This window comes from Zalophus californianus, chromosome 5, assembly GCF_009762305.2.
Source record: "Zalophus californianus isolate mZalCal1 chromosome 5, mZalCal1.pri.v2, whole genome shotgun sequence".
Taxonomy (NCBI): domain Eukaryota; kingdom Metazoa; phylum Chordata; class Mammalia; order Carnivora; family Otariidae; genus Zalophus; species Zalophus californianus.
Window position 1 is genome coordinate 82,783,108 of NC_045599.1, and position 144,179 is coordinate 82,927,286.

The 144,179-nt window shown below is 33.6% G+C and overlaps 1 long non-coding RNA gene and 1 pseudogene across 1 annotated transcript; one reads left to right on the top strand and one right to left on the bottom strand.

Annotated features, from left to right (window-relative positions):
- Positions 1–15,443: 15,443 nt before the first annotated feature.
- Positions 15,444–15,644, bottom strand: LOC113929981 (annotated as a pseudogene).
- Positions 15,645–17,036: 1,392 nt separating this feature from the next.
- On the top strand, positions 17,037–103,311 carry LOC113929275. Its single transcript, XR_003522145.1, has 3 exons — positions 17,037–17,131; positions 89,809–89,886; positions 103,207–103,311. It is a non-coding gene; the product is annotated as an uncharacterized LOC113929275 (long non-coding RNA).
- Positions 103,312–144,179: the final 40,868 nt, after the last annotated feature.

Here is a 144,179-nt window from a genome sequence, read left to right on the forward strand (position 1 = left end):
TATCACACCCCACACTAAAGACCAGCATTAAGCTAACACCAAGATTTCTCCAGGTAAAATTAAGAGCATTTAAAATACCTGAAGAACTAGGACTCATGTATATGCCATGAGTATCAAATACAGTGTTTACTTTGAAGGAATGTTCAGTGAATGTTTCTCTGCCAAAATCCTTCCTGCCTCATCTTTATTTACCCATACTATTTACCCATGGTGAGATTCTTGACAGTCCATATCTCACCCATCTTTAAAGACAAGGACACCTATCATCTCATCTTTGTTGTTGACAGATAGATCATTTCTCTGAACTCCTATAATACTCACAGGGTATATTAAAAAGTTAATGTATATTTTCTGTTTTGTAATCATTACTTTATCTGTACTTATCTACAATAATCTCATCTTCTGAGCACATTGGATAGCAAGACCAGAACCCTAGGACTTTTTTTCATAGCTTACCTTTCTAACTATTTCAATCTTAGGTGCTTGGCTAGTGCTCAATATATATATATTTTTAAGCTGGAAGATTCAAACCTAATTTCAAATACACATTTTTCCATGAAAACTTCTTGAACTAGTTTCAATGTTCTTAAGTTTCTTACTCTACATACATCTTCAATATTTTTATTCAGTAAGTATAGAGTATTAATTCAAATTTATTAATGCACTCTGAGATCAAGAAGTTTACTCACCTAAGTGTTATATTTCTTTTGTATTCGGCCATATTTCCTAAACTTTACCTCAATGTTCTGAATTCAAAAGATGCCTTAACTACTAAATAATGGATATAGATGGGTCTAATAAAAAGCACAGAAAAGCCAGCAAACCCTATAGGTTGATTACCTAACTCGATCAAATATTCTTTATCAAATATTTAAAGTTCTTAAAGATAAGAACTTTAAATCTAGGCATTACAGAAAATAGGACATTAAAATCTCTCAAACTCATGTGAAAAATATGTCAACTCATTTACAAAAAAACGCAAATTAAAACCACAATTAGATTTCATTAAAAACCCACCAGATTAGCAAATACTTAAACAGATCTTAAACAGATCTGAAAACGCTAAGTATGGATGAAAATGTGAATACAAGTACACAGTAGTTTACTATTTGGGAACATTTTTTCAAACTTGTCTGAAACTATATATGTACACCATTCATAGAATTGGTATAGTTTTATTATATTCAAGCAATATAAAACTACATTAAAAAACATAGAGGAAAAAAACTTCCTTCTACTCTCTTGGGTTCTGTAGCTGGGCCTGAGAATTAAACTTACGTAAAATAGATTAACAGAAAAAAAGCATATAAATTTTAGTAGTTTTATGTGCACAAATGAGTCTTCCTGAACAAGATGTTAGGACCAAGAGCTTATGTACATTTTTAAATTTGTGGAGAAATGAAATGATAAATTTGTGAGAGAAATGATAAATTTGTGGAGAAATGAAAAGAGAAAGATATCTGGACTAGGGGCAGTAAACTGTGACAAAGTGACTAGGAAATATATAGGTGAAAATTAATGGAAAACAAGGGTCATTTTAAGGTTTGTTTGAATAGGTAGATTTAGCATCATTTCTCAGTCTCCAGTGATAAGAATTTTCTTTCCCTGGCCCAGAAAGGATACATTTTTCATGGTTAATTCTATGATCTGCTTTTAGGTAGAAAAGGGGAGGTCAGAGAGCTCTTCCTGTATCTGCTATGTCTCTGGTGCCTTCAGCTCAAAAACTTCCATATGCCACAGTAGTGTATTTTGGGGATTAGATGTTTTGAACCCCCTCAAAAATCAGTGGACAGTGTGATGGTTAATTTTGTGTGTCAGTTTGATGGCTGGAGATGCCCAGATTTCTGATAAAACATTTCTGGGTGTATCTCTGAAGATTTTTCTGGAATATATTAGCATTTGAATTAGTACACTGGGTAAAGAAGATCACCAATGCTACAGGCATCATCTAATCCTTTGAGGGCCTGAATAGAACAAAGAGCAGAGGAAGGGTGAACTTTCTGGCTGCCTGAGCTGGGACATCTATCTTTTGCCCTCAGAAGCCAGCATTCCTAATTCTAAGGCCTTTGGGATTCAAACAGGACTACCATTGGCTGCCCTAGTCTCAGGCCTTTGGACTAGGACCGACTACACCACCTGCTTTTCTGGTTCTCCAGCTCGCAGGCTGCAAATTGTGGGACCTCTCAGCCATCATAACAGTGTGTGCCAATTCCTATGATAAATCTCTCTCTCTCTCATTTCATATCTTTCATTTCATACTGTTGCATACTGCCTATATTAAAGCTCTCCAGAAAACAAAACCTGTGTGTGTGTGTGTGTGTGTATGTGTGTGTGTGTGGAGAGACACACAGCAGAAAAGAGATCCTATTGTTTTTATTTCTCTGGAGAACTCTAATACAGTCAGTATACAACAACATAAAATAAGGTGGCAATATTTTGCATAGGAAGCAAAGCACACAATTTTATATATTGTGGCTTAATTTATTTAGTTCAAGACCAGGCAAGCTAAAGTTCAAGACCAGGCAAACTAAAACAATGTTGTTAATTGATAAATACATAGTAAAATAAAAAGCAAGATCAGGAGAGTGATCATTTTTGCAGGAAGGAGTATTTTGGAATAGGGACATGCAGACGCTTCAAGGGCTAGAAATGCTCTCTTTTTTGAAGGTGATGGTTATATGGATATTCATTAATACTTACATAAATGACACATATATTTTATATATTGTTTATAGTTTATCTCACAATAGTAAAAATCAACCAACTTGAATTGTATATAATGTAGGGTAGAACAACAACAACAAAAAGGGTGGAAGGAAGTAGAAAAATAACTATGAATATAGAAAAATTTATTGGTTTATTTTCCCAGGACCTCAATAAAACATCTATTAGCTAAATATTCCTTGGCATAGTTCAAATTTACAAAGGGCCTAACAAATGAAATTGACTTCTATAATAAAGAGACAAGATACCTGAAGAGCCACAGCACAGATAACTTAATTGGTTTCATTAAGATTTTGATTATATTGGCATATATAGTTATGTAATGTGGCATATGATACTCAGACTATCAGGCTAGTAAATTACTTCAGAATTGACTGTGGCTTTTGGAAATTAGGTGATTAGCAATTTAAGAGCAAATGGAAATAAAATAAAAGAAAATGGAAAAGAAATAAAGGAGCACTTAGGGAAATTTTGTTTTGTCATTGTAAGATATTAATCTTTGCCATATTATTTTTTTTCTTAGATTATGTTCCCCATTTTAAAAAATGAATTTAAACATTGTAGAAGAATTCAAATACTCATTTATGTACTATCCATAAAAGGCTTTTTATTCTTTCTTATAGAGCTGAAAGTACAGGTAATCTCCTTATCTTAATTTTATAGATGTTGTTCCATATATAGTCAGTGCCTACCTCCCAAAGGCTTCTTTAAGAATCTATGAGTTTATTCCTAAATTAAAACACAATCTTTAAGTTAAAATTCAAAATGACATTTTAAGCCCATTTGGCTTTTTCACCACTTTTGCCACTAGAAGTTGTAAATTTTCTACTACATAACCATTTCTAAAGGAAGAAGGCATTATACTTACATGCCCTTTGTAGAGCATAAACAAACAAACAAAAAGCATACCTTGTATGTAGCACATATAGTACATTTTGTATGTATTGCTCTCAATTTCCTATGTGTGCTCTTAGCCAATAATGCATATTAGCATGTATGGGCTGTGGTGATTTTTTTCCATCAGTTAAATCAATACTGGTCCTATTGATTAGGAAAAATGTTCACACACACACACACATATATAAATGGAGAGATATTGTTAAGCAATATGGCAGAATACATACTCCAAATAACCTCCCTCTAAAAAGACACTTAGAATGCTCTCTTTAGGACTTAGGAAAAGACTTAGGTGGAAAACATTATAAATATTCCCTCAGTTATATGAATGTGTTCACAAGAAAGTAAACAAAATCCCAGATGCCAAAAATGAAGAGGAAGTCAAAATCAAAGTAGTTAATTGGAAGTACATGTGTGGGTAACCTGAAAATCTTCTTTAATCTTTGTGTTCAAAAATTTGGATCTTCATGGCTGTATGGATACAGAAATCGAGGCCTTGGGGATACATGAAAATGAGAAGTCAGAACTGAAATGACACAATAATGCCAGCAGAGAGGGATCTACTGCCAATAGTGGAATATAACACGAAAAATCATGGGCTTATCCTGAGCTCCAGTTGGAAAATACCTACCCATGAACCTGAGACTAACGATCTGCTCTTTCATGAGTTTATAATTTTGAAGATGCTTGCCAAGCAAGACCAAGACAACTTATTTGTATAATGACCCTTAACCATGACTGTATAAAATTCTTATATACAAAGCTTAAAAATATTAATATACAGTATAAAATTTGTCAGCACAAAAATGAATGTTCTACAATGAAATAATGAGAAGACTTAGGCTCCCAGAATTTTTATATGATGGAATTTTGGAATAGAGAGTAGGAAATACATATTTTGAAATTTATTAGATAAAAATGAAAATATGAGGATGATAATAACAGAAGTAAACCCCTAAAATGACTAAGTACATTATTTATCAAGTAAAACATCTTGAAATTACAAATATGATTACTGAAATTATATATTCAATGTATTAGATAAACAGCTTAGATATAGCTAAAGACTTTAATTAGCTCAAAAGAAAGATGGAAGAAATTACCTAGAGTGGCACGGATAGAAGATTGATAAAAAAATAAAAATTAAATACACAGAAGAGACAGAAAAGGTTTAAGAATGCTCATAGTAGGTCTAGAGAAATGGACAAGAAAATGGAGACAGTATTCAAAGAAATGATAGGTGATAGTTTTCCAGAATCAATGAAAGATGTAATAATCAAGATATAAAAAACACAAAGAATCTGTAATGAATATTTATATACATGGTAATAAAACTTTAAGGCACCAAGGATAAAAATATTTTATTTTTAACTTTCAAGTATATAATATAGCATTATTAACTATAATGACTATGTTGTACACTAAATCCCCAGAACTTATTCATGAAAGTTTATATACTTTGAGCAATATATCCCTAGTTCTCCCACCCTCAAGTCCCTGCTAACCACCATGCTAGTCTGTTTCTATCAGTTCTACATATTATATTCTACATATAGGTAATATAACACAGTATTTGCTTTCTCTGACTTATTTCACTTAGCATAATGCCCTCAAGGTCTATCCATGTTATTGCAAATGGCAGATTTGTTTTCTTTCTCATGGCTAAATAATAGTCCATTGAATATATATACCATATCTTCTTTGTCTATGCATCCTTTGATAGAAAATTAGGTTGTTTACATATCTTGACTATTGTAAATGTTACTGCAGTGAACATGGATATGCAGGTATCTCTTGAAGATTCTATTTTCATTTACTTTGGATATATACCCAGAAGTGGAATTGCTCTGTCATATGGCATTTCTATTTTTAATTTTTTAAGAAACCTCCTTGCTGTTTTCCATAGTGGCTGTATCAAGGAAATGCTGGCCTTATAAAATAAGCATGGAGTATTCCCTCCTCTTCCATGTTTTAAAGAATTTGAGAAAAATTGGCATTGATTCTTGAAATGTTTCATAGAATTTACCAGTGAAGCCATCTGGTATTAGGCTTTTCTTTGTTGGGAGGTTTTTGATTACTGAATAAATCTCTTTATTAGTAAGCAATCTATTCAGATTTTCTATTTCTTTATGATTTAGTCTTGTTAGGTCATTTCTTGGAATTTATCCATTTAAGTTGTCCATTTTGTAGGTATAATTGTTCATAGTCCCTTATAATCCATTTTTATTTCTGTGATAGTAGTTGTAATATTTCCTCTTTTTTATTTGAATCCTCTCTTTTTTTCCCCTTCCTCAATCTACCTAAAGGTTTGTTAATTTTGAACCAGCTCTTCATTTTACTAATTTTTTCTATTATCCTTTTAGTCTCTATTTTATTTATTCCCACTCTCATGTATTATTTCCTTCCTTCTACTAACTTGGGTTATGTTATTCTTTTTCTAATTCCTTGAGGTATAAAGTTAATTTGTCTAAGATTTTTTTTGTTTCTTGATGTAGGTTCTTTGTCTTTTGATTGCAGAATTTTGTCCATTTACATAAGATGTTTATTGATATGTATGGGCTACTGCTATTTTGTAAGTTGTTTTCTGGCTGTTTTGTAAAGCTTCTGTTAATTTTCTTGACTTTTTCCTTTGTGATTTGATGATTTTCTATAGTGGTATGCTGGGATTCTTTTCTCTTTATCTTCTGTGTCTACTACACGTTTTTGCTTTGTGGTTACCATTGTTTCTATAAAACTACTTATAACAGTCTATTTTAAGCTGATAACTTTATTTTTTTTAATTTTATTATGTTACATTAGTCACCATATACTACATCATTAGTTTTTGATGTAGTGTTCCATGATTCATTGTTTGTGTATAACACCCAGTGCTCCATTCAATATGTGCCCTCCTTAATCCCCATCACTGGGCTAACCATCCCCTCCACCACCCTCTAAAACTCTCAGTTTCTTTCTCAGAGTCCATAGTCTCTCATGGTTCGTCTCCCCCTCTGATTCCCCCCTTCATTTTTCCTTTCCTATTATCTTGTTTCAGAGGTACAGGTCTGTGATTCATCAGTCTTATACAATTCACAGTGCTCACCATGGCACCTTCCCCAGTGTCCATCACTCAGCCACCCCATCCCTCCCACCCCCCACCACTCCAGGAATCCTCAGTTTGTTTCCTGAAATTAAGAATTCCTCATATCAGTGAGATCATATGATACTCTCCTTTCTCTGATTGACTTATTTCACTTAGCATAATATCCTCTAGTTCTATCCACGTCATTGCAAATGGCAAGATTTTGTGTTTTTTGATGGCTGTATAATATTCCAGTGTGTGTGTGTGTGTGTGTGTGTGTGTGTGTGTGTGTGTGTGTGTGTGTACACTACATCTTCTTTATCCATTCATCTGTTGATGGACATCTTGGCTCTTTCCATAGTTTGGCTATTGTGGACATTGCTGCTATAAACACTGGGGTACACGTACCCCTTCGGATCACTACATTTATATCTTTGGGGTAAATACCCAGTAGTGCAATTGCTGGGTCGCAGGGTATAAGCTGATAACTTTAAACTGAACACAAACTAAAGCTCTATATTTGTACTCCCCACCACACACACTCATTTTATCAGGCACACACAAACACCAAAATAAAATAAAAATAATACCAAACACCAAAATAAAAAAATACAATTTATGTATTTTTTTCCTTGTGTTCATGCACAGATTATTTTATAGTTATTTCTGCTACTTTCATCTTTTAACATTTATATTAGATTTATAAGTAATATACCTGGCTCCATTATATTATTCTGAATTTATATATTTAATCCCCTTGTATATTTTTCTTTTACTAATTAGTACTCTTTCATTTCATCTTGAAGAAATCCCTCTAATCCTTCTTATAAAGCTAGTCTAATGGTGATGAACTCTTTCAGTTTTTACTGATCTGGAAAACTGAGGCTTTCCTACCTGTTTCAGTGTATTTTCTTATTCAAACAATGTGTAGGAGGCATTTTAACTTAGGATTTATTTCAGAGATAATTCCCCTATGTACAGCTGTACATTTAGTGTGTTCGTGAAAAAAGGGGAGTTCAGGAACCTGCTGTTACCATCTTCCAAAAATCCCTCTTTTGGGGTACCTGGCTGGCTCAGTCAGTAGAGCACATAACTCTTGATCTCAGGGTGGTGAGTTTGAGCCCCACATTGGACATATAGATTACCTTAAACAATAAAAAATAAAAAACATATTTAAAAAATTTCCTCTTTCAAAAGATTTTAATTTTTTTTTAGATTTTATTTATTTATTTCAGAAAGAGAGAACACGAGAGGGGGAGGGGCAGAGGAAGAAGAAGAAGCAGACTCTTTGCTGAGGAACGAGCTGGCTGCTGGGCTGGATCCCATGACTCTGGGATCATGATTTGAGCCAAAGGCAGATGCTTAACTAAATGAGCTACCCAGGCACCCCTCAAAAGGCTTTAAATCAGCCATAAAGAAAAGGCATTTTAAGTAGAAATTATGACAATTAGACAGATAGCAGACTATTAATTACAATAATAGATTATAATAAGAACAGAATAATAAGACTGGGGAAAAGCTCTTATAAATGCTGAGAATATAATCATCCATAATTTTATATCTATTTAATTTTTATTTAAGAATGAAAAGTTAAACAAAAAAATTAGACAAATGTTGATTGATCAAGTTTACTACTTATTAACCCTCACTAATAAATGTTTAAAAAATTTGCTTCAAGAAATATAAAGTAAGCTAATAAAAAAGAAGGGATAATGAGCAAAGGAACTGGTAAGTGTGTATGCAATCTAAACATATTCAATATAAAATGATAATAGGGGCACCTGGGTGGCTCAGTTGTTAAAATGATAATAATATCCAATATATGCTGGGTGTGGAATATAATATATTAGTAAAATATCAGATAGCAATAACATGTATGACAGAAAACAATTCTTAGTTTTGAGAAGTTCTAAAGTTCTAATGGTCCATATACTTCTTAAGGATGGTAGAACTAGTGCTGAATGTGTCTATATGTGTACACATTCATATATATATGTTAATATATAGATGTGTTATGCATAAATACTTATAGAGTGTATAGTTTTAAAACCAAAAGAAAGGGGAAAAGAGAAAAATCCTTAAATCCAAAGAAGGCAACAAAAGAGATAAAGATGCTACAAAATATGATTTTTAGCAAAAAGTCAAAAGCTATTTATAATTGTGATACCTGTAAATGGTATAAATTTTCTAGTTAAATACAGAACTCATAGAAGTAAATAAAAAGAAACAGAAACCAATTTTGTGGCTTTTATAAAAATAAATTACAATGTCAAAGAGTGATTGGAATTAAAAAGACAAAAGACAATTATACTAATCAAATAGCAATGAAAACAAATGATACAATCAGGTTATCTATTAGACCAAATAAATTTTCAAGCAGAGAGTCATGTTGTAATAAAATATAATTTGGGATATGTATTGCATATTTTAGCATCATCTCCCTCAATCTTTTGACAAATATAAATAACAAATATTATAGTCTTAAAATATCTGAAGAATGAACAGAATTCAATATCAAGTTACTCATCAAACCTATTATTCATATTAAAAACTGGCCACATTTTAAGCCTTAAAGCAAGACTTAGCAATTTTCAAAGACAGACCACATTTTGCGATCAAAATACCATTAGGTTAAATAAATAGAACAAGATTACTATGAAAAGTTCAAAAAACTAAAAATCTAGTAAATAAATAGAATACTTTAAGTAATTTACGCCTCAAAGAAAAATCATAAAGTAATTAGGGAATTCAGCACCTATTTTATTTTTATGAGACAGAAGAAACTGTTAGTAGAAATAGAATAGACCTGAGATTTCCAAACTGAGTAAACTGTATCCTCTAAAAATCCATCAGCAAACAATGGTGACAAATAAATAATTAAAATATTTATTTAAAAATCAAAAATAAAAAGACATGGTTGAGTGTTTTCATTACCGCTTTTCAATATTTTATTTGAGGACTTAAGTAAGGCAAATTGTAAGAAAAAAATAAAAATTATAAGCTATTGAAAGAAAAACTCTCATTACTTAGATATTTTTATTCTCATAGAAAATTAAATAAACTCTACAGACAATTATTTGAATTTATTAGGTCAATGTGCAATAAATCATAACTTCATTATACAAAAAGAATTATTTTTCCACATAGCAGAAGCAAAAATAGAGGCAACATAACTGAAGAAAAATCACATTTTAAAAAAAATAAAATTAGGTTGTTGATGACTACATTTAACAAAGCTGTGTAAAAATATTTGTGATGACTATATGATTTTATGGAAAGACATTACAGGAAACCAAGAAGAAGAAAGAGGAAAAAGAGGAGGAAGAAGACAGGGAAGGAGGAGAGTGTACCATGTGATGGATGGGAACACTACCATACACACACCATTTCCCTCCAAATTCACCTATAAAATTAGTGTAATTCCATTTATAATACCAACTGGTTATACTCATAAAAGTTGAAAAGCTCATGCTAAAAAATATGTGGAATGGACAAGAACCAGAAGTTTTGGAGAAAGAAATGATTTGCTACATCAAAAATAATAATAATGATCCTATGTTTATATAGTACTTTCTAGCTGCCAACATTATTTTTAAAATGTTAACATTTAAAATATTTTTAATTAGCACAAGAATTATGTAAGTAATATAACCCCCATCTTGTAGATGAGGAACAGAGTCACGCAGAGGACAGAGAATTTGTCCATTTTCACACAGTGGTGGAGACTGAATTTAAACCTGGACTTTTTGGTTACATAGTCTTGTTCATAATTATTACCTTAGTCAGTGTCAAAATATTACTGAATTTGAGTTACTGGAAAGGGTTATATTATACTGGGATAAACAAAGATTTTTTTTTTAAAGGTTTATTTATTTATTTGAAAGAGAGAGAGAGCACACAAGTGGGCAGAGGGGCAGAAGCAGAGGGAGAAGCAGGCTTCCCGCTGAGCAGGGAGCCCGATGAGGGGCTCGATCCCAGGACCCTGGGATCATGACCTGAGCCGAAGGCAGCCACTTAACTGACTGAGCCACCCAGGCGCCCCAAACAAAGATGTTAATTGATCAGAATAGAAAGCCTAGAATTTGACTCAAAAACGTATGAGTGTTTACTGTGTAGCAAAGATGGTTTCAAGTAATTAGGATTAGAGCAAAGTTTGGACAATTTGATAAAGAGTGCTTAGTTTACTATATACACACAAAATTATATTCCTTAGACAATTCAAAATTGGTTGCAGGTAAATTCAAGGCTGAAATATGTAAGGCAAAATTTAAAACTTATGTATAATTTTTTAAATTTTGGTTTGAAAGGATTATTTATTTATTTACTTACTTACTTATTACTTACTTATTTGTCAGAGAGAGAGAGTGTGTGCACAAGCAGGGGGAGGGCAGGCAGAGAGAGAAGCAGGCTCCCTGCTAAGCAAGGAGCCTGATGTGGGACTCGATCCCAGGAGCTTGGGATCATGACCTGAGCCAAAGGCAGGTACACTTAACTGACTGAACCACCCAGGTGTCCCTGAAAAGGATTTTTAAATTAGACTCAAAAACATATAGGAAAAGACTGATAATTATAAGCATGTTAAAATGAAAAACATCTGTCTTTCTATAGCTAACAAAAAAGGAGAAACAAATAACCAACTAGAAAATATTTGCTACATACATGGAAAGTTTTGGTATTCAGAGTATCTTCTTTACAAACCACAAATGAATGATTATTACTATAATTATTTTTATATAATAAAATTGTATTATAATTTTAATTTTTATTTTATATTTACATATACCTTATAATTTAATGTTTTATATTTACATGCTATTACTTATAATAATAAAAATAGTATGTAATATTATTAAAATTATAATATATAAAATATAAAGTATATGCTTAGAAGATATACCTGCATATGTGCTGAAATAGACCTGTATAGTAATATGACAATATCATTTACAAAACTGAAAAAATTGGAAACAAACCAAATATCCATTGTTGGAAGAATTTATAATGGAAATGTGGTATAAAAGTATTAAAAAATGCTAGCTAATTAATGAAAAGTTTGAACTTTACACTATCAACACAGATAAATTTCATAAACTAATCAACTAAAAATTATACAAAACTATTATAATGTATTTAATTTTAAATCTATAATACGGGGGGCCTGGGTGGCTCAGTAGGTGAAGCATTTGATTCTTGGTTTCGGCTCAGGTGGTGATCTCAGGGTAATGAGATCAAACCCCACGTTGGGCTCCACACTCAGCATGGAGTCCGTGGGATTCTTTCCTCTTTCTTCTCCCCCCAACCCTGCCTTTCACCCCACTTGCTCTCTCTCTCTCTCTTTCTCTCCATATATGAAATAAATAAAATCTTCATAATACAAAAATATAAAATGTTTATGGATAACATACATATGTATTAAAAGTTTGAGAATACATGTGGAAATGTAAAATTAATAATAGCCTCTTCTGTGTAGGGATGAATAATGTGGAAAGAAAATGGGATAGGGAGTATTAAAGGAGCTTCAGTATGTTGTGTGCTTTATATCTGAAGCTGGTTTGTAAACCATGGTAGTGTATAATGTAGTCTGGCATTTTGTTTGAGAAATTAATAATATAAAATAGTAGAACATGCTTTTTCATTAAATGTTTACTAATGGTTATCAACTTAGGAAGAAAAGATATTAAAAAATCATAAATGATAGAATTTATTTATGTTACAATAAAACCCTTCAGTGTGTCTAATAAGAGGACTACAAGCTTTTTATCTGTCTTCTGCAATCTCACTGCTGTCAAACAGACTGTAGTGATGACAGCAACCGACTACTGTTCAATATCTGACCCATAATTGGGATGATTTTGAGATAAAAGGTAATACCATGAAGACTGATGAATCACAGACCTGTACCTCTGAAATAAATAATATATGTTAAAAAAAAAAAGATAGTAGGAAGGGAAGATGAAGGGGGGGAATCAGAGGAGGAGACGAACCATGAGAGACTATGGACTCTGAGAAACAAACAGGGTTCTAGAGGGGAGGGGGTGGGGGGATGCGTTAGCCCGGTGATGGGTATTAAGGAGGGCATGTATTGAATGAAGCACTGGGTGTTCTACGCAAATAATGAATCATGGAACACTATATCAAAAACCAATGATGTAATGTATTGTGACTAACATAATAAAATAAAATTTAAAAAAAAGGTAACACCATGGTGATTTTTTTAATTGTTGCTTATTCTAATACTTTTCAAATAGAAATAAAAATTAAATGACAATGTTTCTTTAGAAGCAACATATTTCCAACTGAACTTTTACTCTTAACTCTGGGTTCATCCAATACTCAATTTAACAGCGTATCTACTATTTATACAAAGAATCAGAGATACTCTTTAACCACTGTATGCTCTATAATGGGTGTTATCTCTGTACAGTTCTTTTTATTTATGGAGAAAATGGAATATTATGCACTTGTCTTTAGGAAGGCTAAATCTCATTCAGATCAAATGACTTAGAAAATATTACTATCACAAAGGAATAAAGTATATTTGCCTAAAGTATTTTTGTTTTTATGTGCCCAAGCTGCCATTTTAATTTCTTGCATCACCACTATCCCCAGCCTAACCCCTCACCCCCTGACACACACGGACACACATTTGCTTCATTCTTTGGCACCTACCTGCAGTTTCTATCCAAGATCCTATACATCCTTCTATAATTTCCTATTCCACAAAAATGCATAATCAATTCTCAAGTCCATCATCTCCATGTCTTTGAGGACTACCCCCTCCAATAATTCTGACATCTTAAGTACCACAATCTTTTAATTAATCTATTATCCTTACTACATGTTTTATAAGCTTATTGGGAACTTCTGACTACTGCTGACCACAATTTTTTTTTATTCTTTCCATCCCTTCACAGTCAAATTTTAAAAATAAATTCTATATACTTATCTCCAACTTATTCTCTCTTATTCTACAACATCCTATGAAACTTAAATCCTACCATTTTACTAAAACTGTTCTCATGAATATCATAATCAACATCATGTCACCAAACCCAAGGAATACTTTCAATCCATATCTTCCTTGAATATTCAAACTTATTAAGCATAAGCATCTTTTTTTTTAAAGATTTTATTTATTTGAGAGAGAGAGAATGAGAGACAGAGAGCATGAGAGGGAAGAGGGTCAGAGGGAGAAGTAGACTCCCTGCTGAGCAGGGAGCCTGATGTGGGACTCGATCCCGGGACTCCAGGATCATGACCTGAGCCAAAGCACTATGTTGCTTCTATATCGCTTAACCAACTGAGCCACCCAGGCGCCCGCATAAGCATCTTTATATAAATTTATATCCTGTAACAATTGCAATGGCATCCTACATTTTTATATATCAACTTATCAAAACATAATTTCCTTATTTTTGTTTTCATTCTGTCCACTAACCCTCATTATCTTCAATTTTGTACAATTTTCCAGGTAGCTCACATTAACTTCTATAATGCTGGATAAATTTTGGCTGATACTGCTTACCATTTCTTCTTTCTTGAGTTCTTTCTTGGTTTCTGTGACACTACAGTTTCCTGATTTTTTTCTCCTACACCTATGGGTTTTCCGTCTCTGTCTCCTTAAAGACTCCTCCTCTTATGCCTAACTATACATGGTGAAATTCATTAGAACTTTACCTCAAATCATTTCCCCTCAGGCTAATCTACTTAGATGACATTATCCACCCTAACAGTTTTGATTATGAACAATATGCTAAGGGCGCCAACACTTATATATCATTAATCTGAACCTCTCTTTTGACACATCTCATTATGATGGCTTAGATGAATATTTACTCATTATTTCAAAAAGATTTGTATCTTCTTCCAAACCCATTCCTCCTCTACTATAGAGTCTGGTGAAAATATAATGGTACAAAGCCTCCAAAGAATGTTGTCTACACATTTAAAAAAATCTTAAAATGTTTAAAATTTTTGACTGAATAATGCATGTCTAAGAATTTTTCTTAAATCAATAATCATAATTTTTATACATACTGTTCATATATTTTTAAATATTTGTCATATTTTATATAATTGTCATTATATATTCATACATTTTTAAACATTTGGCATATATCTTATGTATTTGTCATATATTTTATGTGTGTGTCATTTTATATATTTGTCATTAAGATATATTATCTTATATATGTCATGGACAAATACATAAAAAATTATAGTTCTAGTCTGTGAAAAGTTGCAGATATCCTAGTCTTCATGAATAGGGATTGGTAGAGCAATTTCGGTATACAGACTAAAAAATAGTAAAAAATAGTTTAAAAAACCCAAAATATTAATGAATGTATAATGTATATAATGTATTACTAATAAAAAAAGTAGTGTTCGAATATAGAACATTCATAAGGACATGAGAACAATCCTTTTTTTTAATGAACATAGGACAATTAGTCATTTTCTTTTATTATGAAGCTATCTATTTTGGTGAAAAAATGTTGGATCTCCACTGATCATTCAATTTAAAAAAGTCAAGGAGAAGTTAATGAGTTTTTACTTGTGAATTATTTTTCCAGTTTTTCTCTAGTTTGAAAGATGAACAATAGAGTCTCATTCCTTTCCATCAAGGAGCCGACACTGAAGCTGCAGTTTGTAACATGAATGTAGACCTGACTTCAAAAGACTTTTGAATATGAATATGAATCAAACCTATCCTTAATAGTGAAAGGCAGCCTTCAATGTGGATATTAAAATACTCTTTTATTACATAAATGTAATTATAAAACTAAAGATGACAACCCATTTGTATATATTAGTTAGTTATATTTTTTAAGAAGAATCATTGCCGGCTTCATTAGAATCATTTTGACTGCTACTATATAGAGCCTATATACGGAATTTCAATTAGCAATAATCGCGCCTCAGATAAACCTCATTGGCTACGATACTGCAACTGAGCAAAGCTATCTATATGGGATTTCTAAATAAAAACTGAATTACTGATACTGACACATTAATATGAGCAGTTTTAAAAGTACTTTCTCATCCTTTGTCCTCTATTAATTTGATGACATTTCTATTCCTATGGAATAAACTAAAGTATAATTTTAAATAATTTGTTTCAATTTCACTCACAAAAAGTCAAAATTATGACATATTAACAGAGGTGATTATAATAAAGATACCATTTTGGTGTGTGTGTGTGTGTGTGTGTGTGTGTGTGCGCTTATCTTTTTTCTTTCTTGAAAGATGACCAAATTCAGAAAACAACAAAAAATAAAATATAGCTACTACAGTCACCTATATCCAGAAGTTAAAAATATTTTTACCTTTACTGCTTGCTCTAAATTTATTCAGACTAGAACTGACTGAAGCAGAAATCGGAATCCTACTTTTAAAGCCAGTGATGGGGAACTAATGTTGAATTTTATCTGTTAAATTAATTAAACAAGGTGGCCATTAGACTGATGTGAATCTAATACTGTGGTAATGTATGTAAGCAAACCAAATTGGGAGCCTGTAAAATGCCTCGAGTTTACCGAACCAAAATGCTAAGGACAACAAATCACAAACAGCTAACTAGGCTTTAAGCTATGGCCAATCAATAATCTCTTTACACTGCTTCTGCCTTTTCTCTATAGAAGTCTCTCCCCTATGGGACAGCTGGGTGTCTCAGTTGGTTAAGCTTCTGCCTTGGGCTCAGGTAATGAGCCCAGGCTCCTAGGATCGAGCCTGACCTGGGGCTCCTCACTCGGCAGGAAACTTGCTTCTCCCTCTCCCTCTGCTTGTCATTCCCCCTGCTTGTGAGCTCTCGCTCGCTCTGATAAACTGCCCCCATCTGTGAAGCACTCTTAATCACTTCCCGTCTCACGGTACCCAATTCTAATAGATTTTGCTAAAAACAAAAACAAAAACAAAACCTCCCTTAAAAGTTTTAATATGGCTCAGTTTTTTTTAGCAGTTCTGTAATCAGAAGAAGGAAACTAGGGGGATCCCCGAGGGCTCCCAGCAGCAACAGCAACAAGGCTTGGGTACCTGAGCGGCCGCTTGAGCACGCCGCTTTCTCACGGTGTCTGGAGCAGGTGGGTGAGTGTCGAACGGATTCTGGATCCTAGTTCTGTAGCTTTTGCATTATGAGCTTTCCAAACTTTGAGAACTGCTTTTTCCAGACTGGGTCCAGAAACCACCACAGTCAGATTGGGTCTGAATTGAAAACCTGGCTGGTTTTATACGGCTGGACGGGTTTGACAGAACCGGACTGGTTCCGGGAACTGGTTCCGGGATCAGACTGGGTCCCACATAGAAACCAGATTCCTTCCGGGGTCTGACTGGGTCCGACTTAAACTGGACCTCCTCTACCGTTTCCGGTGAAGGTGAAAATTGTTGGGGCCGTTCACTGGCAGCACATCCTGGAGATGGGAACCTGAGAAAACTGACAGAAGCTGCCAAAAGGTAAGAATTCTTAACACGGTCAGCGCTCCTAGACCTCTGTGGGGCCCAGCTAAAGAGGACGATAAAATTTCAGGTTGTCTCTTCCTTTCCAAATGCAGATTGGCAGGAAAACAAAAACGAAAACATTAGTTCCTGGTGCTTTCTTTCTCAGGGACAGCTATTGCCTGTAGTTTGTCTCGTTTTGTGCTGAGAACTAGGCATGGCAACCATCCGTTGTCTCGTGGACAACGGAGAGTGAGTAAAGCGATAGAAGTTTATTGAGTAAGGATACAGAAAAAAGCTCTGAGGAGTGCGAGGGGTCCCGAGAGGGTTACCACTGAGGGCTTTTAGGGATGGTCTATTATAGAAAGCTAACCTGGGAACGTAAATCTTTTTAACATCTCTATTGATAGCACCATTGAGTAAAGACTAGTGATAACACCTTCAGTGGCTTACTTCCTTTTTAGGATCCAGGTAATTCCTCGTTGGTCACGAGTAGCTGTTACAAGAAGACCCCACCTCTGACCCCTAGGTCAGGATGGTCTGGTTTGTTCCCTTATCTCTGGTTTCCTTTCGTCTCCCACAGTTTGAATTTTGTGAGCCTGATCCCATGGCCCCCTACCTATCTCTCCCTACCTAGCCCTGCCTGTCTCTTATTCATTACCACTCTTTTTCACCTCTCAGGGAAATTGTCCAAGTCTTTTGGTTACCTTTGGGAGTCCATGCTAGGAATATTTACTATTTGTCGTGGCTGAAACCGGCAAGACATTCAAAAGATTTTTTTGTTTTTTTGTTTTCTTTTTGTTTTTTTCTTAAAGTAGCTCTATGGTCAGATGTTGGCCAGATTGAAAGCTGATAATCAGAAACTGATAGGAACTTTTAGGCCTTCTTCCCTAAAGTTAAAATGAAACTATGTACCCAAAGGGAAAGAAAAACATTCTGAAGCCATTGTGGAAGGATTTATTAAAACCTTCCAAACAAATGCACCTCTAAATCAAGAACATAGGAATCTTTTGATTTCCATCTTAGTTGAAGATCTCCCTGGTATAAAGAAGCAAATTGAGGATAATGTAGTTGGATGGCTGAATCAGTTTCTTTATATCATTCAGGTTGCAATCACATTCTTTGGGGAATTAAAAACAACTGTATTTGTCTTACAAATGGAGTCTTTACAAATGTTGCTCTAGAAACTATTCAAAACCCACCTATCCTTTATACCAATAGCAATGTGTCCCCTGTTTTTCTCATAAGACTTGCAGATATTGTAAAATAGTATGTATGCCTATTTAGGTAAATTATAGATAGATGTGTGATATTTTTCTCACACTGGATGTTATTGCCAAAATTAATTTGTAAAGCTATTTAATTGGCTTAGAAACAAATAAGCATTTATACAAATCAGGTATATTCTCAGAAATATAGAAACTAACCAAAATGTTTTTCAAGTTCCTGTGATCTAGGATAATGTTCAGTAAAAAAAAAAAAAAAAAGCTAGTATGAGCTTGTTGGTTTAATAAAAACAAGTCATGTTGTTAGAGATATCAGCATTAAATACAATACTTTTATTCCACCTAGGTTTCACTGAAAAGCAAGATAATTTCCAAATAAGATAAAATACTCAAACATTAGTTACTGGACACAGATTTATTCACTTTTGGCTTTCTTTTACAGAGGAACTAAAGATATTTGGGTCTATTAGTAAACATGTTTTGTGTCACATTGAATAATTTACTATGAAGAAAAATATATTTCTAGAAATTGTGAAATGTACTCATAAATTTGCCAATCTACAGGCTGCAGACATTCCACAATTGCTTATTTCTTAGTTTCCACTAGGAATAAATGATTCTAAGCATTCAGAATTCTAATCAATATATGCAAATAAACTACTTAGAAATAATAAGGATGAAAGGAAACTCGAATGGATTATTTAAAAAGTTTAGAAGGTTTGTAGAAAAGGAATCTTGGATAAGGAATTTTATGTGTGGTCAAGATAACTAAAATTGGAACAGATTTATTTATGTTTTTGAAGAATGAGCTTTAATATTAAAAGTGCCCTGGTACAAATTTAGAATTTGGTTATCTCTTTGTTAAAAGGATGGTTTTCTTAGGCGACTCAGTGGCTCAGTTGATTAAGCATCTGACTCTTCATTTCAGCTCACATCATGATTTCAGGGTTGTGAGATGGAGCCCTACTTTAGGCTCTATGCTGGGCATGGAGCCCGCTTAAGATTCTCTCCCTCTTTCCCTCTTCCCCTCTTCCTCTGCCTACCCCTTGCCTCTATCTCTTTCTCTCTCTCTCCCTCTTAAAGAAAAAAAGGAGTATGGTTTCTTGTACCATTGGTCTGCTCTTGATAAGAGATTTTGAAATTTTTTGGTTCTTTTGTTTCTGTTTTTTTACCTTTTGGACAATCTACGTGGAAAGCAAAGATTTTGTGTCTTGCCAAAATAATTTACTATATTTCACATTGTCTTTTTGAGGTCTTTGATTACTTAAGAAAACCCAGTCTTCTCAATATTAAAAGAACTGAGTTTTTTTCACAACTGTAACCTATTTTTACCTTTAAAATTTTCTATTGTCACTTTAGTTAAATAGATAAGTATTGTTTCATAATGATCTGAGATCCTATTTAGCCAAATATTCAAACCTTTTGACATTCTAATAACTTCCCCAAATCACACACACAATTGGAAACATTGGTTATATTACTAAGGCTTGACTGGAATGTCATATTTGAGAATATGTGTAAAATCAGATGTGACCAGATAATTTTGAGAAACTAAGGTTGACTTAATGGAGCCATTAAAAGCCCCTTGGAAAAACTATGTTGGTACCTTATGTACAAGGTTCCTGGGAGCCTGAGCAGGTGAGTAACGGTTACTCCCTGGTAGGCCCAGTAACCTTAGGATATCTTGGGGACCACAAGAGGAGAGGAATTCACCCAAATCTATAGGTACTTCTGGTGAAATCTGATGGCAGGTTCTGGGCTTGACTTCTTAGATTGGAGAGGCTTTTAAAAGTCCAATCTAAGATACCTTATGAAAATTTCCGGCAAAGTAGACTTTAAAAGAGCCTATGTGGTCCATCACTATTCTTGATGCACTTGTGTAAATGATATTTACAAGTTTAATGAGACTTGACTTATTTTGCAAACAAATTAGTCTTACTGTGATTATCTTTGATAGAAATGATGGTGATTATAGAGTAAAAAATTATGTTTCAATAGAAAATTATAACAATCTTGTGGATACCAGATTCTAGGTCTGTTCATTGTCTCTGCAAACCAAGCTGGATCCCAGATTCTTCTAGTTTCCTCAAATATCTGGCTGTGTCTCTCCAAACTAATGTTTCTAGTTTTCTTCCACCCTTGTGATTTGGAATCAACTAAGAATAAAAATGGCCCTTGAACTTCCTTGGAAGGGACCATACCAGGTCCTCCTCACTACCCAGGTAATAACCAAGCTTCAGGAACCTGAACCTTGGGTCCACATGCCCCAGTTAAGAAGGGCTCTGCCCAACTCTTGGAACCAGCTGGAGATCTAGATTAAAATAGTTTCCTCCCAGGAGTAGAAAACATCTTGAGGTAAATAGATCTCCTAAGATCAAGGATAAGATTTTCATTTCCAGTATGAAACCTTTATTCCTTTTGCCTTTTTGCTCCTTGCTTTTTCTCTTGTTAATAAAGGGAAGACAGTGCTCCTTAATCCTGGTGTTGAATCTACTGCTGAGGCCATAAAAGAACAAAAGTCCCTAGACTTTCTTGCTAAGGTTGTTTTTAGATAATAGAATTGCTTTAAAATGCTTATTGGCTGAACAAGGAGCCTGTGCCATAGCAAATGCTTCCGTCCGTACCTAGATCATCTCTGGTACTATAGCAAATTTAAGAAACAAGCTACTTAACTAAAACAACTTGATACCCCTTCAGTTACATTCTTTGATTTATTTGATACCAACAGGCTTGGTTCATAGAAGCGCTAGCTGAGTAGTGCATGTCAGTCTTTTGGTATTACCCTAATAGTACTACCATTGTAGCCTCCCTGGTACGTTATGGTCTGTCAAAGGTCTTAAATGCATGTTCAGAGCTATCAGCAGTACATCAGATGATCTCACTGTGCTTAGAGAAACAGAAACAAGAGGAACAATGAGATGAACAGCATAAACAATTCTCCCATGAGTCTGACATCATAATCTGTGAGTTTCACAATGAGACAAGAATAATTTAACTCTGATGGGGACTGAGAGTGGCACTAATAACCAAAATTTTGGTTAATCTCTCATGTATGAGAGGATGACCAAATGAGGGGAATGGTTAAATTACTCTAATGATGGCCTATGTAAGCAAACTAAAATCTAAACCTATAAATGCCTGAAGGTTATGAAATGAAAATTCTGGTTTGGTGCTGCCCAATTCTAATAGATTTTTGTTCAAATAAACTCTCAAAAGTTTTAATGTTCCTCAGTTTATCTTTTAACAGGTCTAAATTTCTCTTTCCTCAATCTCTTTCTTTTATTTTTCCTCTTATTGTGTATATAACATGATGAAATACTTTCCTTAATCTTGAATTGGCTTATGAGAGTCTTCTGTCACTTATGTCATTCAATAATAAATAATACAGATATTAATTTAGCATAAGAAGGACAAGCCTTATTCACAGCAGTCACTGTTTATTGCCATATGTATTAAAATCATATCTTTGAGGCAAGTCAGTATTGATTTCATTCCTACTAATTATCTTATAATGAATATATTTTTAATGATTCCAGACTTTTCTTCTAAACAGATGTTTCTTGAATGGCATTCCTCCCCCCTCCCCCCCCCCCGCTGTTAGACTGTTTAAATAAGTTGGCACCAATTTGTTAGATTATAAAACTGGGTATTTTGTTGGAACCAATTTTATATTAGCATAAAACTCAGCACACTTGGCCTTTAGTATTTCCCCATGGATAAGAAGTAGCCTTTCTCACCATTTTATTGTTTCATTCATCAGTGTTTTATTTGCACATTGAAGTTTCTTTGGTTGGTATCTTTTTCTACGCTGATAAGCTACCAGCCAGTTTTGCCCAAGAATTGTGTAGCCCTTCAGGGTTAATTTCAGAAGCAAAGTAATTCAATTCCCTAGTAATTCCCTGGAAAAGATAAGTACAGGACAGGATTAGTGGAGACATAAAAACAAACTTTAAATATTCCTTCTGAGGTAGACACTCATATATTTATCTCTACCCTTAAACCTTAATTACAGAGAATGTTGGAAATAATAGGAAAATCATCACATGCACTTGTTGCTGTAGGCATAGTGTAGACAAGTGAAGGAACAGCTGTGAAATAACCCAATTGATTCTTTAGCTCATAGTTGAGGTAAATACCTACTCTCAAAGTAATTCTTGACCATTTTCTAATTTTTGCCATAAAAGCAAATATAGGGTCTCACCAATACCTACTCTGTTGAAAAAATTCTGTCCAGTTTTACCATCATATTAATTTTGCATGACTTAATTTGACATTCTCTCTTCCCCTCTCCTCTTTTACATGATAAGTGAAATGGACTATTGATGTAAGAGAAATATTATGCCTCTTGCAAGTTTCATGGACTAAGGAGAGAAGCATTTGCTCTTTGCTCTGATGAGGGAGCATAAGGCTAGCTGAGGACAAAGCACAAGTTGACACCGTGCAACCTCCCTCCACCCCCAACTCCTGGGTGGGACACGTGTGACTTTCTTCCAGGAATCTCCCAACTATCTTAATGTTAATGCCTTGCCAGAGGGAAAAACAACCTTAGCTTGATGTAGCCAGGCCCCGAGTATCCTGAGGGTCTTCTTTAACATATGAAAACCCTTTTGAAACCTCCCTTTCTCTTACCTCCACCAACTCCCAAGTATATAATCAGCCACCCCTCACAGCCCCTGTGCAGCAGCTCTTTCTCCCCAGGGTCCTGTCCCCATGCTTTAATAAAACCACCATTTTGCACTAAAGACGTCTCAAGAATTCTTTCTTGGTCGTCAGCTCCAGACTCCACCCCACTGAACCTCATCTATATTCCAAAACCCCATCAGCTCAGTGCTCTCTCTGATAGTGTTACATCATTGAACAAGAATCACATATACAGGCCAAACACTGGAAATCATTTGCTTCTATGTCACCTTTTCTTATTACTTTTTTTTTTTTTAATTAAACTCTGAGCCCAAAGTGGGGCTTAAACTCAAGATCCAGAGATCAAGAGTCCTATGCTGTACCAAAGCTTGGCACTCCTTATTACTATTACTTTTTTAGAGGGAAGATTTCATTAAGTAATCTTCATTTTCTTTGTACTGGGAAGTAGTCTTTTTTTTTTTTAAAGATTTTATTTATTTATTCATGAGAGACGGAGAGAGAGAGAGAGAGAGAGAGAAGCAGAGGGAGAAGCAGGCTCCCAAGGAGCAGGGAGCCCGATGCGGGACTCGATTCCAGGACCCTGGGATCATGACCTGAGCCGAAGGCAGACGCTTAACCATCTGAGCCACCCAGGTGCCCAGTAGTCTTTTTTTTTTTAAGTGCACTGAAACAAAATTAATTTTCTTTGAGGATATAGGGAATTGTTTTTCAGATGATAGAAAAAAAATCCCCATCCTTCGAAAGTCACCATCTCCCTTTAAGGCAGATAAAAATATTCACGTGAATATAATTCTGCTGAATAAAATACAATTTTAAATTACATTTTAAGACAATAATAGGTTATCATTCTTTGATTTTTGGTCTAAAAATGTGGTGTTTATAGAGGGATTTATTGTTATAACTGTGCCTCACTTGCAAAATTCCAAAATTAACAGTGAAAGCTTAACACAAAAGGTCAAAAAAGGTATGTACCATCTTCCCTGATCTATTAATTGGTGATGTCATCATGTGGTTTTCAATATAGTTTGTGTTTACAGATGTGACATCTGAAATGTTATGAAGACACTGCGCTCTTTTTTTTCCTATTTTTTAACAGTACAGTATTGCTCAAATAATTATACCAAAATTACATCTTTGATTATATATGAAGAACATCTTCATAACTAATCATATTATTTAAGTTAGATTTCATATATCCTTATTTAAGCTTTTTGATACTGGACTTTAATCACAAAATTGGTTGTGGAAAATTCTTTTCAGAATATTAATGTATTTTTTGAAATTTTACTATGGAAAGTTTCAAGTTAACACAAAAGTAAAGAGAATAATGAAACCCACATACCGATAACCTAGTACATTATTTTTCTATTGCTGCTGTAAAAGAAAAATATGTAAACGTGGTGGTTTAAAACACAGATATATTATTCTATAGTTCTTCAGAATTCAGAAATGCATGTCAGGGGGCTAAAAATAAGGACAGATTCCCTTTCTGGACTCTAGGGTACAGTCTGTTTTCTTGTCTTTCCAGCTTCTAGAGCCTGCCTACAGCCTTATGGTGTCATAAGCCCGCAACATCAGGCCAAATCCTTTTCATATTGCCAACTCCCTGTTTCTACTCCTTCTGCCTTCTTATTCCACTTACAAAAACCTTTATGATTGCATTGATTCACTCCCCTCTTCACTGTAGTATCTTCAGGAAAATTTGTCCATTTTATGGTCAGTTGATAAGCAAACATATCTGCAACATTAATTACCCCTTGACATATAATAAGATACTCATAGGTTTTCAAGATTGAGACCTGGCCGGGGCGGGGGGGGGGGGGGGGGGGCGTGGGGTTGTCCTTTTCCTGCCTCTTTTACCTACTACAGTTATTAATGTTTTGCCATTATTTCATTTATCCCTCTTCCCCCATAACACACATACACAAACTTTTTTCTTCATGTGTTTGTCCAGTTTTCTTTGTAAGCAAATCTCGGACTTTGCATCACCCCACCAATAAATATTTCTGTGTATATCTCAATGAATAAGGACATTTTGTTTAACACCTTACAAAATAAACAAGAATTCTACAATATCATCTAATACCTAGTCTCTCTCTAATGTTTTTTGATTATCTCAAAAACGTCTTCTATAATTGATAGTGGAATTGGGATCAAAATGAGTTGTGTCACATGTTTTGTTTGGTTTTCATGTATTTTAAATATCCGTTACTCTAGAATCATTCCACACTTATATTTTTTCTCATGTCATTTAATAGTTGGTGCCGCTTAATTGTGTACTCCAGAATTTTCCAAACTCTGAATTTGGTTGCTAACAACTTCATAGCATAGTTTAACATGAGCCTTTATCCTCCATATTGCCTGTAGACTGGTAGTTAGTTTCAGAGGTTTGTTGTGTTTTTTTTTCCCTCCAAGAATATATTATTGTAGTGTGTATAATTCATATTATACCACATTGGGTAATACATGGTATGAGATTATCTCAGTTTAGTGATGTGAAGAATGATTGTAAGATTCAAGAGTTGTCAGCCTAATCTATCTCTTATGAAGTTCCTTATCAACATTCACCTAATGATTTCAGCTGGAGTTGGTAATAGTTGTATAGATATTTTGAGACCACCTTTCAGGAACTTCCTCTATCGTCATATAAAACATAGTTCATTGTTCTATAAAAATTGACTTACCACTGCTTTCCAGAGATTTAAGTAGTAGGAAAAAGGAGGTACATTGGTAACTGACCAACTTGTCTGGCCAGAGAAATATAAGGCCGTCTTAACTCATGTCACTGCTGTCGACTTTATTGACTTTAGGTTTCTTATCCATCACAATTTTTATGTTTTCAAAGATAATCTGGCTGATAATCATTATGAGATAATATTACTGATAATATTACAGACAATGTTGGAATTCCTGTGTTGTATGCAAAAGAGGTATAGTTACTTTTTGTGTTTTCTAAGAGAGTATCCACAGACACTGGTTCCAGACAGATTCCTTGGAAAATATTACCTTTAATTGTTCCGTATTGTTTGATCTCTTTTTAAGATACCATTATCCCTTTTTAAAATACCTAAAGCAAAGCTTGGGTGATTATTTCCTTTTTTCTGTCTAAAATACATTAAGGTCTTTTATTATATAGCAGCGAGATCTAGTCACATATTCTAACTATCTAATTAGTGTAAGTATTGTACATAAAATTGCATAAATAGGACATTTAATTAAAAGTTAGGAGATATTATTGACGCCACGATGTCTATGTTTATGTGTTATTTTTAGTAAAATTATAATTTGAGAAATAATTTTTATAAATAGGGCTTTTAAGTTGTGGACACTGATTGTCAAAAAATGAAAAGAAAGAGCACATTAATCAGTTAATTAGTCATCAGAACTGTTTTTCAAGTTCTTTCACAGGAGAACAAGTTTTTTATTTTATAAGAATGATCCTCAGCAAGAACCTATTAATGTAATATTTGATCTTGCAGTATTTTCACAAACATGTTATATAATAGTCTTTGGAGAAGTGTTAGATTTTACATTCCTATTCCTTATTCTTAATTATAGATACTATAATGGCAAAGTTAGTAATTGAATATTTTGAACAAAATATTTAAAATCCATTTGTAAGTAAATCATGCTTTTAGGTTATTAATTCTTCCTATAAGAAAAAGAATAAACCCTATACTTGACCACATATTCCAAACATTCAAAACGTACTTTATCCCATGTGCATGTTCCCATGTCAGAATAAAGCATTTGTGACTGATGTTTATGAATCTTCCAAATGCCCATACTTAACTTTTAGCATGTTTCCTATTTGACTGTATAAAACACTTCAGAAATGTTTTAGAAGTCATGTTTCAATCTTTACAAATATGGAACATCTCAAAGTTTCTCTTTATCACAACTCACTTAAATACTGACAACGCTATGTATTTCCCCGATGCTATTTGTTTTGTTCTAATATTAGTAATTGTTCATTTATACTGATTAATAAATTCCCTAAGAGCTTTCACATTGTTTTTTTGAAAAATCTTAGTACAGTGCCTAGATTATAATATGGAAATATGGAAGACAATAAGTTGAATTACTAAAACTAGAATATGCAAATAAAGCCATTGATCATTGATATTTTAAATTCAGTATTTTAACATTTACTCCTAAATTCCACAAAATTTCTAGTGACTCTCATTCTATATCCCCCAGCCTCTGGATAATACATTCTAAAGAGTGAGTAGGAACTAGAATATATTTAGTACCTACCTGAGAAGGCTCAGCTTCTACTCTTGTGACTCAGTTTGCTATTCATTTTTACCACCTTAAATTACTCCCAGAGCTTGGTCCCCAATTATTTGCTTGCTCTTAAAGTTAATCTGGACTATGCTTGCAAAATCAATTATAATACCCTTACTTCCTAAAACATTGTTCGAATTCTCAAATTGCTCTTACTCTCATCCCATTTTGTTTTCTTTCTCCACTTATCACTATCTAAAATTATCTTGCTCCTTTTTGTTTGTTTGCTCTTTTGAAGTAGTAATTTAGTAGTTTATTAGCTATATTCTCCACTCCCAAATCCCTCTACACTCCCACAGCCCCATGCCTACCCAAAAATAATTCCATAAGAAGATGGATTTATAGAGTAATCTTATTTATTACTATATCCCCCAGTTCTTAAAACAGTGCTTGGCACAGAAGATACACTAAGGAAACATTTCCTCATAGCTCACTCCCTGAGAATTCTGTGTATTTCCTTTAATTCCTTTTTATTAGTGTTGTGTATACTACTGTAGAGGTATTGTATCTGATTCTCCTCACCATTGAGATATCAGCCAGTTGGCATTATTGACTTCTGTATTTTTCTGTTCATTTCAGGTTGTGGTTTCTGAGCACATTAGTAAGTCAAGACCATTTTCTCAGCTCCTTCTCACCTCCATTATGAGATGTTGTCATAGTAAATAATGCCAAGCATATATTACCATTTGTTCTCTTGAAATTGCAGGTGTAGACTGTTAAAATGAGAAATTGAATGTCCTTTGTTGCTCATTCCTTCATTTTGCTTGAGTCTATCTAAAACTATTCTGTAATGTTGACAAGTAATATCATTGTCCTATTAAACTCACAACAGATAGTATTTTAGTACACAGATAGGTAGTTACTCATGGATAACTTTTTAAACAAGCTATATTCCTTATCTTCATTTCAATAATCTTTTCCTTTATCCTAATTTTATTTGGAAGCAGTTCTACTTATGAACAATATGTGATTTTCAGTTCTTTTCAAATTCAATAAGGCATGTTGCTACTCATTTTCGAAGTCCTGGACTGTACTAGAATTAATTTATGGATAGTTTAATGACTTTATTTTTTCAGATCTGTGATGAGTTTGTTTGTTTGTTTGTTTTAATCAGTGTTTTCCTCTGTGGTTACCTGAAATTCTAACTTAATATTTGAAATATTTGAAAACCACAAGACCACTGATGCCATCTTATGTTAAATGATATAACGTTGCCAGTATTCACTTGTGTTTTCTATACAATATTCAACCAATAGAATGTTACTTCACTCTAAAAGTGACTTTAGGAATACAAATCATAATAATAATAAAAAAGAATTTAGATGACCATACAGCAGTAAAAGTTAAAAATAAAAGCTCTCTATATCTCAGGTTGATTTTCAGACTATGATGAATTTTATACCCTCTTTTATCATTTCCATTTTACAGACTGATAAATTCCTGAAGGGTTTTATTTAACCCCAAATTGCTGCATATTCCTTAAAATATTCAGAGTCTAACTATTTCCCTTGGGAAAGTACTTTAATTGTTCTTTCTTCCCTTCTTTTCTCTCTCTTGGGGAAAAAAAAATTTTAGTAATGTGATCTTGTCATATTTTTGGATAAATTTACTGATTAAGAAATGCAACAGGAGAGATTCTGTTGGACATATACGTCCTTTTCAAAAGCAGACTTAAATGTATATGTGATTATATATACTTCAGGAATAGGTTTATATATGTATAAACATATATATGAGAGATATACAATATTCATGGATGGAAAGAAAGAAAAAATGACCATTTAGGAAAAAATAGTAACAATGTAGGACACTTCCTGTCAAACAATAATTGTGCATATTTTATAGTTAGAAAAATATTATTTTTAACATATGGCATAAGAATTATCTGAAAGGTCATTGGAACAAAATACATAGCTTACAAACTAACCTTAATATAATCCCAAATTTTAAAAATACATGTGTGAAAGATAACTGCAAATAAACACTGAAAAGTTAACAATGGGTTTGCTTTGAGTAATGATAAGTAATTTATTTTTGTCCTTTTTCTATTTTTAAATTATCTACAAAAATTGCATATTTTGTTTATAATCAGAAAAAAAACCCTAAATTCTAAAAATTTTGAAAACTGTTAGTTTGGGTTTTAAAAATATGATAATAAAGTATAGATTATATAATAAATGATGATAATAAAATGTCAATCTGATTCCGAGGAAAAATTAATTCTTTGTATTTACTTGTAAAATATTTTACCATTGGAGTTGAAACTGTTGAATTCTGGATCTATTAATCCCAATAATAATAATAATCCCATTGAATTTAGTGGGTTTCTTATGTTCTGTGAAGAATTAGCTAAACTATTTCAGTGACCATCTAATTAGAATTTGGGTTGGGTTTAAAAAGAACATCTAATTCAATTTAATCTAAGCTATTATGTGAAGGTTAATTGATTCTGTTTATAAGAAAATAGATGATTTTCTTTTATAAAAATGGTCCTTACAAACAAATTTTTTGGTCTATTTTTCTTTCTCTCAGAGACAATGAAAGTGGCTACATTAATTAATACATTGTTACTATAATGCAATTGTTTTCTGGATTCCTTTGCAGTACCAGTTACACTAATCTTAGCACAGCCAACCAACTATAACCAATTAATTATTTTAATTATTTTTGAAAATATAGAAATAATCTTTACACCAAAAAATATTGAACTAAAAATTAAGTAGACTCAGGAAAGAATTTACAATATCTATCCTTGTAAATTAAGCAATTTATCTGTTTTAAAAGATACCAGTATCAAGACACCACAATAATAAAAGCGTTGGAAGCAATTTCATACTGGAAATATTTTTTATAAAAAAATTTTTTAAAGCGTGCCTCCTAGAGGTACCTGGGTGGCTCAGTTGGTTAAGTGTCCAACTTTTGATTTCAGCGCAGGTCATGATCTCAGGGTGGTGATATCGAGCCCCACCTGGGGTTCTGAGTTGGGCATGGAGCCTGCTCAAGATTCCCTCTCTTCCTCTGCCTTTTCACCCTGCTCACATGCTCTCTCTCTCTCCTCTCTCCCCCCTCACAGAAATAAATAAATAAAGTGTGCCTCCTTGTGTAAGATCTGTTGAAATGTTCGTTCTTTCACTTGAATGTTCTTCATTCATGTAAAGATATCTGTGTAGTCCCAAAATATTTTTGGGTTAAATATCACTACTCCATAGTTTCTACAGTAGTATGGTTTCTAAATCAGATAGCTCCATCCTGATAAACTTCATTTGGAGCCTCCATAATATATTAATATACCTTACAAAATTTTTGGGTGTCCCAGTGCTCCAGTGTCTTGATGATGCAGAGTGACAGAAAGCTGTGGCTCTTAAACTTTTTCACGTGAGCCATAGTTTTCATCATATTTCATGGCATAATATTTATTGAGTATATTTCATATGCCATGTACTCTTCTTGTCTGTGTACTGGGTACTGGGTATTCAAAAGTAATTGCAATGGTCAAAAATTCTCGCCCCCTTATAGTTGATAATATAGTCTGTCTGTATCTCTACCTGGACCTTCCCCAATTATTCCATTGTATGAACAATGTGATCTTGTAATTTTTATTCCATCAATCCTATTCTATCCTATTCTTTTTTTTTTTTTTGGTTCTAAAAAATAAAATAAGTTGCTCTTTAGAACCCACTAATTTATTCAAGATTCAATAATGGATCTTTAAAGTCTACATTGAAAAGTACTGCCATATAGGTATTACATACTTTTTCAAGGCTATTAAAGCAGCCTAGAATTTATTATTTATGTCTTATTGTTGCCTTCTGTCACCAACTTAAACATCTAGTCTTTTTCACTGAGCTGCTTTTGAGATAGGACTCTCTGAATCTACGTTTATGTAACCTGCTTTTAATCTAAATGGGGAATCTTATATTTATTTCTGTCAAATTCTTCTTTATTGGTTTTAGTCCATCATTCAAGCCTATCAAGATTTTTGAAATCCGCCAGTGTCATGAAATATATTAGATAATCCTCCTAAATCTGTCATCCACAAATACGAAAAGGGTGGCTTCTATGTCATGATCCAAGTCACTGATAAAAAATACTGCAAACTCTTGTACTTTTTTTTTCCTTTAGAGATCTCCCTGTTGTTGGCATTGGTCCATTAATCAACATTTTAGAGTTATATTTGCATGTCAAAACACAAATCTCCCTTAATTATTCTAAAACTCAGTCTACATTTTCCCATTATACTAAATGTCAAAAATGTACTGAATTCTTGATTTTTATGTTTCCCTGAGATACGATAACCCATTCATAAATATATAGTTAAGGTTCCATTTATCCCAGCCCCATCCAGTTCCAACTAATAATAATAGCCTTTGGTTTACGAGTTCAGCTCCAGAGCAAAAGAGATTCTGATATCACAGTATCCTGGGAATCAATCTCAGAACTAAGGGATGGTCTAGAGCTAGCCATCTCTGATGCATGTTCTGAAGGGATAAGCAGCATTCTTGGTGGTCACAGAATCATTCAGCTATTCCTCCTCAACTTTCCACTGAGTTCCAACTGATAACGGCTTTTGATTTGGGCACAGGGTCTTAGTCTCTGTGACAAGTCTTGAATGGGACTAAAGTCTGTGAGCCAGGGATAGCCACTCTTTTATCTAGTTAAAAAAAAAAAAAAAAGTCTGTAGGGGTGCCTGGGTGGCTCATTCAGTTTAAGTGGCTGTAATGAGCTCTGGGTCCTGATCCAGCACCACATTGGGCTCCCTGCTCAGTGGGGAGTCCGCTTCTCCCTCTTCCTCTGCTACTCCCCCTGCTTGTGCTTTCTCGCTCATGCCCTCTTTCTCTCAAATAAATGAATAAAATCTTTTTTAAAAATTTCTATTTTTCTGACTTGACATATTACTTTGGATGTAACTTATACTTAACTCATAGATGGTTATTAAAAAGATACCATTAACACAATATTATTAATAGGATGTTTCCTTAGGTATCCTTAGCATCGGGCAAGGTATTAACCAGTGATGCATTTGAATCCTTACTCTATTCACCAATTAATTGTATAACTTTAGACAAGTTCTTGAAACTTTCAAAGTCTCTGTTACTTCATCTATAATCTGGAGTTAGAAATACATACATCAGCTCCCTCACAAGGTTCTTCTAAGAATGGAGATTATATTGTAAAGAATGCTAAGTGTTCACTAAATGATACGTACACTATCAATTGGTATATTAGTATCATCCTTTAAAATGGGTCACTGCTTCATCTGTAGAAACTTCAAATTCATAATCCAAGAGAGAAAACATTTCTTTCTACAGCATCATCTCATTCTACTGATGCTCTCTTTCTACCTCGATGTAAGATTCTTCCATCACTCAATATTGTCAATCTTTTTTCCTCTACTTTGCTAGAGTAGAGTATGTAGGCATTTCATTCTTTATAGGATACGACAACTGCTAGTCCTAGATCTGCAGTCATTGAGCAGATAATTTAATTATTTCCCTCATTTGTAAAACAAGAAACTAACATTTACTTTGAGGCAGTGTTTTAACAATTTGAGATGATATATATAAAGTATTTAACATAGTGATTGGCACACACTGAGTACTCCATATATGGTAGTTGTTTTTATTTCTAGATTTTTTTCTTATAAAGTTTAAGGAATGCAATCCATAATAAATAAGTAAGGAAAAAAGAGGTCTTCAGACATTCTTACCTTTTTTCCCAGAAGAAATATTCTTCTGTCCTCTCACAAAACTGCAATAACCTTTCAAACCTTTCTCTACCTTCCTCTTTAAGCAACTAAATAATAAATCTAGAAGAACAGCCAATTCCCAGTGAGGGGGAAAGTGCAGAGCAAATATATCTGGCATAGTAGTGAGAAGGCATCTTACTATGAAAAGTGAAGGAATTAGTAATTAATAGCATAGCCTTTTAAATCAGACAGACAGAACTGGGCTTGAATTTAATCCAGACACTTAACTTGCTGAGTCACAATGTAGAAGTTACTTACCCTTTCTTACCTATTTCCTATTATATAAAATGGGCATAGTAATAGCATTTTATCATTGAGTATAAAGTTAGAAATGTTTAAAAGTTTAGTACTTAGTATACTGTCAGGCAGCAAATAATTTATAAATGGAATCTCATTGCTATTTCTCCTTCCACCGTTCCATTTAAAGCCTACTTTCACTTTCTAATATTCTTCATTGAGAATGATGATCAAAATTGTTTAAATTCTAGCAATATATTTATTGCCTGTTGCCCAAGTTTCTCAAGTAAGACCATTTAGTACTCTGTAGTATTTCTTATAAATTAACCATGTAAAGATTGGTATTTATGTGAAGTTCTCAAAAGATTTTCTTGAAAGTAGGATTTTCAGGCACCTGGGTGGCTCAGTTGGTTAAGCATCTGCCTTCAGCTCAGGTCATGATCCTGGGGTCCTGGGATTGAGTCCTGCCTTGGGCTCGGAGTCTGCTTTTCCTTTTCTCTCTTCCTCTGCCTCTTCCCCTGTTTGTACTTGCTCTCTTTCTCTCAAATAAATACATAAAATCTTAAAAAAAAAGTAGGATTTTCATACTCATAAAAAATAAATTATAATCCCTAGAAATGCCTAATGTCTATCAACAATTTTAGTCATGGAAGACTATCAATGAATCTTAATATTGTTGTTTTTTTTGTTGCTCTCATAGTTGCTATAGTTACTGTTATTACTACATGTTTTAACATTTTATATTCTGACTCCTAGATCAAAATACTTCAGTGGCATTTCACCCAAGTCCAAAGATAGGTGGAAAAAAATAAACATAATTTTAGTACTTCCCCGACTCAACTGTAGCATATAAGAGATTCCCAAGTTCTCTGGTTGGGAAGACCAATGTTGGAATTTTCAGATTCGTGGCTTGGTTGCAGAAGATTGTAGAAGACTGTTGGAAAGCATCTCCTAGATATATTATCCTTCCACATGGACTTGGCACCTTGAAAATGGAGAATGTGTTAACCCTATACTATCCCCTTTGAAAGTCTCCAAAGAGAACAAAATTAACTTATTTGAACAACTGGGAAAATTAACCTAAAAATACAAGTATTCATCTACAAGATAAACACTCATTACAAATCTGTATTTCACAAATTGTATTAAGGCTAAGGATACAATGATAAGGAAAACATTAGCCCTGCCTTTCAAGGGGTCAGGGAGAGGGATAGGAAACACATACAAAACATTGAGCAAATGCAATGCTTATTATGCCAGAGTTAGGGAAAATCTGTTGAAAGAGAGGGAAAAATATTTTTGTATCTTTTTAAAGGTTTACAGAGAAGGCAACATTTAAGCCATGAGAAGTTCAATACGTGTACCAAATATTAGGCTCTTAAGAGTTGAATTAGGAGGAATAACAGGTAGAAAGTCTCAACTGAAGAGAGAGAGAGAGAAGGGGGAAGGGGGGCAGGCCAGAGGAGGGAGGCAGAAAGAGGGGAGGGGATGATAGTGAAGAGTAGGGAAGAGAAAAGAAGAATGATATAGGAAGTGACCAAATAGTAGGTTTTGGGCATTAAATATCCTATTCCTACTAACAGGATATTGATGAGATTCTAGTAGTATCAGATTATTGGTATAAATAACCAAGCCCTAAATCCATAAATCAATAATCTGGTTATCACATATTCTTTTCAGAATGTTCAGCTCTTAACCACAAGTAAATGAATGTAGTAATTATATTTCTAAGATTAACACTTCATGTAAAATTTAAAAAAATTTGTCCCCCTGACCCCTAGTTTAAATGGAAAGGATGTGTTAAAAACTAAATCAAAGTTTTCTTATGTAAGTGAAGATTCTAAACCTCTTCCGCCCTTTAGGTATTTTTGTCACTTTTCTAGCTGATGACAGAAACTACCTTCTGACAATTTATTTGTGATTTAGATAAGTGTGTACTGATGCAGATAATCTCATAAACTGTATTATCAACCACATTTGTTAGATTGAGGTAGAAATCTAGAGAGAAAATAATGTACTATAATTTTTACTACTTCTAAATTTGTTTCCAAAAGGAAACATATTCTTTTTTTTTTTTTTTTTTTGAGAGAGACAGAGATTGTGCACTCAAGCCGGCGGGGGACGGGGTGCGTTGCAGGGGTTGGGGGGGATATGAAGGGCAGAGGGAAAGGGAAAATCTCAAGCTGGTCCCTAAGCAGAAATCAAGAGTCAGACACCTAGCCAGCTAAGCCACTCAGGTGCCCCAGAAACATATTCTTTATTCAGTTATGTAGTGGTATTTTTACTTACTTAAGAAAAATGTGTAATTCTTTGAACTTAAAAGTTTAATACTAAATTCAATACTTGATTGGTAACAATGTTTATGTGCTTTTATCAATATGGTTTTACAAAATTGTGTTTTTTGCAAGTAATTTACCTTATGAAGTATTACTGAATCTTTAAAATTAATGAATATAAAATATATGTTTACTATAAAAAGTCCTATCCAATCAGAAAAAATCAATGTGCAAAGGTAGTTTAAAAGCAAGGCATTATGTCTGAAGAGTCCAGCTGGTTATTTCAGTTCCATACTTCACCTTGAAACCTAAATTAACTACATCATAAAGCAGAGTTTTATAGATTATCAACAATATTTTGAATTATATTTAAAGCACAAGAATAGCCTTTAAGGTCACTTTTCTGTGTTATCCTAATTGGCTAGCAATTTCTCATAAGTTCTAGCTAATTGGTATAGAAATAAATCATAAGCCCATTTTACTCTAAGGTAAAAGGTCAGCATGCATCCTCTAGTAATGTGCTCTTCTTTTTTCTGGCATATATTTTACAGATAATTATTTTTCTTAGAGTCAGCACACTACAGGTTCAAATATGACAGTGGATTAATAGTGTTAATTGTGATGATTGAACTATTTTCCCTCGAGTGCCTGTGGATACTGATCATGACAAATGATAGGCAAGCATTTACACAGTTTGATGGAAATTTCAAATTTAAATGTATCAACAACTATTGTTTTAGTTATATTGACTTGCTGAATAAGAGCAAACACATTACTGGCATCTGCGGAAAAAAAATACACTTCACACATACAAGACACACACTGACAGGTCTTGGAGAAGAATGGCAGGCTAAAGTGAAAGTGTTGGATTGAGCAAAGTAATAAGGTCCAGGTGGCCCATCAGTGAAAAGTGGCACATTTTAAATGCTCTAGAAAGAACACGGTAAACAGGGGCACCAAGATGTAACTAATTTGCTGTAAAACTGTGTCCATTCTCTGGTGTAAAGAGAATATTTTTTTCTCATAACTAAAGGGAAAGTAGTTTCCAGAAGGAAAAATGCATGCACAGAAAAAAATAGTGCACATGTTATAAGCACATAATTAAATTTAAAAATATAGTATAAATTCATTAAGTGGGTTTCCTGTGGGGAGATGGAAATTAGAATGTGATTTGGTGATAAAGGGAATTAATTTAAAAAATAAACTCTCTGATGAATTTATTTATTTATTTATTTTGTCTCACAACATCAACTTTATTTGTACAAACAAGGATATCACGGGAGTAATTTCTAAAGCCGTGTCTCCTGTTGATGAATTGGTTTAAATCAAACAAAACTTCAAGAAAAATAGCTTGCCCAAATTTGTCTAAGTCCAAGAAAATTGACAATGCTTAATCATTACTTAACAATATACAAAGTTAAAAATTGTTTTGAGAAAATTGGTTTTCAGATTGGAATATTCTTCATGATATAAAGCAACATTATGGGAATAAATAAATAATGGTTTCCCTAATGCAGAATCATTGTGAGAGATGAAGTTAAGGCACATTTATGAAAGCTCTGAGCACCAAGGCTGGCACAAAATAGACCCTGGCCTCAGAAAGAAATTCAGTTGTGAATCCCATATTCACAGTGTGCCCCCACTCCATCTAAAAGCAGAGGACCAGTTCATTCCACAATCACAGTTCTTGCTACTCAGCATTGCTCATTCATTTCTTACCATTCTCTTCATTCTTTTACTTTCATTTTTTTAAAAAAGATTTTTATTTTAGAGAAAGGGTGAGTGTGAGTGGGGGGAGGGGCAGAGGGAAAAAAATCTTCAAACTGACCCTGCTGAGTGTGGAACCCTCACATGAGGCTCAAAGGACCCATGAGATGATGACCCAAGCAGAAACCTAGAGTCAGATGCTCAACCAGCTGAGCCACCCAGGCGCCCTTCTCTTCATCCTTTTGAGTGTTCACTTTCCTGATCATTGTTAGCAGCTTTGAGAACTAAGGCTCAACATCTTCTGGGGCATTAAAAAGACATTTTGATAATAGACCTAAGAACTACTGTTCTACTTCTTCTTATCAAAAATAAAAAATAAAGTTTTCACACAAGGGCTTTTTTTGTCTTTACCTGCATTGTAAAGAATAGATGGTAATTTGATTGTTAAGAGTGCAGAAGTACAGACACTATTGCCACTGCTTGGGTTCAGGTCAAGCTTTCTCACTTGCCAGTTCTGTGAACTTGGGCATGTTGTGCCACTTTCCCTATCCGTTAATTCTAAAACCTACCTTAAATTTTTCTTAGTGAAATTAATTGTGAGGTACTTATGACAATTTCTGCCTTATAAATTCCTCATGTTTTCCATTTTTAATTGTGTTAGAATACACATAACATAAAACTTATCATAACCATTTTTAACTGTATAGTTCACAGGTATTAAGTACATTTATATTCTTGTGCAACCAACACCACCATCCATTTCCAGAACTTTCTGTCTTGCAAAACTGAAACTCTATACCCATTAAATAAAACCTCCTTGTCATTTTCCCCTCCCCTACCCCCAGCCATCCACCATTCTACTTTATATCTCTAAGATTTGGACTATTCTGCTTCATAAAAGTGGAATCATACAACATTTGTCTTTTGTGACTGACCCATTTCATTTGGTATTTTGTCCTTAAGATTCATCCATGTTGTAGTATATGTCAGAATTTCCTTCCTTTATAAGGCTGAATGATATTCCATTGTACGTGTATAATACATGTTACATATATGTTTATCTGTTGATAGACACGAGTTGCTTCTGTGTGTTATTTATTATACAAATGCTGCTATGAATATGTATATAAATATCTCTTAGAGACTTTTATTAAGTATACTTTTTTAAAGTATAAACCCAGAAGCAGAATTGCTGGGTCATATGGTAATTCTTTTTAATTTTTTTGAGAAACCACTATAATGTGTTCCATGGCAGCCATACCATTAAATGTTCCTAACAATAATGCTTAAGAGTTAAAATTTCTCCACATCCTTGCTATCATTTTTTTTCTTTTTCTTTCTTTTTTTTTTATTTTGATAATCATCTTAATAGATATGAGGTGGTATCTCATTGTTGAAAACATTTAACCATATATGCAAGGGTTTATTTCTGAACTCTGTTCTATTCTGTTGGTAGCATATGTCTGTCTTTTTGCTAGTACCATACTGTTTTGATTATTGTAGCTTTATACTGAGCTTTGAAATCAGGAAGTGTGAAGCCCCAGTTTTGTTCTTTTTTCAAAATTGTTTTGGTTATTCAGGGTCCCTTTAAATTATATTTGAATTTTAGAGGGAATTTTTCTATTTACAAAAAATATTAGGATTTTCAAAAAAGAATTAGGATTTTCACAGAGATTGCATTAATTCTGTATACCACTTTGTATAGTATTGGGATCTCAACAATATTAATTCTTCCAATCCTTGAATATAAGATGTCTTTTTCTTTTTTTATGTCTTCTTTAACTTCTTTCAGAAATTTTTTTTATAGTTTTTATTGTACAAGTCTTTCATCTTCTTAGATAAATTAATTCCTAAGTATTTATTAAGTGGAATTATTTTTTTAAATTTCCTTTTAGATTGTTTATTGTTAATACATAGGATTACAGCTGAGTTTTGCTTGCTGCTTTCTTTATATCCTGCTACTTTGCTAAATTTGTTTATTAGTTCTAGGCCTTTTTTTTATGGATCTTTAGAATTTTCTACAGACAAGATTGTGTCATCTGTTAAACAGAGATAACTTTAATTCTTCCTTTCTGATTTGGATGACTTATTTTTCTTGCCTAATTGCTCTGGATAGGACTTCCAATTCCATGTTGAATAGAAGTAGTGAAAATGGGCATTTTGTTCCTGATATCAGTGGAAAAGCTTTCATTCTTTCACTATTGAGTATGATTTTTGCTGTGGGTTTCTTGTATATGTCAGTTCTTATGCTGAAGTAGTTTCCTTCTATTCTTAGTTTGTTGTGTTTTTATCATGAAAGCATGTTGAATTTTGTCAAATACTTCTTCTGTATCAATTGAAATCATAGTTTTTATATAGTTATTATCCTTCATTCTGTTAATCTGGTATCTTATATTGAATGATTTTCTTATGTTGAAGGAAGGCATGAGACAGATTACTATTGGGTTTACGTCTCTGATAGAGATTACTACAGTGGGCCAGGCCAGCCAAGTAGGCTGAAAGTCACAAAAGCCTGGCCCCACTGAGAAGTGAATACAGTACTCCAGAAGCCTGCTTTTATTGATGACAGAAACCCCCTTTGGGCCTACAGAAATGCTTCTGGTACTAGGTAATCTTTCTCAAGAATCAGTATAGTATTCTGTAGAAAATCATGACTGAGGGATCCATGTGGCACACATTCTAGATCCAGATATTTTAAATTCTTTTTAGGTAAGGGGACACCCAAACAAGCACAGATCTTCCTTAACTCAGGATGAGGTTATGACCCAGTAAACCCATCATAAGCTGAAAATATAAGTCGAAAGTGCGTTTAAAGCACCTAACCTACCAAACATCATAGCTTAGCCTAGCCTAACTTAAATGTGCTCAGAACATTGGGCAAATTCATCTAACACAAAGTCTATTTTATAGTAAAGTGTTGACTATTTCATGTAATTTTTGAATATTGTACTGAAAGTGGAAAACAGAATGGCCATTTTGGTATAGAATGGTTGTAAGGGCATGAATTATTCACCCTTGTGATCCCTTGGCTGACTGGAAAGTGGGCTGGCTGCTGCTGCCTGGCATCATGAGAATATCTTACTGCATTTTGCTAACCTGGAAAAGATAACAATTCAAAATTTGAAGTATATTTTCTACTGAATTCCTATTGCTTTTGTACCATCATAAAGTCAAAAAATTGTAAGTCAAACCATTGTAAGTCAGGGACTGTTTGTAATGTAAAAATAAATCCTCACACTTTCCATTTGTTTGATTACCAATAAAAATTGAGTGTCGTTTTCACTTTAACATATATGAAATGTTTTGTACACATGTGTGGTATTTAGTGTTCATAGATGATGTGGCAGGGCACATGTAGATCCAGAGGGAAATTAGACAACAGAACTTTTTAGACTACTATTTACAGTGCTTTGGGAAGATCTTCAATATGTTTGGAGTCTGAATTATTAGTTAGAAACTCTGATCATAAAACCATAAATTGGAAGTTACTTACAGAGTGTGTGTATGTATATATGTGGCCATAGAATTAACTTATATTGAAATACCAAGATGACTCTTTTTAGAGAGAGAGTTCATGCGTGCATGAGGCAGGGGAGGGGTAGAGAGGGAGAGAAAGAGAGAATCTTAAGCAGACTCTATGCCTATTATGAAGCCTGTCTCGGGGCTCGATCTCACGACCCTGAGATCATGACCTGAACCAAAATGAAGAGTCGGATGCTTAACTGACTGAGCCACCCAGATGCCCCAAGATAAGATGACATTTTAAGTATGCATCATGTCTCTTCTATATTAAACAAATAAATATGCTTTCCTGATGGTCTATGATTTTGATAATTTCTGTTTAAAACTGGTAGTTTGTGCTACTCTGAAAATAATTCTTAACAAAGTTGAAAACAATGAATTACCAAGCACATACACACAAACGCAGAAGTTAGTCATCTGCACAGCACACTGCAAGTCCAATAATGGGATAAATAACAATGTAATTTAATTTTAATTTTATGTGTTTCTACCAAGTACTAGACATAGAAAGGTCTGCTCACTAAAATACAAATAAAATCTGGGAATTTCCTTTTAAAAGGAATCATTCTGCCTTTCCATTTATATTCTCGCTAATACTACTCTTTTCATCAAGTTGTTTAAAAAAATAGTTGTTTTGAAAGAAAAAGAATGCATTCACATGGGCATTATCTCTCTGCATTCCTGTGTCTTTCCAACAAGGAGCAGGACGGGGTTTCAGTAATCCTAAATTGTGGGCATCCAGAGAAAACTGTTCAAAATCCATACAAATGCTGAATCACAAATCTGAGGAGGGTGATTTTGCTATGGAAATTCATTGAGCAGTAATCTTAACATTGACTGAGGATTAAGTAAATGGTGAGAAAATGGAGATCCCCTTGTACCCAGCAATCCTTATAACTGCTAATTTACTACATGATGCTAATTAAATGAAGTTAGCCTCATAATGGCAATGTATGGTGCCTGTGTAGGAAAGCTGTTAACATAATTATATCTCTAACACAGGGGGCAAAGCAGATTACAATTATTAGAAAGCCATGGGATACAGACTTCTGTGAGTGTTACATTAGGAAGTGGATTTACAATCCTAAATTCCCCAAATACAATCTAAATTTTGTATTTAAGTGTCTATTCATTAGGTGGCATTTAATAAAAATATTTGAAAAGTAAGTATTCTATAGGTGATAAATTTTCAAATTCAGAAAAGAGAGAGTATGTATTTATGTGTATAAGTGTGTGTATGTGGGTAAAATATATTTTGCTGTACAAATTCCTGCCTGGTCAAAATATTACCTCTTTTGAAAGATATATGATGTGACACATATATCAAACCAAAAATAAAAATTGGTCTGTAAGAAGGAAAATACCTTAATATGCAATACCGGATATTCTTACATACTTTCTACCTCTTCTTACATACTTTCATACTTTCTATATACTTTCTACCTCTTATCTCCTACTGACGCAACATATTATTAAATATTAGTCAAAGAATATCAGGCTGAAAAAAGGACAAATTCTCAAAGTTAAAGGTATTTTCAAAGCCAGTTTGCCTTATTGAATACTATTGGCATTCGGTAATGCCCTAACTCCGATATTATACAGAGGAAAAGGAGCTGGCAAAACAAAACCTGCCAAATTTCAAAACCCTTGTTTATTATTTTTAACTATTATTAGTTTTAATAGGAAGTATACAATTTGTAGTACAAACATAAATATTAACAATTTAAATATAATTTAAATAAAAGTAAAATTTCTAGAATGAATCTGAACAAAGAGGTAATATTCAAATACCAATAAAATGAAAAAAAATTGATACACCTAAAACCTGTAAGCTAGTCATGTACAATATAGCAAATATTTTAATTATTGTTTCTCTTGAATTCTGGTTAATCTGGATTTTTGAAAATTCTAAAGTGTAATAGTGCTTGCCTTGAATATCAGAATATCTTTAGAATAATTGATGAAGAAAATGTTTAAATATGAAGGCAACTGAAACTTCCTATCCTCTGGGATGTTACAAAGGAAACTGGATATTGATGAGAGAGGAACTAACATTTGCTGATTCCCTTCTATATTTCAGGAACTTTACATATGTTGTCTCATTTAATTTTCAAAAGAACTGTACAAAGCAAGCACTGTTATTGTTTTTGCTTTTATTGATAAGAGATTCAGAAATGTCAAATTACTTGTCCAAGGCCATTCACTCAATTTCTCTCCACATCTAGTTATTTGTAAACTATCAACCATACAACCCTGCTATCTAGTACACATGCATACTATGAGGCCTCAGAATTTATTTTTATAATATAGCAGAACTATAACTTATGTTTATGTATTTATTTGTGCTTTGATAATTTTATGTTTAAGAAAAGAACAGAAAATGATGTTGTAAATACCCATATGTCCATTACTCAGAACATTTAAATGTTGTATCATGTAGGAAAGACGTTAGGGTTCGAAGCTGACGGCCAAAAAGGATTCTTGAAACGTCTTTGGTGCAAAAAGGTCATTTTATTAAAGCACTGGACAGGACCCGTGGGCAGAAAGAGCTGCAGTGGGGTTGTGAGAGGTGGTGGTTATATACCTGTAAGTTGGGAGGGGGTTATCTGCCCACGGGTTCTGTCCCCGTGCTTTTTAATAAAATCATCTTTTTACACCAAGACGTCTTGAGAATTCTTTCTTGGCCGTTGGCTTCAAACCCTAACATCTTTCCTACATCATTATATATTTCATTCTTTGCTTTATATACATATTTATATGTAAAATAAGAATTATAGATATCTTTGTGCTTTCCTCCAGAACTCTATTCTTTTCATTACCTCCTTTAGTGTGTAACGTTACCATCTATGTTTAAAGTATCATATATACCTGAAGCTAAAAATATTATATAAAATATGCTTATTTTATATAAATGATTGCATATTGAACCTATGTAATTCTTCTTCCTTAACATTAAGTTTTAACATAAATTTAATAGAGATTTAATTTACCAGTAATGGGAATGGATACACATGGAATAACACATAGCAGTTTAAATAAATGAAGTAAATTTCTAATCAGTTGGAATAGATCCCATTTTCAAATAAAATTTATTTTATTTTATACTAGCTTTGAAATTTGAGAACAGTTTGTAAAGAAGTATAAATTGATAACATATCCAGCAGTGAAAATTTGCTACTTCATTTTGTGACTTTCTCATTCAGTCGTCTTATTTTTATTGTGAATGTGTTTGACATTTCTAATATATGGCATAATTGTATATGCATATGTATATATACATGTATATATGTATATATTCGTGTATATGTATGTATTCATAAATATATATATTCATGTACATTGTATATGAAAGACCATATAAATATAAGAAGGGATATTATGTAAACATAGATAGTAAAGTATCTAAATAATATGGATTGTAAAATTATTTATATAGTATACAAATATAGATCAGTTTTTTGTCTCTTACTAAAAACTGTTAGATTTTTAAATCCCCTATTCCTGTATTTTAACTTGTGATGAAAATCCCTTTTTATATTTTTCCTCCCATCATCTTTATGTTTTCTTTAGGCTTACCTAACTTACTTTTATTCACGTATCCACTGACTTTTATATTTCAGTGTATGTTAGTTAAGATGTAGCCTGCGAGTAATAGAAAACCAGAAAAAATACTTGTATAACAAAAAGTCTAGAGGTAGTATAGCCTCCAGAATAGATATATTATGCAGTTCGGTTCATGTCTTTAGTATCAAATTTCTTTTGCATTTCTTTGCTTTGCCATTTTCTGTGCATCTTTATAATTCCATGAATAGCCTAATCCATAATAATATGTACACTAATACATAATATAACAGTTATATTATATTATATCATTATATTATATAAATATTATGTGTTATATATGATATATAGTCAGAATATTGACACAAAACATAGACCAATTGTAAAAGCTAAACTTTTTCTTATTAGTACAATGGTATTTTTTCCATCATATCTCCTCGAGCCAAATTCTGATATATTCCTATTCTAGAACTAAATCATTAGCTTATGTAGTGGGATTTTCTGTGTACCAGTCAGATCTGTCTTTGGAAGTTGGTCTTGAGTAGCATCTTCTGAGGCATTTTAGTAGGTAGAAGAATAGAGAATATTTGAAAAAATAAAATAGAATTTCTTTTTGAAGGGAAAATGAGGAAATAGTGCGGGTAAGAAAAGGAACATTGTTATGGTATAGTCACTATGTTTTCAGTTTTAGAAAATTATTTGATTCTTTTCCCAATTATGTTTTCCTTTACGTATAATGATATATTCTTTATCTTTCATTTTTTCTCTTTAACTTTCAAATATACTTATTTTATAGTTTCTTTCAAATTATTTTAACATTTGTCATTCAACAGGTCCTTGATTCTTTTCATTCTTATTCACTATTTTCCCATCTCTTTTTGCAATTTTTAATTTTGCACTCATTTTATACAGGGTTAATTACCTTCTAGTTCAGTAAATTGTAGGTAATAAAAAAAGATGTGACAAATGATTTATGAAATTTAGAGTGGTAAATTTCTTTTTTTTTTAAGATTTTATTTATTTATTTGGCAGAGAGCACACAAGCAGGGGAAGCAGCATAGGCAGAGGGAGAAGCAGGCTCCCTGCTGTGCAAGGAGCCTGATGTGGGACTCGATTCCAGGACCCTGGGATCATGACCTGAGCCGAAGGCAGATGCATAACTGACTGAGCCACCCAGGCATCCCTAGAGTAGTAATTTCTTACAGTTAATTCAGGTTAGAGGTTTGGGTTACTAATTTCTTATAATTTTTTTCTCCTCAGTCATCTCTTTATCTTTTCCTGGGTGATGAACAGTGTGTCTTTAATCCCCCATTTCTTGTACAGATCATTTCAAAGGCAGACAAAGCAAGGACACATTTTATTCAGGAATATATTACTATAGTTGGTAAGAGGATCCCCTATGAACTGAATTCAACTTCCATTTGTATAGAGGTGACTGGGTATTTTAAAAGGAAGAGTGAGGGAGTGAGGAGGGGGAACTATGGGGAGTTGAGTAGACTCAAGGAGGTGGAAATTTACAAAATTAGGAAGAGGGGTTGGGCCCCATGACTAGATCACCTGAGTTTGCTAACTGGCTAATGTAACTTAGGTTCCTATCTTCCCACAGAGACCAGGGAACAGAGTTCCTGTGTTCTAGTGTTGGGAGGAACAAATGTAAATTCTTTTGGCAGCCTCACTCTTTCTCAGGCAGCCATTTTAAAAGGACCTGGAGTCATCCTAGGGATGTGGCCTTGAGGTGTTAGAAACTATGCTAGTGTTTTTCAGACCTTTTATTTTATGTCTATGAGTAGTGTGTGTGTGTGTGTGTGTGTGTGTGTGTGTGTGTGAAGAGGAGTTGGTGAGGTAGATAAAATAATTTGTGTTGATTTTCTCCACTAGTTTTTAATAAAGGTGGATGCGTGCCTGGGTGGCTCAGTCGTTAAGTGTCTGCCTTTGGCTCAGGTCATGGTGGGATCGAGCCCCATATTGTGCTCCCTGCTCAGCTGGAAGCCTGCTTCTCCCTCTCCCACTCCCCCTGCTTGTGTGCCCTCTCACGCTGTCTCTCTCTCTGTCAAATAAAATCTTTAAAAAAGAAAGAAAAGAAAGAAGGAAGTAAAGAAAAGAAAAGAAAAATGAAAAGAAAAAGAAAAAAGATGGAGTCCTAGTCAAGAAAAGGGTTCAGGAGAGCCTGACTAAGGTGTGGTCAAGACTCTGTCAACCACTGGGGCTCCTGGGTGGCTCAGTCAATTAAGCTTCTGACTCATGGTTTCAGCTCAGGTCATGATCTCATGGGTTGTGGGAAATCCACGCTCAGCAGGGAGTCTGCTTGAAAGATTCTCTCCCTCTGCCCCTCCCCTTTTCTCTCTTTCAAATAAATAAATCTTAAAAAAAAAAAAAAGAATCTGTGCACCATCAGTTGGAATTTCAGCAGTTCTGCTTTCTACAGCAAAGACCACATTCCTGTTCCCCAAACAGGAATCACTTACCTCCTGGGTCAAATTTTGGGAGTGTTATCTCCAGTGGGTTGCTATAGAGTTAGTTCAAATGTGTTCCTCTTACTTGGATTTCTCTCTTCCTTTCTGGTTTGATGGTTTTTCCTTTATTTGAAAATTGTTTTCTGTGTGTTTGAAATTTATCATATGTTATCTTTCTTTAAGTTCAGTTTTTCTAAGGTATTAAAAGGGACAGTTCACTTCAGCAGAATAAATCAAAATTAAATTAATTTGTTATATAATGTCAAATTACCAAAGTAATGTTAGAAATAATTATGACTTTTTTTTATTTTACCAAACATTCTAACAGCTGAAATGCTTATCAATAATGTGCATAATTAATGAGTGAACAATGTAATTAGTATCTAATTCAAGAAATATTTATTAAAACTTTATTTCCAAAACTAAATTAGTATCATAAATATACAACACAAATTGGGGTTGAAATGTTACACCGGTATGACAAACAGCCTAGTAAGTTCAATTCTGGTGCCCTAACATGGTAGAATCTTCAAAGTTTTTTTCTGTTGATTTCATGAGGATTTTTTAACTCTTATGTATGTAATAGAAAGAATGATAGTTATAAAGTTATCCATTTTTGTGAGAGTGTAAATGTCAAATTGTATAACTAAGAGTGCTGTTGGAATTCTGAAGCACATTTGAGGTACAGGTTCTCCCCCATTCTAGAAGTAGAGCATTCCTATGAAGCCTTTTGTAAGCCAAAATGGCATAAAGTGAAGAAACAATTACCATTACTTCATATGGAAAAATTTTTGAGCATTTCCAGGTCCCCAAAATAACCTCTTTTAGGTTTTTCTGATACCTTAGGACACATCTTGATAACAGATGCACAAAATAAATTGAGCTAAAGCATATATGCTCACAGACATAGCTCAAAATAATGGTGGCTTGATGCTGAGACCCTGTGTGTAGTTCCCAGGGAAGAAGCTTGGAAATGGTACTCTTCACTGCTTGGGTTGTGTGCTGCCTCTATAATGACTCACTACAAAACAAACACTGAACACTATTTTTTGCTTTTTCTTTTTTCCTAAAAATGAGAATCCTCTTCAGATTTCGTTCAGTTAGTGAAAACAAGTACAATTGTAGGTCTTTTGTAAAAGTGAAATGGCGTAATGTCAACTTTGAAAAAGCAGGGGATAACTATAACTAAAATATTGTCCTAACGTATGTTTCATTCTGTCACTCAGATGAGTTCTAATCTGCATACATATAATCTATTCTTTATGGTTTAGAAAGTACTTAAACTGCCTTTGAAGAATCTGAAGTCACAATTTAAACTCTAATTAAGAGCTTTGAACTTCTGTGATCTACGTGGTTTGATTTTTTCCATTCCTGATTCTATATATCTTACATATTCCATTTACTACATAATGAAACTGTAATTTTCATGGAGTATTATGTACCCTCTGAATTTTAAGTTGGATTTCCATAGTATATGAAACATGACTGAGGGGAGGCAAATTCTTTTTGCCAAAAATGATACCTGTGGTAATTTTCTACACTTATTTCCAGGATTCCCATCCTACACATTACTTGCAAATATTTAAGTGAAGTGACTGAAACCCAAAACGAACTACTTGAACATGATTGCCTGAATTAAACCAAGTGTTTTCTTGTGAGATTTTTGAGACAGTAACATACATGTTGGGGAGAAAGAGATAAACCTGGAGTGCCCAGATGTGTGTATTACACATTCATTTAAATTAATTTCTATTAAAAAAATAGAAGCACTTCCTTACATACTAAGCCATTGGTAGAATAAAATATTCTCGTAAAAGCCATTATGTGTCCAGGGTATTATACTAAAAAGCAAGATATATAAGATTGATGCAAAATATGGTCTGTATGCTTAATGGGTTTATAATCCACTTGGGAGACTCACAATTTAGTAAAACCATGTCATGTTTATGCTAAGTTCCAAATTAGCCTTTTAAATAAAAATAGAGCTAGGAGGACAGAAGCAGACTCAATGGAGGGAAAGATAGATTTCAGATCCAATTTTATAAACTTAAGTACCCTTTGGAGTCAACCCATGACCCAAGTGGAAGCCACATCCTTGAGTAGGTAAGGTCCTAACAGAGAAACAGCCACTCAGCTTGAGTAGATTCTGCAAGAGTTGACCCAGAATTGGCAGATATCCCAATTTTTATGAGAATAAGAAAATCTCAACTTTGTATTAAATGTCCAGATTTTTAAATACTAACAAGTATTTAAAACACACACACACACACACACACACACACACACACACACACACACTCTGGCCAGGACCAAAAAGAAACCCAAACACTCCCAGAATTTTAAATCTACCATTGTTACTAGTGTGAGACATCTGATTTAAGTGTTTAGCTGTTAAAGCAGAGTGGAAATTCCTATTTCAAATACTGTACTTCAGACAGTAGAAATATTATAAGCTTATATGGAGAACATATTGCATATTTGGAGGAAATAAATACCAGTTTGGCTAGAGAGTTGCTGTGGTGGGAATTAAAAAAAATGTTTTTAAATTTTGAATGGGAGTTATGTCAATTTTGTAATGGTTTCTAGGGCAAACAGAACTGATTAAGTGGGAGTAGCCAAGAGCCAAATTGATCAACTGATAGGAAAATACCAATCTCCTGAAACAATAAGACACTATTAGAAAATGCTTTTATAAAGGAAAAACAAGTTAGATATAAAATATCTAAAAAAGGGTTTTAGTTCAAAGATTGAAATTTGTAAACTTTTTTTTCAGATGAAAACTTTTCTAAATAAATTAATTTAGAAATAAATATGGCTGAGTAATATTCCATTGTATATATATAATATATATACACACACACCACATCTTCTTTATCCATTCATCTGTTGGAATATTACTCAGCCATCAGAAAGGATGAATACTTACCAGTTACATTGACATGGATGGAACTGGAGGATATTACGCTGAGCGAAATAAGTCAATCAGAGAAAGTCAATTATATGGTTTCACTCATATGTGGAATATAAGAAAGAGGGCAGAGGATCATTGGGAAGGGGAGGGAAAACTGAATGGGAAGTCATCAGAAAGGGAGAAAAACCATGAGAGACTCTTAACTATAGAAAACAAACTGAGGGTTGCTGCAGGGGAGGCGGGTAAGAGGATGGCGTGATTGGGTGATGGGCATTAAGGAGGGCATGTGATGTGATGAGCACTGGGTGTTATACGCAACTGATAAATTATTGAACACTACATCTGAAACTAATGATGTGCTGTAAGTTGGCTAATTGAATTTAAATTAAAAAAATAAACATGAGAAAATTAAAAAAAATATGGAGCTGTCAATAGAATTTTAAAATTGGTATGTGTTCCACTATGCATATAGAAAATTTAATTTTAAAAACAAACATGTTTTCCCTTTATTCTACTTGAAACCCATTCTGCTCTACTAAGTTGGAAATAACCTCAGCAGACATATGTAAATAAAACTTTTCAGAAGGATTTCATGACTCTGCCTCTTACCCAGTGTCATGGTGATGGATGGTGTTATCCATCTGCCCTCTTGTACCATCATCACTGTAACAAAGCTCTCTTTGGTCTTACAATTTATTTTTGCAGACAAACTTAATTGTTTTCTTCAAAACGGCAAACTAGAGAAATATTTCAACTTAAAAATTCTTATTGAGCTATAAGATTCCAGTTGATAGGCATCTCGCTGAAAAAATAATTGAAAATTTATTTACACTCCAAAGTATAACCAAAAATACTCATTTGGAATGAAGATGTTCATTAGCTTGTATTCCCATTTGTTCAACATATGTTATCATACTATTTGTTATCTTAAAATGTTTATACAAGTATGGATCAATATAAGGGCAAGTAGGTCAGATTTGATCTTTTACAAACCCCTTTGATGCAAGTGTCTTCACCTTTATTAAAGTGATTAAAAGTTGAAACTTATTTCTTCTTATTGGATGTTTTTGTGCTGTAGGTTTGCCATATTGCTGTCCTGAATTTAAGTATTGTCACTTTTGGATTAAAGATTTGCCTGCTAATCTGTCACACACGTGTTACTGTCTAATGTTGAAATTGTTTATAAAATCATTTGAATTTTGACTCATGGACTAATTTGAGAAATGAAGATCTTTCCCACTAGGGAAAATTTTTGAAAATTTCTTAGCAGTGAGATGTAAAAAGAGAAATACTGGAGACATGCAAAAAGGAATAAAGACTGACAACATTGTGCTGTCACACAGTTCTCATGATTAAATTTATTTATACTTCTTTGTGGAAACTCCTATAACTAATACGATGAGTAAATTTACTGAAAACTATATAGACAGATATAGATGTAGATATAGATATATAGACACGTTATTTGGGAGGTGAACTGCAACAAAGGAATCTCAGTGGACAAAATCAAAGATCAGGAGAGGACATAGAACTTGATCAGTTTTAATTGAATGGTCTCTATATTAGGAGAATTTTGTGAAAAACCCTGTAACTTTAACAGCTTAGTTACTTAGGGAGAATGTTGAAGCCATGGAATAAAGAATAGGAAAAGAATAGATCCAAGAAGTAGAAAGATTTTCTGCTGTTTTTTTCAGGAAAAACAAATGTTTCTCAAAGTTCGAAAAAGAATTGAAAATTACCTATTGAGTGAATGAAAATAACATAAGAGGGAATTTGCCAACCCAGGTGTAAATATTTTCAGTGTTCTGAGTATAATCCAAAAGTAGTGATGGATGAGAATGTATGAGGTGCTTACTGGGGTTTCAGGACTATTGCCTGACAAGAGATTTGACCTTCCTCCCACTGTGAGTTACATATGGTCAAAAATTGATAACTTGTATTAATTTAAAGTTGATTTAGATAGTTCAATTTCAGTTCATTTTATTAGTTTATAGAATGAATGGAATTGTTCTGTGTGATATAATCAGGAAGCAAGAAATGTTCTCACACTAACACAGGATCAAATTTTTAGAAGTGTTTTTTTGCTATTGGCACATTGAACATTTCCATGTCCCTAAGGATGCATAGTTGTTTTTTTTTCCGTTAATCTATTTTTTTATTACGTTATGTTAATCACCATACATTACATCATTAGGTTGTGATGTAGTGTTCCATGATTCATTGTTTGCGTATAACACCCAGTGCTCCATGCAGTACGTGCCCTCTTTAATACCCATCACCAGGCTAACCCATCTCCCCACCCCCTCCCCTCTGGAACCCTCAGTTTGTTTCTCAGAGTCCATAGTCTCTCATGGTTCGTCTTCCCCTCCGATTACCCCCCCCCTTCATTTTTCCCTTTTTTGATTGAAAAGAGAGATGTCCAGGTGCAGAAATCTAATAGTACTACTCAGTTAAGACTTAGATAGCAACTCTGCAGTAAAAGAAGAGAAATTATTTCCAAAATATAGACTGCCTAAGCAGACGCCCATCAGGAAAACTCACTGGAATTCTGAATCATTTTTGTTGGCTTCCAAAGCAACTCCTGTGCTATCATTGTTTATTTTTAAGGTGGTGTCATGAAAAAATACATTATCTGTGTAAGTGTGGCTCAGAAATTGAGTAGTGTCAAGTAGTCATTAAGGCACTGAATATATTGAAATAATGGCTGGCAATGGTAACAATTCTAACAGCCTAACAGCCTGGTGGTTTCCAATTCTTTATCCTAAAGTTCTAGGTGACCCAAATGTCTTTGCTTAGAAAGGTTTTCTATTGACAATACTTTAGGATCTATATTTTGAATAGTTATTGCAAGATGCAAATTAACATATTTGAGGGGTATTTTGTAATTAAAATGACATAATGCCTAATCATATAAATCTGTGTGTCTCACACTTCTGAAATATTGAAAAAAGGTAGACTTCTTTTCCTCCCCTACCTTATTAGTGAGTATTCAAAAACATACAGTTCCTTAGAGCATTGAGTCTGATCTGCAAATTGGTAAAAGTGAGTAGTTGTGTGTAATCTTCAGGATATAATTATATTGTAGTTGTTGTTTTAGTTGGTTTGTGATAATGGCAAATTATTTAGAATAAAAAAATGAAGATAAAAGTATTAAGTTGCTCTTATACTTATATTCACTTTTAATATAAATTGAAGGTTTAAGAGGCCTCATATTTTTTCGATAAAAACATAGAGATAGATTTCTGAGAAATATAGCTTTCAGTTTTCAAAGCAATATTCAATACATAATGGTATTAATCTTCAGTTGGCATAGGATATTTAGAATTTACATTTTTAGCAAAAATATTCACTACCATGTTCATAAAATTGAGTTAATCCGGGACAGTGCAAGATTTGAAGATAAATCAGGAAAGAGAGAGGAGTTTGGGAGCAAAACTAGCATGTGCAACATGAGAAAAACACTTCATTCAGTAAATAACTTATATGCCTTCATGCATACCGATCTGAGTACAAGAGAAGGCGAGAACAGAAAGAACTGTAAGAATGGTTGACAGATGATATACCTGTGAGAAACATTTGAGAGCACAATATAACTTCACCTTTTAGTCATCAAAACAGATCTCCGTTCCTCAACCAGAAGATGTTAGCATGTGTAGTGATGACATGTAGGGACTGACCATGTAGAAACATCAAAAGACATGAAACAAGCAATGAGACAACAGTGACAGTGATTGCAATGAAGAGAGGAATGTATGACATCTCCCAGAGGACTGAAAGAACATGACATTGCATAGAAATAAGAGGGAAAATGGATAAGTGCCAAGGGGTAGTGCTTTCAAGCTATCTGGTGTGAAAGGATAAATTTTTATTGTTGTTTTTATATATTTTCAGTGTGTTGCACACCAATACTTTTGTAAAGTAAAATAAAAAGAAATTATACCAAAAGTTAACTGAACATGGATTACAGACCTAAAGTTAAAAGGCAAAACCATAAAAGACTTAGAAGATAACATAGGAGAAAAACTAGATGACCTTGGGTTTGGTGATAACTTTCCAGATACAACACCAGAGGCACAATCCGTGAAAGAAATAATTGATGAAATGGAGAAGACAAACCACAGACTGGGAGAAAATATTAAAAGACACATCTGATAAAGGATTGTTATCCAAAATACACAAAGGACTCTTAATAGTGAAAGAGGCAAAACAAAACAAAAAAAGATTAATAAATAAGACAAAGACTTTAACATACAGCTCATCAAGAAAGATATACAGATGGCAAATAAGCATAGGAAAAGATGCTCCACATCATAGGTTATCAGGGAAATGCAAATTAAAGCAATAGTGCAATACCACTGTTTACCTATTAGAGTGGTCAAAATACAGAACACTGATAATACCAAATGTTGATGAGAAGGTGGAACAACTAGAACTCTCATTTATATTTGGTAGGAATGCAAAATGGTACAGCCATTCTGGAAAACATTTTGGCAGTATTTTACAAAATTAAGCATACTTTTACCATAGGATTCAGCAGTTGTACTCCTTGATATTTACCCAAAGGAGTTGAAAACTTATGTCTACACAAAAGCCTTAACATAGGAACTTATAGCACTTTTATTCATAATCACCAAAGCTTGGAAGCAACCAACATGTCCTTCACTAAGTAAATGGTTAAATAAACTGTGCTACATTCAGAAAATGGAATATTTTTTAAAGTTAAAAAGATAAGAGCTAACAGTCCTGAAAAGACGTGGAGGAAACTTAAATGCGTGTTACTAAGTGAAATAAGCCTACGTGAAAATTCTACATTTATGATGTGACATTCTGGAAGGCAAAACTATGGAGATAGTAAAAATATCAGTGGTTGCCAGGATTTGACAGAGGAGATGAATTAGACAGCACAGAGAATTTTTAGGGCAATGAAAATACTGTTTGATACTATCATGATTGATGTATATCATTACACATTTATCGAAACCTATAGAATGTACAACACCAAGAGCAGATTGTAATGTAAATTATGGACTTTGGGTGGTTATGATGTGTCAATGAAGTTTCATCCTTGGGAAAAAATAAAAGTGCCAATCTGTTGAGCAATATCAGTAATGGGAGAGGCTATGCAGGTAGCAGGTCAGTGGGTATCTGGGAACCCTGTATCTTCTCAATTCTGTTGTAAACAGAATTGGTTGGTTTAGTTATTTGCAGTGCATCCCTGGAAAAAATCAAAGGACTCTAATCAAGTAAGTGATATTTCTCATTGCTACCATTTTTCTTGTACATTTCCTTACGTAGGGTAAATGAGACTGTGATGAGTGGGTAATGGATGAAGAAAACCATCTTACATGGATGAATTCTAAGAGTTTACAAATATACATACATATACACATGTATGTGTGTGTATATGTGTGTAGATGTATTTAAGTGTATACATACATATGTGTTTTTAAAAGCTTTAATTAATTAATTCAAAGTTGTCATTCGTAATTGAATAAAAGTTTGCTTTGGAGTACACCTATGAAAGTGAGAAAAATCTCCACAAGTGATGCAAGCTCATTGTTGAACCATTGTGCAAAATGTATGCTGGCAATATTAAAATATCTTCTATTGTGTCTTTCTGGCCCTTTATGTCCATCTTCCTATAAATAGCAATGAATATATAAAATATTAAGAAATGGGAATTTAATTTGTATAACTGACAAAGTAAGATTGTAGTGGTTGCAACATTTTATTATCCATGGAATTTCCTATTCCTTGGAAGTCAAGAGCTCTCTTTTAAATACCAGTTTTTTAATACAAAACACAAAGATTAGGCCTACGCTACCTTAGTGAAGGGCAGGTTATATGACATAATTACCTGGTGAAATCAAAGTTTGGTTTTATTGCTTAGTTAGACAAAAGGGCCCTTTGATATCTTCAAGGCCGGTTTCCATACATTACTGAGGAAAACCAAAATGGTCAATAATGTGGAAGCGCTGCAAGGTAAAGAACAATCTTAAAACATTACTAATATTTCTGTAAGAATAAAAACCTAAATAGTTTATTAAAAGCTTAAAATTCGAAATGGATATGCAGGCAAATATAGACTCATTTACTAAATGTCTATTAGTCATAGAGAAATGTCGTTGCTCACCATCCAATTAGCTCAGCAGATCTCAGAGTACCTGAATACTGGAAGTACCTTGAAGGTAGAGGTGTCTTATCTGCATGACGCAAGTGCCTGATGTATAATAGCGGTTGATTAAACAGTTATGGATGAATAAATAAGACAGTAGATTGTACTTTGAGTTTTCAGGAATACAACTCAACCCTTCAAAGTTCTGTTCTTGAGAAACACAGTTGAAGGGGAAAAGAATATCCATTTCTTTTGCCTGTTATATCTCAGTATATTGGTCATCAGTAAATAACATGGCACATTTATGATAAATTGTATTTCTTTCTTTTTAATCTCTAATACGATTAAACTATAACTGAGCTGTTTTCTGTTTCTACAAAAGTTGTGCTACCCTTTTGATAAATCTGCCTTGTGACATAGTAATAATAGCAACATTCATAAAAAAACAAGTAAACTAAGAGAATGTAGCCATCTCAGAGAAAGAAAAAAGTGATCAGGCAAGTCTCTGAGATCCTCCTGACCTAGTATCTGGCAAAGTATGGTCCATGGATCAGAAGTTTTAGAATGGCCTGAGGCATGTGGAAAAAAATCAGTTACGTAGACTGATCTCAGAGCTACCCAATCAGAATCTCTGGGAAAGGTGAGGCTTAGGAAGCTGTCTTCTTAAAATGACCTCGGGGGATCATCATGTGCATTCAAGTTTGAGAAGCACTGACCTGCCAAATAGGCATTAAACCAAAGACATGGGCTTGATTTTATTCATCATCTCTAATTTATTTTCCTGAGTTGCATGTTTATTGCCAGGTAATTATTTTGCAAATGTGCCATTGAGTAGAAATAACTTAAAAAACACCACCATATACCTGCATTAAAAAAATTAAATACATGATTTGTTGCCTCGGTTTAGTAAGATAATGTCAACACATACTGACACCTAGAAAATTAGTGACTGTAAAAGTTCACTTCTGCTTCCTAAGAAGGATCTCTGATAAAACTAGAATGAGACAGTGTTTATCTGAAATTCTCAGAAGTCCTTTACATTATGTCAGTTATTTTCATAGTGTGTTAGGATTTTAAGAATGGTTTAAATTTATTTCCTAAAAACCTACACACATAATAATAAGATAAAAAAATAAATCTGCCTCCTATTGAGTACTCACTTATGCTAGGCACTCTTTGTAGGGCCCTATCTGTACACATTTGTGAATTTCAAATATATTGGGATACTGTCATTTCTTATTAAAAAAAATTATCTTTTATTTCCAAAAAAATTCAATAAAACATCTCAGTGTCTGCCAAAATTTATGCTGTAAATTATTATTTCTGCAAGATTCTTCTTGAAGCAAATGTGGTCAATATGTTCAGAATGTGTTATACTCTATTGCTCTTTTGACAAATTCAAAATAGGTATTATATAATATTAAAGGTTCTGAGAAGTTATACAATAAGGATACCAGTTCAGATTGTTCCCTCAATATTTTTTACTGTATATTCTTCTATCTAGTAGTATCTAGTAGTTTCTAGTAGTATCTAGTAGTTTCCAGTGTCACAGAACTGGTACTCTAACAATATATTTTGAGAAGGACTGTTATGTAGTAAAATATTTTTTAAAAAACGATCACCTAGGTTTCAACTATTTTCCTGCTTCTAAATCCAGCAAAAGTGTGCATATATATGTCTGGGAACTTTGTACTAATATATGAAACATTATAACTAGATACTACATTCTAGTTTTAATGTGCATTTCTTGTCAGAACGTAATGAAATTCTGTAAGGTAAATTATTTTTTATACCAGATTGATAGATTTCAGGAGAGATTTTCTTAAGTACAAGTTAGATTCAAATACTTACAAATTAGAGAGAGAGGAAGAGTATGCTGAAATCACATTGACAATAATATCTCAATATTTTTGTGATTGCAGTAAACACAGTTTAAAAATAGTTTGAAATAAAAAAAAATCACAATATTTAGACAACATGTACGTGGCATAATTGACATCTTTTAAGAATAAGATATTGTTCAGTTATTATTCTTTTCATTTTTCTATCTTCTTGTCATTCTTTGACATCACAAACAAACCATGATCTATCCTTTTCAATGAATGAAGAGTAAAGTGACATCAAAATGTCTCTTTTTATGATATTACTATCATCAGTCAATGGTCTTTCTTCCCATTTCTTTTGAATTAGATATAAAAATCCCTGTCACGGAATGACATCATCAATTTGCTTTAGGCTTAAAGTGATTTGTCTCTTTTTTAACCTGTGATATGTGAATAATTTACTTTCTGTTTTGTGTGTTTCATATATATTTTTGGTCCACTTTACAATTTTATCTTTTCACCTCTTTGGTAAAAATACATTGTGAATACAAAAAAGGGAATATAATGAAAATGATCAAAGATTAAAAATTATACATTGAAGGTTTTTTTTTTATAGTGGAAAAATTACAACTTTAGAAGTTCCATGGAAAAAATTTTAAAATATATCCGGAGCTCTCAATTCTGAATAAAATTTGGAGGAAAAATTATTGAGACAAAGAGAAAAGATAAAGCGTTTGGGTAAAAGCAGTGAGTCCAGTCTTCTGTATTTACCAGTGTACATCATGCCACCATTTTACTGTATCATAAATGTGGCTTAAAATAAATGAAGATTGTCCCAAAATGAGTTCTGAAAAAGTATACATATGCATGAATCTGAAGTCGGGAAGGAGAAAGAAAAAGGAATCAGTCAATACTTCCTTAGTTGATATATCTGAATTCTGTTTTTTAGACCATATTAAGATCATTAACAACTGTAATTTTTTCAGAAATCCAAAAAATTTCATATCAATACCGCATTGCAAATTGGACAGTGTATTCTTTCAATTTCATAGTTGAATAATGCTACTTTGATGAATGAAATAATTTTAAGGCTCTTCTTCAATTACTTCCATTGATTATTATAAATTTGGCCACTTATGACAATACTTCTGATGATATATGTTGATAACTTTTAAGTTGCTGCCATTAATATATACGTAATGGAAAAAGAGACAAGTGTAGCTAGGATGTCTGTAGAAGTTTTTCTTTTATCATACAAAATCGTTGATTAACCAGGTTGGATCTAAACATTGCAAAATGGTTAATCTCTGAAAACAATTACCCTCTCAAAATCATTATTCTCTCAAAATACATAGTACAATGATTATTGTTAAACAAGGTTAGAAAATAATAGTATGTGATGGGTTGGTGGCTTTGATTTCAAAGAACTCATCTTCAGAGTACTTTGTTAAAAGTGGGTCTTTTTTGTCTCTTAATTATTCTTGTAGAAACCTTACCAGAACTAGTTTCAGTATTTCATTTAATAAATAATTTGCACCCAAAAGGTTGAAATTCTTAAAGATCAGTAATTGTATAAATCTTTGATCTGTATTTCACATCAGGTTGTACTTTTGATAATCAACTTTTTGTTGTGATTTTCATGCTTCAACCACTGAATCTATCTGACATCTCTAATATTCTCGTATAGAACATTGTTAACTAATGTTTGGGTGAATCAAGAGTTCCAGTGTGAGTAATTAGCAAGCAGAAAAGCCCATGGTTATCTCTCACTGCGCCATGCATATGACCTGCCCAGCTTGCTGAGTGCTAGAGACAATAACCCTGAACCTTCTGCTTTTGCCTGGGGGCTGCAATGTGTAGCGGTATTAGCATCAATACCAACAGCGGCAGCTGCAACAGTAGTTCAAACTTTTTTTTTTCTCTTACGAAATTTAAGCCAATTATGGAATTAGTCAAAAAGGTGTGAGTACAAGGTAAGAAGAATTTACATTCCTTTTAGGAACTCACTTAAAAAATATATATATATTTATTTATTTAACATATTATGTATTATTTGTTTCAGAGGTACAGGTCTGTGATTCAACAGTCTTACACAATTCACAGCGTTCACCATAGCACATGTCCCCAATGTCCATCATCCAGCCCCCCCATCCCTCCCACCCGCCTCCACTTTGTTTCCTGAGATTAAGAGTCTCTTATGGTTTGTCTCCCTCTCTGGTTTCATCTTGTATCATTTTTCCTTCCCTTCCCCTATGATCCTCTGTCTTGTTTCTCAAATTCCTCATATCCGTGAGATCATATGATACTTGTCTTTCTCTGATTGACTTATTTCACTTAGCATAATACCCTTTAGTTCCATCCATGTCATTGCAAATGGCAAGATTTCTTTTTTTTTTTTTGATGACTGCATGATATTCCATTGTGTATGTATATATACCACATCTTTATCCATTCATCTGTTGATGGATATCTAGGCTCCTTCCATAGTTTAGCTGTTGTGGACATTGGGGTGCAGGTGACCCTTCAGATCACTACATTTGTATCTTTGGGGTAAATACCCAGTAGTGCCATTGCTGGGTCATAGGGTAGCTCTATTTTTAACTTTTTGAGGAACCTCCATACTGTTTTCCAGAGTGGCAGGAACTCACTTTTAATTAAATACCATTCCCATGTCTTTAACGGACCATCAGGGATTCAGAGTCAGTAAGTTAAATAGAGGAATTTTTTATTAATTCCAGAAGGAAAATAAAGTTAATTCACTAACATTGTGGTTCTTATATTATTATCAAGCTACTGTATGCATTCTGGATAGCTGTGCGGTCTATTTTGTATTCTAAAGTCATTATTATGCCATAAGGGGGGAAATCCAAAGATATACTGAGATCAAGATGAATGTCTAGTCTTATTTTTGATTTCAAGAAGTTTCCCTGTCCTGAATAAAAGTGGTAAAAGTTACGTCTTATGCCTCATAAAGTTATGGTAGTTATCAGAGTCCTTCACTGTTAAGAGAATGTAAAATTATCCAATGATGTTTTCCTTCCAAATGCCCAAATTGATAAGCTAAGCCTAGAGTTTTCTTTCTGACCCTTAGCCATGTTCCAGTCTTTAAGAGTTATTTAAAAATAGTCTATAGCTTCACAGTGTGTTTGATCCAATTTCATTAGAACTCTAGAATCCCAGTCATGTGCCGTAGAGGTGTTTATTTGAATCATCTTTCACCATGTCTTTACCTACTGAAGTCTAGTTCATCAAACTTCCAGTCTGGCTTTGTCTCTCTCCCTGCTCTGAATTCCCAGTTCAGTGAATCTGTCTAATCTTAATATGTGGAATGACTCATCTGATATTTGAGCCTTAATTTAGCCATGTGACAGATTTATTTGCTGTAGAAAAAGAAAAATGAATTAAATGATAGAATAGCTTGAGTCCGTTCTAATTTTGATGTTGCTATATAATTATTTTTAAATAGCAACAGAATTCACTGCAAGAACAGTAAAATAGAACATATATACATAACATATGAAGATACAGAGTCTCTATTTTACACATAGTTATTATGTGTTATCATTAGAGAACAATTTCAAATTTGTAAAGATAAAAAGGATTCCAGATTCTCTACAAAAAGGGATATTAAAAAGACAAGGTAATGAGGTAAATTACTTTTGATAAATAAGGTAAGGACAAAGAAAAAAGATATTGGCAGGTGGCTACATAGTAGCCTAAATAAAATATAAATTGATATTTTTGTTAAATTTTCAAAGTGAAATTGTCTGTGCTTGCTTACTATTTTTAATCATTTCAACTACTTTATTTTCTGTATTTTTGGATGCTACTCCCAACTGAAGTTATAAGGCATGGTGGAAAATAATGGTAAATAATAAATGTCCTAGTGTCCAGACAGAAGTCTCCCACTAAATAAATAAAGACACTCACAGAGAAGAATATATCTGATCAGAGTTCTTCCAAAAACCACTATTGTTTGCCTTTATTTTGTTCATTCTTGCCTTTTGATGCCCTTTCCTTTACTTAAGAAATAAAACTGAGCCCACAGTGCTAGGAGCTGAGGGGGGAAAATGCAGGCACTGTCCCTTTGATTCACTCATTGTATATGTGTTTCCATGTTTCTGTCATACTGGAATCTGAGAAATGAATTTATTGAATTTTTAATGGTATATTTGTTTATATTCAGTTTACTATTAAGATCTCTTTCCGTGTTTTCCTAAATGCTGCCATGGCTATCAGGAACAATCTTTTCATGTCCATATTTTTCATTAGAGGAAAAAAGCGCACTGATGAATTTCCAAATATTATCTATTTCCCACTGCACACCTTTGGGAAATTACAAGCTTCATTTTCAACACATGAGAAATAGGTGAGAGCTCATTTTTAAAGCAAAATTAAATATTGCCCTCTAGTATTCTGTCACACTTTTTTTTTTTCTGATTCATGTTTATACACATTCTTACTCAAAGGGGCACTACATCTAAAAATAAACAAATAATCCCGCTGTGTGTGCCTGTAAACACAGCAACTGATGGTTGTGTGCGTGGTATGAACTCAGGAATTATAGCTTAGCGCCTGCAGAGGCATAAGGAAATTATATAAACTTTTAAGGCTGGAGTTTATCATCCATTTAGAAGAGCAACAATTCCATGTCTAGTGTACAGCTCATTGAGGTAAGGGTCATGCAGCTTGAATGAAACATACTTTTCTACCCAATCCTCCAGCTCTCTCTTTGGAAAGTGAGAGAGGCTGACAAATTTTCCTCTCAGTTTTTTCTACCATATTACATTTGAATGAAGAATATATTATACTACTTTACTAAGTTCCAAGGTAAAACTCTTGATAAAACTAGAGATGGAATCAGAAAACCACACAGAATTAACAACTAGGTAGGCAATTAGCCATTACACCTAAAGATATTTTACCTAGTAATATTTAGTTACTAGTGCTGAGCATCAGTATTTTCTCTCAAAATATTTATTCGGGACTCAACATGTACAAGGAGGCATTCTGAAAGATATATACATAATACTCTCATGCAGTTTTCTTGCTACATTTACTTAAAACATTAAAATTAATAAAAATTATGTGGGGGTACAATACTTATATGTACTCTAAGTTGAAGAGTACCATTGCTTACTATAATCATGCATGAGAAACTAAAAATTTCCCACTATGTTCTCAGCTTCCAAAACTGTTCCTCCCAACTGTCATTGTAGACCTCATGTAACATTTGCACATAACCTTCATTGTGCCACTTTTGCTAAATCAAAATGGGCTAGCCATCAGCTGGTCAACTACAAGAACAATCTCTCCGGTTCCGAGAAATGTTTATAACCAACAATTCCCTAAACTTACTTAATTTTATTACTCTGGAAAGCACTACAAAAACTCTGCCCTTTTTTTTAAAGATAAAATACTCTTTCAAAGCTGAACCTGTTATAGCATTTTCGAATAAAAGCTTTCCTTAATGGAGCTGAGGTTAGTTTTCTTCCACCATTTTTGGTGCTGCCACTCAGATCATATTTAGCCCAGGTCACTTCCTCGATAGAATACAACAGGACCTCATAATGTTTGCCTTTTCAGAATCCCAGAGCCTGGAAAGTTGAATAGTTTGTACTTATGATAAGCATGCCTATTCTTCAAACGCTGTCTATGATTTTACTCTCTATCTTATTTGACCTTGGTATAGTCTCTTGATTGGAATCTGTTTAACTGCCCAAGGCACTGAAGAATGAGGTAAGGTGTAGTGCCAAGATTCTTGTCTATTAGTTGTCTATTGTTTATTATTATTTTGTATGGATTTCTTACTCAATGAAACCCTGATTTGTTGTCCACCTTATATGTACAAATGTTATAATGTGAATATAACTAAATATTTGAAACTCTGGCAGGATTTTACCAAGGGCAATTAATGACTTCAGTGGTTATTTTGGATAACTTTGAATAGACTAACAATTTCCCCAAGGGTTTCCTATCAAAAATAATTAGTTAAGAATCCAGTCCTAGGTCTTAGATATTGATGTCTGTACCAGTCTTTAAAACAAAAACAAAAAAACAAAAAACAGAGCCTTCTGGAGAAATGGCTGATTTAAGGACTTGAACAGAATATATGCAAGATGAGCCTGGATCATTTTATATTGCCAAAGAATAGAAGATAACTAAACACACACACATATATAATTTGATGGGGTATGATGGTGATGGGGAACTAAAAGAATTCCCATTGGACAAAATTGGAATAATTTGAACAAGATTTTGCTTTATAACCCAAAGTATAAAATAAATATCCATGAGTCTGTACTTACATAAATAACTTTGAATAAATAAATAAATTTGGGAGGAGAGAAAAATCTCTTATACAGAAGACTTCCAAATAACTTATGTAGATACTTGATCTTATAAAGGGGAATATAACTCCCCATTCCTTAAATGAGGACTGCACAAAATGACTTCCTTCCAAAGAGTTTGGAGAGGGGGAAAGTAAGAATAACCTTATAGTGGAGAAACACTCTTCAGCAGGGAGCCTACTTCTCCCTCAGCCTGCTGCTCCCCACGCTTGTGCTCTCTCTCTCTCTCTGACAAATAAATAAATAAAATCTTATAGTGGAGAAACATGACAAATGACCTCAGCTAGGCAGTTGAGGGCAACATCAGCAATGATAAACCATGTTGATAGTATGTATCCTTGAAAGATGTGATAAAAATCACACTTTTCCTCTGGTGTTTCTCCCCCAAAACCAAAACCCATAACTCCGATTTAATCCTGAGAAAAACATAGGAAAATTCCAATAGAGAGACATTCCACAAAATAATTGACCTTCAAAACTGCCAAGTTAATAAACAAAGGAAGTCCAAAAAGTAACAAAGAGAAGGCTAAAGACATGGGGGACCTTGGATGAGATTCTAGAACAGAAGAATACATTAGGTAGAAATTAAAATCTGAATAAAGTAGGAAATTTAGTTAATATATAATGTATTGATATTGGTTTGTTAATTAATAATATACCATGTTAATGTCAGAGGTTAATAATAAGTTAATAATGGGGAACTGGTTGTAAATATATGGGAACTCTGCAGTATATTGTCAATTTTTAAAAATATAAAACTGTTCTAAAATATAATGCATATTTTAAAGATCCCAGTCTCATAAATAAAAAAAAAATCATCTTAGACTTTTTAGATCCTATCATTATCGCCTTAAGAGGAAATTCTAGTCTCTTTCAGGGAGAAGAAATTACAACTATCCTAACCATCCTGTTAACAATTTTGGTTAAAGTCTTAAACCTGAGGTCATAGATTTAGTTAGAAAACCAAAGATTAGAAAGCAAACAGTACCCTCTTGGAATTTTAAGAACTTGCTGAGCACTTTACAAACTTTGCTCAGAAAAAGAAAAATTGCTGACCAAATTAATAGCTTCTAAGGTAAGCAGTTGGAACAACCCACAAATAATAAATCTTCTCCATACTAATCTAAACAAAGATGCTTGTCAATATTTTACAGAAAAGAAACACTAGAAGAAAAAAATACATTAAACACAAAAAATGGAATTCAAAAGGAAAATGACAGTCTTTGTGTGACAGAATGGTATTTCTCTATCATTATTGTCCTTAATATAAGCAGGACATGTCCACATAATTGCCAAAACAATGTTCCCTTTTTATTTGATTCTATCATCAACCGCATCCTCATTCCATTATTCCTTTCTTAGGGTAAGAATATGATTTCAGTTGTTGGAATTTCAAATACCCCTCAAATTGTGCTTTTGCCTCAACCACTTCCTATTTTCTAAGGCACTCTCTGGGTCCTCTCACTAAACTTTACCACTTACTGATTCCACTCAAAGAATCTGTTAAAGACCTATTTTGTATATTTGTAAATTTAATACCATTATTAAAGTATGGATGAGGCAGCTTCTTTCTGGAACTCTCAGGAGAATAATACCTGGTCTATAATTAATGATTGTGCACATTGATAACCCACTACCTGATTTGTCTCCAACAATGTTCACCCTTGACTCTGTCCCCTGATAGCCTCCGGACAAAGACAATACAGAAGTGGGAAAGATGAAAGAGAATTAAATTTTAAAGATCTCAGTTGGCCTACCTATACCCTTACTAAAACTGACCCAATACCCAATAAAAAAGAATGCTATTAAAAAAGTATGTTTCATCTATCTTCAGATCTCCAGAAAGGATTTCTCATGTGTCTTGTGGGCCCAAATTAGTCTCTTAGCTAATATTTTTGCAAATACTTATCAGAAGACAGCTATCACCATTCATTTATGTATTTTCTACAGTTGTTTTTGTATAACAATGATAGACTTGAGTAGTTCTGACAGAGAACAGGTGGCCTTCAAAGCCAAAATATTTGCTGCCTGACCCTTTAGAGAAACAAAGTTTATTGACCCTTGATCTAAGCTATGATGTCATACAAAATAGAAATCCCCTTTAAAGATTGGATTCTAGTTATAACTTTTACTGGCTGATTACTAAAAAACAACTTAGAGGATATCTTGGTTACACTGGATATCTTATATACTTGATTCTTAACTTTTCTGCTCTGGCTATCCCTTTATATAATCTCACAAAATTTAATACTCTAGAGGCCTTGCTTTGACTGACTTCTTTAAGTGACAGGACTTACTCAAATCCCCCTACCCTTGGCCTCACTAATTACCATAAATCCTATTATCTGTACATGAAAAATTTGGACAAGCTTTGGGGGTTCCAAGTGAAAAATGGCACACATATTTAAGATATGGCCACAAACATTTCAAAGTATACTTAAGACCTGTACTTTTCAATCTATTTGACTTTTAATTAAAAATCATAAACAAATATCAAAGTAGTTAGCAATGTTAAGTGTTGAAATTTTTAGGGCTGAAGCCTATGGAAATATACAACTTATTGAAATGAATTAAAAATATGATACTTTGAGGGATGCATGCAGGATGAATGCATGGAATAATATGCTAAGAAGCAAACAGAGCAATTTACTGTAATCTAAGTGGTGGTTATGTAGGTGCTCACTGTACAAGGCTTTTGACTTTTTTTATGCTTGAAAACTTTTGTTGAAAACATTAGGGGGAATGACACACACAAAATTGGAAAATCAAAATATCTCTATATGAATTGAAGAAACCATAAATAAAAATCTCACCACATAAAAAGCATCACATCGATATGGCTTCTTATTGGATTCTCCCAAACATATACAAAGTACTATCCCCAAACTTAAACATTTTCATGAAATATAAAAAGAAGGCTAATCTTCCCACAATATTATTGATGCCCAAAGCTAACAACACTGAGATAATTACAGAGGACATTACAATGAAAGAAAGTGGCAATAATCCTACTGAAAATGTTAGCTAATTAAGTCCAGCAATCTATTGAAGAAAAATTGATTACAAATAAGTGTTTTGTTGAAGGAATGTGATACTTATTAAATGTTGAAAATAAATCAACATAAATGACCCCATTACAAATTAAAGAAGAAAAACAAGGGTAAGATAATTTTGATAGGTGCTAAAAAGCTTTTTAAGATTCTCAAAATCCATTCATGTTAAAGATCTTTGGTGGGAAACGTGAATAAATAACTTCTCAAAGCTGAATATCCAAATTTCAATAAATATATTAAAAGATGCCCAATCTTATTAGTCATCAGTCAAATGAAAATTAAATTCTTTACAAGACGTTCTCCAGGTTTCAGCTGAAAATTACTTATACCAAGAATCAAGAACTTAAACTGAATGAAAAACACAGTCAATAGATGCCAACATCGAGATGAAAGAGATTTTTAAATTATCTGACAAAAGATTTTAAAAGTAGTCTTCAGAATAAAGACTTCAACCAGGCATTAAACAGACTTGTGAAACAAAAGATTTTTTTTAAATCTCAGCAAAGAAATATTAACATATAAAGAAGAACCAAATGGAAATTTTAGAATTTAAAATACAATTACCAAAATAAAAAAAGTGCGACAGCATAGTGGAGGGCACACAGGAAGGAATCAGTGAACTTGAAAATAGAATAGTTAAGGGAAGTAATGTTTCTGTATTTTCCTCAAATGGGCAAAATGTTAACATCAGTACAATGTGATGTTATGTATATATAATGAAGTGCTTAGAGTAAATGAATAAGAAAGTTACTCAAAGAGATATACTCAAAAATACTATAGATAAAGCAAAATGGAATCAAAAAAATGTTCAAGTAACCTCCAGAAGGCAAGAAAAAGAATACATTAGAAATGACAGAACAAATAAAAGTGCAATCTTAAAAAAAAAGGAAGTAAAACTTAAACCTTACCATGTTGATAAATCTAATAGATGTAACTGGCCTAAGTATACCAATTAAATGAAAGATAGTAGCATAATCAAATAAAAAACATGAACTCAAGTATATGCTGTTGGTTGAAGTTCATTTTATTTTTAATTTATTTTATTTTGTTTTGTTTTAATTCTAGTATACTTAACAGTGTTATATTAGTTTCAGGTGTACAATATAGTGATTCAGCAATTCCATACATCAGCCAGTGCTCATTACACAAGTGCAAACCCTAATCCCCATCACCTATTCCACCCATCCCCCACCAAACTCCCCTCCAGTAACCATTAGTTCTTCCTTATAGTTAAGAGTCTGTTTCTTGGTTTCTCTCTTTCTCTGTCTTCTTTCTTTTGCTCATTCGTTTTGTTTCTTTAATTCCACATATGAGTGAAATCATATGGTATCTGTCTTTCTCTGACTGACTTATTTCACTTAGCATTTTACTCTAGCTCCATCCATGTCATTGCAAATGGCAAGATTTCATTCTTGCTTATGGCTGAATAGTATTCCATTGTGTATGTCTGTATGTGTGTGTGTGCACGTAAACACTCTTCTTTATCCACTCATCCATCAGTGAACACTGGGCTGCTTCCTAACTTGGCTATTACAAATAATGCTACAATAAACATAGGGGTGCATGTATCCCTTTGAATTAGTGCTTTTGTATTTTGGGGGTAAATGCCCAGTAGTGCAATTACTGGGTTATAGGGTAGTTCTATTTTTAACTTTTTGAGGAACCTTGGTAATGTCCTCCAGAGTGGCTGCACCAGTTTGCATTCCCACCACAGTACAAGAGGGTTCCTTTTTTTCCACATCCTCACCAACACTTGTTTCTATGTTTTAGATTTTAGCCATTCTCACAGGTGTGAGGGGATATCTCGTGGTTTTGATTTACATTTCCCTGATGATGAGTGACGTTGCACATCTTTTCATGTGTCTGTTAGTCATCTGTATGTCTTCTTTGGAGAAATGTCTGTTCATGTCTTTTGGCCATTTTTTAATGGAATTAATTCATTTTTTGGGTGTTCAATTGTATCAGTTCTTTATATATTTTGGATACTAACCCTTTATCAGATATGTCATTTGCAAATATCTTCTCTCCTTCAGTAGATTGCCTTTTAGCTTTGTTTCCTTTGATGTGCAGAAGCTTTTTATTTTGATGTAGTTCCAATAGTTTATTTTTATTTTTTATTTCCCTTGCCTTGGTAGATATATCTAGAAAAAAATGTTGCTGCAGCTGTTGTCATAGACATTACTGCCTATGCTTTCTTCTAGGATTTTTATGTTGAAGACATTTTAAATATAGGCAGGTTGAAAGTATAGGAGTATTAAAATTTATATTATATAAACATTAATCAAAAGAAAGCAGGCATGGCTATATTAACATCAGATATTATTGACCTCTAAACATAGAAAATTACCAGAGTCACAGAAGAACATGATATAATGATAAAAGGGTAAAATCACCAAGAAGACATAGCAATACTATTTTGTGTATGAACCAAAGAAATGCAAAATGTGTGAAATAAAAACTAATAGAACTGAAAGGAGAATAGACAAAAATCACAGTTACAATTGGAGATTTTAACATCCTCTCTAAATAACTGACAGAACAACTAGACAGAAAATCAGCAAGAATACAGAACTTAAAACAACCCTCAACTGATAGAAGCTAATCAACCCTTTTAGAACACACCGTTCAATAGCAGGACAATACATGATTTTTTTTTTTTAAGCATTCAAGGAACACATACGAAGACAGACCACATCCTAGGTCATAGAATAAATATTAGAAAATCTAAAATACTGAAATCAAACGCAGTGTGTTCTCTAACTCCAAAAATTCAAACTAGAAATCAGTAACAGGAATATAAATGGAAAATCACCAAAACTAAAGAACAAACTATTAAATCACCTTTTGGGTAATTTTTGGGTTAAAGAAGTCTCAATGGAAACATAAATACATTGAAATAAATGAAAATAAAATATATCAAAATTTAAAGGTAGTGTTGAGAGAAATGTATAGCACTGAATGAGTATTTTAGAAAAGATGAAAATTCTCAAATGAATAATCTGAGCTCCTACCTCTAGACCTAGAAAGAAAAGAGCAAAATAACCCAATAAAAGCATAAAAGACCTAATCATAAGAGCAGAAATCATTGAATTTGAAAACAGAAAAACAATAGAAGAAATCATTGAAACAAAGAGCCATTTCTTTGAAAATACCGATAAAATTGGCAAACCTCCATCAACACTGACAAAAAAAGAAAACACAAAAATACTGTATCAGGAATGAATCAGGAAATACTACTAAAGACCCTGCAGATGTAAAAAATAATAGTTATTATTTCCAATAATAAAAATAATAAAGGAATACTACAAATAATACTACACTAATAGGTTTGACCATTTCAATGAAATGAATTTCTCAATGCAAAGGCTCTGTAATTAAAAAAAAATACTTTTATTATATACTGAAGAGTTTATTGCCAGTCAAATGTTACCTGGATTCATATGCTGAGGGCATTCATTTTATTTTGAATCAAATAAAATAAAAATTGAAAACAAATATGTATGCCCTTGAAAATTCTTAGAGAATTAAGGTACATACTTTTACAAGATTCACAGTGCATTAAAATGGCTTCACATCATTTCAGGACTCTGAAATTTATTTCTATTATACTTAAATATGCAGAATATTCAGATAGAATTTATGTCAACTGTACTAAAATTTGTTGGAAAATGTATTTTAGAATACCTCCTGATTGAGTATGTAGGCTCAAAGACTAGCCCTGAATAGTATGTAGAAGTTAACAGAGCTGTTTTTGGAAATTTACTAATAAAGAATATTTGTTAACATGAAGCACTTCACTGAAGGAGTATGCCATTCAAAATTTACCTTTGTGGGTAAAGGAGCTATAACAATGAAAGACATTATATATTACCAGGTAATTTACTATTATTCTATATAATAAAATGTTAAATGGATTTTTATGTTTTTGAATTTCTAGGCAAATTTTTTCTTTAGATGCTATGCTATTGTCAGTTCTTCTGATAAATGATAGTATAAATGAACTGGAGTTGACCCTATAATTGTGTGTCAATAATAACCTACCTCCAGCAGTATTTTATCATGAACCCAATTACTGAGATTGTCTTAGTTACTACCTGTTTTACACGATGACTTTGTAAAAAGTTGTTATTCTAGGAATATTTTTTGTGAATATACTTCAACACCACAAACTTCTTTTCATCGAAACAAGTGATACTAAAATTTTTAGCATAAAGTTTCACATTTCCAGATTTCAATGTCTATGGAATTTATAAACCAAATCTGAATATCCAGATAAAAAAATTTATTTGAAAGATATGAAGGGACATAAATAATATAAGTAATACTTGAATAATAAGGTTTGGGAAGGATAAAATATGTCTCTGGTAGGAACCACTCAAGATTTTCATCAAAACCATTTCCCTGGAATAAAAGTATGTAACTTATTTTCTCTTTGTACTCCATTCTTACTGAAAAATACTAGAAAAAGTCCAATTTGTTTATATGTTACAAATCCACCCTTTTACTAAGGAAAAACTGAAAATATTCTGATTCAAAGACTCTCCATAACCTCATACAGTAGAGGTAGAAGTAATTCTAAAAAAGGTAACCGAGATGATTTGAACCACACTAGGAGATAACAGTTGCTGGGCAGCTAAAATGCAAGAAAACATTTAATGCCATGTTATTCAAAGTGTGGCCCATGGACTAGAAACTCGGACTCAGATGAGTCACTAAATCATATTCTGCATTTTAGAATTATCTCCTGCTGAATTGTATACATAGTAAAAGTTTAAGAAGTTTTAGAAGCAAATCACAACTGAAAGTAATAATAAGACTTTCTTTTTTTTTTTTAAACTCCTTCCCTTTAAAACCTTCAGTAGAATCATATAAGTAGTAGATATGATAGCATCAAAACCTGAGGAGCTGCTTGTGATCAACAGTTATGGCAAGTGGAGACAGCAGAAGCAAAATCATGTTTTTACTCTAAGAAATAAAAAGCGGAACATAACTGGCCAACTTGCATTGAATAAACTTCTAATATTTTGGGGATATTAAGGTGGGGAAGAAGACCCCAATACCCAATGGTATATGGCTGTCATCTAATGTTATTCATATTTTTGAAAACTTCCACTTTATACATCTAATTCCATTCTCTGTGTGGTTTCAAACTCAGATTCTACCCTCTATTTGATATTTCTAATTGATTATTTAATATCCACTTAAATTTACATGTCAAAATTAATATGCTTATATGCTTAACCAGAATCTGGGAGGAAATTCAAAGAGAGATACAAGTGGGTCCTTGATTTTATTATAGGCTGATGAAGCCATTCAACTAGTTAGCTATCTGTTAAACTAAATGTGGAAGGAGTGTTTGGTAGGAAAAAAAAGGGAAGAGTCAAGTAATTTGGCTGATGACTAAAAAGCCTGTCTACCCAATCAAATAACAGAAAAATATCACTTGTTTTTTAGTGATTATGAGCACATTGTAGTACAAAAAAAGAAAGAGACTGTAGGAGTTAGTGCTTTCCTCTGTATAATCATGAGGTTTCTGTCTTGCTATGGATTTTCTGTTTCTTCATGCAGTTAGGTGAGTTCTTCTGTGCTTCAGGGTTTAATCAGAAGTGTGAACAATCATGGTGAGAGCTGTTGGAATTTTGAATGAGTGTACCAGTGGATATATGAGACTTTAAATTGTTAAAAAGAAGTAAAAGGATAGCATTTGATGGACATTCAGTAGGAAATGACTAGGTGTCATGACCTATACACCTGAAATGTAAAGACAGATTTTTACATAGATGTTTCGTAGGTTTGTACCAAAATGACTTCAAAGGCCAAGTCCCCACAGGCACCAATATAATTCCAACAATGATTATATTTCCTGAACTTTACTGTATAGCTAAAAAGTCAGTTTAGCTCAGTCAGTTCAAACCTGCCAAGTTAAATCAAGTTTGTACTTTCTTTGGAGTGATTTCCACACTTCCCATTAAGGTTTTTTATTCCCCCCCCCCCATGTAAAAACTAGTGTATGCCCTTAACATAAAATAAGTTTTTTTCATGTTTGCTTTTCAATTAATATTGCGATTGTGCAGTAAAATACAATAACCCAACAGATAAATACTACCAAAAAACCATTTGGGGTAGCACAGTTGGCAGGGAAGAGGGGTTTTTCACAAGTCAAACAGAGAACATTATATAAAAGCCAGTGATTTTGAAGTAAAATCTCTTTTTCAAGCATCATTTTCCTAATCAATATAAATAAAATTTCAAGCCAAAATTCATTTCCTGCAATATTGAGAGCCTAACAGTTGTTTTAACCTTGTCTTAGACTCACTTCTGCCTTCCGTGTCTTAGTTTTTTTGGAAAACAAAGCTAGGAAACTCATGAGAGCACTCAAGCATTCTAGGGACACAAGTATGCAAGAATGCCACTTAACGATCTATCTAACATGAGGTGGTACTATATTCTTTGACCTTAGACTTCAGATTTAACAATGTTACATAGACACTTGTAACAGAAGAAAAAGTTTTATGTGAAAAAACAGTATGGTTAGACACAAGCTTCTAAAAAGAGATAATCCTCCACTATGATTTAAGATAAAGCAAGAATTCAGCTAAAGGTAAAATTTGATTTGGATCCTTTCTACCATTTCTCTATTTTCTAAGGCAAATTGAGGTCACTTCACTTTTTGAGTGAACTTGCTTTGATCCATCAATTACCCCTTTAACCTAATCTTAGTTGACAACAAAATTTTGTTACTGATTTTATAAAAACCCTCATTTAGTTAAACATGCTTAAATATGAAACTGATATGGAGGAAGTGTCATATAACTTACTTGCATATTGATAAAGAGAAACCATACTCCTGTTGTAAGGATAAATAAAAGCAAACAAAAAAGCCCCAAATAATAAAAAGATAAATAACAGATAAATGGCTGGAGAAAACTGATAGAGCACAAGCTAAAGAACATGCAAAGAACTATGAGGTAAAAGAAATAGGGCTAATTATGTATTTGTAGACAGGCACCATTTATGTGTACTTCAATTTATGTGTACTTACAGTCTTGGAGATTGATAAGAAATTTATCTGAATGATGTATGCTTGATGTTTTTTATATATTTAGTAAAGTTTATATTCCATGTTACAACACCTTTTCTTATTAAATATTAATGCAGAAGTGTCTGAATGTTAGTCATTTATTATATTTATAATAGTTTATCTATTCTTTCTAAATTATTTAGAGTAAAATCTTTTTTTAAAGATTATCTTTTGAAGGACTTTAGTGGAGCCAGAAAACACATGTAAAGACAGATATTTACATGGTGTATGGTCAGTGTATAAAAGGAAATAATTATGTGTCTCAGAGCGGAATTCTCAAACACTAGCTCACAGAGAAGCAGTGCATGTTATAAAAGAACACCTACATAGAGCCATAATTTTCCTTACTAAAATTCACTCACAAAATTTTGACAATGAATTACATTCCAACATGTTGCTCTAGTTTGAGTAGGTCCATTAATTTCTGTCCACTTATTATTATAATTTAAAAACCATTTCCCTGAAAGATTTTAAGAGAACATTAAATCAATAAATGTCAACACCTCATATAAAATGGAGATGATTTATTTCTTTACTTCATCTAAACAGATAATTGCTTAGATTCTAATGGGGACAAACCAGAATTCAAGGTAACTAGATTAGTCAGTTATAATATTGTGTATAGTTCAAAAGGTAAAAGAAAGAGCCAAAGGCATTTATATAATGTTGAGCCTTAGTATAAAACTATTTTACAGTTTTGGTTTATTCTTATTCTTAATACAGCTTCACAGAATACCTAATACCTTATTATGAAACAAACCAACTCCTCAAAGCAAAAGCTGAGGAAAAAAATAAACAGACTTTATTATGAGTAACAAAGTATGTCTTTAAGTATTAAAAAATAAGCAAATCAATTAATCAGCTTTTTTATATTGCAAAGAGTAGAATAATATAGATAAATATATCTATATATATCATTTATCTCTTTATGCCTAAGTTAAAAAAATATAGCTCCTTTGATATCTAGTTCTAGCCCTTTATTTATTTTTCAAATCGGTCATTTTACAAATAAGACACTAAGGCCCAGAAAATTAAAATTTCTCATCAGAAGTTATACAGAAACCTTTTACCTCTAGTTCCAATAGAATGTATTGAGTAAGTATTTGTAGTGCTAATTATGTAAGGGCTCTCATTTAATATATACAAATGCCAGATATTGTTCATAGTGTATATAGAGTAAAACCGATGAGAATAACTAGTAACGAGATTCCTATTTATTTAGATAGGTAGGCTAGCTGTCAAAAATACTAAATGTGAGGTTCCTTTCAGTACAAATCATAATTTGATCTGCTTTCCATTCTAGGAAAAGATAGACTCAAAGAAAGAGAAGTTAGCTTTTATTTACTGTTGTAAATATTGACCAGATGCACATTTTAAGCTTTTATCTGCAAATATTTATGCTTGAAAATTAACACAGTGAGGGCTACACTATGCCCTTCCATAGATCTTTTGAAATAATGATCTTGCTGTTGATGAGTTAACCTTCATTTATTCACCCAGATTCTTCCACTTTTTAGGTATCTCTAAGAATACACAAAGCCTAATAAGCAGAGTTTTTGCTTTTTTCTTTCTTTCTTTTTTTAATTCTCTGTAGTTTTTCATTTAGCAAATAGTTGGAGTAAATAAATAACTTGAAGACAGAATTAGGAATTTATAAAACTTCATGGCTAGAGTTCTCTAATTCAGTAGGTCCTGAAACCTGGATAACTATAATACGTCCGTAAGTTTGATGAATTCCTTCATTTTTTTTATAGTGCCTTTGTCTTTTAGTGCTTTTCAAGCTAAGTTTTTTGTTTCCTGGAAGGCCAGTCTTTCTGTGCTATTTTCAGTAAGCATTATTCATAACCCAAACCGTGTCTGCTGAATCCTCATGCAGCAAAGGGGAGAGCAGTATGTCTGTAAATCATGTGCCCCCATTCCTACAAATGGGATATCTTGCCAACATCGTGAAGATCAGACAGGTTTCCCAGGGAGCTCTTTTCCTTTAAGTGGTTACAAGACCTTCTAAGATAAGTTCATTTTCCCCTCAGGCAATAATCTTTCATCCTTCAGGACTCTGAAGTAGGGATCTCATTTCTTGTACTCATAAGATATCAATCTTTGAAGCTTTATTTCCCTGCTTAAAAAAAGAAATAAAAGGAAGGGAGGAAAGGAAAATAGGAAGAGGGAAAGGAAAGAGAAAGAAGGGAAAGTGAGGGGAGGGGTCACATTTTTACATCCATCTCCTTTTGAGGGGAAAACCTTGAAGTTTATTTATTTCTTTAAGTGAAAATGTCATCTAAAATCTCTCCCAGATGATCTTGTGTAATGAATTATAATCTCTTATTTGGCATAAGCCTGTCATCAGAAGCTCTAATACTAGCTTTGGAAATATCCTGAAAATTTTTAGACCAGAAGTTCTTGAGCCATTATAATAAAAATTTTGCCCTTTAGTGGTTTTTGTTCTTTTAAGGTAGAAGTTATTTAAATGAACAGCCCAGATGTAAAATAGTGATGTGCAATAATATAGCAATTATTTTGCTATTCATATAAAAAGGAAATGTAGCTACATAAAAAATATTTCCATTGAAATAAAGTTTGAAAAGACAGGAAAAGTTAAAGGCAATGATTGTCATTCAAAATAGCCTTTAATACAAAAATGATTATCTTTTTTAAAAATTTTCCCAATTTTGTTGAGAAATAATTGACATAAAGGATGTATAATTTTAAGGGGTACTGTACAATGATTTGACTTACTTATTTTGTGAAGTGGATACCACAGTAAGTTTAGTTAGCATCCATCATCTTATATAGATACAAAAAGAAAATGTTTTTTCCTTGTGAAAAGAACTCTTAGCATCTACTATCTTAACTTTCAAAGATATCATACAGCAGTGTTAACTATTGCTATCATATTGTATATTACATCCCTAGAATTTATTTTTCAACTGGAAGTTTGTACCTTTTGACCACCTTCCTCCAGTTTTACCTACCTCCACTTACTGCCTCTGGTAACCACAAATCTGATCTCTTTTTCTATGAGTTTGGTGTTTTGTTTCATTTAATTCCTTTTTTAGTTTTTTTTTTTTTGCTTTGTTTTGTTTGTTTTGTTTTGCTTTTAGATCCCACATATAAGTGAGATCATACAGTAGTTATCTTTCTTTGTCTGTTTTACTTCACTTAGCCTAATGTGCTCAAGGTCTGTCCATGTCACAGTGTTCAGATTTCCATTTTTTAGGGCTATATAATATCCATTGTGTATCCATGTATATCTCACAATTTCTTTACCCGTATATGCATGGATGGACACTTAAACTGTTTTCATGTCTGGTTTTTGTAAATAATGCTGCTATCAACATATGGGTTGTGGATATCGTTTCGACATAGTGTTTTTCTCTCCTTTGGATATATTCTCAGAAGCGAAATTGCTAGATTATATGGTAGTTCTATATTTAATTTTTTCAGGAAGTTCCATTCTGTTTCCTATAGTGGCTGTAGCTGTTTACAATCTCATCAATGCACAAAGTTTCCCTTTTTTTTTAAAGACTTTATTTATTTATTTGAAAGAGAGTGCATGCACATGGGGGGGAGAGAGAGCACAAGCAGGGAGAGGGGGAGGGGCAGAGGGAGAAACAGACTCCCTGCTGAGCATTGATCCAGACTCAGGGCTTGATCCCAGAATCCTGGGATCATGACCTGTGCCTAAGGCAGATGCTTAACGATTGAGCCATCCAGGCACCCCCAGAGTTTCCCTTTTCTCTACATCCTTAGAAGCATTTTTCTTTTTGATAATGGCTATGCTAACAGGGTTCAGGTAATATCTCATTTTGGTTTTGATTTGTAATTTCCTAATGATTAATGATACTGAGCATCCTTTTATGTATTTCTTGGCCATTTGTATCTTCTTTGGAGAAGTATCTATTCAGGTCCTTTGACCATTTTTAATTGGATTATTTTTGTTTGTTTTTTGCTATTGAGTTGTATGAGTTCTTTATATATTTTGGATATTAACCCCTTATCAGATGTATGATTTGCAAATATTTTTCCAATTCTGTAGCTTGCCTTTCATTTTCTTGATCATTTCTTTTGCTATGCAAAAGCTTTTTAGTTTGATATAGTCCCATTTGTTTATTTTCGCTGTTGTTGCTTGTGCTTTAGGTCTCATCTGCAAAAAAATGTTGCCAGGAGAAAAAAAAAAGACCCATGTCAAGAAGCTTTTTTCCTGTTTTCTTCTAGGAGTTCTGTGATTTCTGTTCTTACATTGAAGTCTTTATTTTAAGTTAATTTTTGTGGGTGATGTAAGATAAGGATCCAGTTTCATTTTTTCACACATGAATATCCAATTTTCCTGAAATGCAGATACCTGTCTGTACATTTTGATGGCTCTTATAAAATGAGTACTTTTAAATTAGATTTAAATTAGAAGTGTGTATACTAAAGGGCCTTAATTCCACATTTGCTCAGAAATTGTTTGGTGTATTTTATATTCAACTTACGTGTATATGGCACATGCAAAAACTAATTTTTTGTATAATATGGGAAAGAAAAGGAAGCAGACTCAATGCATCTTCAAATCTGAAAGCTGGCAAGTAGCAGAGCCCCTTATATATAGATCTGTTCTGCACCCACATATTTGTCACTTTGTATGTCAAGCTGTTCCAGTCATTAATAAATTAGGTGGCACCTCATGACCTAGTTTTAGTGGGAGGGCAGAACAGGAATATGAGGAATCAAATTGGTCCCACTGTCAGTGAATCTGATCCCTCATTTAAATATACATTTGGGTTGTTTTGGTGACTATACAGATGTGTAACTATACACATCTATACAATGTGTAACTCCTTTTGTTTGATTTAACAAATTTTGGAGGCTGCCTTGTAAATTCAGCTCTCCAAATGGAATAGAAAACATAATTTATATACCCTTGCTTTTTTACACCTTGACTGTTGAATTTAGAAATGCTTTCTTTTTGGCTCACCCATTCATTCATTATCTATTGAGCATCTGAGCACCCAAGCTTTACAGGCAATTAAACTATACCCTGGGGATTCATATAATAAATAATATACATTGTTTTGTCATTAGAGGTTTTCTTTCTATGATGAAAATTGAGATGTTATCATTGATTTAAAAAATTATAGGCCAGAAAATAATAAAGCAATGATTACTATTAATATTTTTATTGTGATTATATTGATAAGTTAATATAAATTAGTAGCATTACACATATTACCTCACTTAATGAGATTTATTTAATTATCCATTTAATAAATAGCTAACTGATGTGAAGTCCATAGCAAAGAATCTGATCCAAAACAGGTATTCAATATACGGTTATAATTACAATTCTTAATAACTATTATTATTGTTCTTATCTGAGAGGAAAGGGAGTTTCTATCATGAAGATGTTAGGAACAGAAACAGATGTGATAGAGGCAGGATTCAAATCTATGTCTATATGATTAAAAATTATGTGTTTGGTTTTTATGATGAACATACTATGGACATGGTATATGGATTATGATTCCCAGCTTCACTTCAGTTTGGAATTCTCTTCTGTTTCCTACTGATTTGCTTATTTCTGCCTAGTATACAACAAGGACATCTTAAGGGCTTTGTCAATATTTAGACATTTAAGAGTTCTAAGAGGAAGGATTGCACAAGCCTAATACCTAGATGTGGAATGAAACAAGACTGAGAGTAAAACTTCAGATGCCCTGTTTATGAATTGAGTCATAGAGACTCATGTAAATTTGATCCAAGACAGAATGAACTTTAAAAGAAAGGGTGATAATTTGACTTTCTAAGATGAGGACTCATTTCTATGTTTCTCACTGTGCACAAATGGAGAGCATTCTTGATAAGGTACTTAATTGCTTGATGTAGGCATGTGGCCACATAAAGGAGAGGAATAACCAAACCTGCTGCTAGTATCTAAAGCTGTGCTCTCCAGTATGGTAGCCTTGGGCACATGTAGCAATTGCACATTTGAAGTGTGGCTAGTTCAAATTAAGATGTGCTATAAGTGTTAAATATAAATCAGATTTGGGAGTTTTAGTATGCTGAAAAAAATGATTTTTACATTGATTATGTGTTGAAATAATGTTTATACATTAGGTAAAATCAAATACGATATAAAAATTTATTTCACTGTTTTTACTTTAGTTAATGTGATTACTAGAAAGTTTAGAATTACTAATGTGGCATAAATAATATTTCTATTGGACAGCACTGATCTAGAATGCCATGAGGAGTTTTCACCATCTTGTAAACAGTTGATGGATAGGAAAATGGGAAGCCATACTAGTGAAGTATTAAACATGCAGAACCAGACAAGACCACCCAGAGATGAGGAACCATTTCACTAGAATGTGCAAGATGGGTCATCCAGAACAGGGAGGCACCAGTGGAATCACTAGCCTGGAGTGGCCCCTGCAGTAGCTCACTAGCCTGGAGGGGCCCCCAGCATAAAAGTCACTATCTTCCTCCTCTACTTCATCATTATCATTATCCAGTGGTATCTTCAATGTCACTTGGAGAATACTCAGGGGATAGTAAGATTAAATACTTATGCTTTGCCTATGTAGATTTCACCCTTCTAAATATCTTTTTTTTTTAAGATTTATTTATTTATTTGAAAGAGAGAGAATGAGAGACAAAGAGAACACATGAGAGGGGGGAGGTTCGGAGGGAGAAGCAGACTCCCCGCTGAGCAGGGAGCCCGATGCGGGACTGGATCCCGGGACTCCAGGATCATGACCTGAGCCGAAGGCAGTCGCTCAACCAACTGAGCCACCCAGGCGCCCCCACCCTTCTAAATATCTTATCCAGAGTGCTTTAATTTGGTATCTTGTCATTGTTTAACTGGGTGTTTATTATGAATTTTTTAAAAAGGTTTTTAGCTCTATCCAGTTTATTATGAATTTTTTAAAAAGGTTTTTAGCTCTATCCAGGAGAAGGGCAACACTGCCTACTCCCCTCAAATAATGATGCCTTCACATACTATAGGAATTTCAAAATTTCATGGTTAAATGTATAGCACATAAAAATGGTATTTTTTATTTTCTATAAATTATCCCTACTAATAATATCATTATATAACCCGTTACTCCTGGAGAAAAGTATGACAGGAAAGAAAAGATATAGTAACATAAGGAAAATATGTATGTAAATGATAATATATCATTCCTAGTCAACTTTTAATGAAATAAATGGCTGTGTTTTGAGATGAATCATCCCACCCTGGACACTGGTACTTACAAAAATTGTTTATGAATACTACCAGCAGGCAGACTAGGAATGTAAAATCACTCAAGACCACTAGATCCCATCAAGACTGCTATCATTTACTGAAAACTCCAGATGGAAATTTAAGGAGGAAAGAGGAGAGGAAAGGAGTCCAATTAAGACAGTTCAGGATTAATTTTCTTTAAGAAGTATAGTTGCTCAGCTGCTTGACATTAAGTTCTTCCTATAACAAAGCCACATCTGTCACTACTTATCTTCTCTGTGAACAAGACAGGTATCAGATTGCAAAAATTTCCAAGTAAAAACTTGTTTTCTTTTTCTCCATAAATTATTTCCTATATTCTGTCTTCTTATTTCTTCTGTTTCCCATTTATAACCAAAAAAATTTGTGGTTCCTTTATATTAAAGGGTCTTTGGTGGCTCTCTCTCTCACATAAAGAATTGCTGAGGTAGAGGAATAGTTCATGGTGTAGGGAAAATTGTATTTTTAAATCTGTTCAGCTTGTGTTCATAGTTTTGCACATGGTTATTCATGGTTACTTTACACGTGGCTTATAAGAAATTTCTCTGTATTTCTAGACAAAGCAAGTTAGTCGGCCTGATACTAGTATGGTTACTATAATCACCAAACCATTCAGTTTGTATTGCAAAGAGCAGTTAAAGTTGTGTTTGGACCTATCCAGAAGTCAAAGCCTTTTGTGAAGAGATATGTTTCTCTGCTTACCTGATATTTCCAATGTAGACCATCAAGACAAACGAGGGATAAGAAGGCCTCTTTTTGATAAATCAGTTTTGAGATAGAAACCGAATAGCCCATACCTCTCTTACTTTCAGAGATACAACTTTTATTCAATGTCTAATAAAAAGAGCACGAGGACTACATCTCAGAGACCCTCAGAATTCTTTTCAGGAATAGGCTCTTCTCCTTCAACTAATAGGATTTCCTCCCTCAGCTAATATGCTCCCTCAGATTGGTTGAGAAATATTTGTATGTTTCATAAACAAATCCTGGTGGCTATTTATCACCTCCAAAATATGCCTTCTTTATACTGTCTTCATTATCTTTTGCTACGTCTTGAGATTTGGTTCCTTCACTTTATGATTTTATTAAATAGTGTTCTTTCCCTTCAAAGCACTCTCTCCGTTAGTAGTCATGTGTTAATTAGGAGAATTATTTGATTATTATCTGTCTTCCTCATTTGACCATAATATCATAAAAATAGAAATCATGTCTGTTTTCACAAATTTTTATACCTTAAGTTCCTAACACAGTGCCTAGTTCATATGAGTACTCTAAAAGTAACTAATATTTGGGGAATGAAAGAATATTTATACTTTACATGAATACCACTTTGCACTGAGTTGACAAAGGTTCATCCTTAATTCTAAAAGCTTATTACAGGGCAAGATAAACTTTACTCGAGGATTAAGGATAATAGAAAATGTAAAGAGTACCTTAGCACTGCTAATTAGGACCCAGTGCTCAACAGGTCTCATTGGTCAAAACTATGCTCAAGTCTCCCCATTGAAATGTCAGGTTTCTCATCACTTCACACACCTAATCCAAACATCAGCCCCAGGGTGAGGAGGACTTCTGTCTTCCCCACATTTTCTGCCACAGGATATTTTATAGCTATTCTCATCAGGAAGAAACTTCATTAGGACTCAGGGTAACAATCTGCACTCAGGAATAAGGACAGTGCATTTAATCATAATGTTCAACAATATATTCCCCAAACTCTAGCTTATGTTGTGTTAAAAAAAGTTAGACCTTACTGTGTATGAAGTCTCTCACCACAAATCAGATCAAGCCTCAAGATTTACCTGTCAGTTTTCAGGAATTATAAAATATGAAGAAACATGTAAAATGATAGTCTAGTATCAGGAAAATCCATGCTTTGGGAAATTCTTTGAATCAAGTGCCTCAGTTTTTTTCAACAAATAAATTACAAGGAGCAAAAAGAGGTATTATGGAAATATATAATTAAATATTAATTACTTGAAATAAGTAATTAAAGGAGACCTAAGAAACATTGATCTCATTTGTATCCAAGTTAGATCAAATTATTTTTTAATCTGGTTATTTGGTGATATTAAGAAAATATTAATTTTCTTATCTGATAATATATTGTGATTGTTTTTATTTATTTTTGTTTTTGTTTTTGTTTTTTTGAGAGAGAGCATGCACTCATGAGAGTTGGGGGGGTAAGGAGTAGAGGGAGAGAATCTTAAACAGACTCTGCCCACTGAGCACAGAGCCTGAGGAGTGGGGGAAGGGGCTCGATCTCACAAACTTGAGATCAGGACCTTAGCCAAAATCAAGAGTCTGACACTCAACCAACTGATCTACCCAGGTGCCCCTGGGGTTATGTTTTTAAAACTCCATTTCTATCTGTCATCTATCTATCTATCTATCTATCTATCTATCTATCTATCTATCTATCTATTCAGATGAAGTTTTTAAAAAATCCAATTCATTAAGTTCATTGACTTAAACCGAAAAATTAAGTAAATATCAAAAATACAAACATACAAAATCAATATGTTCAATCTATTTAATATCACACCAAGCAGAGTCACTTTTCATACTTTTTCTTAAAGTATATCAGAGTATCAGATCTAACCATTTTACCTACAACACTATGGTCTTTCACTTTCCTACCAGTAAATTTCAGGGTAAAAAGACAAACCTTTCATTTCCCAATAGCAAACAATTTCCAGGCAAGAGGCACCTGATTATGAGCTTGTATTTAGGAAGGAAAAAAGGGAAAAAAAAAGAGAAACAAACAGAAATACTTACTTTCTAATAGGAGTATTTTGCTAATAATACCCCAATTTTCACCAGGAATAATATGTTAGTTAATACTTGATTATTTTGGGTAATCCAGTTAAAGCCAAATTTTTTGTGTCCCAAACATATTTTGAAATATTAGAATTTTATGAGGCATACTTGAATTGGTTAGATTTCTAAAAATTTTTAAATTTGAAAAATTTTTAAAAGCAAGTTTTTAAATATATTAATCTTTTTATACTGGCATTAAGAAAAATGATCTGTAGAAATAACAATTACAGGGGCGCCTGGGTGACTCAGTCAGTTGAGCATCCTACTGTTGATTTCAGCTCAGGTCATGATCTCCGGGTCCTGAGATCAAGCCCTGTATCAGGCTCTGTGCTCAGTGGGGAGTCTGATTCTCTCCTTCTCCCTCTCCCTCTGCTCCTATCCCCACATGCACACTCTCTCTCAAATAAATAAATAAACCTAAAAATAACAATTACAAATATTATTCCATCATGATATAATTGATAGATTGATATATATTATACTTTTTTGAGAGATGGAAATCTGATTCATGAAAATAACAATATTGAAAACCAACAGATTGAAGACTTTTTAAAATTGCTTTTTGTATTGCAGTATGTTCTTCCTTAATAGAAACCTACAACTGAACCAGTGGTGTATAGAAATGTTTCTTTCTAAGGGCCTTCTAAGGGCAATTTCCATTGATGGAAATTGAAGTAAATTATCTTTAATAACAATATTACATACTGTGGAAGAAAATGAACTTTTTACCCAATCATACTTATCTAGTAGTAGTTGGTAGGTATATTTTTTATTTTTATTTATTTTTTTATTTATTTTTTTTTAAAGATTTTATTTATTTATTTGAGAGAGAGAGAATGAGAGATAGAGAGCACGAGAGGGAAGAGGGTCAGAGGGAGAAGCAGACTCCCCGCTGAGCAGGGAGCCCGATGCGGGACTCGATCCCGGGACTCCAGGATCATGACCTGAGCCGAAGGCAGTCGCGTAACCAACTGAGCCACCCAGGCGCCCGGTAGGTATATTTTTTTAAATGTTGTCTTTCCATGACCGCAGGTGTGATAGAATGAGAAGAGCAAGCATTGTGATACTTTGATTTGATATCAAAGCAAACATTTTAAACTATTATCTTTTCTTGACAAAATTTTTTTTCCGTGAAAATTCATCTTTTTCTAAAATCAACAATAATTTCACTTGGCTTTTACATATTGATATTAAAAGTTTTAAAATATAACTTAGAAATAAACTCAAGGCCTTTTCTTATTACATTTTTTAATCAAAATGATTGGAGTGATGATGTTTTGAAGTGCATTCTGAAGGTGAGTTGATGACTTTTATATGATGTTTCTCCAGTTCCAAAAAGAAACAATAATTAAGGCCCTACAGAACATTTTGTTACAAGGGTAAAAGACATCATGGAAGGCAAGTCAAAAGGAACATGTTCTTTATCAGACTAAATGGCTTATACATCCATTAAGTCAAAAACAGTTTGCTGGCTTCGTAGTTAGCCATTGTTCAGTGAAAAGTGGTGATACCCACTAGCAGCAGAATTGCAGAGCTATTGAATGAAGAGATCTTCTGAATCTTATAACTTGAAGCATACACCTTACCCTAGAAGCAATGTTAGACATAACAGAGTCTCTCAAACCCTGTCAACTCACACACGATGCAACTTGAAAGCCATATGGTTAATAGTAGAGCAAGGAATGAAATCCTGAGTTCTATGAATTTTCAACTTTATAGATTCTTTCTGGAGTTAATAATATGATTTAATACTCATCTGTAAGGTAACAACAGAAAATTAGCTTAACTAAATTGAAGAAGGGAAAGAAGGCATGGAAAAAAGAACATAGGAAAAAACCCCTGAATGTTATACTGAAAGAGATACTAGAAGTCAACATTACATATTTAGAGAGTTAGTGCTCTAGATGGTTATTTCTATTATTTTTAGTTAAATGATGTGAGAACTAATAGTATCATATAGACATTGTCTTGAAAAATCTCTTGTTTGATAAAAGGGCACAATTTATTAACCTTAACTTGTCTATCAAGCCTTTTAGAATTCCACTGTTTTGGTTAGTAAACTTTTTTCTGTGTTTTAAATTTTTTATTAAAGGTAGATAAATTTGTAAGTATAGTTATGCAAACAGTGTTGGTGTGGGGGCTTATGACTTAAGTCACTGGTAGCTTATAGTAATTTCATATTTGATGAAATTTCACATATGGTTTGTAAACATGATAACATTGACTCTTATGGATATTAAACACCCTACAAAACTTTAGTAAATCAAAAAGAAAGGCAGACATTTATACCTCTTGCCATTATACTACATTACTACCATTTCCTTATTCTCTGCCTTTGAAAAAGATTCAGGGATTTTTTACTCAGAGAATTTGCCTGTTTGTGTTTTCTTAAAAAGAAATAAAATTGGTTTGTATCAAATAATAGTGTATACCTCGTTAGAAAACATCAAAATACTGCAGGTATGATATAACCCCAATAGGTTCTTGATTTAAAAGAATTAATCATGTGTCTGGCAAGCAATTGTCCCTAATATACATTTCAAGGCATCTGTGAAAACTCATAAAGGAATGTGAAGAATAATGTAGCACATGTATTCTTTACATCTCTTTAACTGGTAATTCCACTAGGCAATCTAGTAATTCTATGTTAGATAATGATTAAGCTGTGAATGAGATACTAAATCACCATATAAGAAACAAATGTAATAGATTTTTTCCACTAACAATTTCAAAATCCAATTTTATCTAAATGGCTTATTAATGACCTTTATATTCAAAAGATTTTTGATAAAATATAAAAGTCTATACCAGTGCATTACAAGGATTCCTATAAGTCAATTTATGTTTAGTGTGATTATAGATTGGAGATATGATCTATGTGGCTCTGCTAAGCAAGTGGAGTTCTTGTTTAGATTTGCTATGTTATTGAAATTACAGTAAGTGCAATATATTATAATTCAATTAAATTAAATACTTTTTTTGAAGTATAGCGTGGCTATGAAAAACTTTTAACACATTGAATATTACTAGCATACCAAAATTCCTCCCTGACATCCTTCCCAGTCACCAGTACTTCACCCCAAATAAAATACTATCATGATTTCTAATTCTACATATTAGTCTTGCCCAGTTTTGAACTTAATATAAATTTTGTAGTTCTTTACATATATATATATATATGCTTTATGTATTCCATAGAAGTGATGTTTGTGAGATTACATCTTATTGCATGTAGCAGTAGTTTATTCATTTTCATTGCTATATAACATTCAATTCTAATAATACATCACAGGTAATTCATTTATTCTAATGTTGATGAATAACTGGGTTGTTTACAGTTTCAGTAATGAAAATGCTAGGTCATTCTTACAAGGAATTGCTGAATGAATGAAGATGCTAGGTCATTCTTATAAGGAATTGCTGAGTCACAGGGTATGCATATGATCCACTTCAGTAGATAATACCAAATTGTTTTCCAAAGAGTTGTACCAATTTACACTTACTACCAGTGTATGTGAGAATTCTCGCTATTCTGCATTTTTGCCAAAAATAGATATTTTCAATCTGTTGTATTTTCTTTTAATTTAAGGTAGTGAGTTTGTGATGATATCACATAGTGGTTTTAATTTATATTCCCTTTATATCAGTGGCACTGGACATTTGTTTAGGTGTATGTTAGCCATTTGGATATCCTGTTCAAACGTTTTCTCATTTGTGTTCCCTTCTTTTCTATTGATATATGAGGATACCTCATACATACTGCATATGAATCCTTTGTGGTTTACGTGTATTGCAAATAATCCTCCTCCACTCTGTGGCTTACATTTTTTATGCTCTTAATAGCATCTTTTAATGAGCAGAAATTCCAAACCAAGAGCAGGGAAACATTCTCCTTTCTAGTTATCTCACTGTCATCCTTACCTTACACACTTGTATGTACAAACACAGAAGAGAACTTTAAAATTTTCCCTTTTTGCCATATCAAGCTCAGTTGAGAACTGAATTTCTTTACTATTAAAAACAACTCATTGCTTCCATATGGTTTGAAAAGTGATATGCCCAACTTCAACATTCTTTCCTTCATCTGACAATTTATGGGACAGGAATCATCAGCAGTGACATACCTAGCACAGGTGATACCCTGAGTAGGTTATTATCAAGCAGTAATCATGAATGAGATATCTAAAAATAGTGACCAGAAAGAGAACACAGACAGTAAAGATATATATATATATATGTGTGTGTGTGTGTGTATATATATATATATATATATATATATATATATATATAATGATTATGTCAGTTAAAGTTAGAGAATATAAATTTGGAATTATTACAGTACAAAATAGGGAATAATGTAGTGGGTAATTTTTTTTTTTTTAGTTATTATTGTACTTTTAAAGAATGGGAAAGTATCTTACGCATATATTGGTCTACAGCTGTAATAAATTATAATCACTTTAAATTTTCTGTTTGCAAGTCTTAATCTGCAGGTTTGTCGATGACTTTATCAGGATTATCTTCTTAAAATATTTATGGTCAGTAGGCAATATAACCAGATTTGCAACTCTAATTCTGCTTGTAGTTAATCAACAAACATTTTTCATTAATTTTAATGAAAAAAAAATCTTTCACATAATACAGTGGATATACATCATTTAAAAAATATCTAAAAGGGCGCCTGGGTGGCTCAGATGGTTAAGCGTCTGCCTTTGGCTCAGGTCATGATCCCAGGGTCCTGGGATCGAGTCCCGCATCGGGCTCCCTGCTCTGTGGTGAGCCTGCTTCTCCCTCTGCTTCTCTCTCTCTCTCTCTGACTCTCATGAATAAATAAATAAAACATTAAAAAAAAAAATAAAAAAAAATAAAAAATAAAAAATATCTAAAATATGAGGAAAAGTTTGGCAATATAATGATAAAAATCCTGTTTTACAATAAATTCCAGAAAGTACAGTATTATTTTACATTGTTGTTTCTTTAGGATCAATTCTTTTTTTTTTTTTTAAGATTTATTTATTTATATGAGAAAGAGAGAGAAAATGAGAATCCTCAAGCAGATTCCCAGCTGAGCACAGATCCCACTAGGCTTGATTCCATAACCATGAGATCATGACCTGAGCTGAAATCAAGAGTCAGTCACTTAACCACCTGAGCCACCCAGGCGTCCCAGGACCAATTCTAATAGCTTCCAGTATTTTAAACTCGGACTTAAAATTCAAATGATCAATTCAAGTTTTTTCTGCCATTTTGTAATCACTGAACTATAATTATTTATTTCTACTCTGTTGTTTAAAGTGAGGCTTAAACTGTGCTTAGAGAGATCTCAAATGATTCCAAATCTTTATGAACTCATTCTGGAAACAAATGCATATATCAAGCCCAGCTTTAAACTGAGATTTAAATTAAATTCCATGTAGAATACAATGTTTACTAGAGGATAAATAACACAAATGTGCTAATTTGAAGCTTACATATATATTATTAAAACTCAGTAGTAACTGTAGCAATTGATTAGAACTTTGAACAATACAGAATTTTTTCTGGAAGGAAAATTTTATCATTGATTTAAGGTATGGTGTTAATAAAAAGTATACTAACTTCAGTCAAACTATACTATTGTTTTTAAATTCTCTACAGTCAATGTACCTCATGGATTGCCTACACCACAGATGGACTGCTCCTATGCCTATCTTTGACTTGCCTCTACCAATCACTGTGAGTTTTTTAACTTTAAAGATATCCAGATTTAAACTTTTAACTGAATTTCTGATTGATGCCAATACTTAATGGTAATGCACTATGAGAGGAACATCTCTGTTTGACATGTAAAACATTAAATTCTTCTCTTGAATATCCAATTGACAGCATTAAATAGTATTCAAGTTGCCTCTCAGGGAACAGATGTGCACTATTTAAGGTCAGGAAGGTTTATCACAAACTAGAAGCACAGTAACATTCTCACTTTGTATTTATGAACTTTACTTTGGATTTACAGCTCTCTGATGTCTATCATAGTATCATAAAATGCTCATTTTCATCACTCAGTGTCTTCAACAAGGATTCTAGTATTAATAAAAAATAATATTTTTTTACATTTCCATGTCCTTTATAGCTTACACAAACGACAGAATATTTTCATGTACATATACATACAAATCAAACAGACATATAGTTTCTTATTGCCATCACAGTTAAGATGTTTTTATTTCCATTTTTCAAGTGAGGAATCTGTGACTCAGAGAACATTAACAATTTGTCTGAGCTCATGTGTTTATTCAATCAACAAATATTTATTTAGTCCTTATGACAAATTCTACATGAGGAAATGGGAATAAAACGAGGTCATGCACAATTATTCCCCTCAAAAAGTTTTGAACGAATGTATGGCTAAGCTTGAACTTGACCCAAGATTTCAAACTCTTGGCCCATAACTCTTTCCACTCCATACTACTACTCCTGTGAAGCTCAGTGAGTGAAGGCAGATATATTGGAAAATCCCTGCAAGAATGCATTCAAGTAAAGAACATTGTTAGGATTACATGTTTTATATCTTAATAGTTTCATGTCTCTGCCATCCTGGTTTCAGGCTCTTGACATCAGGCTGAATGCAGTATGCTCTATCTTCTTATTGCACAATATGAAAGATCAGTGGGGAAGGCAAGATATATGTTTTTAAGTACAGAATATCAGAATGCATTCTAAATTGTGCTAAGGGGTGTGTCTTTATTCCTTCTAACAAGAACCAGAAGTAGCAGGGAAAATTCTCTTTAATGGTTGTAACTTCATTGATTTTTTTTTTTATCATTGTTGTCACAGAAGATGTAAAAGATTTTTTCTTAAGACAATTCTTTTCATGATGATGATAACATTTATATTCTACTAGCCTTCCAAAGGGAAAAAGGCAGAGTATAGTATTATGTTTCTTATTGTGTAAAAAGAATGGAGTTGTGTATAATGAAGTGGAAAAGAAAGAAAATGAACACAATATCATTATACTATATTATAAGCCATTAAGAGCAAGTGAGACGTACATGGGTTTTGTTTGGTTGTCCAAAGTTCTTTCAAAGCAGCTGCATTAGTAGTTGATGTTTATACTGTAAAGAGATTTTCTAAAAAGTTAAAGAAAAAAACTTTTATGGTTCTAAGGTGGTATTCCTTAGAATATGAGAAAAGGAAAATGAATTAAAAAAACGAGTGCAACTACTCTATATGTTATTGTTTATCAGAATTTATTTAACAAATCATTGGGTGAATGAATATAGTCCTTCCCATATGACTTGACTTCCTTTCGAAATTCTGCACATTTGCAAGTAGATATAGTTGTCTTCTGTTATTATTTATATACTTTTCTTATGCCATAAACTATTTGGGGTTTTCAGTCTGAATAATACCTAACCTCGCATCTACTATCTGCATAACTAAAGAAAGGCAATATTGGTATAAAGGCAAAATAAGTGTAGCTTGAACTAAGTTAGATTATTTATCCAAAGCCTGTGAGATCTTCCTAACCATGGATTCTCACCTGCTGATTGGCTGGTGGTATTATCTTGCCTTCTTCTCAGAAACAGTGATAGGAAATATATAGTATATTGGGCAGAGTCAATAAAATGTCGTTTAGAATCTCAACTGTACTACTTTGTAAAAGTGCTGTAACAATATAAAATAGAATATCTGTGCCTCATGGTTATTATGGCTTTTTCCTAAAAATTTCCTAAAAAGAAATGTCCTAAATTTTTCTCTACAAATTGTCTAAAACCAAGTAAATACTTGGAAAATGAAAGCTATCATTAGCAATATTAATAATATAAAGATGAAATCAGTGGTGGATATGAAATATTGTTCATAAGGTTATTCATGTACAACTTATATTTTATTATTATCACTAACTTTAAAAGATACAATAAATCATATTGTATTGTATTTTTTCATAATCCACATGCAGTACTCAGTTTCTTAAGATAATAGAATCTCAGAGTTAGGACACAAAATGCCAAGCGCTCGTAAGTCAACATGATTTTTCAGATTCTTCAAATTCTCACACTTTTTTCTTATTTGACTATATATAGCAAGTCCAAGAAAGAAAAATAATATGCTAAAATTAAATATAATTATATATGATTTATATATATATATAAATCATATATATTTATAATATGATTTCCTGCTTTATACCACTAAAACCTGTACTGTCATAATGACTGAATGGATACTCAGTTGAGTTTTTCTTAAAGACTCCGTAATAGTTATTTTCATTAGAAGAGCATCTTTTAATTATGAGTTGTCTATCTTTAATGCTTTCTCAATAACATCTAAGCTTTACAAGAATGAGGATCAATTGTAAAGTTGCCCTGTATTTAACATAGGCATGCCCTAGAAATCCTTGGTTCTACAAAGCATTTATTGAAATCAAGATTCACTTTTTAAATCTGTATAGAGAAGAAACTCTATTGATTCAAATTCTACCAAGTGGGAAGTGTAATGATTAGTGAGCAAAAACAAAACCTTAGAGTGTTCAGAGAGAGAACACACATTGATAGCTCAGCTGAATCAAACACCAAGTAAACAAAGTTAGAACTCTGTTGCTTCAGCAATTCTAACAAAACACCACATACCTATATTGTATGTGAAGTGTATTACATACTATTTTTCCCATGTGGTAATGTATGGTCTCTCACACAAATTGCTCTCTTTTACTATATTATGTTCTAGCCATTTTATTTAAAATATTTTACTAAAAAGATAATATGCCATAAAACTATGATAAAAATTTCACATGATTTTACATAGGCCACCTTCCTCTGAAAATTTTCTTTCTCTCTTAATTTGAGCTTATCTCTTTTCAAAGTTAGTTTGAGATTATAGTACTTTGAAAATGATTAGTCGGGCAGTTCTCCATTTGTAAATCGCATTGTGAAAAATCATATTGAAATAAAATTTAGATAGGGAATCTCACAAACAATAATCAGTATTTTTAGAAAAAATAAAAACATAATGAAGGCATTATTTGCAAGGTGATGCATAATTTCTTTACTTCGGGGAATATATGCTGCACAAAGAAAGAAAGATATTTTACTTAATATTCTTTTTCTTAAACACTAATGTCACAGGAAAGGCAATAATAGAACACCTGTGAAAAAGAAAATCATAGTAAAATCTCAAAAAATTATGGCTGAGTAGGAATAACATACACCAAGTCACTGACCTTACGCTACAGAAAATTGATCCATTAAAGAAAGGCTGAAAATGAACAGGATGGAATCATGATAGTAATTGTAATATGAGGAGACTATCAGAGACCCAGTTAAATATTTGGAGAGTGATCAGATGTATTTATGATGTTAAAGTTTTTCAGGATTGTACTAAAACCAGAAAATAATAGCTGCTGAGAACCTTTGCCTGTAACCCATAAACATCTGAGCCTAGCCTTCTTTACTAAGGTTTAGAGGATGTCAGATTGGTCCTGCAGCCATTAATCTACTACCACTCTCCAACAGACCAAGAAAGGGAATGGGTCTTTGGGCTTGTCCCTTAGAGAGGTGTTTGTGAGGAAAGGTTGTCAAGGGAAGAGAGAGACAAGGGCACTCGTAGGAAGAAGGGGAATCTAGCACATTATTCACTTCTCTCCTTGACATTTACATAAATGTGCACTTGCTGAACTGTCCCTTTTTCGTATGAGAGCAAAGAGAGATGGCTGTTTCAAGAATAGGATAAAGATGTGTATGGGCTTGCCATGGTTGAAGTGGGCACCTGGAAAAGTAGCTTTATTTGAGCTCTGCTGCCTGTGCCCCATAGAAGAATTTGCTGGGCGAGGAAATCCCAGCAACATGTGCCCCTTGGGGAAGAGCTAAGGGAGAGTGAATGAGTTTGTGTCCAAGTAGGATCTCTCAAATGAGGATATTATGTGGTGAAGAGGTCTGCAGAGGTCTCATACAGTTTTCAGAGACTCCAAATGCCTAGAGGAAATTAAATAAGCAAACAAACTGTCAATATCAGTTACATAAAGGTACAATTTAGAAAAAAGTAAATAAAATAGTGACCAGTTTGAGTGATCTATATCCCATTTCTACCCTTCTACTTGTCTAGTGAGAAGGAAGAGCAGGTGTTGAGGAGGGAAGGAGTTTCACTCTTCATTAATCTTTAGCAAATTAATTTTCTACATCAAGATGGTGAACCACTCACAAGAATAGTGTACTGAGAACTCTGCAAACATCTCTGACTTATATGAAGGAAAATTAAGGAAAAGTCATTTTTGCACTTTTATTTGAGAGGGGTACAAGAGAAAGGAGCATTCCTAAGGGCCGTGATGGTAACTACAGAGGTCTGAGAGTATCTCAGTGGACCTGGACCATGATTTAATTCATATACAAACTGACCATAGAGCAACAACATAGATGGAGCTAAAAAGTATAATGCCAAGTGAAATAAGTCAGTTTATTATCTTTCAGAGAAAGATAAATATCGTATGATTTCACTCATGTGTGGAATTTAAGAAATAAAACAAATGAACAAGGGAGAAAAAGAGAGACAAGCCAAGAAACAGACTTTTAACTGTTGAGAACAAACTGATGGTTACCAGAGGGAAGGTGAAATAGGTGATGGGGACTAAGGAGCACACTTGTCATGAGCCTTGGGTGATGTATGGAACTGTTGAATCACTATATTGTACACCTGAAACCAATATAACACTGTATGTTAACTAACTGGAATTTAAATAAAAATAAATAATTTTAAAAAGTTCGCACCAAATAAAAATAAACTGTAACACAAAAACATAGAAGTGGTGTACCTACTCATAGGACACAGACGTGCTACATTTATATAGCCATTCTCAGATGCAGGAATATTTCAAATCTCAGAAAATATAATAGAAAATAGCAATGCCTAAGTAGAGGTATATGACATTAATGACTGAAAAGCAGTTGATAATAAATTTACTTGGCCATCAATTATGTGAAATTATATAAGAATTATTCCCACTTTTTTTTTTTTTTAAGAGAGGGAAAGATAGGGTGGGGAGGGGCAGAAGGAGATGATAGATAGAGAATCTTAAGGAGGCTACCCACCCAGCCTGATGCGGGGCTCAATCTCACAACCCTGATATCATGACCTGAGCCAAAATGAAGAGTTGGACATTTAACCGATTGAGCCATCCAGGCGCCCCCACTAATATTTTTAAATTAATCATGAAATTAGTCCTAACAGTGGATCTATAAAGCTATCATTCAGATTGTTTAATCTTACTATAAAAATCAGTCTTCACCTAAATCCATGTAAGTTACAAATTCCTATAGTCATACACTGTTCTTTTCAAGAATATCTTAAGTAATTTTTAATAGTATTTTTACTCATATTTGTATTACCACCCCTGTTGATTGTAACATATATTCTACCCAATCATAAATACTGCAAAGAGGCCTGAGGCAGAGGGGGAAATTAGTTTATTTAATGTAATGAAATTTAATTTTCCTTTTTGAGTGAAAAAATACAGAAACCCAAAAATAAAAATAAAGAGTGGAATTAAGTTATTGAATCATTCAATACTGATATTAAGCATCCAATATACCTGTAATAATTACTTAATTATTGTCATTTAAAAAGTTAAATACATAAAGCCTCTGTTTCAAGATATTAGGCTGAGCAAATATGTATTTCTTTCACCCTTCCAAGACCCTTCAAAAACATGAAAAAGGATATAAACCCTTCCCTGGGAAGAATACCATAAGAAGCCAAAATATTTAAATACAGTTTTAGACGATAGAGAGAGGATGGACAAAAATGACAGATTAAAAGAATAAAGAGAGAATAATTACAGATAAGCCAAGGAGAGACCCAAAGTGGAATAATGAGATTTGTTGAGGAGACTATTGAGAAGACTCGTGGAGATGTATTACAAGAAATTTCAGTAAAAAGTATATAAAATTTTTTTACAAGTTAAAAAATCCATTTGAACATGAAACATCCTAGGATACAGTTTATTCCATTTGTTGTGTTTCATCCTTAAATTATGTTTCAAAGTTATTAAATTTCACTTTAACTGTAATTATAGAGAACTTAGTGGAACACAGAATTTAAACAATGCTTAATAGTAAAGTTCTTTTGAGATTTGGGGTATTAAATATGGAATGATATAGCATGCTGTTTAGGAATACTCATTATGGAGCCAGATGGACAGAAGCTCGAATCTAGCTCTCCTGCTCAATAGCTGAGGGTTACTGGGAAAGTACCTGAAACTTACAAAGCCTCAGTTTCTTTCTTTCTTTCTTTTTTTTTTTTTTTTTAAAGATTTTACCTATTTGACAAAGAGACTGCGAGAGAGGGAACACAAGCAGGGGTAGGGGGAGAGGGAGAAGCAGGCTTCCTGCCAAGCAGGGAGCCCGATATGGGGCTCGATCCCAGGACCCTGGGACCATGACCTGAGCTGAAGGCAGATGCCCAACGCCTGAGTCACCCAGGCGCCCCATGAAGCCTCAGTTTCTTTTTCTGGGAAGCAGAGATGAGGACCACCTGATGGAGTATCTGTCACATATAAAGAGATAACACAAGTAAAGCCTCTAGTTAAAATGACATTTGGCACATTCAATAAATGTTAGCTTTTATGTTATTACTTATTATTTATACAGAGGGTCAACATTTCTTCCTTTCTTCCCGCCATATTAACTAGTGTAGCAATATAGCTGCAGATAAATCTCATTCTTCACTTCACATTCTGGTTGAGCAGTGAAATGTCTCTCTCCCAGGAATAAATGGAAGAAATACTCTCCCAATGCTAGCTGCATGTATATACTATTGTTTCTAATCCACTGTACAGTTTCTGCATAGAAAACAAGAAAATGATGGTTAAGAATAAGAAAATCAAAATAAATCAAATGAATTGGGGTTGAAGCTGGAATTTCCTTTCCCAGAAAGGAGAAGAATGATGCTTGGATTATTTTATATAATTCTGTCTTTTCCTGATAAGTAGTGTACCAGAGAATGAATCTAGATTTGATCCTCTCCTGACAAAGGGAAGGAGTAAAATCCAGATTAGATGTTATAACACCAAGTGCATGCATAGAAAGGCCAGGTGAAAGCACAACAGGGGGGCTCTTTTCCTCTTCGTTTTATACCTGCAGGCTGTGTCTGTAGACTTTATTCCATTTCTTATGGACTTATATATGTAAAGGCATGCACTAGAGATAAGGTTTTAATGTTTCAACTCCAGTAAAAGAATATTGTTAATGTTAGGCAATGCCACTTCACCATCACACTCAGGTTGAAGATAATGCTCTATGAGAAGACTATGTAAATGAAAGTTCTCAACAAAGTAGGAAATTGGGATTTCTTTAGGGAAAATTTTGGTTTATTCAAATCAAGTTCATAATGGCTCTTGGAAAAGTCAAATAAAAAATTCTGTTAAAAATAGCTACCATATTCTGAAATTAATCATCTTTTCTCATTCAAATTATTCTTTCTAGCATGTAATACATATTATGCTATATGATGGGCACTTTAAAATTAGTCCAGTTATGTGAAAATATAGTGAAAATACATATTTCACATTATAAAATATCCATACTTAATTTAATATTGCATGTCAAAATACTTCTGATGCAAAGCACTGAGACCTACTTTCTTGCTTTAAGAAGGTTTTTAAGTGAGATGAACTAATAAGATACTGGAAATGCAGGAGATGATTGCTGAAAGTTCCTGAAGTTGCTCTCCATGGAATAAAAAGCCAAAAAAATACTGTTAAAATAAGAAAGGATAAAAGAAAAGGGAAGAAATCTCAAGGAGCAGAGGTAGAAAGATATGTGGGATTCTGCTGAGGATATGTGGAAATACAAGCACAGTGGGGCAATAAAAAATAAAAATTAAGCCCATGCCTGGACTATATGTCAAAGAAAGACTTTTATGAGTTCATTGCTGAGTAGGAGGTCAAGCTATTATATACAACCTTATGACTTGTTATAAATACTTAAAAAAATGAAAATATTTCAAATTATTCTCCATGAGCAGTTACAGTATGTTTTCACTGCCCTTTCTGGGTCACACACCTTTCTTAAATGCATAAAACCACAGCACCCTCCTTCAAGTTTCCACTTGATTCAATTCTTAGAAAACTTGTCAAACTAAATCCACCTGGGTCCACTCACTTCCAGATATTCTTGCACCTGTGTGTATCTTGCCATGTCAATAGGAGCAATATGCATGTCTCTATCATTTATGTTTGCAGAGATTTATTTATCCTGGAGCTAACTTCTGTATTACATTGCCCTTGCAGGCAAGAAATATATCTTCTGCTTCTTTTTAACTCCTTGTGGCAATCTAGTATTGGACACGTACAGGACTATTAAAATGTATTTTGCTGTGTTTCTGGATAGTCATGTAATAGTTGAAGAGAATAAAACATTCATAAACATTTTAAGATTCTAGGGGAGAAAGATTTATTTCAGAATCATTCTCATTTACAATAGAATAGAAAGAGGTCTCAAAAATAGATGATTAACATGAGTATTATATAATGAGTATTTTCCTACAGCCACATAGATGTACAGATAGATGGAGACTTTTGAGGTCTATCCAAAAAAACTTAAATGTATTTCTTCCACTGGTATTATTTACGGATTTGTTCAACAAACATTTATTGAGCACCTGTGCTTCACTTGGGACACATTGATGGATAAGTAAAGTTTTCTGTCCTAGAGGGGTTTACAATTCAATAAGGCCAAGAGGGCTATAAGTAAACAATGGCACAGATTCAGCAAAAGCATAGATAGTCCCACAGTGCTATGGGAACATAGAAGAGAAAAACATATGTCTCTGTCATTTATCAGAAATTTTTTGAGCATCAAATATGTTCAAACACTTTTGGATAGATGGTAGGGACTTAATAATGAGTAAGTTTTCATAGAGTTTATATTCTGGTGAATGAAAATAGCAAGTAAGCAAATAATAGTATGATAGAAGAAATGCATTCAGAATTATAGTATAGCATGAGCAAAGACAGCTTGCCTAGGTACAAAGTCTGTCTCTTTCACTTGCTAAAGTTCAACATGGGATAAATTAATTAATGTCCCATTACCTCATTTTCCTCGTCTCTAAAATGTGGATGATAACCATGCTTAACCTGCAGCATTATTATGATTATTAAATACTCTAATATATGCAAAGTACTTAGAAGAATGTTTGGCACGTGTTAAATACTACATGTGTTTGATATTGTTATCATGCTATGATACCACATTAAAGGGATCAAATCAACACTTTGATGCTCAGGAAGACCTGCGGGAGGAAATAATATCTATGGTAAAGATGGAAATGTGCTAGAGGATAGCTGTTGGAAGCTAAGAGTGTGAGGTAAAGGGGAAGGAGAGGACATATCAGACTGAAGTGAAAAGATCATAGCATTTGGGAGAAATTACTTTGATATTTCTGGAGGGAGGGTGATACAGAAACTGGAGAAAGCTAAAAGTTTGGAGAAATAATAGCCAGATATGAAGTATCTGAAAGAAGTAGTACCAAACTAAATTTTCAAGAATCAGCAATAATTAAATGGATCAAGACAGCCAGGTAGGAAGGACAGTCTCAGAGGACCGAGAAGTGAGAGGAGAGGTAAGAGTTGTACGGCGTTGCAGTGTGTTCCAGGACCTCGCGCACTCTGGTTTTACCAACATATAAAGCGTGAGAAAAGCAGTGAAGAGAGATGAGGCTTTATAGTCACATAGGGATCAGGTTTCAGAGAAGGACTAGAGCAGAGATGTTCTTCACGGCCACAAAATGCCTCTTAGGCACTATCCTGTGAATAATGGGGAACACTGAAGTATTATATGAGTCATAGAGGACAGTGGAAGGATTTTCAGCTACAGAAGTGGTAGATAGTTTTGTTTTAGTGTGAGGGGATGGGTTGAAGCCACGTGACCTTCCTTATTAGGGCGTTATTGAAATAGTACAGGTAAGCACTGAATGAAGCCTGAATTTAAAGTGGATGTGGTAGGTATCAATAATTGAGAAGAAATATTTAGGATTCATACTGATGATAGATAGCATTGTGGGTTGCACTGTAATGAGGTAACCAATATGCTTGCCAATTCTTTTTTTTTAAATTTTTTTAAAAGATTTTATTTATTTATTCATGAGAGAGAGAGAGAGAGAGAGAGAGAGGCAGAGGGAGAAGCAGGCTCCCAAGGAGCAGGCAGCCCGATGTGGGACTCGATCCCAAGACTCTGGGATATGACCTGAGCCGAAGGCAGACGCTTAACCATCTGAGCCACCCAGGCGCCCGCCAATTTTCTTTTTTGGGGTGACCAGAGGAATATAGAGGCAAAGCATGGAAATCTCTTACATTAATTTTGGACATGATGAATTTGGTGGTGGCACATTTAAATAAGGTGTTATGCAGATAAGTGTCATATAAGCCATCAGGAAAATTATGGAACGGAAATGCCAGTGTTCAGTCAGCTCCCTTTTATATTTTGTGGAAATGATGACAGTGGTTCAGATCACACTTGGCAGGTATTCAGAGGAAATGAATACCAGTAAACCAAATTCACAATTTGGGAGTATACTGATATGCCAAAGAGAGACCTGCAAAGACGGCCATCAATGAATAGTTCCAGAAGCATTCCGAGTCTTGAGAGACAATATTTATATGGAATTCAAAACACTTTTAAGTAAATACTTCTAAGAAAGATTAACAGGGTTGAATTAGTTGAAAGGCTATAAAACAAGATCTTGCTCTTGAGGTTATAGAGGCCATCAGGGACCTCTGAAAGGACAGGGTTTTTGAAATGGTGAGGGAGAGAAAAGACCACAGTCAGCTGAGAACTGAATGGAGCATGAGTCAGAGACAGTGATTATAGTTATGAAGGATGAAAGGTAAATGGAAAGGCATTTTTATTGTAAGACACCTGGCTGTATGCATTGCGCTAAATTTAGAGGCAATGTGAGTAGAGAAATAGAGGTTTGAAACTTAACGGTGGCAGAGGAAGAGGAGAGGAATGATGATGGAGAAAAATGATAGTGGAGAGGATGGAATCAAGAACTACTGTGGAGGTATGTGCTTTCAAAAATAGGAGGGAAAATAATTTTCTAATGCTAAAAAGTAGAGTAGAGATGGAGAGAAAGCTTCTGTTTTAGGATTCAAAGAGACAAGCATAGCTGGTGCAGCCTTTTTTCCTCCCCCACATTCTCTTGACTTGAATGTTAATGCAAAGCTAGGAGATGGAGCTGTTCTCTGTAGCCATGGACAAAGTGCAAAAGAATTTTAAGAATGTTGATTGTGGTGTCAGTGGGCTGTTGAACCAATTCCAAGAGGCTCCTCCCTCCAGGGTCATAATGATTAAAATTTTAACAATTTTCATTTATGACATTTTATTTCAAGATGGTTTTTTTGCTGTTACTTACAGCCACAAGAATCCTAAATGATCCATTAAAAAATATCCCTGAAACACAGGAGAGGGAAACTTTAAACATATGTTGAAGTGCTTTTGTGGCAGTAGTATTTAGTTGGCATTTCATAGGAGAACAGAGAGTAGATTTGAGATTAAGCTGGGATCTTTCTTGGTAGTAATGGAGGAAGGTCAGAAGTGTAAGAGTTTTGAAATGATGAGTCTTGCCTGGGCCAAGGTTCAGGATGAAGTTGTGAGAATAAGTGACAAAGTAAAGTAAGGTGAAGATCACTGGTATTGAAAAGGCCAAATATCTGAAGATAAGGAGTTGGATGCGTTGTCTGTGTGAATACTGAACAAACCAAACACAAACGCATAAACTGGGGGTTAGAGGAACATTTTGAACTAGGTTTGATTGCAATATAACATATCTTACTTCATGTACTCAGATGTTATTTATCAGAAGATAATTCCAAAGTATTTATTTCCAATATTTCCTATACTTAACTGTCCTCAATTTTCCAGTTATATATTAAGCTGCCTCAACATCTCCATTTGGATAGCATATTAACATCTAGAAGTTAGAATGTCCAAAACAGACTCTTTGATTTATCTCTCCAAACCTGCTCTACCCTGTCTTTTCCATTCCATAAAAAAGCACACAAATCACCAATATTTTTGGCCAAAAAAATGTCCTCCTTCTAGAAGGAATCCATTAGTTCATCTTCTGTCTTCAAATACATGTCCCATATCTGTCCTTTTCTCTCCATCTCCACTGTTGCAACACAAGTCTAAGCCATCCTCCATCCTCTTTTTTTGTGTTTGTTGTGTACTGCAACCAGTAAGTAGTCTCCCTGTGTGTACTCTTGTGTGTGCTTTGTATAATTTTTCAAAAATTTTAATTAAAGTATAGTTGGCATATTAGTTTTCTGTGTACAACATAGTGATTTGATGATTTTGTACAATATGAAATGCTTATCATGAGAAAGGTAGTTATCATGTGTCACCACATAAAGTTATTGCAGTATTATTGACTATATTCCCTATGCTGTGCTTTTCATCCTCGTGACGGATTTTATAACCGGAAGTTTGTACCTTTTAATCCCCTGTCTCTGCTCTTAAGTTCTTATAAGCCATCCATAATGAAGAAAACAAAATTGTATTGCTAGCTCTCATATCATATGATTGATCTGTCTAAAACAGATCAATCTGTTTCAGTGGATTCTTCAAATGGAATGAAATCTAAATTCTCAATGTAGCTTATATATTCATATCATATCTGATCCTTCTTTTTCCTCTATTATCTATTTTACATATTTGTTCCCTAATTTACCAAGCTTCAGTCATACAAACCTTCTTTATACTCCTTGAACATAGCAGGCTACTCCCTACCTTAAAAAATTTGCACCAGCTGTTTCTTCTATCTGAAAGACTGGTCCTTTTGGTATTCACAAGGCTGGCTTGTGATCCCCTATGATACTGAGATCTCAGACTAAAAGTCACCTTTTCACTGGTGCCTTCTGTGAACATACAATCTTGTCAACTTTATCAGTTCTCCTTGTTTTAATTAACAGTATAGTACTTGACACTTGATGCTTGACACTGTTTTTTTCAGCTTATATTTTTGTTGATCCAGTGTCTTTTCCCTTCCCTCCCTACATGTTAACAGCTCCATGAGAGAAGAGGTTTTGAAGTCATGTGCACTGCTGTATTCTCATTGTCTACAAATTTCAGAGTCTTTTTTTAGGTATTTATTAAATTTTTGTTGCATGAATTAATGTATTTATGTTTGTCCTAGATTAAGAGTTCTAGTAGAGATTTTTGAAAATTATGGAAAATTAAGGACTGGAGATAAAAACATAGCATATGATTGAAGACAGTATGAGAGCAATAGAAGGAGGGGTGGTTAACTCATATCACATCTTTACAGAATACCATCCAAAAATTACTGGACATTTATACAGTTTAATTTATCTAAATAACTTTTCTTGCCCAAGACAGAGTAGGACTGAAGAGCATTCCACTGAAGAGAGTATATGAAACAACCATACTCAGGTAGAGGAAGTCCACACCAAACAGATGTCATAAAGAGCACAAAACAAACAAGATGCCTCATATGTTGGCTGAGCCCCTGTTGGTTCAATGCAGATTCTCAGCAGAAATCATTAAAGTTTATTCCTCATATAGAGTTCTAAACTTTTTAAAAATAAATTTACCAGGGCAGCAACTACAAAAATTAAAAATGGCAACTTAACATATATATCAGGATTATAGTTTATTTTATCTTAGAATATAAATGTGGAAAACTAAAGCAATGTTTGTGAGCAAATCTAGATATTAAAACAACTTATATTGAAGTGTGAAGATATTGGTATGTAGATACATTAAATTACCAAAAATTGTTATGATTGAATACTTAGAAATATTTAAATACTATTTATGAGGATGTTTTTTATGTCTTGGCAAATTGCTTATGCTATAATACGAAGCTATTAAAAGTAAAATACAAAGTAACACACACAACATATAATCTACAAATGCAGAGGAAAAAAACAGCCATTAATTTATCAAATTTTAACAGTGGATATGTGTGGGTAGTGAAATTATTGATGGCTGTTATTTTTTTCTTTAAACTTTGCCATATTATCCAAATGAATGTGTATTTTATTTAAAATCAGACATAATAAATGTTTAATCATGAAAATCCCCTTGTAAATAAATAAATGATTCATAATATTTGACAAATGAAAAACACACCACTACTTGTTACAGTATTAATTCTCCAGAGATTTGTGGTACACTTTTCAGAGTTTTCATATTTGTAGGGGCAAGAGTTGAAGAGAAATAACTAATTTCTCCATCCCCAAAGCGGCTCTAACTTCAGATCTCAATTCATTGACAATCTGGTCAGATCATTTATTATATCACAGTAAGCTGGCCAGAGGCTTCCCTTGCCAAGGAATTTTGGCAGGCCAACTGTTCCAATGAACAACGTACTGCATTGTGTCTTGAAAAGATGTAAGCCACCTTGCTTTTCTGTAGCCAAATGTGAGGTCTTAGAAAAACCTCAGAATGACAAAAATAGTTAATTTTAAGGTTTTCCATTTATGACGAGTCAGTTTTTTGCTCTTTTATTCTAGTTCAGCATTGATAAATATGAGGAAGACAAAGAAACACATTCTGGACTTTATCCAACCACAATTTTGGGTGGAGAATACACACTGATTAAAACATTTCCATAGACATTTTCATCCTGTCCTCTGCTGACCAGCTTGGGAGATAAATGTGGTATTACTATTTTCAGGTCAATTATACTGAGTCATGGATTTTTCATGGCGCTATACATTTTAGACATGTTATTGATTTTATTCAATGTATATACACAGTAAAATACATATTATTCAAATACATTCAAAATACTCAACCTAAGGCCCAGGCATATGTTAAACAAGTAAAAACTATATCAAATCTGAAAAATAATTTTTTAACCAATGGGAAATAGTTCATATTTTATTTGATTATACCGCATGCATTGTACCTGAATATTCAGGATGTACATTTCATGCTGTAAATCTGAGATATAATAAACATAACAGCTTAATCTCTTGCCAATATCTAAATCTTTCCTCCTTTACAATGACCAATGCCAGATAACAATTTTCAGTTACCAGAGGGCCTTATCAGTGCTTTGGATCAATACATCATATGCATAGAAAACTTTTAATAACTTTTAAGTTATTCAAAATAAATTTTGTGTTTCTACTCATCATTCTGTTTGTTTTGTTTTGTTTTTCCAGCTGAAATAAGTAACTCACTTTTTCTTTTTAGGTTTAAGCTTTCAAATCATGCATTACTCAAAGACCAAAAGGGAAGACTGACCATCAGTAGATTTCATTCTGTCCTAAATGTTTTACTTTAACTATACAGTTGACCCTTGAATGCAGGGGTTTGGGGCCTCGACCCCCCATGTAGTTGAAAATCTGCACATAACTTTTGACTTCCACAACTATTAGGTTACTGTTGCCCAGAAGCCTTCCTGATAACAAACAGTTAACACATATTTTGTATCTTACATGTATTTTGTATCTTATTTGTATCTTATATGTATTCTTACGATAAAGTAAGCTAGAGTAAAGAAAATCTTACAAAGAAAATTCTAAGCGAAAACATTTATAGTACTGTGCTGTTAAAAAATCCATGTCTTGAGTGGACCTGCACAGTTAAGCCCATTTTGTTCAAGGGTCAACTGTGTATAGAAGATTGTTTTCATCTAGAATATTTGTAAGGAATCGATATACAAAAGTTTTAAATTCAGTGTGTCTTTCTACCTCTTCTTCCTCTATCATATTGATACCTACCTCAAAGTTGATGTGCCCTGATGCTTTCATGCAGCTCCCTAGCTTCCCAAAACTAGTCTTCTTCCAGCTTACCTCAGACTGTTCCTGAGGTAAAGCTTTAATGACATACAATTTAGGCAGAGAAAGGGAGGACATGCTTGGACATGTCTCTTTGAACTATATTATACCTTCTTTTTTACTGAAATTTTGTATGTATTTACCTCATCTGCTCAAGGAAAATCTCTTTGTACCTTCCAAGGTAGAAAATTGATCCCTAGTGAAGGGGAAAAAAAAAAAGAGAGATATCCCTGTTACACATTAGGGTTTCTTTCCTTACCAACACAATGGTAACACATTTTGTTCAGAATTCTAGAAATAATGCCTCTGTTGCTCTGATCTAATCCACAGTCTCTAAAATTATTTCCAAGTAAAGGCAGAAAACATTTTGGAAGATCAATATGGTGACATTTCCACAGAACCAGATTTAAAGTATCCCTTGAAAGACATGATGGTCTGTTACCATCAGTTACTGCTCAATTATTGGGTAAATTCTATTCTCAGAGACAGCGTTCACGGATTTATATCAGTGGTCTGCAAACAGTGGTCAATGGAAACAAATGGCAAAGAGAACAAATTCGTCTTGCCTCATGTTTATGTATAGCCTGTAAGCTGAGAATGGTTTTTACATTTTTAAAAGGTTTAAAAAACTCAGAAGCAGAATAATATTTTATGACCCATGAGAATTATATGAAATTCAAATTTGAGAACTGAAAAATAATGTTTTGATGAAGATAACTACAGTTATTCTTTATGTAGTGTCTGTGCCTTCTTTCATGCTACAACATCCGAGTTCAGTACTTGTGACAGAGATGGTATGGCCTACAAAGCCTAAAATATTTATATTCTGGTTCTTTACAGAAAAGTTTGCCAACCTCTGGTTTACAGCATAACTTTTTCATTACTCACATCTTCCCTTCATTGCCTGGAGAGATTAAGACAACCTGAACAAATCCCCCAATGACACACTAGCTTCAGACAAAAATGCAATGGATAATTTTTGGAGAGGTGACAGTTACTGAGTCCATAAAGAAGTAAACTTCTCCCTGAATATATCTTGGCTCCTGATAATCCTTAGGTTGATGGGGAATTGTTACCATAATAATGAGTTTTAAATTTTTGAAGAAATGTAGAAATGGAGTCTCAAGTATATTCTTTTGACTACATATACATTTTAGTATTAATATTACTTATAAACCTTCCTATTGAATATACCACAGTGTATATACAAGCTTTAAAATAGTCTTTGTTACATTAAGAGTAGATGAGCTTTTGAAGTTTATTCAAGGATCATCATTAAAAGTAGGATTAAGAAGCACTTAATTTTTTTATTTTAATTTTTTTAAATTTAAAATTCTAGTTAACTACAGTATAATATTAGTTTCAGGTGTACACAGTAAAGTAATTCAACACTTCCATACATCACCTTGTGCTCATCACAGCAAGTGAACTCTTCATCCCCTTCACCTGTTTCCCTCATCACTCCACTCACCTCTCCTGGTAACCATGTTTGTTCTCTATAATTAAGAGTCTGTTTCTTGGTTTGCCTCTCTCTTTTTTCTTTCCCTTTGCTTGTTTGTTTTGTTTCTTAAATTCCACATATGAGTGAAATCATATGGTGTTTGTCTTCCTCTGACTGACTTATTTTGCTTAGCATAATACTCTCTAGTTCTATTCATATCATTGCAAATGGCAAGATTTCATTCTTTTTTATTTAAATTCAATTAATTTAACATATAGTATATTATTAGTTTCAGAGGTAGAGTGATTCATCAGTGATTCATCAGTCTTATATAACACCCAGTGCTCATTATACATCATGTGCCCTCCTTAATGGTACCCAGTTACCCCATCCCCCCACCCACCTCCCCTCCAGCAACCCTCAGTTTGTTTCCTATGATTAAGAGTCTCTTATGGTTTGTCTCCTCTCTGATTTCATCTTGTTTTATTTCTTTTTAATGGCTGAGTAATAGTCCAATGTGTGTGTGTGTGTGTGTGTGTGTGTATGTATAAATATCTATCTATCTATCTATATATATATATACACACACACCACTTCTTTATCCATTATTCATCAGTCAATGGAAACTTGTGCTGTTTCCATAATTTGGCTATTGTGGATAATGTTGCTATAAACATTAGGGGACATGTATCCCTTTAGGTTAGTATTTTTATATTTTTTGGGTAAATATGTAGTAGTTCAGTTACTGGATCATAGGGTAGTTCTATTGTTATCATTTTGAGGAAATTTCATACTGTTTTCCAGAGTGGCTGCACTAGTTTGCATTCCCACCAAAAATGCAAGAGGGTTCCCCTTTTACCATATCCTCATCAATACCTATTGTTTTCTTGTGTTGTTGATACAAGCCATTCTGACAGGTATGAGGTAATATCTCAATGTAGTTTTGATTTGCATTTTTCTGATGATGAGTGATGTTGAGCATCTTTTCACATGTCTGCTGGCCATCTGGGTGTCTTCTTTGGAAAAAATGTCTATTCATGTCTGCCCATTTTGCAATTGAATTTATTGTTTTTTGGGTGTTGAGTTCTATAAATTCTTTATAGATTTTGGATACTAACCCTTTATCAGAAAGGTCATTTGCAAATATCTTTTCTCATTCCAAAAGTTGCCTTTTAATTTTGTTGATTGTTTCCTGCACTGTGCAAAAAAGCTTTTTATCTTGAAGTTCCAATAGTTCATTATTGCCCTTGTTTCCCTTGCCTCTGGAGACTTTATTAAGAAGTTGCTATGGCCAATGTTAAAGAGGTTACTGTCTGTTTCTCCTCTAGGATTTTTATGGTTTCAGGTCTCAAATTTAGGTCTTTCACCTCTTTGGTTAGGTTTATTCCTAGGTATCTTATTGTTTTGGGTGCAGTTGTAAATGGGATTAATTCCTTAATTTCTCGGGGTGCCTGGGTGGCTCAGTGGATTAAGTGTCTGCCTGCGGCTCAGGTCTTGATCCCAGGGACCTGGGATTGAGCCCCACATCAGGCTCCCTGGTCAGTGGGGAGTCTGTTTCTCCCTCCGCTCTGCCCCTTCCCCCACTCATGCTCTCTCTCTCTCAAATAAATAAATAAATTCTTTAAAAAAAATTCCTTAATTTTTCTTTCTGCTGCTTCATTATTGGTGTATAGAAATGCAACAGATTTCTGTATGTTGATTTTGTATCCTTTGATTTTACTGAATTTGTGCATCAGTTCTAACAGTTTTTTGGTGGTGTCTTTAGGGTCTTCTGTATAGAGTATCATGTCATCTGCAAATCATGAAAGTTTTCTTTCTTTCTTGCTGATTTGGATGCCTTTTATTTCTTTTTGTTGTCCAATTGCTGTGGCTAGGACTTCCAGTATTATGTTAAATAACAGTGGTGAGAGTGGATATCCCTGTCTTGTTTCTGGAAACAAGAAAAAATCAGTTTTTTCCACATTGAGATTAATACTAACTGTGGGTTTTTCATAGATGGTCTTTATTATGTTGAGGTATGTTCCCTCTAAAACTACTTTTTTGAGGTTTTTTTTTATCATGAATGGATGTTGTACTTCGTCAAATGTAGTTAGCACTTAATTTTGATAAGTCTGTATTGACAAAAAAATGAACAACTGAAAAAAAAAAATCCTTTCCACTCCCAGATTCTTCTCCCAAGATTCAACATTTCCATTAAGCATAAGCTAATCTTACTGGTAAATCCTCCTTTTGTCAGTGATAATTACAAACCAAGGATTATTATTCAGTGTCATAATGAGCGAGTCAACAATAACTAGTAGCTTTCATTCCAGTGTACATTATTGATACTATCCATTTTTCTGCATGTTAAACCATTAGGAACTATAATATCTCTGGAAAAAAATAGTCATCTTCCATAATAATCTCTAGGATCATCAGGCCTTTAATTGCCTCTGTTTTAAGGAAAAACAAACAAATGAAGAATACAAGTGCATTTTTAAAATAAAAACAAAATAGTAATCTTTTTTGAAATTTATCTACTAATAGTCAAAGTAAAGGAAAACAAATTTAAAATTGTTGCAAGCAGGTGTGCACTTAACTATTATATTTTTAGGAAAAAAATATAAAAAATGATATGATTCCATTTTAAATCTGTAGTAAACTTGTCTGATACCTTGTATTAGCTTTATTACTATATTTTAGGATATCCACATTGGAACGAAGAGGTACCCTTATATATTAAAGAGAAAGGTATAAGCCTAATGATTACACATAGTTTTAAATATAAAGAAATGTATAGTTATATTAGTAACATCCTGATGAAAACTGATGTGTGGTTTAGAATTATAATGACTGTGATTTTTTGTGATATCAATTTACCTGAAGTAGGTCCTATGGCATTTTGACATTTCCTCTTCTAGGTGATTTCTTAAAATTGCTAACATCTTATCAGAATTACATCTGAAGGGTCCATCACTGCGTAAGTCCTATTTTTTTTGCCATAGACTGACAAAATTCTATTACTGAATCAGAGTATGCTTTCATTTTAGTATCTTCTTTTTAGTAAAATTGAAACACAAATAAGAAGAAAAGAATCTCACTATTATAGTGGATATTTCTTGGAAGTTTTATCACTATCAAGAAATGATAACTGTAAGCATTAGAAAGCAGATTAAAGCTAAAATAGTTTATAACATTATCATTCTTTATTCAAAGAATAACCTGAAAGGCTACTAGAATATATAAGCTTAGCAAAGTTTCATTTATGAAATAAGTATAATAACAATGACCAGTTACATAATGGAACAAAAACACTCATTCACAGTAGCAATACAATTTTTTAAAATGAGAGCAAACTTAACAGGAAAAATCAGAGTGAATATGAAAGAAAACTTTCTGAAGGACAGCAAAAAAGACTTTAGTAAGTAGAGTCAAATTTGGTCCTGAAGGAAATTACTCATTATTATAAATACATTAGTGTAAGTCAAATCAATATATACATATTATAGGCAATTATAATGAAAACCTTAATAGATTTTTTTTAAATTGAGGTAATAATGTTAACATCCATCTGAGATGTTTAGGCAGAAGTACACAAGAAAAGATTGATGAATGAATAAATGATATTTGAGTCCAAGTGCCCAGATCTTGGTTTTAAAAACCATTATTGGATTAAAGGAAGTAGGGTTCCCTTGGATAAATGATTGTTCCAGGACTATGGCAGGAATATACAAGATGAGCCTAGAACATCTTTCAGTGTCAGAAAACTACTGCTCAAAAAAAAAAATAATAATAAAATAAAAACACATACATGTCATATAGCAAAAGGAAGCAGGAACCAATAGAAGAGCTCCCAATGACCCTAACTACAATTTGAGCAACAAAATAAAAATAGCATGAAGTAAATACTCATATACTCATCTTTATATAAATAAATGATTGAATAAGTAAATGGGAGAGAATAAGCAAATTTCCCATGCAGAAGAATTTCAAACCATTTATATATATACTCCACCCTCAAATAAATGGAATGAGCCTAACTCTCTACTTCTTAAATGTGAACTGCGTAGTGACTTCATTCCAAAGGATATAGTATGGAAAGAGGAAAAAAAAAAAGTTTCTTTACATTGGAAAACCTGACAAACACTACCTGAGCCAGGTGATCAAGATTAACAGTGGTAAGTCATGTTGATAGTTCCCTTGATACGATACTATGAAAAGGGCACTTTTCCTCTGTGTCATTCCTTCCGAAAACCTATAACTGTAGTTTAATCTTGAAAAAAAAATCAGAAAAATTTCAGTAACGATGAAGTCTACAAAGTATCTGGCTAGTACTCCTCAAAACTGTCAAGTGTGTTGTCTTAGTCCCTCCTGGCCACTGTAACAAAAATACTGTAACCAGATAGTATATAAACAACAGAAATTTCTCACAGTTCTGGAGGCTGGGAAGTATAAGATCAAGATGCCATCAGATCTGGTATTTGGTAGAGCCCATGCCCTGGTTCATAGACTGCTACCTTTTCGGAAGCAGAAGGGGTGAGGGCTCTCTCTCAGGTCTCTTTCATGAGGGCACTAATCTCATTCATGAGGGCTGTACTCTCATGACCTAATCACCTCCAGTAGGTCCCACCTCCTATTACTAACACATTGTGGGTTAGGATTTCAACGTACGAATTCTGTAGGGACATAACCACTCAGTCCACTGCAGTCATCAAAAGCAAAAAAGTCTGTGTAACTTTTATAGCCAAGAAGAGCCCAAGGAGACAAGAGGACTAAATGTAATGTGGTATCCTAGAGGGATTCTTGGATTAAAAAAAAAAGACATTAAAGAGTAAAAAGACATCAGATAAAGAGTAAAGTATCTGAACAAAGTGTAGACTTCAATTAATAATAATATATAAAGAATAATTCATTAACTGTAACAAAGGTAATGTACTAACATAAGCTGTTAATAACCAGGTAAACTGGGCATAGGGTGTTAGGAACCCTTTGCACTATCTTTACAATTGTTTTGTAGATCTAAAATTATTCTAAAATAAAGACTTTTTTTTTTTAAAGGATGTTTGAAGTGCCAAACTTTAAAGTTTACTATAGAGATGTAATCATTTCTAGAACAAAGCACTGGTACAAATTTGGACAAGTAAATCACTTTGTGTGTCTAGAAACACAACTAACAATTATATAGTAAGCTTTTAAATCATTAATTAAACAAATATTTATTAAGAATTGTGTAAGTGCCAGGCACCATTCTAGCAATGAAAATAAAGAAATGAACAAAATATATCTCCCCCACCCCCACCCCCTCACAAAAAGCCCTCATTAAACTCACTTTCTAGTTGAATAGGCAGACAATAAACAAATTAGTAAAATATTATGTATTTCAGGTGTTGTTAAGTGCAATGAAGGATAATAAACAACAAGGGGAATATGGAGTGCCAGCTCTGGGGTGGCAATTTTAAATAGAATGGTCAAAAAGGCGTAACTTTCAGTTAGCAAAATTTGAGAAAAACTGAGAAAGATGAAGGAGTGAGCAGTAGGAATGTATGGGGAAGGATCATTCCATAGAGAAGGAAAGTGAAAGTCCCTGAAATGACTCTGCTTGGCATATTTGAAGACAAGCAAGTGGACCAGTGTGACTGAAACAAAAGAAGAGAAAGCCAGTACTTTAGGCTGTGAGACCAGGGCGGTGACACAGTGAATGTTCTTGAGGAGTATCATAAGGTTTCTAGAGATTTCCTCGGAATGAACTACTTTTAGATGGCTATGAACAAAGGCAGTCCATGGTTCATCTGTATATTAAAAGCAATGATTTGGTATTGTGCTGAGGATTGAATGTAGAGGGAAAATAATGAAGTCAGGGAGACCAATTAAGAGGCCTTTGAAATAATCCAAATAAAAGGTGTTGGTGGCTTTGACTAGGATGGTAGCAGTGGAAGTGGTGAATTTTTGATAAATTTTGAATAGAAAACTGATGGTATATTATCATTGAGTAGATGTAAGCTCTCAGAGAACTAGAGAAGCTAAGATGAATCCAAGACATTAGTCTTAACTAACCCAGTGTCATTAATATTTATTAAGATTAGAAGGATTATAGGAAAAGCCTATTTAGGACCAAAGATAAGGTATTTTGGTTTTATTTTATTAGACTGGAGATGTTCCTTAGATATGCAAATGATGATATCAAATAGGTATATGAATATATAATTTTGAAATACAGGGGAAGGTTCTGGAATGGAAATATAAATCTTTATGTAGATGTATTTAAACCAAAGACTGGACAAAATCATCAAGGAAGTAAATGTAGAAACAGAAGAGAAGAGGTCTAAGAGCTGAACTCTAAGAAACAAGTCAGGGAGCCTGAGAAAGCACAGCTGGTGCGCTAAGAGAAAGGAAGGAGTAAGCAGTGTTTCAAACAGTGGTGTTGCAGCAGGTAGGAGGAGAACTGAGGACTGAAATTTGGATTTAGTAAGGTAAATAGGGTTAGTGTTCATGATAAAAAAATTAATGGCCCTGAAAAATCAGCCAAAGCTTGATTTGAGCGTGGTAAAAGAACTGTGAGAGAGAAATTAGAGCCAGCAGATTACACAGTTCTCTGGAGGTAGAATTTATAATTGTTGGAGAAAGATTTAATTATTGAATAAGGAATGCTTCAACAATTAGTCTACCACTTATAGAAAAAAATAAAATAGAAGGAAGACAAAAAGAAGGAATATACAAATACTCAGAAGAATTAAAATTTAAATGTAAATTTATAAATATATTTAAATCTTATACTAGGGAAGATTTATATATATATATACTTGCCTATATAATTACACATAGAATATATTTAATCAAAATACCAATGGTAGAAAACAGAAGAAAATGATAATTTTTTTTAATATTTTATTTATCTGACAGAGAGACAGCGAGAGAGGGAACCACAAGCAGGGGGAGTGGGAGAGGGAGAAGCAAGTTTCCCGCTGAGCAGGGAGCCCGATGCGGGGCTGGATCCCAGGACCCTGGGATCATGACCTGAGCTGAAGGCAGAGGCTTAATGACTGAGCCACCCAGGCTGCGTCTTCACAAGACATTATAATACAAAAAGATAAGTGAATGACAACCTGGAAAAATATTACAATTTATAAACATTATACAAATTATTTGTCATTTGTCTCTTGGTCCCAAATTGGTCCTTGCCTTCTATATGCTGCTTTGTGCCTCTATAGCTAGACACTTTAAACTTATTTAAAGTGGTGGTCTCAGTGCCACTTTGGAGCAGGAGCTGCTACAGCTGTACCTACAACCAAGCAGCAGCAGGTGCAGGCTCATGGCTCCTGCTCAGGGGTATTAGTGCCTTTCTCATCTCAGGGTAATATCCTATCATCCTTTTAATTCTTCTAACATTCCCCTCTCCTTTTGGTTCCTTCACAGGTTCCAAAACATTATTACCCTATTTCAGGTATTAAATTCTCTCTGTTTGAAATAGCCAGTGTGGTTTCTATTTTTTGACTGGGTTCTGACTGATATGGAAAGCCAAGGTTTTGATGTCCTTAATATTTAAACAGAAATAAATAAAAAATTAATGTGCCAATAAAAATGGGTAAAGAAATGAGCAATTTTCTATCAAATAAAAGTGTCTAATACATGTATATATACACATACATAGTTTCAAACACACTAGTAATAAAAATGAATTCTCAGTGAGATTTAATTTTTATTCATCAACAGAGAAAGACTAAAGAAATTACATATGCATTATTGCCAAGTGTAAATTAAACAGGAACTTTTATACAGCGCTGCTGAGACAAACTTTCCGGAGGGCAATTTGGCATATATACTAAAACTCTTAAAAATGTGCATACATTTGACTCAGCAATTCTTTCTAAGAATTTATCCTAAGGAAATAAATATGAATGTTTCCATGACAAGTTTGTTAGTAGTACTTTGTTAACAGTAGTAAAAATTGGGGAGAAATAATCATAGGCAGTTTGTCCAAAGTAGGAAATATTTCATATAAAATATATGGTACATTCATAGAAAGGAATAATCTACAGCCATTAAAATTTTATGAAAGAAGAGTATTTATTAACATGGGGGAATGATTATAATATATATTTAAGGAACTGAAGAAGAATAGGTACTGTATAAAAATCTTATTTATAACTGTTATACACATTCACATCTATCCAACAGAATAATATATCAAGGACTCATGATACAATAGAGGTTTCAAGCGAGTAAGATGACAAAACAAACTGAAAACTTTCAAAATAAACATTTGAGAATTGTTTTGTGGCAGGAAGGCCTTTCTTATTGGGACTCCTGACAGAGATAGAAGGTAGGATCAGATCCAGTGAATAAAAAAGAAAGTTTGTGGACAGGGTTCAGTTTTGTTTTGCTTTCTCTTTTGGAAAGTGTTTCTTCTATGCTGTGGTTCCCAGTCCCCTGCCCATTACCTCAAGTTCATTCACAGGAGCTCCACAGAGGTTCATCAGGTAGCTTGAAATTCAGTCCCAGTATTTAAGAGAGCACACTGAGCTGCTGTCGGGAACATGCTAAAGGGATAACAAGAACAGAAGAAAGACGTGGTTACTCCCGGAGGCAGTGAGGAAGGAACAGGATATTTGGGAAGTAAGCGCTCCCAACTCAGGCTTAAAAATGTATGGGAAAGAGAGTCTAGAACCATTGTAAAGCCTGCCCGTGAAGACTGCCTGGAAGGTTCTGCGGGACATGGATTGTAGGAAACACTAGGACTGCAGGAAGAATACTCACCTGGAAGAGATGCATCACAGCTATGCAGAGTTGTGGCAGGAGTGGGCAGGTGAGAGGGGCCTCTGAAGGACCCAGGAAATACCGTGAAAGACCAAGTCAGAAATCACATATCCCACTGCCACTCCATCCCTCCACTTCTGATACCCTGAGCTCAAACCTGATGATCTGATAAGGTGAGAACCAAGCAGTTAATAGAGCAGTACAGAGAAGGACATACTAAATATACTAAATGCTGAACAAAACAGGGAAGCACTCTCCCTGCTGTGTCCCTGGCCATGGGGAGGGGAGAAATTCAAATGCTAAAACTAGTTCACAGTTTTGATTATTTTCTGGGACTGTAAAATTAGAACTGCTAAATTAAGACTATATTTACAATTAAAAATGACTGAAGATATTTTAATATCAAAAAATAATCAGAAAGATAAAATTGTGGAGAGTCTCAACCAGAGTCCCAGGTTTCATCAGAGGGCAAGGGAAAATCTTAATTTCCCACACCAAATACATTTTAATTGTTTATGGTAGAAAATACAAAGTTATATTTTTATTGTATTCTGCAAGAGAGAATGATTTTATATACTGGATACATACTAATACATATATATATAGAGAGAGAGACAGGCAGAGACAGAGACAGAGAGACAGGGAGAGAAGTGAGTCACTTCGTGATAATTGTGATCTCTGCATTTTTGGTATACATGATGTACTCCAATAAAATGTTTCTTATTAAAAATGGAAACATGTCAGGGCACCTTGGTGGCTGTCATTAAGCATCTGCCTTCGACTCAGGTCATGATCCCAGGGTCCTGGGATCGAGCCCCACATCGGGTTCCCTGCTCAGCTGGAAGCCTGCTTCTCCCTCTCCCCCTCCCCCTGCTTGTGTTCCCTCTCTCGCTGTGTCTCTTTCTGTCAAATAAATAAAATCTTAAAAAAAAAAAAGGAAACATGTTAACCATGATTTCATTTAAATCAGATCACTTGAGAATTTCTGGACAGTCAGTGAAAAGTATTTTAAAGGTTAAGGTTTTAGAAAAATTATTTTATTATCATTCAGGTTTTGTCCATAGTGGGTGAATAATGATGTATAGAAGAATTTCCTGCCACTGTATCCAAGTTGTTTTAAGAGCAAAAAGCAGGTAAATGTATCTAGGACAGAATGTATCCAAATACTATCTGTAGACCTAAGGTCACATGAAATTTCAAAATCAGATACACTGAGGGTGCCGGGGTTGTGCAGTTGGGTAAGCATCTGACTCTTGACTCTTGGTTTTGGCTCAGGTGGTGATCTCAGGGTTGTGGGATTGAGGCCCCCCCCCCCTTCCACCCACTGCCCCCACAGGGCTCACACTCAGTGAGGAGTCTGCTTGAGATTACACAGGGTAGGAGTGGGTCATCCTCACTGTCTTCTTGCAGTGACTAAAGCCGGGTTCTAGAGCAAAAAGGGATTGGACAAGATGAACTGATTAAAAAATTTCTAGAGGTAACTATGTTACTCGTAACTACTACCAAATGGTGAGAAACAAAATTAGGATTAACTCTTCTAAGAAATCAGCTTTCCTTTGTTTGAATGACTGATTCATCTCTAGAAACGGCTCACACCATTTAAGTCTTAATACATATACCTGTCTCCAGTCCCTTTAAGCTGGATGTCAACTCTGGTGTCCAGTCTTTTTTTTTTTTTTTTTTAAAGATTTTATTTATTCATTTGAGAAACAGAGATACAGAGAGAGAGAGAGAGAGAGCATGAGCAGGGGGAGAGACAGAGGGAGAGGGAGAAGCAGGCTCCCCACTGAGCCAGGAGCCTGATGTGGGGCTCGATCCCAGGGCCCTGGGATCATGACCTGGGCCGAAGGCAGACGCTTAACCATCTGAGCCACCCAGGTGCCCCTGGTGTCCAGTCTTATTTAGATTTGTCCAGTATGATTGACTGAAAGTCTATCCCTTCTGTGGTGGAATAGTGTTTTCCATAATCACTGCTGGTTATATTTGATCATTTATGGACCATCAGACAGTCCTTACCTTGCTAGTGTGATACTCTTCTACATCATCCTAGATGTGGAACTCAGCTCCTATCTCCTGAGTTTCCCCCCAAACCTCACTCACACAAGTATAGACGTATATGTTTTAGTGCAATGAGAGTGTTTACATGGACCCATGGCTCTATTCTCTCCCCACCTTAGAATCTCTTCCTCTCCCTTCAGTTTCCTTCTTACTGTCATGCAATTTCTAGACCTCTTTTACCATATTTGAAGACTCTAATATCTCTGCCAAAACAAAAGAACCAACAACTCCCAAACCTACAGTTTAGCACAAAAAAATCCAAATGTCAATTCTCTTGTATCTCACTGTCAATTTCCAAGAAGGGACAAAAGCAGCATAAATTTATTTCCCCTTGGATTTGAATTTTGTATGTCTCTTTACAAAGGCTAGTTGCCTACAGTACTGGATAAAATGAGAAAAAACATACCTTCTCTTACTTTACTATTCTACTATTTCACTGCCCACATCTTCAACTCAGTCCCCACCTGTACTTGATCCCCTTATTAATTTTTTCCTCCCATTTTTGTTTCCTTTTCCCAATTCATGTTCTTGCATCAACCATCCCTTATTGTTTCTTATTATGCTTTTCTTCTGTACTCCATCTTCATTCACTTATATGTCAAGGTTAGAAAATTTGATTTGAATCCAAGTCATTCTTACTTCAATGATCTTTTTCTCTGTACTTTATCCAGCTGTCTGTACATATATGCATTGGTACTACTTTTTTAAAAACAATTTCTGTCATGTTTTAAAATGCTTAAAGTTATCAAATAGCACAGTGAATCATTTTACATATGATCCTAAACATAGTTAATTAAAATGTAACAATATGGCCGTACTAAATCTAAATACTATTTGTTGTTAGCCTGCCAGTTTTAGAGTTCTTTTAAATAAAAAATATATATTCTGATATAGAAAGTTTTTGTTTGTATTTGCACCTTTATAGTCAATGTAAGAATGACTATATTCACAACTTGATTTATATATATTCACTACTAGATAGATTTATATTATCTCACATGTTATTATTCACTTAACAAATATCTGAATGCACCTACATTATGTTCTGTATTTCAGAGAGAAGAGATAGACATAGTGATATGATAAGAATTAAACTAGAGCTATATACAAGGTGCTGTGGAATAATGAGGGATACAAGCAGAATATACAATAGTAATAATAATAATGACAGTAACTGTCATATGGAAAACTTTCAAAAAAGTGGTATTCTTATAGGTTTCCATTTTACAGATGAGGGAAAAAACAGTTTGGGTCATTTAAATAATTCTAGATTAATATGTGGATTCATGTATTGAAAATGTCATTTAAAGGCAAGATTTGAACACTTGCCCGTTTGACCATAAAGTCCATTCATAGTACTGTATTGCCTTCATCTACAAATTGCACCATTCTATGAAGTTCATTAATAAATACACATAACGGTAGGCATAAATAACTTTAACTCAGTAAAAGCATTCTAAAAGAAATTTTCATTGGATAAACATTTCCATCCTCTCTGTTTCAAAAGAAAATGTTGTTTGCTCAGCCTATACAATGCAGTGTGATCACTGGCAACTTCTGCCTGTAGTGCCGATTAAGATTTCTGCTAAATGACTGCAGAATTTAGGTTGTGGAATAAGGAGGAGAAGGGTGAAAGTTGGCCTGACCTGTGCTCAACCATGTCTTGCAGGGGTGGGGACAAACACGTGAACGTAGTAGTATTTAAAGGTAGCACTGCTCAGAACAGTGCTGGCCAACAATTAGAGACATTGCTTACAGGGGACTCAGCTCAGAACAGTGCTGGCCAACAATTAGAGACATTGCTAACTAGGTAACTCTCTATCTTATATATTCTGATTAATTTAAAAGACATTCCGTATGTTTTACCTCTGGGGATTAACTGGGAAATACTCATCAGTGAATCAATGGTTTATGGGCTTCTAAAATGTTTACCTTATATGACAGATAACTTTTTCATTATAAAGTTATTTCATAAGTGAAATTAAAGTTGTACAAACAAGGACTTGCTTTTGATTCCTCTGAATTGGACCACCTAACAAATTTATAAGCTAAGACATAATATACCTTTGGTAGAAAACATTTTTATGTTTTTTCTCATTTTATCCAAAGCCATCATTTATGGCATACAAAGTAAGCATCATAGGCACAGAAGAAGCCAACATTGACCACCAAAGTCATCTCAACTACTAGCACAAAAGTTAACAACTGAATGTTAAATCTGATTCAAGACTATAACATATTCCACGTAAATAAAATCATTTTTTAAATAATGCAATATTGGGCGGCGGACCTGGGGTAGCTCAGTCGGTTGAGCATCTGATTCTTGATTTTGGCTCAGGTCATGATCTTGGAGTCATGAGATTGAGCTCTGTGTCAGGCTTCATGCTGGGCATGGAGTCTGTTTAGGATTCTCTTTCTCTCTCTCCCTCTGCCCCTTCTCCTGCTCATGCTCTCTCTCTAAAATAAATAAATAAAATCTTTAAATAATGCAACGTTGGGATTGAGTTACTACTTCTATCAGTGGGATCTCTGCCCAAAATTTAAAAGACATTACAGATCCTATTACTGTGTGTTTGTCCAATATTTCCTGTCATTGAAGAATAAATAGGAGATTTTTTTTTGAAACTCCTAGGCAAGAGTTTCCATTTCAGTTAAAGAAAGATGTTTATAATCAGCCATAAATTTGTCAGCTCAATTTGAATTTGTCAGCTCACAATTTTAAGTGTCCTCAAAAGCCCTTTCTTATGTTTGGAAAGTCCATTCCATTCTACTGTACTCATCACATCTTTGCTTACATCTTGCTCACAAATCATTTCTACATAAAGCCATTCTAAGTGATCTACCTTCATATCTGATTATCCTGCTTGCAGCTTTTCTTAGCATTTATTTTGAAAGTTTTTAGAAATCTTATTTGTTAGCAGTTTTTCATGTAACATTTTATATTTTCCCACATACACTTATTTCATAACACCTTGAATGAAAACTTACACATTTTCTGGTCTTGTACCTCCCCAGAGTATTTCAAATTTCTAGCTTTAGCTGTTTACTTAGAATTCTTTATACTAACTCCGCTTTCTTCACAACCTCCCTCAAAAGACTACCTATACAACTAGAAGGAAAAAGTACTTTGCCTGTTGATTTAAATTTTCTAGTACAATCCTGAGAAAAATTTGCAATACATTTGTTTATTGAGCACTTAATACCAACAACAAAGGTAATAAAATATTTTGATTAAATTATGTGCTATGCATCAGAGTATTAAGCAATTTATATATTTAACTGAGAGCAACTATCATGTACAATATTATCAAGGCCTTATTTAAGTAATTTGGCCAAGATTACACAAATTGTACATGAAATGGCCAGTATTCTAATCAAGGTTTGTCTGAATCTAAAGCACATTCTAGTTATTATGTATGAATAGTTTCCTTGCCAGTGTGGGAATGATCAGAGCAGATAGTTCAAGCAAATGTCACCTGTAGAACAAATGTGTATTGAGTTTTCTATCCACATTCTAAGCATGTGATCAGATGACAAGTCGGAGTTTTCTCTTGCTAGCGTAAGCTTCACGAACTGTGTCATTAGTACATTTTCTCTGATGACAATATTAACTAGATACATTTTATATAGCATATTAATTTTTACTCCAATTGTTTTGAATGTGATTTTATTTCTTATCAACTGTCTTGAGTTGAACAGCAAAATTATGTTGCCTAAATAAGTGAAGCTTATCTTTTTTTTTTTTTTAAGCCAGCATCTGTATTTTATAGTTAAAAAGAGAACTAGCCTAGAATGTGCCCTGCTGAGTAGTATCCTGATTTGGTCACTGAAGAACTGTGGGCCACCTACAAGTTATATAGGCCTCTGGACCTAAGTTTTTTTTCTTTTTTATAGATATAAAGGATTAGAAATGATTACCTTTGTAGTTAGTACCCAGTTATAATAGAAGACAGAAGGTTTACTATCTAGTTGGATACAAGGGCACATATGCTTATTATATAAATAAAATAAATTAATTAAGACCCACAAATAAAGTGAACCAATGAAAAAGTGATAGTGCTATTATGTGATCCCTGGGTTTATTTTTAAGAACTGGGATACAGAAAACAAAAACAAAAACTATCTGAGTTCTACCCAACCATGTATATGGGCAAATCAAACTAAATTCATAGAACCCATATCTTAAAAAGCAAGTGTATTATCACAGCTCTAAAAGGCAAACAGGAAATAGTGGTAGATAAACTAACCCCCTCTGCCAGCTATCATTGAATCCTCAAAGACTAAGCAGTTTCTCTAAGAATGAAAGAGGTAGATGGCAGTGACTTTTCTTGGACCATGTTTAATTGATATCAGAACCCAGTTTCAGATGCTGTCTGGTGGGTATTTGGTGCCACATTGCCTGAGTTTAAATTATGCTACACACTCACTATCTCTATGACCTTTGTTCATCTTTGTTATGCTTTGGTTCCTTGTCTTTGTATATTAATATTCCTACCTCATAGAGTTGCTGTGAAGATTAATCAGTTAATATAGGCAGAGCATTCAGGAAGTGCTATATTAATCATTTAATAAATGTAACTTATATTAGTGGAGGGGTATACGCTAAAGACTACAGATGGTTACCCAAGCATCAGGTTGTGACTAGAGGCATTCTTCTTGTAGAACATTTCTACTTTCTATCATTAGAGGGATGATGCTTTTTACCAGTCCATCTCCTGCAAGAATGCTTTTATCAGAATCGGGGTCTTATTTTTAATTGTCATAATCACAACAGACATGGGAATCTACTCCTATTTTTTTTTTTAAGATTTTATTTATTTGGACAGAGAGAGACACAGTGAGAGAGGGAACACAAGCAGGGGGAGTGGGAGAGGAGGGAAGCAGGCTTCCATGGAGCAGGGAGCCCGATGTGGGGCTCGATCCCAGGACCCTAGGATCATGACCTGAGCCGAAGGCAGACACTTAACAACTGAGCCACCCGGGCGCCCCTCTACTCCCTATTTCTAAAATTGTATTAGTAGAACAAATTTTAACAACAAAGAATGTGCCCTTATCAGTTCTCCTTTACCCAAGATAAAATGTTCGTAGTAATATCTTTCCACACAAATAAAAGCTTATGACTTATTTACATAGATGATAAATCTGGAAGCATTAGAATTATCAAGTTTTGATCAGATTAACTCAAAAAGATTTGATAGTGGGAGTGAACTTTGGAAAAACAAATAAGGAAATGACAAAGATAAATGGGGAATGTATTTCAGAGTTCTGGCTTGATGAAAGTCTTGGAAATTAAGAGTGAATTTGTTGAACAATATATGCAACCAGGATTTAAAAAAAAAAAAAGACAACCTCCTAAATATGAAAAAACACTTTTCCGGGGGGGGAGTTGATTTAAATTTTGGAAACCTATTTCTTTCCATTACTCAGACCAAACTCAAATCTAGACACAACCTCTCATTAATTTCAAATATATTGGATCTATAAAGTATATCAAATAAATGATAAAGTAGCTGGGCATGCATAAAGAATGGGTAAGCAAGAGTAAACCAGTAAAAATCTGCTACACAAATGGAAGTACCATATATTGAAGTCTGCCTAATATGAGACAAAACCAAATCCTCAGGCACCTGCAATAATTTCAGGGTGATCGGCTACTCAAGAAATGAAACCAACTTGGATCTATCAAAATAAGAACAAGGCAGTGCAAAAATAGGCCTCTTAGCCAAAGTGAAAATGAAAACTGAGAAATACCACACCAGGAAGCTTTCTCCAACACCCAGTTTCAAAGTCCAGAAAAGAGAAATCCTTTCTGGAAAGCTTTCGAGATATAATTACTTAAACTTTGTTTATAGTGGCACAGTGAAGTCTTTTTCTATTCTTACCTTGCCAAAAAATAAAACCTTAAATGGATTAGGAGAACATCAACAACTGAAATACAGAAAACCGTAGAGTAGAAGGATGCCAAGAAGTATGAAATGTTTCTATTTCCTCCTTTGTGTTAGCAGCTGGACTCTACATTACTTTCTTTCAACTTTATCTGTGTTCTCCCTTTTAAAAGTCACTTTTGTCAGTTGCTTTCAAGTTTTCCACTTTGTGTTGAGTTAATAGTATTATGGAATATACTGTCAGGAGTTATAATTTATATATATAAATGTTTTATATATATAAATATATAATTATATATAAAGATTTATGTAAATATATTTTATATAAGTAAAATATAAATATATTTATATAAAGATAAAATAATAAACATATAAATATAAAACATATTTATATAAATAAATAAATAACCATCTTACTTCCGTTACCTACCTAGTTTCTCAATATATGTGATACTTGACATATTTATTAACAAATTTTATAGTCTTGAGCTGCCTCACAAAGGAATTTTCTCCATAGTCAGTTAATTTAATTATAATTCTACTTGAGCTATAAACATTAACTGAGATATTTTACATCTTATTTTGAATGGAAAATGCTATGATTTTGAATTTCCCTATTTCATTTCCATGAAAATAACTTTTTTTCTCATAAACAAATTCATTTAAAAAAATAAGTACATATTTTGCACTGATTCTGTTTTATTCCTTCTGTGTATGTGCCAACTATTAACAAATAATTACATGTGGCATTTTCTTGTCCACAAACTAATTTACACCTGCGGAACTCTGAATAATGATCCTGGCGGACTCCAGATTTATGAAGCTCAGCTGTTTTAATGACCATGAATATGTTGCCAAACCTCTTTTATTTGTCTCCAAGCCTCTCCTTGTAAATCACAGTCCTCTTTTTCAGCCCCACCTGATTATCCTAACTGCACTATCCTCATTTCTAACCAACACCACATAAAAATTCTTTCCTTATGAAGACCTGCACCTAAACTGCTTCTTCCCCTTTCCTGATCAGACTGATTGGTTTGGCTGCATGTGTTTTTTTATCTTCTGCTCTCATGTTGGTTTTCACTCCCCCCACCTCAGCTCTCTTCCCTGGAGGTCAAGCCACCCTACTTTCCCAATTATGAAAATTCCAAATGCCACAGAGAAATCAAAGTCTTACCACTTGAGTAGGAGTGTGTACCTACACACACACAACTATACACTATATATATACATATATACATACATATATATATAGTTGTGTTTTATGCTTATATTAAGCAGCAAACATAAAATGTCCTGTCATATAAGCATTCTTGCTAGAAATGAATTTTAATTATTATAATCTGGCATTAATAAACACGGTGGCCACATATCATTTATGAAAATAGCACATTGTTTCATAATGGTGGTTGATTTAGAAGCAAAGTATCACAGCTTAAAAGAAGACAGACAGGTATGGGACCAGAAAAGACCCCGAATAGCCAGAGGAATGTTGAAAAAGAAAAGCAAAGCTGGCGGCATCACAATTCCGGACTTCCAGCTCTATTACAAAGCTGTCATCATCAAGACAGTATGGTACTGGCACAAAAACAGAAACATAGATCAGTGGAACAGAATAGAGAGCCCAGAAATGGACCCTCAACTCTATGGTCAACTTATCTTTGACAAAGCAGGAAAGAATGTCCAATGGAAAAAAGTCTCTTCAACAAATGGTGTTGGAAAAATTGGACAGCCACATGGAGAATAATGAAACTGGACCATTTCCTTACACCACACACAAAAATAGACTCAAAATGGATGAAAGACCTAAATGTGAGACAGGAGTCCCTCAAAATCCTAAAGGAGAACACAGGCAGCAACCTCTTCGATCTCAGCTGCAGCAGCTTCTTCCTAGAAACATTGCCAAAGGCAAGGGAAGCAAGGGCAAAAATGAACTATTGGGACTTCATCAAGATAAAAAGCTTTGGCACAACAAAAGAAACAGTCAACAAAACCAAAAGACAGCTGACAGAGTGGGAGAAGATATTTGCAAATGACATACCAGATAAAGGGCTAGTATCCAAAATCTATAAAGAACTTATACAACTCAACAGCCAAAGAACAAATGATCCAATCAAGAAATGGGCAGAAGACATGAACAGACATTTTTCCAAAGAAGACATCCAAATGGCCAACAGACACATGAAAAAGTACTCAACATTGCCCAGCATCAGGGAAATCCAAATCAAAACCTCAGTGTGATACCACCTCACACCAGTCAGAATGGCTAAAATGAACAAGTCAGGAAACGACAGATGTTGGCGGGGATGAAGAGAAAGGGGAACCTTCCTACACTGTTGGTAGGAATGCAAGCTGGTGCAGCCACTCTGGAAAACAGTATGGAGGTTCCTCAAAAAGTTGAAAAGAGAGCTGTGATATGATCCAGCAATTGCACTACTGGGTATTCACCCCAAAGATACAAATGTAGGGACCCGAAGGGGTACGTGCACCCCAATGTTTATAGTAGCAATGTCCACAATAGCCAAACTATGGAAAGAGCCAAGATGTCCATCGACAGATGAATGGATAAAGAAGATGGGGTGTGTATATACAATGGAATATTATGCAGCCTTCAAAAGGAATGAAATCTTGCCATTTGCAACAACGTGGTTGGAACTGGAGGGTATTATGCTGAGTGAAATAAGTCAGTCAGAGAAAGACATGTATCATATGATCTCACTGATAGGAGGAATTCTTAATCTCAGGAAACAAACTGAGGGTTGCTGGAGGGGTGGGGGGTGGGAGGGTTGGGGTGGCTGGGTGATAGACATTGGGGAGGGTATGTGCTATGATGAGTGCTGTGAATTGTGTAAGACTGTTGAATCACAGGCTTGTACCTCTGAAACAAATAATACATTATATGTTAAAAAAAAATAGCAGGAGGGGAAGAGTGAAGGGGGGGAAATCGGAGGGGGGACAAACCATGAGAGATGATGGACTCTGAAAAACAAACTGAGGGTTCTAGAGGGGAGGGCGGTGGGGGGATGGGTTAGCCTGGTGATGGGTATTAAAGAGGGCACGTTCTGCATGGAGCACTGGGTGTTATATGCAAACAATGAATCATGGAACACTACATCAAAAACTAAAATGGGGGCGCCTGGGTGGCTCAGTTGGTTAAGCGATTGCCTTCAGCTCAGGTCATGATCCTGGAGTCCCGGGATCAAGTCCTGCATCAGGCTCCCTGCTCAGCAGGGAGTCTGCTTCTCCCTCTGACCCTCCACCCTCTCATGTGCTCTCTCTCTCTCTGTCAAATAAATAAATAAAATCTTAAAAAAATATTTTGAAAAAAATAAAATGTATGGTGATTAACATAACATAATAATAAAAGAAAAGTAAAAAGAAAAAGAAGACAGCCAGTACTGTCTAAACAATTGTTTCTTAATTTTGTGTATCCATAACCCAATTTTTTGGACTAATAACTTGAAAAAAGGTTTTGCTCTTAAGCATTGACATACCTTATTACCTAATAAAATTTATTCCATGTTCTAATATAGTCAGTTTCATTATAAGACAATAATGGGGCTCTGACCTAATTATAGAATGAATTTTTAATGTCAACCAAAACAATCCTAACTTTAATTAAAAATACATTTCATCTCTAATCCTACTGATATCCAAAGTAAATATTTTTATATATTAATTTCAAATATAGTTGTAATATTCTTTATTTTGAAAAATGTATATGTTGGCCATAATAAATTTAGGAAATACAAAGAAAGTTAAAAATGAATGTAAATATCCTGTAATTCTTATGCATAAAAATAACAGTGACTATAATTGAAGATACCTTCCAATCATGATATGGATAGCATGGATAATTCATACCTTACAATAAAACATATAAGATAAATATTTTACATACAATGTCACTTATTTTTCCTACTTAAAAATAGCTCCTGAACCTCTCTTATGCCATTGTATCCTTCTGTACTGTGCTATCTAATCACAACCTCACTGTCTCCCAGCCATTCAACACACTGTCCTTAGTAGTATTTTCTAGATATCAGACAACTGGTAGTAGTAGTATTTAATTATTATTTCTAAATTACATATCTTCCATTTTAAACATTTTTTAATGCAGTTTTAATCTGAATTTAAAAATTTATTTAGCTTCATCTATGGACAGTTCATTTTAATGTTTCTTGCTGGTTTCCTGTTATAAGTTTTCAATTCATTAACATAATTTACTTTGTTTTTCAATAATTTATGTAATTATTTAAAAACTAATTCATAAATTATGTTTCTGAACATCTGCATATTTGAGGATGTACTTTTTTGGGTCATATATCTAAAAATCAAGTTCATTGGGTATAAAAATATTGAATACAGCTTTTATATGTCAAAGCTCTCTATTTTTTATTTTAATTTTTTATTGTTGGAGAAAAGTCTGTTGTCATACTAGTAACTCTTTTATATTCAACAAAGTTTTTCAACCGGGTATTTTTCATAGTGTTTTCTCATATGTGTGTGTGTTTGTGTGTGTGTGTGTGTTTAAGTACAATTTTTAAATTCAGCGGGTACCAAAATATGTATTACTTGTTATTAGATCTATTGAAACATTGTGAAATTTTTCATCTGAAAGAACAACCTGATTTATTCATCTCTGGAAAAATTTCTTATGTTCTAGATTTGATTAATTGCATTTTGAAAACCTTTTTTTCTGAATTTTCTTTTTATCCTGAATATTTCTTTAGGTCATTTTCATGCATGCATTATGTCCATGTGCCTTCATAAAGCTGCTCCTATGCCATATAGTACAAAATGTTTTCAGAACTCTTTTTTTTTATTCATTAACACTTAAAAATAAGACTCTGATGTAATATTTGCCAGTAAATAAATAAATGTATACCTATATAGGAAGATCCCACTTTATTTAATGTTTTAACCCAGAGGTCAGCAAACATCTTTGGCAAGGAACCCAATAGTAAATATTTGAGGCTTTGCAGGCCATACAGTCCTTGCCATAGCTACTTAACTCCTTCGCTGTAGCCAAAGACAATATGTAAATAAATGAGTGTGGCTGTGTTCCAATGAAACTATCTTTACAAAAACAGTTAGGGCCAAACAGGGGGCTTCAAGGCATAGTTTGCCAACCCCTGCTCTAATCTATAAGGTGCTTTTGGCTCTCTCCTCTTAATTATAATGAGAGAACAAGGTGATACACAGATCCAACATGATGACCTGCCCCTAGTGCAATACTCTATTATTCTAGTGCAATACTCTGGTATTCTAGTACAGTACTCTAGTACAGTACTACTACCGTGTTAACCCAGGGAGCTCATCTACTTCCAGTGTCTTGGTCTGATATTTGAACTTATACATGCTTGAAAAAACTTCATACCCTGGCATATTCTGCTATCATAGATCTTCTTCAGCTGCTTATCTGTCCTGCCTGTAGTACTCTACTCGTGGGGACTGTTTATCCAACATTGAGATGATCAAGCCTGTGTAATTTTCTGGTTATCTATTGTTGCAAAATAAATTATCACAAATTTAGCAGCTCAAAACAACACACATTTATTACCTCACAATCACCATGGGTCAGGAATCTGGGCGTGGCTTAACTATGTTTTCTGCTTAAGCCCTCAGAAGACAGCAGTGCAGATAATGGCTAAGTAGTGTTCTCATCTGAAGGCTTAATTGGAGAAGAACTCACTTCTAAGCTCACTTGTGTTGCTGGCAGCATTTCTTTCCTTAGTTGTAGAACTGAGGGCACCTCCTTCTTGCTGGTTATTGTCTAAGGTAAACTCTCAGCTTGTATAGGTTATCCACAGTTCTTTGCTAAGGGAGTTTTTCCCAAAATGAGAGCTTATTTTTTCAAGCCAACAAGAAGTCTAAAGGGAGTTTACTAGCAAGATGAATTCTCACGTAAGGTAATTTGATCATGGGAATGACATTCCATCACTTTTGCATATTCTGTTGCTAGTACCAAGTATAAGCACCAGGAGGCAGGGGTGATAGGTTCACCTCAGAAGGTATCTGCAATACTATTGACACTAAGCCTCTAAATTAGGAAATAAGGAACAATAAATGTATGAACTATTTTTTTGCCTTTATATTTTCATCTGTTTTATAGGAAGCATGTGTATACCATAATTGTAGGTTATGAAGCTTTAGAGCTAATTCCCTGATTTGGAAAATAGATTGTTAATTTTTGTATCTTTTCTAATCTTCAGAATTATTACTGGTGGAAGTTATTAAAGGTTGCATCAGATACTTTTTAGCCAAGTGGGGCATTTTAAAGCAGAGATCTCCAGGACCAGTCAATTCTAAACATAGTATTTCATTTGAAACATCTTGTCAAGAAGGCAGAACTTTCCTGTGTCCATTTAATAGAGGTAAATTCCTTTTAGGCAGCAACTGCTCAAGCATGATGGTTTGAATCCAAAGGTATCATCATGATCTTGTAACAGAATAGCTTGACAAAATGACCTATGCTTACCAAGGTTTGCCAAAGCACCCTCATTATATTTAGAAGGTACCTTGACAAGGCTAGTTCACATATGCTCGTATTTCAAGCTATTGTAGCTCTGATACTTACTAGAAAGGCAAAGGACAGGAACGTAAGTCAGAATGACTTGGCCAGATTAAGTTCAAGGACAGGTAAGTGGCTGTTATTAAAACTTGAATCAGTCATCTACTGATTTCATATTCCTGAGTCATTATTACATTCTTTAAGCTACATAGCTTACCAGTCATTAAGATAGTTTTCAGAAAAATGTAAGTTCTGTAACTTTTGCTCACTCACTTTAGAAATTTAAGGCAAAAGATACATAATATCTGCAAATTGAGATTTAACATTCCATTTATCCTCTCATCTACTTTTATAGAAGTAGGTTTAATTTATAATTAGCCCTAAAGTTTTCTCCTAAAATCATTAATTATTTCTCTAAAAATGCATGTGGATTATCTAAGACTGTTATTTGAGAATATAACCTTTTAATATTTATGCTATGATTTAAAAGAACTTTTTTTCCTAAAATTAAGGCTTATCTTACACATATATTCTTAAGATTTTCTTTTTAAAATTTTATTATATTGGTTAGTTGTATCTTTCATATTTAATCGCTGTTAAATATTAAACTTTGTTTTTTAAAAAAAATTATTATGAAATATATCAGACATTCTTAAAGACTAAAAATTAGTATAGGAAACCTGTGTATCCCCAATCCAATTTATACAAAATGTTGAAATCATGAATATTGCACTTAAAAACTCCATTCCCCACCTCTTCTCATTATACTTAACTATTTTCAAAAATTTGGATGTTGTCATTTCCATCTATTTCTTTTTTACATTTTTTCTGAAAAGTATATGTATACAAAACATATATTATTGTTTTATACCAATTTTTTTTTACAAAATCTAGTCTCATATATGTAACATTATGCAACTGTTTTATTCAGTGATACAGTCCTGAGATTAACTTGCATTATTATGTAAACAATAAATAATTTATTTTCATTTCTCTGTATAAATCCATTGTATACATAACTACAGTTTAGAATCCATTCTCCTGGCTGGTGAACATTTAAGTTGTTTTGTTTCTTTTCCCTATTTAAAGACACTGCTACTAGAACATTCTTGCCTATCTCTGTCTCCCTATACAAATAAATATGTGACAGACGTTCTGTGTTCTATTACTTGAGGGGACGTTACTGTGTTATATGGTGAGTGCATCTTCAAATTTGCTAAATATTGCCAAATTGCTCTCCAATTTATACCAATTAATGAATTAGAATTACTAATTTTTTATGGTATGTTTTTTGCATCTTGTTTATAAAACTCTTCCCTACCAAAGTGGTATATTCTTTTATATATTTTGTTAACACTTTAAAGTTTGTTGTTTATGATATGAGCTGGAATCTTATTGTTTTTAATTTATAAATAACTAAAGGTCACTAAAACTGTTTTTTGTCTAAGATACTATTAGTTACTAGAGTGTCATATTACAACCTAATATTGGTTAGGTTAACCTCACTAAATTGTTCTATGAAATTTTCTTGGCTTCTCTTAGTCATTTGCTTTCTGTATAATGGTGAAAATCCATGTGCCAAATTAATTTTTGGCACAATAATTTTTATTGGAATTGTGAGAAATTTATGAATTAATATGAAGATAATTACCATACTTAGGATATTTTTCCTCTCGTAAATATGTTATATATTGCAATATAGTATTTATTTTTAATGTCTTTCAATAAAGTTTTTAATGTTCTCCATAAACATTATTGTACAGCTATTGTTGAATTTATTGAGACATTTTATAATCATTATTATTATTTTAAATGGTATTTTATATATTTTAAATGATTCTTGATGATGTATAAAAATGCAGTTTTACTTTTCACATTATTTATATTATGTTTGAGAATTAATCATCACTCTTATTAATAGCATTAATTTGTCTATAAGATCTCTGTGCTTTTTATGAAAACCATAATAATTGTAAATGATAAAAGATTTCTTTAGAAATTTTAGGGTCTTTGAAAATCTTCTTTCATTTCCTTTTTGTCATCCAACATTGTATAAGTCCATCATTACCATGTTAAATAAAATAATAATGGCTTCTTTATTTCTATTTGGCCAAGATACCTTTATCTTATGCTTTCGATTTTTTATCTTTTTGGTTTTATAAATGACATATGACCAGATTTCACTTTTAATCTAGATGTTTCTGTATTTTTTAAAGTGTTGACTCCATATGACACTTACATATTGAAAATAACATTTGAAATAGTTTTTGACAGTTAAGTCAGTGCCACATATTTTATTATGCTGTAAAAAATGTCACTCCAGATACCAACTTTTCTCCATTATTAATCAGAATAATATGATTAAGTAGTAGGAACAAACACTCACCAACTTTCAATGACTTAAGGAAAAAAAGTTATGTTCTGTTTGGTTTGGTTTGGTTTTACTCCCTCGTATTCTGCCATGTCCAGATAACACCCAAAAATAACTCTGTTCAACAATGTCACTCAACAGTACACATTGCTCCAATCTTAGACTGACCATTTCAACATAAAGTTTTCTCCCAAGATTGCCACAAAGTAGAAAAGAGAAACAGCAGTACCCATATGCTTTACACTGGCTTATGCTGTAAGTAACACAACTTCCTGTCTTATTTCATGGTTCATAATGAGTCAGGTGATCTTCTAGCATGGGCCTGAGAAGGGCAATCTCCCTTGCATCTGAAGTGGGTAATGAAGCAGTTAATAGTACACACTAGTGATTTTTGATAAAATCCTGATGATGTTTTTAAGTGTCACAATATTAAATATGTGAAATAATAGCAGGAATAAATAAGATGATGATGTTGAGACTTCTTTTCTAATAAAATAGGTAGCCTTTCCATTTGTTTACAGTTTTCTTTGTGTCACTCAGGAATATTTATATTTTTAATGTAGAATTAGAGCATTTCTTACAAAGTTTATTTTCCATCCAATTTATCTTACTCACTACTAAAATAAATAGAACATTTACTCCATCATATTTCTTCTGGCTTGTCGTTGTTTTTGAAGTATATGAAAGTTATTGATGTTTTATATTATTAGCCACTAGTATATGCTAATTTTTTGTTCTACTACCATAATCAGTTATTTTCACTTGATTTTCTTAAGCTTTCCAGGTGCAAAATCAAGTCATCTGCAAATATTAGTCAGCCTCTTTCAATGTTGATATGTCTTATATTTCTTCTTTCTAATTTTATTGGATAATGGCAACAGAAAAATTTTAAATAATAGTGGTAATATATTTTTTTTCTCATTCTCATCCTGGTAGAAATGTTTCTAGTGTATCTTTCCATTATGAATAATACTAGCTTTGGGGTTGAGAGTAATACATTTTCTCATGCTAAGCAAACTTTAGCTATTCCTGTTTTTTTTTTTCAATTTTTCCTAGTTTTTTTTTTTTTTTTTAATAATCTGAGGACTTGAATTTCATCAAAGGAATTTTCAGCATTTACAGGAATACTCAGATGATATTTTGGTACTTCCCAAATAATGTAAGTTATATTAATATATACCCAATATTGAACCAATCTAGTCCTGTCATAAACCTCACTAAATTATATTATGCTCTTAAGTATTCCTGGATTTCTGCTAATATTTTAGTATGCATTATTACATCAAAACTCATACTTATTTTTTACAACTTTATTGAACTATAATTAACAATTAAAATAATATGTATTTAAGGTGTACAATTTATGATTTGATACCACACCAAGATAATTAACATATCCATTATGTCCTGTAGTTACCATCTTCTTTTTGTCTATATAAGAAAACTTCAGGTTTGTTCTCTTAGCAAATTTCCAGTATACAATACAATATTGTTAACTATGTTCACAGTGTTGTACATTAGATCTCCAGAACTTATTCATCTTGCATAACTGAAAGTTTGTACCCCTTGACCAATATCTCATTTCCCCCTTTCCTCACACCCTTGCAACCACCATTCTACTCTCTGATTTTACAAGTTTGACTATTTTAGATTCTACGTATAAATGAGAAACATGCAGTGTTTCTTTTTGTACCTGATTTATTTCACCTAGCAAATGTCCTCCAAGTTTATCCATGTTGTTGCAAATGGCAGAATTTCCTTCTTTTTATGAATGAATAATACTCCATTGTTTATATAACTGCTTTTCTTTTATCCATTCATCCATCAATGGGCATGCAGGTTGTTTCCATATGATGACATCTGTCTTTTAAAAAAAATTTAAGTTAAAATAAAAATTGTTATAAAACTTATGCTTGAAATGTAAGAATTTAGAAATTTTCTTTATTTTCTGTTCTCAATGGCCCTTTGTATTCTTTAAATATTTCATAGTATTTCTTGTGAAACCAAGTGAGGTTAGAGCTTTCAGGGGAAGTAATGGTTGGTTATTGATTTGAAAATGTTATTTCTTCAATGGAAATTGACTCTCTCTCTCTCTCTCTCCAAATATAATATATTTGTAGTTTTTCAGGTTTCTTGTGTAAGGGCTCCATTTTCTTTGGCTACAGCAGTAGGCTGTTATAAAACATGGTATTTCTGTATTGTTGGCCCTCATAGAACCGGGTCTTGTTCAAGAGGGCTTTTCCATAACCTGCATCTCGCTAGTTTCTTAGAGTGCTGGATCTAGGGATGATAGCCTTCCTGGATGATGCATTCTTTTTTGAAGGTATATTTTGCTGCCAAATTCTGATACCTGCCAGCTCTAAAATATGTTTCTGGGACTCCAGTCCTTTACCCTGTCAGTTTTTTTCAGAGGGGTTCCCTGTGAGGGTGGATCTACCCTCTGAAAGTGAGTATTTGCTGAAGATTTCTGAGATCTATCATTACAAGGCCCCCTCACCCTTCTTGTTCTTTCCCACAGAACCATTATGACTTGCATAGCCTTCATAAATAGTTCCTTTGGTCTCAACTGCTTTAGGTAACACTCAGTGGTATTTGGATGGAGTTCTGGGTTTTCTTTGACTTCTCATTCTACTGAAAATGTACTCAATGTTTGTTGTTGGTTGTTGTTCTTCCAAAGACAATTTTTTAGAGCACTTTTAGGTTCACATCAAAATTGACAGAAAGATACAGAAGTTTTCCAGATACTCCACCGACCCCATACATGCATAGGCTCCCCTATTATTGATGGACCCCCACCAGCGTTATACATTTGTTACAATTGTTGAACCTACACTGACACATCATAATCTCCCAAAGTCCGTAGTTTACATTCTTGTTGGTTGTACATTCTATGGGTTTGGATAATGTATAATAACTTGAATTTGTCATTAGAACATCATACAGAATAATTTCACTGCCCTAAAAATCCTTTGTGCTCCACCTATTCAGTCTTTCCTTGCTTCCTCAACCACTAGTAACCACTGATCATTTTACTGTCTCCATAGTATTACTGCCTTTTAGAGCTGGGATCATACACTATGTAGTCTTCTCAGATTATTTTATTTCACTTAGTAATATGCATTTAAGGTTCCTCCATGTCTTTTCATGGCTTAATAGCACATTTATTTTTAGTGCAGAAAATATTCCATTGTCTGGAATGGAATATTTCTATTATACAGTTTACTTATCCATTCATCTAGTGAAGGATATCTTGATTGTTTCTAAGTTTTGACAATTATGAATAAAGCTGCCATAAATATCCATGGGCAGGTTTTCTGTGTAGTAATAAGTTTTTAACTCCTTGGTAAATACCAACAAGCAAAATTTCTGGATCAAATGATAAAATTATATTTAGTTTTACAAATACTAAGTTTTTATTGTTGTTCTGGTTGCTTTGCATGGGAGACTTTAAAGTTTAGCACTGCTATTTATTCTTCTTACCAGAACCAAAAGTCCTGCTCACATCCTCTTAAATGAGATATCTCAAAATCAAAAGCTAACAGAATCCAATCAAGAAAAAATAAATGAGGAAATTTGGCTGGATTTATGAAAATGCTATCTTGAATTTTCTGGGCACACATATTGCATATATTAGAAAGTAAGAATATTCTTCATTTCCACAATAAAGTGTCTTCTCTAATTTCTTTGAATATAAAACCCTCTCTTTAATGTTCCACTTTTGGTTGTCAAAGGAGAAGAAAAGCAGCAGAGGAAATAAAATGCTCTATGTGAACCAAGACTCGACCTCATTACAGGGAGTCATTACAGATTAACAAGGAGGGTAGCAAGCTAGAACGTGTGCACCCCCAACCCAGCTTGCGCCCAGTGTGCCAGCTAATCAGATTATTCAAGAAACCCCAGAAATTTGAGTTTGTTTTAATTGATGGTGTATTTTAATTGATGGTGTATTTTTAAAAACATATTCAAGTCAAACAAACATTTGTTAGCTGTGTCTGAGCAGCAGACTCTAAGCATATGAAATCATCCTGATCCCTTAACTTAAGTGTTATTGTTACATTTGGCATCAGCTCAATTTCTGTGTGTCTGAAAGTGGGCACATAAATGACATATTTCATTTTTGACTTTTTATGTCTAAGAATATCACTGGCAGTGTAGGCTTACATTTTGTTTAACTGATGGAGAGCACAGCTACTTCTATGTCAGTAAAACCTGCCAGTCATTTCTCATTTAAAACACTTCATTAAATTATATATATTTTTTCTATTCCATGCTTTTGGTTTATTTTAGACCTTGATAAATTGAACACTTTTACATTTTACTCTCAGATATTCTATGCCTGATGCTCTGTTTACTACAGCAACATAAAGGATGGATTAGTGATTTTACTGGGGAGACAGGGACATTCATTTACAGCATCCTCACAGACGTCACAGCGCTGTACAGTGCTCTAGATAATTACAACAAATGCCCAAAGAAAACATCAGAAAATGGCACGGGGGGAGAAATGAAGTAAAATCAGATTGTATTACATTAAACAATTTTATAATTCATAAGATACATGTGTTTATGATACATTTCAGCTTAAAGAAATAAAGGAATTAATCAGAGAAGCAAAACAAAACAAATAAAACCTTGAGTTTTATTTTCTCCTTTTCTTTCTTCACTTCTAAGTCTGTCTTTTAACAAACTTTCAGCATATAGTAAACTTCCAGCTTTCTCTGAATCACAGTGGACCCAAGACTTCTCTTCCTTCTACCATTTAACTTTGAAATTTTGATAAAAAATGTGATAAACTAAGTAGGATTATTGTAAGTTTTCTTTATTGACACCAACACCTACCAGCACATAGTAGGTACTCAACCAGTTTTTCTTTAAATAGCAAATTAATAAACATCACTGTATTGACGTCTATTCATTTATTCTAGCCTCATGCTAGAATTTTCACCAGCCTGGTGAAATTGGTTAATCTGAAAAAGACCCCTAAATTGTATCTCTGTACACACTCTCTCAATTACTACTTAATTCACTAAGTTTTCAGGCTACAGAGGGTGGCAGAATATGCAGCATGCTAAGTTTTGGGGTTTGAGAAATTCTTATAATTCAGTAGCATCTGTTAAATTTTTAAAGCTGCATATCATTTAATCTAGTGGTTCAACTTCTAGATTATACTACCGAATGTACTCCCTCATTTGCAAATTATGTTTTTTCAGAATATAAGACTAAAATTTACTTTATATCCACAGTCAGTAAGAAGATCAAGTATGGTACATTTAAGTAATGGAAGACTTTGCAACATAAAAAAAAGTTAGATGTCTAGTGATTTACATGCTGTGTACTAACTTTTAAATAATGCATGCTAGGTAAAAATGTGCTCTGTATTATGTTTCTGTTTGTAAAAAGTGAAAAAATATTCATATATACCCGCAAGGTACACAAGTACATATTATATGTATAATGTTCTTAAATATAAGGACTATCTCTAGATGATGCACAAAAGTATCGGTTTTGGGGTAGGTAAACTGAAGGACTGGAGGTCTGGAATGAGAAGCTCATATTGTAATGAAGTAATAGTAGTAGAAGTATAGTAACATCTAACTACATACCAAGAAGTTCTATTTACTTTACACAGAATATTTCATTAAATATACGTTAAAAATGACCAATAGGTCCTAGTATCATCTCTTTTATTCAAAGCAAAAAACTGACTCACAGAGAAATTAAATAACTAAAGTCATGGAATTAGTTATTTACTATTCCAGAATTAGCTCAACCTAACTCCAGAAGCAAGGCTCTTAAACTTTGTATTACACTGTATATATGTCTAACTTTTGTCAAGTACTTTTAAAAATTAAATCAAAGTTGTACCTGCACATTGTTTGAAGGGTCAAACAATTCCTTAAGGATAATTATGAGAAACCTTTATCACCAAACCTATATTTTTTTTTTCCTCCCCAGAGTCACCTACTTTCAATTTTTGCTAATATTCAAAGTGTTTCACCAAATGTTGTATACATAATATTATTATATAGCTACTCCCAGTTTTTCAGTTTTAGGCATTATCTATTAACTTCTCACTAAGAAAGATGTGATTTTTGCTTTATTATTCTCTTCCCTTTCCCTCCAATATTCCCACAACAAATAAGCACACTTGCCTCCCATTCTTCTAATGCAATTACTTCAAGTCGGAATTAGAACATTATCAAGTATTTAAAATGATGATTATATAAATACTATTCATCACTGAGCCGTAAAGCATATTTCTTTTCTTATTTTCCTCACAGTGAATTTTGTCTTGTTTGTCTTGCTGTTTATTTGAATAGTTTTCTACTTTTATAACTTAAAACATCCAGCCAAGTGTCCAAGAGTCATTGAAATGCATTCAGACTTAGCAGATGTACAATCAATTCGATCTTATCAAAAAATCCCTGGCTACATCTCACCTGCTCCAATCTGGACTTTGACCTCTGCCTGTAGAGCACCATCATGTAGGTTTCTTGCTTTGTCATTATCCTGGAATCTCCCTTTGTCTCTTTGCCATATTTTGACCCCCTGATTCCTGGATCCCATCATATGTATTACCCTTTCAAAATTGTTTTTAATTTCTCATTTTGATTGAGTCTCTCAGTAGTCTTAGCTATCTTCCTGAACTTATCTTTACCCTCGTCTTTGTATGAACTTCAGTTGGATGTAGAATCTGGATTGGAAATCCGTTTTGCTCAGTAATTCATTGTATTTTCCTTTTGCCTTTAAGCATACTATTCTGAAATTGAAACAGTAAAAATTATTCTTTTTCCTGAATCTTTGTGTAAGACAAGTTTTTCTCAGAAAGCTTGTAGGATTTTCTTGTTATCTTCATGATTGGAAATTCAGCAGTGGTGTATCATCTGTTTTCATCATGACTCTGGATATATGTAAATCCTTCAATCAAGAGACTCATGATTTTTAGCTCTGAAATATTGAATAATTTCATTATTTCCTCTACTCCAGGCTTTCTGTTCTGCCTGTTTCTGGATTTGTTTACTACTAGGATGTTGAAAATTATACACAAGCAGTTTATTTTTTTTTCTTTTTGTCCTATATTTCATTTTGTTCCGCTTTTCTCTTGTTTGGGGAGCAGAAACTTTACAGAACTGCTGTTGAGTTTTTCATGTCTACTTTTCACATTATTAATTTTGAAAAATTTTGCTTTTGTCTCTGATTTTCCTTTATTAACAATATAGCATCTCTTTTTGTTTGTACATCCAACACTTCCTGTATGTCTCTATAAATTTGATACAATTAAAAATAAGTAGTTTTAAATTTTAATTGTATACAGTGAGCTTTCACTTCTTTTTAGTTTCAAGTTTTTATTTAAATGCCAGTTAGTTAACATACACTGTTAACATTAGTTTCAGGTGTAGAATTTAGTGATTCAACACTCATACAATGCCCAGTGCTCACCACAACCGGTGCCTTCCATAATCCCCATCAGCCATTTAACCCATCTCCCTGCCTACCTCCCCTCTATAGTTAATCAGTTTTCTGGTTTGCCACTCTTTTTTCCCCTCTGATCATCTGTTTACTTTCTTAAATTCCACTTACGAGTGAAATCATATGGTATTTATCTTTCTCTGACTTATTTCGCTTAATAGTCTCTAGCTCCATCCATGTCATTGCAAATGGCAGGATTTCATTCTTTTCAGTAGCTGAGTAATATTCTGTTGTGTATCACAACAAACAAAGATGTACCACATCTTTATCCATTCATTAGTTGATGGACATTTGGGCTCTTTGCATAGTTTGGCTATTGTTGATAATGCTGCTATAAACATCAGGGTACATGTATCCCTTTGAATCAGTATTTTTGTATTCTTTGGGTAAATAGTAGTGTAATTGCTGGATTGTAAGGGAGTTCTGTTTTTTTTTTTTAAGATTTTATGTATTCATTTGAGACACAGAGATACAGAGAGAGAGAGAGAGAGAGAGAGAACATGAGCAGGGAGAGAGGCAGAGGGAGAGGGAGAAGCAGGCTCCCCGCTGAGCCCGGAGCCCGATGTGGGGCTCGATCCCAGGACCCTGGGATCATGACCTGAGCCGAAGGCAGACGCTTAACCATCTGAGCCACCCAGGCGCCCCAAGGGTAGTTCTATTTTTAACCTTTTGAGGAACCTCCATACTGTTTTCCAGGAACCTCCATTCTGGCTGCACCAGTTTGCTTTCCTACCAACAGTATAAGAGGGTTCCCCTTTCTCACATCCTTACCAACAACTGTTGTTTCTTGTGTTGTTAATTTTAGCCATTCTGACAGGTGTGAGGTAATATCTCATTGTAGTTTTGATTGGTATTTCCCTGAGGATGAGTGATATTGAGCATCTTTTCATGTGTCTGATAGCCATCGGGATATCTTCTTTGGAAAAAATGTCTATTCATGTCTTCCACCCATTTCTAACTGGGCTTTTTGTTTTTTGGTGTTGTTTCATAAATTCTTAAGAGTTTGGATACTAACCCTTTATCAGATCTCTCATTTGCCAATATCTTCTACCATTTCGAAGGTTGCCTTTTAGTTTTGTTGATTGTTTCCTGCACTGTGCAGCTTTTTATCTTGATGAAGTCCCTATAGTTTATTTTTTATTTTGTTTCCCTTGCCTCTGGAGACTTATCTGTTAAGAAGTTGCTACTGTAACTGTTAAGGAGGTTACTGCCTGTGTTCTCTTCTAGGATTTTGATGGACTCCTGTTGTATATTTAGGTCTTTCATTCATTTTTTTAAAAGGTTTTATTTATTTGTTTATTTGCCGGGGAGAGAGAGAGAGCGCACAAGCAGGGGGAGCAGCAGACAGAGGGAGAAGCAGACTCCTCACTGAGCAAGGAGCCTGATGTGGGGCTCAATCCTAGGACCCCAGGATCATGACCTGAGCTGAAGGAAGAAGCTTAACTGACTGAGCCACCCAGACGTCCCTCTTTCATTCATTTTGAATTTATTTTTGTGTGTGGTGTTAGAAAGTTGTCCAGTTTCATTCTGCATGTTGCTGTCCAGTTTTCCCAACACTATTTGTTGAAGAGGCTGTCCTTTTCCCATTGGCTATTCTTTCCTGCTTTGTTGAATATTAGTTGAACATGTAGTTGTGGGTCCATTTCTGGGCTTTCTGTTCTGTTCCATTGCTGAATGTGTCTGTTTTTGTGCCAGTATCATACTGTCTTGGTCACTGCACTTTTGTAATAGAACTTAAAGTCAGGAATTGCAATGCCTCCAGCTTTGCTTTTCTTTTTCAAGATTGTTTTGGCTATTTGGGATCTTCTGTGTTTCCATACAAATTTTAGGATTGTTTGTTCTAGCTCTTGTGAAGAATGCTGGTGGTATTTTGATAGGGATTGCATTAAATGTGTACGTTGCTTTGGATGGTTTAGACATTTTTTCAATATTTGTTATTGCAATCCATGAGCATGGAATGTCTTTCCATTGCTTTGTGTCCTCTTCAGTTTCTTTCATAAGAATTTTGTAGTTTTCAGAGTACAGGTGTTTCACTTCTTTGATTAGGTTTATTCTTAGGTATCTTACTGTTTTTGCCACAATTTTCAATAGGATCAATTCCTCGATTTCTCTTTCTGCTACTTCATTATTGATGTATAGAAAGGCAACATATTTCTGTAGGTTCATTTTGTATCCTGGACTTTACTGAATTCATGGATCAGTTCTAGCTGTTTTTTTGGTGGAGTCTTTTGGGTTTTCTACAGAATATCATGTGGTCACAAATAGTGAAAGTTTGACTTTTTCTTGCTGATTGGGATGCCTTTTATTTATTTTTGTTATCTGATTGCTTAGGCTAGGACTTCAGTACTATGTTAAATAACAATGGTGAGAGTGGACATTCCCATCTTGTTCCTGTCTGTAGAGGAAAAACATCTCAGTTTTTCTCCATATAGGATGATAGTAGCTGTGGGTTTTTTGTATATGACCTTTATGGTGTTGAGGTTTGTTCCCTCTATTCCTAGTTTGTTGAGGGCTTTTATCAAGAATGGATGCTGTATTTTATCAAAAGCTTTTCCTTCAATTATTGAGAAGATCATGTTTCTTATCCTTCCTTTTATTAATGTGGTGTATCATGTTGATTGATTTGTGAATATTGAATCACCCTTGCAGCCCAGGAATAAATCCCATTTGATCATGGTGAATTATTCTTTTAACGTACTGTTGGATTCAGTTTGCTAGTATTTTCCTGAGAATGTTTGCATCCATGTTCATCAGGGATATTGGCCTCTAGTTCTCTTTTTTAGTGGAGTCTTTGTCTGGTTTTGGAATCAGGGGTGATGCTGGCCTTGTAGAATGAGTTTGAAAGTTTTCTTTGCATTTCTATTTTTTGAATAGTTTGAGAATAGCTATTAACTCTTCCTTAAATTTTTGTTATAAGTCTCCTGTGAAGCTATCTGACCCTGGAATTTGTTTGTTGGGAGATTTTTGATTACCGATTCAATCTTTGCTGGTTATTGTTCTATTCAAGTTTTCTATTTTTTTCCTGTTTCAGTTTTGGTAGTTCATATGTTTTTAGGAATTTATCCATCTTTTCCAGATTGCCCAATTTGTTGGCATATAATTTTTCATAATATTCACTTACAATTGTTTGTATTTGGATATGATCTCTCCTTTCTCATTTGTGATTTTTTTTCTTATTTGGGTCCTTTCTCTTTTCTTTTTGATAAGTCTGGCTAGAGGTTTATCAATTTTTTAAATTTTTTCAAAAAACCAGCTCCTAGTTTCATTGATCTGTTCTGGTTTTTTGTTGCTTTTTGTTTCTGTATCGTTTATTTCTGTTCTAATATTTATTATTTCCTTTCTTCTGGTTTTAGTCTTCATTTGTTGTTCTTTTACTAGTTCCTTTAGGTGTAAAGTTTGTTTGTTGATTTGAGGTTTTTCTTGCTTTGTCTTACTTTTTATTGTTGTGTACTTCCCTCTTATGACTGCTTTTGCTGCATCCCAAAGATTTTGGACCATCATGTTTTCATTTTCATATATTTCCATGTATTAATTTCTTCTTTAATTTCCTGGTTGGCCCATTCATTCTTTAGTAGGATGTTCTTTAGCCTCCATGTATTTGTGGTGTTTCAATTTTTTTTTTTTTTTCCTTGTGGTTGACTTCACATTTCATAGCATTGTAATCAGAAAATATGCATGGTATGATCTCAATCTTTATACTTGTTGAAGCCAGATTTGTGATCTAGCATGTGATCTATTCTGGAGAATATCCCATTGTG